This window comes from Phoca vitulina, unplaced genomic scaffold (assembly GCF_004348235.1).
Source record: "Phoca vitulina isolate PV1807 unplaced genomic scaffold, GSC_HSeal_1.0 scaffold31, whole genome shotgun sequence".
Classification (NCBI taxonomy): domain Eukaryota; kingdom Metazoa; phylum Chordata; class Mammalia; order Carnivora; family Phocidae; genus Phoca; species Phoca vitulina.
Window position 1 is genome coordinate 8,682,049 of NW_022589734.1, and position 144,179 is coordinate 8,826,227.

At 38.9% G+C, this 144,179-nt stretch overlaps 2 protein-coding genes across 3 annotated transcripts; both read right to left on the minus strand.

Moving 5' to 3' along the window:
* Window positions 1-36,715: 36,715 nt before the first annotated feature.
* Window positions 36,716-80,578, minus strand: BLOC1S5 (biogenesis of lysosomal organelles complex 1 subunit 5). 2 transcript variants are annotated; one of them, XR_004301844.1, is made up of 6 exons: window positions 80,435-80,578; window positions 73,442-73,524; window positions 57,195-57,324; window positions 50,320-50,378; window positions 38,735-39,047; window positions 36,716-37,448 (listed from the first exon to the last, which is right to left on the minus strand). XR_004301844.1 is itself a non-coding variant. In XM_032424745.1 (5 exons), the coding sequence occupies exons 1-5, from the start codon at window positions 80,547-80,549 to the stop codon at window positions 38,868-38,870; spliced, it is 567 nt and encodes a 188-aa protein (XP_032280636.1). In that variant the 5' UTR covers window positions 80,550-80,578; the 3' UTR covers window positions 37,514-38,867. The 2 variants fall into 2 exon arrangements, 1 of the variants encoding a protein (XP_032280636.1); XM_032424745.1 differs by lacking the exon at window positions 36,716-37,448 and having other exon boundaries at window positions 37,514-39,047.
* Window positions 80,579-90,712: 10,134 nt separating this feature from the next.
* On the minus strand, window positions 90,713-112,240 carry EEF1E1 (eukaryotic translation elongation factor 1 epsilon 1). The gene is made up of 4 exons (XM_032424746.1): window positions 112,124-112,240; window positions 106,920-107,120; window positions 100,779-100,874; window positions 90,713-91,333 (listed from the first exon to the last, which is right to left on the minus strand). Exons 1-4 carry the CDS (start codon window positions 112,208-112,210, stop codon window positions 91,193-91,195), a joined length of 525 nt encoding a protein of 174 aa, XP_032280637.1. The 5' UTR covers window positions 112,211-112,240; the 3' UTR covers window positions 90,713-91,192.
* Window positions 112,241-144,179: the final 31,939 nt, after the last annotated feature.

The following is a 144,179-nucleotide window of genomic DNA, read 5'->3' on the forward strand; positions in this document are numbered from 1 at the left end:
CAGAGTTTCCCAGACGTGAACTAAGAGCAAACTCAAGCTAAACAAATTTGGGCCCAATTTCTCTAATTTCTGAGTTAAGATCAAAAAGCCCTTTGTGATCCTAAGGCAGGTCTGTTTGTCTCCAAAACCCACGCTCTCAACTACCACAGACCCCGGCTTCCATGCAGCGGGATCCTAGAATGCTCTCTTCCCCTCCCCTTTACATAGGGCTGGCTGCCTCTGGGAAACAGGGGCCAAGAGACAAGGTCTAGGTCATTTGGGTTTTGGCTCAGATGCTGCTCCCTCCAAAAGGTCTTCCCTGAACACCCAGCCTAAGTTACACAGCACCCCCCCCATCAATCTCTATCATCGTAGCCTATTTTAATATTGTTCTTACAGTACTTGTTACACTCTGAAGTTATCTTGTATAACTGTTTACCCACATGTTGCCCCTGCCAGGAGACTGGGACCTCCCGGAGGCCAGGGCTGGGGACTATTAAACGATGCTCTATCCTGATACTAGAACAGTGCCCGGCCTGGCTGTGCTCAGGAGATATCAAATGAATGAATAAATGAAGGATCAAATGGGTGAATGGATGCACTAAGAAAGTAGGTCAGGAAATTTTGATTTGTGGGATGTATAAACTAGAATAACAAGGAAGAGGAAAGGAAAGGAAAAATGAGATTAGTTTCTTTGCAACCTGCAACCACCTACTGTCTGTTGTTCTCCCAGCCACCCTCAAGCTACCCAGCCCTACCCTTATTTAAATCCAAAAAAGTGCTCTGTACGATGGCATGCACTGTATATGACTGTTACGTCCATCTCGTCCACCGGGCATTCAAAGACATTGTTTCCTTATTGATTTTCTGTCTGGATGATCTATCCACTGATGAAGTGCAATGTTAAAGTCCCCTACTATTACTGTACTACTATCAGTTGATACCTAGTGGCAGTGTGTTCAAGGGCACAAGGAACCACGTTCCCTTGAAACATTACTGATGATCTTTGATTTGGAAGGGCTGAAAATGATGAAAGTCATATTTGTGATGCAGCTATCATCCAGCCCGGAAACTCTCAACCAGAGGGGACATGCCAGAATCTCTGGGATAAAGGACACGGTGAAGTGCGTGGAATTTAACATGCTTTGTTTGCTTTTGGATTTTTAACACTTATTATCAGGAGGCCTAGGTTCAAAAAGGTTGGAAAGTGATCTAAATAATGTGATCAGAGAAGATTTGCAGGAAATCTTAATAACAGGAGGGAGTCAAAGATGAATCTGAAATTTGGAGATTTAATATCTAGGAGGACAGCGGTTTCTATTAACCATTACGGGGAATTTGGGACAAGCTGATTTGGGGGTTAAGCGTAACTCTGAGTTTGCTGAGCTAGGTGGCAGCAATGTGACTGCTGTAGCCAGTGAGTAAGCCAGCAGAAAGGTAAGAGTTAGTGACAAAAATGAGAACCTTATACAAAATCTGGATTATACTATCTACTATAACAGAGAATATATATCTGATCCTTGTCCCCTTCTCTTGGCACAGAGCTTCAGAAACCCTTGGAATTCCCAGAGTGCCAGGTGTCACTGATAGGGTAATGTGATGACACAAGGTGGGTCCCCAGGTAGCTTCAAGTCAGGGGCTGGTCCCCAGAAAGACCAACCATGTAACTGGAGAGTTGGAATTTGGACCAGCCCAACCTCCAGGAAGGGGGACTGGAGATTAAGTTCAATCATGGAACCAATGATTTAATCAATCGTGCCTACGTAATGAAACTCCAGTAAAAACCCTGAATGCAGGTTCAATAGAGCTTCCTGGTTGCTGAGCCCATTGATGTGCCAGGAGGGTGATGCACCTAGATTCCACAAGGAGAGGCAGAGGAGCTTGGGACCCTCCCAGACCTTGCATGAGCATGTCTTCCATTTGGCTCCATGGTGATAAAACTATAATCAGAAGTATAGTGCTTTCCTGAGCTCTATGTTATTCCAGTGAATTATTGAACCTGAGGGGCTCATGGGAACCCTTGCATTTATAGCTGGTCAGTCAGAAGCATGGGTGGCCCTGAGACTGTCAACTGTGGTCTGAAGTGAGTGCAGTCTTGTAGGACAGAGCCCCTAAACCTATACAGTGTGCTGCTCACCAGGTAGTTGGTGTGGGAACTGTGTTGTAGGACACCCACTTGGGGTGGAAACAGAGCATTTACACGAGTCGATGCCTGTAGGACGCACACGTGTATCACACAATAGTTGCTAAGGTGCATGGGGATATTTTAGAGGGATTTTTTTTTTAGATTTTTTAGCTCTAAGTGGAAATATTTTGAATGAATTTTGTATCTTATTTCTCACTATTCTTAGTTGCTAACTGACAATAATTAAAGAATTTGAAGTGCTTTGATGGGTGATGATTTTTATCAAAGAAATACAGCGTAGAAGGATCACCCTCATTTGGGGCCCTCCTTTAAGGACACCCACTTAATCAAATAGGAAAATATTTAATCTTTAAACTTAAATATGTAAAATTACAGGCTCTGCAGAAATGTAAGGAACATTTATCTCTGCTTAATTCTTGGCTTCTTTATTTTTTAAAGAATTCTAAGATGCCACTGATGTTTAAGAGGATGAGTTGATGACAGATTTTGGGGGGAGGTAAGGAAGGAAAGTAAGACTGCCACATTAAGTATAGATATTCACTGTAATATACTATTCACTGCAGAAATGGTAACATGTAAAAATAATAAAGCGCATCTTTTATTTGAGAAAATATGATATCATTAAGATCGCCTTTGCTTCTCTTTAAACTATCAGAGGATCTGCCTTACATGTGTTCAATGTAATCACCTTTTCCTTAGTCAGTTTTCTGTTCTAAAATATTACTGTCTCATAGCATAACTGTTTTAATAAAATGTCTAGATTGGGGGTGACGTGGCTAAGACAGGGGTCTATTTCATTCCATAACAAGCATTCTGAAAATCAAACAAATACTTAATTTTCCACATTAACTGCATTTTGGAAAGTAATTCTTCACTAATCACACAATACACTGCACATTAACAGAAACCAGCTTTGTCTCATACACACATATCAACTGCAAGCCTTCCATGGAGTGGGCAGGTATTCTTCCCCTCTAGGTGCTGTTTTTCTATACAGAGAAGATGATTCAGAAGTCAACCCTAGGGCTTCTGGATTGCTATATCCTTTCCCACCTGCCCTCCAGATGGCCAGCCTAAGGGAGGCAGATACACAAAATCCAGAAGTCTATTTTTAGGGCTCTGTGCATTAAAGTCCCTTCATAACAAGTCAATTTTATGCCTTCCTGACCTTGAAATTTGAGTTATCTATATTAAATTAATGAACCACCCAGTGTAAGAAACCAGCTACTACGGAGATCAGATGGCTAATCACAATCTTAATTAGACCAAGAGACTAAGGATAAAATGTTGCCAACAGTGTGTGGTCCTTACTCGCCCCTAAGCTATCTATAGCTAAATCTAGCCTTCACCTGCCAAAATCTTACTGAAAATATGTTGTATGATAGCCAATAAAAAACATGGCTTTTATTGAGGTAAGACTCACACTCTGATGAGCTTCCACTCTTCAGGGGATTTAAATAACCAACATATAAAAACAGACCTATCTATATATTAAAAGAAAGGAGTGCTATAAAATCTGGAGGGATTTTTTTTTTTTTTTTTAGGTAAATACCATGTTAGATGCCTGTTAAATACTCCTGAAGATTGTGCTGATTAGTTTATAATAACTTTAAGAATAGGAGTCAGTGCTAGGCTGTGCTAGGCGAGGGGAAAGAATATACTGTGTTTACATACAATGTAATTAAGTTACTTAACATTGACCTGGGAGCTCTCATGCCGGAATCTTAAATCACTATGTAAATATCAATTAGGTATCAAAATTCCAATAACTCAGCAGGCTCTGACATTTGCTTTGAGTCATTGTTGAAGAATAAGTTCTGTGGCTTTGAATACTGATGAAACAGAACTCATATTCCTTGCTCTCCACTGCCCTCAAATTAATAATGGTTATTAGCACTGACATGCTGCCCCGGACTTGGGTAGCCCTTTGTAGCTTGCTTCATAGTAGAGCACTGAACTTACCACTAAAACAATCATTCCTTTATTGCTGTTTTAGCTATTACCCTAAAAGGTTCTATGAGACAATGAAGGAAATTTTCATCACAAATCTACAGCAGAAACTGCAGTGTGATGCCTATCTGGTGCACCTAATGACTTGAGCTGAAGAAGCCTGCGGAGCAATGTGCGTCGTCCCTATATCTAAAGGTGCATTTGGTGAGTAGGGCGGTTAATACTAGTTTCAGATGCTCTTTGGACGGCTCAGAACAAGGAGGTCCAAGCTCTGAGCTATCTTCAACTGCCTCTCTAGGTTATCAGAACCATGCCTTAAGAATGAAGGCTATGTCTGTTGGTGGGAATGCAAGCTGGTGCAGCCACTCTGGAAAACAGTATGGAGGTTCCTTAGGAAATTAAAAATAGAGCTACCCTAAGACCCAGCAATTGCACTACTAGGTACTCCAAAGATACAGATGTAGTGAAATGAAGGGGCACCCGCACCCCAATGAATACAGCAGCAATGTCCACAATAGCCAAACTGTGGAAAGAGCTGAGATGTCCATCGACAGATAAACGGATAAAGAAGATGTGGTATATATACAATGGAATATCACTCAGCCATCAGAAAGGATGAATAGTTACCATTTACATCGACCTGGATGGAACTGGAGAGCATTATGCTGAGCGAAATAATTTCAATCAGAGAAAGACAATTATCATAAGGTTTCGCTCATATGTGGAATATAAGAAACAGAGGATCATGGGGAAAGGAGGGAAAACTGAATGGGAAGAAATCAGAGAAGGAGAAAAACCATGAGAGACTCTTAACTATGGGAAACAAACAGGATTGCTACAGGGGAGGTGGGTGGGGGGATGGGGTAACTGGGTGATGGGCATTAAGGAGGGCACGTGATGTGATGAGCACTGGGTGTTACACACAAGTGATGAATTGTTAAACACTACATCTGAAACTAATGAGGTACTATGTGTTGGCTAATTGAATTTAAATAAATAAAAAGAATGAAGGATGTGTCACCCATTGAGCAGACAATTTATAAGACAACCAAACCCTCACCTCATCACATGATCATGGATTTTTTAACCAAAGCAACCACAAATGAACAGATTCTCTCTCCAAGATGAGTTGCTTGCATTAATTTTTTTTTTTTTTTAATCACATCTCTGGAAATTCCTCCCTGCAACATAACCCATTAAGTATTTTTCTTTTTACCCGTCCCAGTAATAAAGTCAGTCCTTTGGACTAACTTGAGACTGTTGGCTGGTGCTGACAGCAAGGACCGGGCAACCAGGAAACCATGTGCTCACTGGCTGCTTCATCCCCTTTTCCTTTTCAGCGGCTGCCAGGTGTAGCCCTGACTTCCTGAGGGCTTCTGGCTCTCAGTTGCATCCTGCCTGTTATCTCTGTCTGGCAAACCACCACTCTGGGCTTCCAGAACTTCAGAGCTTTCGGGGCACTGATGATAAGTCATTCTCAGCCCCCGGTGCCAAAAGTGCTTTTGGCGGGCGGACTGAGGAAGACTATTGTTATGGGTGGCGGTTATCTCTCGCCCCGACTCCACTTGGCAAATGTGCAAGCCCATCTCTCCGGCGGGGAAGCCGGGCGCTGGCCTCGAGATGAGTCAGCGCGTTAATAAACAAGCGTCGTGGAGGAAATAGCAACCAGTCTTGAAAACAAACAAAAAAAGAAACGTTTTGAGGTTTGTTGGATGCTGAGCTGTTTGTCCTCGGTAGTGAGCCCCTGCTTTATCTCCCTTCACAGCCTTCCTATCAAAGAAACGGGGAAGTTAGTAGTTTATCAAATGTTCATCGGCTGTAATGTTTACATACTCCTTACATAGCTTGGAAAGTATTTTTTGGTGCGGGTTGGCGGGGTGGGGGGGGGGGGTTCTGTTTTCCTTGACTGCAAGCTTATATCTTTGTCATTCACCTCCCCTTCCATCACACTCCGTATTCTAGGAGGTCCCCAGGCTCCCGAGACATGTGTTGTCTCCTGGACTTAGTCGCCGGCCGCCAGGAATACCATCCTGACCGTGGCCTTGCAGGGAGAGAAGAATGGCGAGCTTTCTCCCCAAGGAGACAGAGAAGCAGCCCTGCAACCCTGCTCCGGGGAGGGAGAGTGGCCAGCCAACACGGCGTGATGCCGGCCCCTCAGCGCTGGCCACGGGGCCCAAGTACCCCTCTCCATGTCCGCCTACACCACATGGGGGCCAAACCCCAGGCTTCGGTGATTGAGCAGGAACCCAGAGGGCCCACGGGAGGCGGGAACTCAACCTTGAACGTGTGGTGTGTCCCCACGGGGATTGTTGAGGAAACGTGGGCGGAGGGCGTCTGCTCCAGTCCCAGGACCACGTTCCTCCCAGAGATCTAGAAACAAGAGTGGTGCTTCGCATACCAGACTCTTTAAGGTCACCTGGGGATGGGAGTCCCTGGGGTGACACGGGCACAGCTTGCAATAATCCTGTTGGCAAGAGAGTCATAAGAGGGGTGACCGTATCTCTTGGTTTCCTCCAGAAGATCCTGGGTTTACCCTGGCATATGTATTTTTTTTTTAATTAAGATTATTTCTTTATTTATTTGAGAGAGAGGACAAGCCCAGAGGGGGGGAGCGGCAGAGGGAGAGAGAGAAGCAGGCTCTACGCTGAGCAGGGAGCCTGCCCGATGCGGGGCTTGATCCAAGGACCCTGGGATCATGACCGGAGCCGAAGGCAGATGCTTGACAGCTGAGCCACAGGTGCCCCTACCCTGGCATATGTATTAATCACACCTTTTTTCAAGGTGAAGTAGGAAGTTACCAGCTTTCTACAAGAAGTAGAAAATTACCAGCACCTCACTTTTTTCACACTCAAAAGTGTCTTATTGGCCTGATAAATGGTCCCGTTGTCAGTCCACACCCTCATGGGGCTAAAGATAAGCAGTCCCGATGCCGCAACTGCACTATTAGGGCCACTCACCACCTGAGCTTTTATTTAACGTGGTTTCAGCAAACATTTGCTCAGCACCCATGGGGTGCCAGCCACTGTGGTAGGCAAAGGGGACTAGAACATGAATATGAGGGTGCCTGGGTGGCTCAGTTGGTTAAGCGACTGCCTTCAGCTCAGGTCATGATCTCAGGGTCCCGGGATCGAGCCCCACATCGGGCTCCCAGCTCCGCAGGAAGCCTGCTTCTCCCTCTCCCACTCCCCCTGCTTGTGTCCCCTCTCTCGCTGTGTATCTCTCTGTCAAATAAATAAATAAAATCTTTAAAAAAAAAAGAACATGAATATGAGAGACAGACTCATGGGCAGATGAGCACAGGGCCCGGCATTAAGTGCACAGTGGATGCACACACAAGATAGGACCTCAGTGTGTCTTCGAAATGTCCATTTAGTGAAGAGCTGCCCGCCCACTTAGAAGATTATCTAGGGTATGTGCTGGCCTACAAGTGGGGATGGCGGTGGTGGAATGAGCAGTATGAGCAGACAGAAAACTGTAAGCCCGTGGAGTAGACGTGTTTCTTGCTGTGCTTCTGGAATTACCAGCATCTGGAGAGCAGAGTGTGAACAGCGCATAGAAGCACTCACATTTTCCCTAAAGACGTGCATAATTTTTAATTTCAATATTTACTCTTATCACTGCTTGGCTACCACCAACTATAAAAAAGTCAATCCACTCTACAGAAGCTAAGATCCATGCATGGAATTTTAGATTAACAAAGAAGACTTCTCCTTCCATTCTATTTTTACTCATGCCTCCTGGCATTAAGACCATTATCTCTTTTATGATCAGCCTTTAGCACTAATACAAAATTTATAAGTACTGGTTTTTCTAATCATTTTTTTTTTTTTTTAAGTGGCTGAGTGAACATGCCTGTGCTTTTAAACTTGGTTTGTGTTCATGAATTTTCTACCTGGACATCCTTAGCCAACTTCATTTGTTCTGAGGCCGATCATACTTTAAGATCCAATTCACATGCTGACTCCTTGGGAAACCAATCCTGATTCCATGAGGCAAGACTGCTCCTATTCTGTATATTGATCCTTGATGGCACTTAGCACATTATTATGTCACAGCGATTTGTCTATAAGTCATTGTCCACAGTGATATTGAATTCCTGGAAGCCAGATACTACCTCTGATTCACCTTTCCAATTCTGGCATTTAGCTCCGAGTTCAGTTAAATAATACATCCTATTTTGAATAAACCTCATCATAGGTTTGTATCTTTACAAAAGAGTGTACAACTCAACGAATCATCCAGAGAATATTCCTGGGTGACTGTCACCTAGGTTGAGAAGTAGAAAGTTACCAGCCCCTCAGAAGTCCCTCCTTGAGCCCCCTCCCAATCACTACTCCCCAAGGATAACCAGATACTAGTTGTACTATTTTGAACATCATATAAATGGAATCATATAGTATATATAATTTTGCATCTAGCTGATTTCACTCAACATCACATTTGTGAGATTCATCCATATTATGGTCTGTAGCTGGGTTAGTTCATTTTGGGCATCTGTAGAGTATTGCATTGTATGAACATACCACAATTTATCCATTCTGCTGCCGATAGATATTTGGGTTCTTTCCAATTTGGGACTCTTACAAATCATGCTCTTATAACTAGTTTTGCATCATTTCTTTAGTCTTCTCAAATACACAACTTTTAGCTCTGTAGGTCCTCTCTATTCCTATTTTCTATTTTATTAATTCCTCTCATCTATTTATTTCTTATTTTTACTCTCTCTCTCTTTTTTTTAAGATTTATTTATTTTTTTTAGAGAGCAAGAGTGAGAAAGAACCAGAGGAGGGGCAGAAGGAGAGGGAGACAAGCAGACTCCCCGCTGAGCAGGGAGCCTGATGCAGGATTCATCCCAGGACCCTGAGATCATGACATGGGCCAAAATCTACAGTTGGCCACCTAATCGACTGAGCCACCCAGCACCCCCGTTATTTCTACTTTCTTTAGGTTTAATCTGCTGTTTTTCTCGAACTTCTAGAGATGGCGTGCTTAGAAAACTGATTTTTAGTATTTCCTTCCCATATATGATTTTTTTATAAATTTAAATTCTTTTGTAAATTTAACATTTTGTATTTTTTTGTAAATTTAAATTCACAGTTTAAAATTTTTAAACTATAAACTTTCCTTCAAGCATGGCTTTTGTTGAATCCCCAAAGCTTCAAAGTCATAAATTCTCTTTCAGTTTACAATATTTTCTGACTTCCACTGTGATTTCCCTTTTGACCCAGGCTTTATTTAGACATAATATTTATTTCTAGTAATATTTTTGTTATTAATTTGTAGCTTTATTCTAAGTTGTCAGAACACAGTGTGTATGATCTTCATATTTTGAAATCTGTTGAAACTTGCTTTATGGCTCAGCATGGGGGTCACTTTTCGTAAATACTCCTGTGTACTTAAGAATAATATATATTTTGCATACTGTGCAGCAATAGGTACCCTAGTCTATGGATGCCAATTTGATCAAGCTTGTTAATTGTCTTGTTCAAATCTTCTATTGTTTCACTGATTTTTCAGTGCCTTTTTTGTCAATTATTAAGGCAGTTACATTATTTGCTGCAAATTTAGAATTTTTATACTTTGTTGGTAAATTAAATATTTTATCATTCTGAAGTATTTCTCTTTATCTCTTGGAATATATTTTGCTCAGTATCCTTTCTCTGATATTAATTTGGTTACTAGTTTCTTTTGGTTAGTGTTTCCACAATATACCTTTTCTTATCTTTTTCTATCCATATCTCTATATATTTGTTTGCTTTCAATCTTTTCTGTGTTCTTATAATTTAATATGTCTCTTGTAAAAGCACAGTTTTTTAAAAATAAACTCAGCTATCAATGTTTATATTTTAAGAAAAGCATTTTGTCACTTACATACATTTAATGTATTTCTTAAGATATATTTGTTTCAAAATCTACCGTCTTCCTATCAGCTTTATGCTCATCTTGACTGTCCTAGGTCCCCTTTTTCCCCCTCTTCTTTTTTGCCTTCTTTAGAATTGACTCAATATTTTAAGATAGTTTTCTTCCATTAACTTGGCAGTTTTCAATCTTTTATTGTTTTAGTAGGAAAGATTACCAAACATGTATTATTGAATGTCAAAAGCTAATATTACAGTGCCTGGCTGGCTCAGTTGGTAGAGCATGAGACTCTTAATCTCAGGGTTGTGAGTTTGAGCCCCACACTGGGACTACAGGTTACATAAATAAATAAATAAATAAATAAATAAATGAAATCTTAAAAAGAAAAGCTAATATCATTAACATTTTTACTTCTAAATGCAAGGGACCTTGGAATAATTTCATTTATACCCTTCCTGATTGTTGCTGAGAGTCTAAAAATCTTTCTATATGTTTTAAAATTTTTTTCAAAGATTTTATTTATTCATTTGAGAGAGAGAACACGAGCAGAGGCAGAGGCAGAGAGACAAGCAGACTCCCCGCTGAGCAGGGAGTCCACCGCGAGGTTCCATCCTAGTACCCTGAAATCATGACCTGAGCCAAAGTCGTATGCTTAACTGACTGAGCCAGACAGGTGCCCCTCTATATTTTTTAAACATCATTTGGTATTTTATTTTATTTATTTTTACATTGTTTTTTAAATTGAAGTATAGTTGATCATACAACCAGCTAGTGATGCAAGTAAATTCTTACATCAGTTACTCACACTTCTTAGAGCTTCTGAGCTCTTTCTTCCATAACACACCGGTTTTGCTGCTTGAGAAAACTTCTACATATGAATTGGGTTTTTTTTTTCTTTTAGATTTTATTTATTTATTTGAGAGAGAGAGTAAGAGAGAGAGCACAAGCGAGGAGTTGGGGGAACAGAGGGAGAGGGACAAGCAGACTCCCGGCTGAGCAGGAAGCCCGACGTGGGATTCAATTCCAGGACCCTGAGATCATGACCTGAGCCAAAGGCAGACCAACTGAGCCACCCAGGCGCCCCACAAGTTGGGGTTTCAAGTATGCTTTGTTACAAAGAAGGAAATAAGGCTAGAGCAGTTGAGATGGTAGGACATACAAGTCATCAGATACAACTTAAAAAAAAAAAAGCCTTAACAGCTGGAATGAGTTATCAAAGAAAGAAACTGATGGATTGTCTGCATGAGAACAATGAAGAAAGCAGACAGGGGATGAGGAAAAGTTGAGGTTATCCCGTGAAAGCATCTTAAAGTAGAAAAGTGAGGCTCCTGTTCTGTTCAGTGCTTTAGTTTACGAAGTGTTTTCACACTCCGGACCATGATGATGGTAAAATGGGGCAGGAGTGAGGGAGGGGAGGCTGCTGACTACGCCGCGTCTCTCAGTGCAAGAGTGGAAAGCAAGTCAAGACGGAAAGGAGTGGCCGGGAGGGGATAAAGGCCGTCGTAAAAACTAAATCCATACAGTAGTAAAAATGTTGTGGGAAATGGAAATTTTTTCTGGATTCACAGATTTCGTAAGTGTAGGATACCATTTATTCTCTACAGAACTCATGCTAGTCATAGATGGGTTTGCAGTGTCTTTATATTAGTTGTCCCATAAGTCCAGATTATTATGAGTTGCCCTGGGTGCTTCGGTAACATATCTGCTAATAAAGGTACCTTCGTCAGTGTTCCGTTACCAGCATTGTTTCTGAGCCATATTAATTTATCCCTTCACATACTATTTCGCTCATTTGAGAAACACTTATTAAAACTTATGCTAGGAACTAAGGAAACAGATAAAAGACATGGTCCCTGCTGCCAAGAAGTTGCTTGGCTTACTGATGGAATTTCCTAGTACCCTGTGTTACTCTTGGTTATGCAAACATTAGATTCCTAGATTTTTCACTCACGGTTATTCCATTTAGAAAAAGAGGCCTCTCCAAGGTTGTTCACTGAGATCGCTATTCAGGTGTTAGGTTGAAGGGCAGGCCTCTTGACGGACTCTGAGTAACAAGCGGAGCCTTTCCACAGTGATGGGACTGTATCGCTTTCGCTAAAACTGTGTGAAAACAGCAAAATGACATCTTAGTATTGCTTTTAAATCCTAATGACAGAAAAGGGAGCCAACGCTCTGCCCAAGAAGGAAGAAAATGGCTATGTCACTTGCTGGGACGCTAATGTCAACATGGGATGGGGGTGTAAGGTTATTGTTCACAAGTTAATTAAAGTTGAATTGTATTAACATTCAGTTCTCATTCCCAGTAGCCACATCCCACGTGCTCAAGAGTCTTACGTGGTAACAGCCACTCCACTGGGCAGCAGAGATACAGCACCTTCCATCGCCACAGAAAGTAAATGCAATGGGTCTCCTAAAAGGTTGCAAATGCCAGTGGGTCTGGATAGCAAAAAAAAGAAATTATAATTATATGTAATGAGAGGGTTTTTTTTAAAACTTCAGTTAGAACTTTCTAGCGTGTTATTAAGTCACACAATAATGATGGAGATACACTTACTCTTGGCTTTGGATGTTTGGATGACCCACTGTTCAAAGCATGTCTGTGGGATACGCAAGATGCTGTCCCCCTGTGTCCAGCTACCAGATGGGCCGGGGGTCACTAACTCTGTTGTCTCCAGCTCATCCAGCTGCTGGTTGATGGAAAAGGCCCATCAAAGCAAAGCACTGAAATAAGGAGGCACATTTGTCCTGCACATTTAACAAACACCCTGTCTGCCTACTACTGGATTCCATAATATGAGAGAAATCCCATTTAACAAGAGGGTCCTCTTATTCATGTGATTAGGCACTTAAATGACCTGATCACATGGGAGGGACAGAATGGAGTCATTCTGCAGTGGATCTTGTTAAGTCTAACTCCTCTTGCTCCCATTGACATGGTCTGCTTTTCTACACTCCATTTACTTGCTCAAATCCAAGTCCATTGGATCCATTCTACTGTTAATCTTTAAACATAAGACAGGTACACGGAAGGGTGCAGTGTTTCTTGAGTCATGTGGATAAACATGAGCAGTAACAACAGCAGACCTGTAACTGGGGCGAAATGAGATGGGTAAGCGCTAGTTTATGTCTTCTGTCTACCCCTGGTGGAGGGATTCATTACAAGTTATAGCCGAAGAAGGAAAGAGGAAGAGAAAAAAGGATGAATTATTTCCTGAATATCTATTCAGTCCCTCCCTCAACAACCTAGTGTTTGTTGTTTACAGGAGATTGCCAGCTCCACAGAAGAACCGAAACCCGTTCTTTCCCTTTGAACATGTACTTTCCCCAGGAATGGCAGGAGCAACTCAGCAGCAGGGGGGCTGCCCTGCCAAAATGCTCACCTCTGAACGCAAGGGGCCATTACTCTGGGTGCAGAAAAAGAGTTATGAGCTTTGCTGCCCTGTCAGGTCTGGAATCCTGCCCTTGGCCATGGATAATACCTAATGATTCAGAGGAAGTACCGTCAATTCTTCAAAGTGATCCTAGCTAATTGCGTGATGTTATTCTGAGCATTGGGAGAAGCCAAAAAAGAAGGGAGGCTGGGGAGAAATTCCTTCCTTTCCAACGATCAGCTTACATCCTGCACTATCAGATTTGATTGTCCTTATCTTTTCTTGCATAACTACAAATGTTATGACTGGACAGAAGTGACCAGACTTCCCAAAAAAAAAAAGAAAGAAAAAAAGCTCCAGCCACAATATTTGACTCCGTAACTGCCTGTGGTGGTAAATTCCTTAGCCTGGCCACATGCTGTGTGAACAGCTATTTCCTTTGATTTATTCATTTATCAGTTCTTAATGCTATCAGGTGCCCCCTCGTTCCCACATTAGAGAATGAGGCCAAAAGAAAAGTCTGTTTATTTTGCATCTTGCCTTTTTTTTTTTTTTTTAAGATTGACATATGTATTTGACAGGGAGAGCACATGAGAGGGGGGAGGGGCAGAGGGAGAGACTCTCCAGCAGACCCCCTGCTGAGCTTGGAGCCTGACCCAATGATGCGCAATCTCACCAACCTGAGATCGTGACCTGAGCCAAAACCAAGATTCAGACACTTAACCGACTGAGCCACCCAGGTGTCCCTTCATCCCTTTTCATTTAGGCAATTTAACCTAAATATACTCTAACCTCTTTTTCTCATACTGCATAGTAATTTTAAAAATTAATTCAATTTTTTAAAGGTACCTTAAAAAAAGGAATTAATTTTTTAAGCTACCTTTAAAAAAACTGAATAAGTAATACAAGGACATAATTAAAATCATTTAGGCAAAAAATAAAAATAAAAATAATAAAAAATAAAATCATTTAGGCACTGCAATAAACCAAAAAAGCAAGTATCTCTCCTGTTGCAGACCCTTGGCTTCCCAGTCCCCACCTCCAAGGCAGTATTACCACCAGCTGCTAGAGTATACTCCAGAGATATCCAAATTCACAGATGTGTGCTTTTCCTTTTTTTAAAAATGCATTTTCACATATCTTGGAGATCATTCCATTTTGTCATAGTGATACTTCAACCTTTTTCATGGCTGCATTGTATACTAATATGAATATACCATAATTTATTTAACTAGTTCCAAACTGATGGATATTTATGTGTTTCTAATCATTTGCTCATATATGAAAAGCCCCAACAAAGATCTCTGTATACATGCCTTAACATACAAATACAAGTATCTGTATTTTAAATGTTGATAGATATTTCCAGATTGCCTTCCAAAGATGCTATGTTAATTGCTATTCTTACCAACTCTACGTAAGAGTCCTTGTTTCCCACAATCTTCCGTCAAATGCTAGTTCTACCTGAAAAACCACACATGGTGTAGGAACCTCCAAATAAACACTGAGTCCTGACACTGAACCTTCTACCCTTGTAAAACCAATCTCACCTGTGTAAGCCCTAATACCTGACAGGGAAAAAGAAGTAAGATGAAACACACAAACAAAATGGGTTACATGAACAAACAACCAGAGCCACCTAGAGGTTCCTGGGTTTTAATATCACCAAGTTTGTGAACTGCTCAATTTATACCAATAATTGTTTGTGTATGTGCTTGTTTAGGGATGGAAGTGAGAGAAAAATCCATAATTTTCATTAGATTCCTAAAATGACCAATTTCTGCCAAAAAGGCTAAGAATCGTAACCTAGATACTAAAAAAAAGAGAAAGACATAGAAGTAAAACTGCACACAAATCCAAGGGCCTGATTTTATGGCCTAATGTGGACATACTAAATAACACTGTGAACTTAAAACCATTAAGACATAAAATAATGAAATCACGCTAGAGTTAGAATCGCTTCTCAAATTTTGTATTAGTTTTTTTTTTTTTTTTAATTTAAATTCAATTTAGTTAACATATAGTGTATTATTAGTTTCAGGGGTAGAATTTAGTGATTCATCAGTTGCATGTAACATCCACTGCTCATTACATCACATGCCCTCCTTAATGCCTATCACCCAGTGACCCCATCCCCCTCTCCAGCAACCCTCAGTTCAGCATCTCTTATGGTTTGCCTCCCTCCCTGTTTTTATCTTATTTTATTTTTAAAGATTTATTTATTTATTTATTTATTTTATTTTAGAGAGAGAGTAAGAGCACAAGAGGGAGGAGTGGGAGAGGGAGAAGCAGACTCCCTGTCGAGCAGGGAGCCTGATGCGGGACTCGATCCCGGGACTCCAGGATCATGACCCGAGCCGAAGGCAGTCACTTAACCAACTGAGCCACCCAGGCGCCCTTATTTTATTTTTTCCTTCCCTTCCCCTATGTTCATCGGTTGTGTTTCTTAAATTCCACATATTAGAAAACAAAATTTGTGGCCCAAGGTGGTTTTGTTTAAGTTCTGTGACACCAGGCAGAGAGGTTAACAAAAAATAACTCACATTCTGCCATCATTTTGTAAGAATATTTTAACATCAAAAAGCAGGAAAGATGTAGCCTTAGAGTAAAAGGCAGAGTCCTTGAAGTTGAATACAATTAACTCTGTTTAAAACTCCCTACACTGGGGCGCCTGGGTGGCTCAGTCTTTAAGCGCCTGCCTTCGGCTCAGGTCATGATCCCAGGGTCCTGGGATCGAGCCCCGCATCGGGCTCCCTGCTCAGCTGGAAGCCTGCTTCTCCCTCTGCCACTCCCCCTGCTTCTGTTCCCTCTCTCGCTGTGTCTCTCTCTGTCAAATAAATAAATAAAAAATCTTCAAAAAAAAACAAAAAAACAAAAACTCCCTACACTGACCCTCATTTTCTCACGCCAATCATCTGGCCCAAGAATCTGAATGGTGCGGACAGGAGAACTCTGTCACGTATTCTCGCTGTCCCCGGACCGGCACTTGGAAACTGCTGCTATCAGGGACTGGCTCTTAAATCCATGAAAGCCAGGGCTCCTTGCACAGCTGAAAAACCCAGAGGAGAGAGCACCAGAGTTTGAGTCCTGGGTTTGCCGTTAATGAACTTTAGTTAAGTTACCTCGCCTCTCTTTGAACTTCAGTTCTCGACATCACATGAGAATAGTAACACCTTTCCTGCTACTGCACAGGACTGACAAGTTCAAATAAAATAATAGGTGAGCAAGGTTTTTTCCATAAAGTATAATGCAGGATCCACTTTAAGTACTAACATTTACGGAGCAAAAACAAAACAAAACAAAGAAACATTTACTGAGCATTGTTAAAGTGCCAGATACTGTTTTTTTTTTTTTTTTAAGATTTACTTTATTATTTACTGGTAGGGGGAGAGGTAGAGGGAAGGGATCTCAAGCAGACTCCCCGCTGAGCACAGAGCCCCATGCAGGGCTCAATCCCAGGACCCTGAGATCATGACCTGAGCAGAAACCAAGAGTCAGTCACAACCAACCGAGCCCCCCAAGCACCCCTTACATGCCAGATATTGTTTTATACAAATATCACCCCCTCTAGCCCTCGGAGGCCCCAGATGAGGGAAGCTGAGGCTGAGGATAAAGTAATGTGCAAGATTTATTTGGCAGGTGAGGAGTAAGGTCAGGACTTGACCCCCGGGCTGCCTGGTTCTAATTCTGTATTCTTAAGCATTTCTACACACTCTTTTTAAATTAATCATATTCTTATTATTATTACAATTCTTGTAGGTTTTAATTCGAGCTTCTGGCTGAACATACATTAATTATTAATCATTTATCAGACTCAGGCTCCTCTGATAGATCAGCAACACCTATGGATGATAGCTTTTAGTTTAATAACAAAGGATTTGCTCAGGGACCATTCAGCTAATACATGTCCCCCGTTTTTTTTAATCTTCGGATATTAACCTTTGTAGCTAGCTATAAGACCGAGCCGGTGTAATCACTAGCCTATATTGCTAAGAAAGAAGATTGAGGCATTACTGTATTGGAGATATGTCACTGGATAGAAATGTAAAAAATGGGGAACGTAGGATATAAAATTCAAAACGTGAAGTCAGCTTGAGAAGTATTGATTTGATTTACTAAATCTTTAGTAAATGATACGTAGGCATTTAAATAGTATGTGGGGCTTGCTGAAGCCAAAGAACTATTAAGAAACTCTGTAATAAACTGTTTTTCTCATTCATTTTTTAAAAAGATTTTATTTATTTATTTATTTATTTAGGGCGAGCATGAGCCGGAGGAGGGGCAGAGAGAGAGAATCCCAAGCAGACTCCCCACTGAGCTCAGAGCCCGACATGGGGCTCAATCCCAGGACCCTGAGATCATGACCTGAGCCGAAATCAGGAATCAATCGCTTAACCGACTGAGCCACCCAGGGGTGCCTCTCATTCATTTTATTTTGTGATTTATCTAGAATAAAACATTATTGAGTTTTCTCTTTTGCTCAAGACAGGGTCATCTTTGGTTAAAGCTGACTGCAGCTTTGGTAGTTCAAGGTCTAGAGCCGAGAAGCGGGGCGGCATGAGTAATGGGCGGCACCCAGGAGCAGCAAGGACAGCACTGAGCGCCCAGCAGTCCTGCTGTCACCTGAGTGAGCAGGTGCCACCAGGGACAGCAGCTCCCATAGGTGTCCTTTCTTTTGGCTTTCTGTTACTTCGCCCCAAGCAGGACCACATTCCCTCATGCTTTACTTGGCAGCTTCCCAAGTAGACTTCCAGCACCCCCCACCCCTACCCCATACACTGTTTAAAGCAACACTCTCACCATGCCGTTCTCCTGTCCATAAACAAGCTGGCTCTTCTGGCCCCTATGGCATCTAGCTCCTAAGGGCCTATATAATTCACTTCCATACGATTTATCCAATCTCTTTTTCCTTCCTCCCTCACCCCAACCCTACTTCAGGCATGAAGGGGACTTCACTTTTCTTTAGCAGATAAAATGCTTGCTCTCTCTCTCTATATATATATTTAAACATTTATTGATTGGTTACAGTACCTCAGAAATGGCTAAATTCTTTGTCTTGTTAAATAGTTTATTCATCACATTAAACCTACGACGCAGCTCTTTTTATCTCCCCCGTTTATAGGTGAAAAAACTGAAGCACTAAGAAATTAAGCACAGCCAGTTAGCAGAGGAGCTGGGATTTAAATCCCAAAGTGCCTGGAACTCAGAGCCCCTGGTCTTACCCATTACTGATCAGCAGCTCACTAGCTATATAAGCTGGAGCAAGTTACTTAACCTGTCCAATCCTTAATACTCTCCAGTGTAAGCAGGGATATAAATGTCTACCCTGCTGGATTAATGAGATTATGTATATGAAGCTACTATCAAAGAGTCTGACAGTCAAGGGGCTCCAAAAATGTTTCTGTCCCTTTTCTTTTCTGTCCAATTATATTCCACTTAGCTTTCACATTCCGCCTCTCCCATGAAGCTTCCTTGGAAGAAAGAATGAACTATTTCAGCCTACGGTGACTTTTGTACAATCCAAGAGTTCTAAAATTCAGTTTTAAATTGTGTTCCAACTATTTCATTTAGGTTAGTCTTTGCTTCTCTACCTAAAATATTATATAGGCAGTAGCTACATATTAAACTTCATTTACATCCCCTGTACTTTGCAAAATACATCATAAAGACCAGATAAATGTTGGTTGGATCAGCAATGCAGCCCCCTGGATACAGTCTAGGATAGACCTTGCTTTAGAACAATTGCATTCTATCTTAGCAAATGCTTATAAAAAGGTATTATGGTAAATACAGATTCATAATTTATCATTTATCCAGCTTGGGTAACAATGAGTTGAAAATGAGGAACAAACTCTAATTTAACTTTCCTTCTTTGCTTACAGCCTGTTATGTACCTGGTTGTTAAAGGCTAAGAAACTCTTGGTATCTGAAAAGCTATACTATATCTTACTGAATCGCTATATTACTGAGGAAACAAGGTCGGTACGAGAAAACATTAAAGCACCCATCCTTAAATATGTATGGCAGCAATTAGGATTTAAGTGCTTCATAGACATGTTAATTATTCATAGCTGGTGATTTCCCTCCGAGGTAATTATAAAGACCATTAAAGTAACTGGAATTTGTAGAATTGCCTAACTATTGTGTTAAGCCAGTCCTGGGAATGAGCCAAGATAAGAAGCCAAAAATGATTCCACTGATACAGACCACAGCCAAAACAACAAAGACAACTGATTTAAGGCTCCAGACACAGTTCATTCTCTTTAAGTTCTTAAATTAGACTGAAGACCACCAAAACCTGGCCCCAGCACACACCACAGAAGGAACAAAGTGCCAAGACCTCATGCCTCGTCCTCTTCCACCCAGAAAGGCTACTTTAGCCACAATCCCAGAACCACACATGAGCTGCTTTCCATCCAGTCCTATGTGATGGCACAGGCCCTACTTTTGCTTTTCGTTGTTGTCATGGACTCTTCTTTAGATGGTCTTAATTTTATCTATTACCTTTTTAATTAAAAAAAAAAATTGACCATTTCCATCTACAGTTTCTCAATTTGAAAAGGGTCAGTGGGAGTCAAAAGACTATGTCAAGTGCTAAGGAATTCTCGAATGTGGACATGTGGCATCAGGAGGAGCTAGATGAAGCTGCCAACTACATTGGTTGGCCAAGTAAGGGCCAGGCTAGATGGAATGATATCTTAAAGGAAGAAAACCTCAATATAGCTATTTCCACTGTTTCCGAAGAACTGGTCAATTTCTAACACAATCAGAAATCATTTTAAATGCAAAATTTCACACCACACTTCTAAAAGTTATATATTTCACTACAGAACATGACCAACAATTTGATTCTGATGTATCATAATGAAAAGACACTAAATCAATACCCACGCTTCCAGACAGGGAGAAGATTTATGAATACCTAAACAAGCCAGACTGAAAACAGTCTACCCTACTGTGAAAAACTTCCGGAGACAGCTTATGCAACCTCCCTAAGTAATGTGACAGTGTCTCGAGTTTCTCTTCATTCTGCTAACTTTCACTCCCTGCGACACCTACACACGATACGTTATACCTCTTATTTCGTAGGGAGGATATGTCAACACAAAGTCCAATATTCAGATGAAATTTCAAACAGGCAATCTTCTGGAAGTTTCCAAAGATATATAGTTGGCATAGTTCAAACTATATAGGCTCAAAGTCCATGGCTGTCCCCAATTTTCTCTCAGGACACAAAGAAGAAAACCCATGATGAAATCATTTATTGTGCCAGTTTTCCTTCAGATGAGAATTCCAGAAGACAATGTCTAAATATTAGAAGTCTTCATTTCTCTTGTTTGCCATGAACATGATTAGGCTACCTCTGTGATGCCCCGATTGTTAAGGATCACAGAGAAGACAGCTCTTATTATGAATATCTACCAAGCTGCACTGAAGATAAAGGACCCACAGGGTTCAAAAAAAGCTCTCACACTACTCAAAAACATGTTTTGATGAAATGGATATTCATGCTCTCTAGAAAGTGCACATTTCTTATCGGAAAGCCTGAAACAGAAGCCCCAAATTCTCTTAGGGAGTAAAAGAAGAACAATGCCATAAGTAAGTATAGTTTCAGAAGCTGCAGGTAATCTCTGGGATGGTTCCCAGAAGTGGACAAAAAAGGACCTAAGGCCACCATCTCACAAGAGGCTATAAGGCAGTGAGAAGTGTTCCCAAAGCAAAGACAAACAACTTACCCAGCCAGAGCCCCTCTGAGTAATGCCAAATGGGTAGTAATTCATTACTGCTGGTCACTGGATTCCAGTGGAGGAAACTGAAATGTCATACCTTCATTCACAACACCGGCTCATGGAATTATTTTTTCCGGATTCCTTGGGAAGTTCAAGTATTTGAGAAGAATATCAGGAACTGTTGTTTCAGCCTGTTTTGTGAGTAGATAATTGCCTTCCAACTCCATTATTTCAGGAAATGATGTGTGCGGCATTGTTCTTGGATGGGGGCAGCACTGTGTTTTAGCAAGATCCATACATGCTTATTAAACAAAACAAAACAAAAGCACGCGGTCTAAGTCACTTCGCTGAATTCAGACTTTTTGAATCTGGGCTCTAGATAAGAGGCTGGCCCCAGACAACCTACCCACATACCAAAAACATTCTTTTGAAAGGGTGTAAGCAAAACTTGTTTTGAGAAATGAGAAATTTCACCCAAATTACTAAATGTGGTAATAAATAACTCTGGTCAATTAAGTGCTGTCAAAATCGGTTCAGCAAAGACCTGTTTGAAAGGCTAGGTTTTTCTCTAATTTGGGTCTGAATCAAAGACCAGCCTGGGAACTAGAAGTAAAACATTTCATCCTGAGAAGTACCTTTGATTCCATGGAATATATTAGCCGATCTTCCTGAAATGTGACATCATTTGTGGTACCAGCTGTTTGGGTGTGCCATCTAAGGATTTACAAAACTAGCATTTCTTTGGCTTTAATACGTATTTTAAGATCATAGAAAGCAGTCTAATCCAGCTAAGTGCTCCAAGGGGAACTGCTATGGACTTCACTTTAAGAAACTTAAACTATTTACAATCATGACCTATCAACCTTTTTATGGATGGGTTGCAAAGAATAAATTCCCAAATGGACATCTAGAATCGATGATGATGATAAAACTGTTAAAAAACAAACATTAAATATGGCGCTCATACGTCAGGCTATGTTGTAAATATATTACATAAGTTAGCTCATATAATCCTCAGAACAAACTTATGAGGTAAGTTTTAGTACTTTTACCACTCCTATTTTACAGATGAGGAAACTGAGGCACAGAGCAGCTAAGTAACTTGCCCATGGTTACCTAATTAATGAGTAGCAGAGGTGGAACCGAACTCACAGTGAATACTCTCACCACCTCAGCTATCCCACCTCTCATGGTTCTCAAACACTCTGTCTGATTCAGTTATGTATGTTACAATTGTCAGATCTCCTCTTGATAGAGGTTATTATTTGTATGGTTTGTTAATGAAATGAGAAGTACTGAAAATTTTCTAGTTAGTCTCTATTATGATTCAACATTAGTTTCCAATAGTTGCTGTGGAGAATTCATTTTCCCCTTGAACAATATATTACTATAGCTAGATATGTAGGTAAAGAGAAAGCCATTTCTATGAAATATCTATGCCTGGCATTATCATTCAAAAATTTAAGGATGTATTATCTTTAAAGGTTTTTAAATAATCTGTTACCAAATGTAGAATTAAGCTATAAAGAAATCCCTCAGTTCTTTCATATTACACCTTAAAAAATCAGGTATGAAGAAATCTAGGTGGAGTGTTAGACTACAGCATAGCCTCCCATCCATGCATCCACCCATCTATCCATCCATCCACCCATCTATCCATCCACCCATCCATCCATCCACCCAACCATCCATCCATCCACCCAACCATCCATCCATCCACCCATCTATCCATCCATCCACCCATCCATCCATCCACCCATCCACCCAACCATCCACCCATCCACCCAACCATCCATCCATCCACCCATCTATCCACCCATCCACCCATCCATCCACCCAACCATCCATCCATCCACCCATCTATCCACCCATCCACCCATCCACCCACCCATCCACCCAACCATCCATCCATCCACCCATCTATCCATCCATCCACCCATCCATCCATCAACCCATCCACCCATCCACCCAACCATCCATCCATCCACCCAACCATCCATCCATCCATCCATCCATCCATCCATCCATCCATCCATCCAATAAGTCCCATATGCCAGGCACTGAGAATACAGAAAGGGTAAGACAGACAAGGGTCCTGCCCCTCATGGAGCTTATATTTTAGTCAGGGGACTTTAAATACAAATGTGAGGGTGCTATTTTAGGTTGAGTGGCCAGGGAAGGCCTCTCTGAGGGGGTGATGTTTGAACAGAGAACTAAAGAAAGTGAGGGAGGGAGTCTTGATTGGATATGGGGAAAAAGCATGTCAGGCAGAGGCTCCTAGGTAGAAATGAGTTTGGGTATGTTTGAAGAACAGCAAGAAAGCTAGCGTAACTAGATGAAATTAAGCAACGTGCATAAGAGCAGGAGATAAACGTGACATAGACAGGACCTCATAGGCCATGCCAAGGGGTGTGGATTTTGTTGAGTGGGAGAGACTGCCATTAGTTGTAAGCAGGTGAATGACAGTGATCTGGTCCGTGCTTTCTAAAAGACACATGGCTGCAGTGAGGGAAATGAATGGGTGGGGAGCAAGAGCAAACGCAAGGAGACTGGTTAAGAAGCAGGAGTCTAGTTGAAAAACCCAGTAGTGGCTTAGACTAGAATTGCAGCAGTGAGTTGGTAAAAACTGGTAGTTAGATTTGGGATATATTATGAAGGCAAAGCCAACTTGGCTAACAGATGGGGTGTGTGACACAAGAATCAAGCAACTGGATAAACAGTAGGGCCTCATACTGAGATTTGGAAGACTAGGGGAGGAACAGTGTGTGAAGAAGGGGAATCAAGAGTTCTGTTTAGACACTGAAGTTGGATACCTGTTAGCTATCTAAGTAGATAAGCTTCTCAGGCAGATTTTTGAATGTGTGAGGGGAAGAGTCAGGGCTGGAGATAGAAATTGGGGCTGGTTAAAGTCATGGCTGTTGGGAAGAGACTAGGTTGGAGGTCTGACCCTGAGGCACATATAAAATTAGAGGCTGGAAAGAAGAGGAATATCCAGAGAGGTGGAAGGCAAACCAGGAATATATGGCGATCAGAGAGCCAAGTGAAGAAAGTGTTTCTAGAAGGAGGGAGTAATCAATTGTGTCAACTGCTGAGGTAGAATAATATGAACTCAGGGCCAATCATTGGATTTGGCTTGATGGAGTTGCTGGTGACCTTGACAAGAGGGGTTTCAGTGGAGGAGTGGTACTGAAAAGCAGGCTGGAAAGGTCTCAAGGAGAATACAAGGTAAGGTAAGTGGAGACAGCAGCAAATTTTCAGGTATTTTACTATAAACGTTAGCAGATAAATGGAGCTAAGGGTAAATGTGGAGCCTCTGGAGGGCATCTTGGGTCTAGATGGTAGTTATAACACATTTGTAATATGTTAAATGATTTTGCATGATCCCTAAATTTTTATCTTTTCATCTGAAAAAACAGAAATAAAAGAAATAAAATTAGTTTAATTGATTATAACTAATGTTTGAAACATGCGTTTTTTTTTTCCTGTACACATTTAATCTAGGTTTTGTTTTGCTGCTTGTTTGAGATACAAGGTGGCATACAAATGGGCATCTAGACGTGGCTCAGCCAGTCAGCTGGCCACAGCAACGATGAGTATTGTCTCTTACTTTTCACTTACTATCATTGTTTTCCTTTCCCTAACACTTAAAAAGGGAACTTGCCTTTTTCTTTACTAAAATCAAATCTAGATGCTCCTAGGTGGATACTGGAGATGAAATCTCCACTGGAAAGCAGTAACCAGGCCTCGTGGGCACAATGCCCACCTGCTCCTTGGAGATCTCTCCCTACTATCACCACCATGTACTTTACGCCAAGGGACACCTCCTTCCCCAATTCCCCCCACACAACTGAGATCATGTAAAAAAGGTTTCACTGAGGATTTGGGGGCTACAAAATGGGAACAGTCATAAAATATAACTAGATAATCTGGTTTATAAAACATAACTCACTCATCTTTGGCTCAAGCACTCCTATCAAGAAGATTCCCTGACTAGCTCCATGTGGCAGGGCTATCTGTAACCCTAAGAAATGCTACCAAGTGTGCCTAGACTTCTGAAAGTCCAGATGAGAAGGGGAGAGGAGGGAGAGGTTCTGAACCCACCTGGTCCTAAGAATCACCACTTTCTCGGGTGATTGACAGTAATGTCCAGGCATTCCAGGACTCAAGTACAGTCTCACTCTGGGTCCTTAAGAAGATACCTACATGAGATTATAAGACAATAAACCCAGGATCAACACAAGACATACACATATATCAGATACAGGAAGGTGTTTTATTATCATCTTATAATTGTAGACACCACTGGGACCTGGGATCTCTACCACCACCCTAACTCACTTCATGGTAACCCAGGTCTGGGACGGCAGGGCCAGTTTGGGCAAGAAAGAAGGGAAAAGAAATGAAAATAAACCCTTGGGAGTTGCTCTCTACAGCCACTTGTCATTTCTCAAGCCCCATTGTAAGTCCTAGGCAGCAACTTCGCAGCCAACTCAGTCACCTCAAAGAACATCCCACACTTAGAGAACCTCACACAAAATGTCTGAAGTTCATTGAATCTGCAAATGAAGATACTTTATCCAGTGATGGGTTTAAAAAAACTATCATTGTCACCTGAGTACATTTACAGATATGTGTTGAGTGTGCATGGTGGTGATAGGGGAGGGTGCTTCTCTTCTGTCGTCTGCTTCTTATTCTCAACAAATCCTATTAAGAATTCCAAAATCTCTTCAGCACCAGATAAGAGAAACCGTGACTTCATCTGGAAACGAGATGGATAACATTCCGTTTTGAGACAGTAAGTATAACAATGGAAAGGCAAGCAGACTGGTGGGAGCCAGGCCTGGGGATAAAGAAGGATTTGGCCTAAACTGTATTAGTCTCTCTTCAGGAACTAAGGGATTCCTGCTTCCTCTGGTCCTACCGGGGAACATTATTTTCAGGCTACAGCAAGAAGGGTTCATTCCAGGTCTCTCAAGTTGAAACTCTAGGTACATTTCTCAAAAAAAAAAAAAAAAAAAAAAAAATTAAATATAGTGGCTTATAGCATTACATACACTATTGGTAGTACTATTGGCCCATGATATTTTGAGACATAATAGTTTTTGTGGGCTAGCTAAGCGCCTAATCACTATGTACATCATTGTTTCCATCTAGAATTCATTCCAAGTTCCAAACAGATGACCTAAATTTTAGAAAAATACCTATACTGGTTAATTGGGAGTAATTATGTGTGTGTGTGTTTCAAAAAGGTAAGATTTCAAGTTTCTACTTTTGCAGTATATAGTTCACCTTAAAAACTTTCCTAAGAGAAATAGCAATATTATAAATTAGGTGACGATAGACCAGAATCCTGATGGTGTAGACTAAAAATAATGGAACATGTTAATCTAGCCTATGTATTTCTTCATATTCAATCACTGGTAAAACACAAATGTAAACAGCAAGGATAATTCAAATCTTCCTTAACCAAACCCATAACTAGCTCTGTAATATGGAGTTTCCCTTGTTTCATACACAGTCAGCACATGTTCTCAGCATGGGATATAAAACACATTCTTTGTCCTTGAACAATTTAGTCTTCTGGGAAAGGAAACAGGAAATCCTTAAAGAGGGGTAGCTGCTTAATAAAACCCCATAGTATTTTCTCACTAATTATATAAAAGCAAAATATCTAAAACGTGAAGAGAAGACCCTTCAATATCTTTTTTACTTTTATAGTGATGATATTCTCAAAAGCAAAACTTTGGTCACTTTGGATAACAATTAAGAATGTATATGAAAAGGAAATATCTCAATCTGAAACTGTGCTAGTAATTGGCATAAGTAATATAAACAGCACATAAACATATCTATATATGGATGTTAAGAATTCCCACTACCTTAAATTCCAAACCAAGATCTTCATCTCTAACTCTGCCCTGTCTAGACTAGGCATTGCTGTTTTCAGCTACGTTCTCAAAATCCATGAGCAGGTTAGTAATTTCCTCTATCAGTCAGTCATACATCTGAGTCTACACAGTAACCTTCCTGTAACTTTCATAGTGCCACTTACTCTAATAGTCTCATTACCTACAGGATAAACACAAAATACTCAAGTTGGAAATGACGTGAACATTTTCTGAGTGATGTGTTTAAGTCCCTGTATAAATTTAGTGATGGAAGCATGACTAAAACCTAAGTCTTTTGGCTCTCAAACCAGTGTGCTTTCCAATTCCTAGTCTTCCCTATCACTGCCTTCAACATCGAAGAATCTATAAATTGTCATTTGAATTTGCCAGGAGTATTTCCGTCTATGTTTTTGGTAAACAAGGGTGGAAACCAAGCTTCATTCACTTCTTTATCTCTGGTATCTATTGAGGAATAGAGTGGCTGGAATATAGGTGTTCCATGTGTTTACTGAACTAAACTGAACCAGAAATATTTTGCCATTCTTTTCATTCTCTAAATCCTAATCAAGTTTTATCTGTATTAATAATAGAATGAGTCTCTGTTTACAATTCACGAAGATAGTTCCTACCTGGAATTCACTTATTTTAATCATAAACTACTTGCTTGTATATAATGGGGTGTGTGTACGTACACACACACACACACATATATACAAAAAATGGTCGTTGATATATTAACATTATGGTCCTTGGTATCATATTGTCTTGGCTTCTCTATTTTATTATCATATATGCACAACTTGATTATTGTGGACTATGTTGACTGTATTTCTCTTGGAATAAAATCCAGACACTACACAATGCTCCAGTGAATAAATACTCATTAAATTCTACTTTGGCTTCTATAGCAGGTGGGGAAAAAAATGCCCTGACAACCAGATCTTCAATTCCCATTATTTTCCACCAATTACATATTTTGGTCTCTAAACATTCATTTAGAAATTATAACTCTACCTCACTTTGGAGGAAAGGACCAAGGGCTTTTCAAAATTCATTTGAAAACATTCCTGGGAATGCTGCTTCTTGATTTGGTTTTGGTTACACAGCTGCAACCTAATCATCTGTGCACTAGTCTATACTTCAGTAGAAAGTCCAAAACATCACCTGGAGTTTTTTACTATATACTTTTACGGCTAATAAAACCCTCACATCAATAATATAATGAAAAATCTGTATGTTTGAGAGATGAAGAAAGGAAAAAAATATAATTCTCAAAAGTACTCCTAACCCTCCAGAAATCCTGTACATACTTTCCTACATTCTAGTATTTTTGTTCAGTAATGTAACTTAAATTATCTCTTACACATCTTTGTTCATAGATGGTATACACCCATCTACACAGAGCTGCTTAGATGGAGGGGGAAAAAAAAAATCTGTTATCACAGTGACACCTGCTGGTTTTAGTTATAAATTTTAGACTCCAAGTGAAGGACAGATTCCTTAGCATCAAAATTTTGCTTAGTACAATTAAACATTAATGTTTTCCATCTTTTTTTTTTTTAAAGATTTTATTTATATGACAGAGAGACACACAGCAAGCGAGGCAACACAAGCAGGGGGAGTGGGAGAGGGAGAAGCAGGCTTCCCGCGGAGCAGGGAGCCCGATGCGGGGCTCGATCCCAGGACCCTGGGATCATGACCCGAGCTGAAGGCAGACGCTTAACGACTGAGCCACCCAGGCGCCCCAATGTTTTCCATCTTAATAAATTATTTATTTGATGTATAATTAATTTTTAAAGCAAATTTAATATACAATTGACCACATTTTAAAAATTCTGCGACAGTGGTCTTACTGTAACTTTATAAACTATTTTCTTAAAAAAGGTAACATTTCCAAAAAAGCTGTTTAAGCCTTTCAGGGTACATTAAGTTTTTTAAAAAGTGATTTGACTTGTGGCTTTCTTTTCAAATTCTCTACAAATATATTTTAAGGGAATGCATTATATTAAACCTTAAAAACACTTAGAACATATTTTCTTTGTAGAATTGTAATTTTTGCAATATAAGCAATTTCATAAAAGTCGAGAATTACATCTATGCAATAGAGAAACTTTTAAACTCAATCTAGCTAACCTCATATATTGACGTTTTTCTCTCGGCTTTATTGATTATATAATTGACATAGAACATTACATTAGTTTCAGGTGTACAACGTGATGTGATATATGTATATATTGCAAAATGGTCACCACAGTAAGTTAACATCCACCATTTCAGTTATAAAATTCTTTTCTTGTGATGAGAACTTTTAAGATCTATTCCCTTAGCAACTTTCAAATACACAATATAGTACTATTAATTACAGTCACCATGCTGTACATCTCATGACCTAATTTATTTTCTAACGGGTTTGTAATTTTTGACCCCCTTTGCCCATTTTACTCACTCCCCACCCCTACCTCCGGCAACCACCAGTCTGTTCAGTTTCTGTGAGTTTGATTTTTTTCTTTAGATTCTACATATAGGTGAGACCATACAGTATTTGTCTTTCTCTAACTATATTATAATAATATAAGCATTATTTTACTTATAATGCTCTTAAGGCCCATGTGAAAACTCGTGTTTTCACAAATGACAAGATTACCTTCTTCTCTATAGCTGCTTAATATTCCATTGTGTATATATAATCGCATTTTCTTTTTCTATCCAACCACTGATGGATTTAGGTCATTTCCAGATCTTGGTTATTGTAAATACTGCAATGAACATAGGGGTGCAGATATCTCTTCCAGACAGTGATAAGGTTTCATTTAAATATATACCCAGATGTGGAACTGCTGGATCCTCTGGTAGTTCAAGTTTTAATTTTTGGAGGAACCACCGTACTGTTTTCCAGAGTGGCTGCACCAATTTACATTCCCACCAAGAGTGCATGAGGGTTCCCTTTTCTCCATTATCTTTGCCAACACTTACTATTTCTTGTCTAGCCACTCTAACAGGTGTGAGGTAATGTCTCATTGTGATTTTGATTTGCATTTCTCTGATAATTAGTGATGTTGAACACCTCTTTAGGCACCTGTGGGCCATTTGTACGACTTTCTTGGGAAGTTTTCTATTCAGTTCCTCTGACCATTTTTTACTGAATTTTTGCTTTTATGCTATTGCGTTGTAGGAGTTCTTTATATATTTTGAGTATCAACCTTTTATCAGATATGATTTGCAAATATTTTCTCCCATTCCAGTTTTCATTTTATTGATGTACAGAAGCTTTTTAAAGTAGTCTCACTTTTTGCTTTTGGTATCAAATACAAAAAAATCATCAAATGTCAAAGAGCTTACCCCTGTGCCATCTTCCAGGGGCTTTATGGTTACAGGTTATCCAACGAAGTCTTTAATCCATTTTAATTTTTGTGTATGGTATAAAATAGTGATCTAGTTTCATTCTTTTTTGGATGTGGCTGTCCAGTTTTCCCAACACCATTTACTTAAGAGACTATCCTTTCCCCATTGTATATTCCTGATTCTTTTGTCATAAATTAAATGACCATATGGCCACATATGGTCACATATACATGCAGGTTTATGTCTGGGCTCTGCTCTCTATTCTGTTCCACTGATGTATGTGTCTGTTTTTATGCCAATCCCATACTGTTTTGATTACTATAGCTTTGTAACATACTTTGAAATAACGAAGTGTGATGCTTCCAGGCTTGTTCTTCTTTTTCAAGATTGCTTTAGCTACTCAGGGTGTTTTGTGGTTCCATACTAATTTTAGGATTATTCTATTTCTGTGAAAAAATGCCATTGGAATTTTGTTAGGGACTAACACAATCTAGCTAACACATATAATCTACAGTAATCATTCTGAATTTGGGTAGTACAGACATTTTTATAAATTGTGTAAGTCTTCCAATCCTTCAGCACGGATTATCCTTCCATTTATTTATGTCTTCTTCAATTTCTTTCAACGATGTCTGGTTTTCAGTGTACAAATCTTTTACATCTGGTTAAATTTATTCCTGGGTATTTTATTCTTTTTGATGCAGTTTTAAGTGGGATTGTTTTAATTTCACTTTCTGATTTCTCTTACTTTCTTGTTGTTAGTGTATAGAAACACAACTGATTTTTGTGATTTTATATCCTGTAACTTTACTGAATTTGTTGATTAGTTCTAATAGTTTTTTGGTGAAATCTTCAGGGATTTTTGACATATCATGAAAGAAATAAAACTATGTATTTGCAGATGACACTGACTTCTTTTATAGTCAAATTTTTCACCCATACATGGTGGATAAATTATTTGCTATGAAGGCTAAACTTCTCCAGGCCTGCCTGGTCTCAATCAAACTTGATTTTTTTTTTTTTTACGTTTAAGGGAGGAAAACAATTATTCCAAAGGAATAATGGGAACCACATATTCTGTATTCACTTCCATTTTTAAAAAGTATTAATACTGCCCATGTTGACTGTGGAGTGGTTTTGCTGGCCAGGAGGGCTAAATGCATTGCAATGGGCTTGTATTCCCTTTATCCTTTAAGTGAAGGCTGGGCCACTCTGGCCTGGTGTGTGTGTTGACAGTTCTCAGCGACCTCAAATCATACAGCAGTCTGTTCCCTAGTGGCATTTATCGGCCTTTTAACCTTGGCCACACTCATATTATTTTCTATTTTTTTTTTTTTTAAGATTTTATTTATTTATTTGACAGAGAAAGAGACAGCGAGAGAGCGAACATAAGCAGGGGGAATGGGAGAGGGAGAAGCAGGCTTCCCGCCGAGCAGGGAGCCCGATGCGGGGCTCGATCCCAGGACTCTGGGATCATGACCTGAGCCGAAGGCAGACGCTTAATGACTGAGCCACCCAGGCGCCCCTATTCCAGTATTTCTTTTTTAACTTCTTTTTATTACACTATACGCATTCATTGAGCTTCCTAAACCTGAAAATTAGTGCTTTTCATGAAGTCTGGAAAATTTTCAACCATTATCTCTTTTAAATATTGCATATCGCTCATTCTCTCTATTCTCTCCTGTAGGAAATCATCACATTCTGTTCTTTGTATCTCTTATATCTGTTTCGTATTTTCTGTCTCTTTTTCTTCAGTGTGTTGAATTCTGGATAGTTTCTTTAAATCTGTTTTCCAGTTCCCTAATTCTTGTGTTCACACCATCTCTAACCTATTTATAACCTATTGAGTTTTTAATTACAGTTGTTTTTTTCATTTCCAAAGAATTGTTTGTTTCTTTCTCAAACATTCCTGGTCATTTGGGATAGTTAACCATTGTTTCCTCTTTCTCTTTTCTTAAAACATATTAAATGTACTTACGTTCTATGTATGATAATTTCATATTTTTCTCCTTTTTTGTGGCTCTAAATCTAAATTTGTATATGTTGTTTTGTCTGAAACAGTTACGGTGATTTGTTTTCTAATAAGATCAGTGATTTTGGTTGAGTTGGTATTCTTCTAAACTTTATTTTGGGGAATTTTTATTTAAAATATGTTCCCATAGAGAAGATACTGTTTTTCTGTTTCTTTTTTTTTCTTTTTTTTTTTTAAAGATTTTATTTATTTATTTGAGAGAGAGAATGAGAGAGCGAGAGAGAGCACATGAGAGGGGGGAGGGCCAGAGGGAGAAGCAGACTCCCTGCCGAGCAGGGAGCCCGATGCGGGACTCGATCCGGAGACTCCAGGATCATGACCTGAGCCGAAGGCAGTCGCTTAACCAACTGAGCCACCCAGGCGCCCTGTTTTTCTGTTTCTTGAAGTTAGTTTCTTGGGGCACGACCAACCCTGGATCACTTCAGTTTTCATCTTGGGTTTCCTTCCTCTGTCTCCCCTGTCCTTCATTGCGTGCACACACACATGCATGTACACTTACTCACAGGTAGTGTGAACTTCATCCTCGAACATAAGTGAGTGTCAGCATTCCTAGAGGAGACTTTTCTCGACAGATCTACTTGGAGTTAAGAAGGGCACACGGAGGTATTTTCTAGTTTACTCCTTGAGAGTGGTACCCTTTGGGGGTTCATCAGTCCTACTCTTCATCCAGCTCAGTCCCTGTTATGAACTGAATTGTGTCCCACCAAATTAATATGTCGAAGCCCAAACCCCCAAAGTGATTGTGTTTGGAGATAAGCGCCTTTAAGGAGGTAATTAAGGTTAAATGAAGTGGAGCCCTAATCCCATAACACGGCGTCCTTCTGAAAAAAAGAAGAGACAACAGAGCACTCACTCTGCACTTGCACACACAGAAAAGTTCATATGAGGACACAGCAAGAATTGGCCATCTGCAAGCCTCACCAGAAATTGAATTTTCTGGAATTGTGATTGTGGCCTTACTGCCTCCAGAACTGTGAGGTAACAGATCACTTTTGTCTAAGCTTCCCCATCTGTAGTATTTTGTCACGGCAGTCAGAGGAGACTAATATAGTCCGGACTGTGTAATTCCTGTCCCCCGTGTAGACGTGGCTCCTTAAAACTGGGGCCCTTCTAGGCTACAGGGGTGGAGAAATGTCGTTAGGACAGTTACCAATTCCCAGTCTAAATTATGGTATGGAATTTCACTCTCCTTATCTGCCTTCAGTTGTTTCCATTTATTTACCATTACTCAGCTATGAAGAAAAAAAAAATAGTTAAATTTTTTCCCCAGTGTTCTTGATATTCAGTAGCTAGTGAGATTTCCCTGTACAGAAATAGCATGTTAAACAAGTATGTGTTGATTTTATTATATTAAAATTTACCTCCAAAAGAAATGTCCATATTCTGGTATAAAAAGCGATACCTTTCCTTTTAATTATTGTGCCAAATATTGTCCATTTGATTATTTATTATCTGCGAACTAATTTGATTATTTCTATTACTTCTGTTGGATTCTTTCTTTTTACTGCTTGTGAGCTACTGAAGACAAGTAAGAATATAGTAGTCTTGTTCTGAACCTGGATCACTTTTATCTGAATACTTCATTTTGGATTATTTTCTTTTTAGGACATTACTGTGTTTTGTGAATATGTAAATAAATATGGATATGTAGTTAGAGGTTAGATCTGTGGTATTAAACCAGAAGTGCCCTAAAAACCTGGAGGAGTCACAGATGCTTCCCAGATACATCGTAGATTCTCTTCTTTGCTCCTGGAACACGTAGGCTTTCCATCTGAACACTTCCATTCACTTCCTGAACTGGTCCTTAATGTACATGTATTTTGATGTATTAGGTTCTGGTTGCCATTGCAAATTAAAAGTAGAGGGTTTTATTGCTTTGGAATTTAGCATAATGACTGCCTTTCCTGAAACTGTACCCTAGAGGCTCCTTTTTTGCCATTTGGTGCTGTAAGTCTGTATCTCAGGATGAAAAATACCAGAAAAATATTTTAAATATTCATTCAGTTAAAATATTTGAAGCTACCATTATAGAACATGTATTTTCTAGTAGTTCTTAGTCCTTCAGAAAAGTTTTAAAATCATTTCATTAATTTTCGACTCCAGTAAATACGGATATTAATAACGTGCAACTCAAGGTCACAGAATGAATGGAAGGTTAAAAATTGGTCATATCACTACCTGCTGTTCCTTCTCATTTTTAAAATTAACTTAAAAACAGTGCTTTCTTGTGATTGATCTGGCAAAATTAACAAAGCAGTATTTCCTCTGATATTTTCATATTTATGTTCCATAAAAAAAAAGAAACTGACATTTTCACATGTGATGCACTGCCCAGAGTGGTGAATTAATAAGTACACTAACATCTGATCCTGACAAAAATTCAAGATTCAAATGGTCTCTGCAGAAATAATCAAAATTGATTTAAGGTAAGTAACCAGTACTCACATTTGTATAACACAGCTTATAGATTACAGTTTACATTGTACTTTTAAGTGCCTTATGTGTAGTTTAATCTTACTTCATCCTTGTAACCAAGACTTATACACTTTGTTCTTTGGAAAAAAAGTAAAGTGGTAGAAATACAGGGAATATAGTGTTTTGCTCACCTAACATTGAGCCAGCAGCATTAGCTAGATAAATAATTCTTTTATGTTTTTTTTTTAAAATCCATAAATGTCATGAAAATCCACAGTATAGATGTGTCCCTCAATTTTTCTTTAAAAAAATTTTTTTTTAAAAAAGAATGCTTCATGTACTACAAAGATTAATAAGTCAACATGTGAAATTTAACCAAAGATTAGTAAGTTTCAATATGTGAAATTTCTGTCTTTTAAAATATTCTGAATTACTAAAGGTATTTACTACTGTTTCAGACTGTGCCACAGGATAGAAAATAATATGGGGCGCCTACGTGGCTCAGTCGTTAAGCGTCTGCCTTCAGCTCAGGTCATGATCCCAGGGTCCTGGGGTCGAGCCCCGCATCGGGCTCCCTGCTTAGCGGGAAGCCTGCATCTCCCTCTCCCATTCCCCCTGCTTATGTTCGCTCTCTCGCTGTCTCTTTCTCTGTCAAATAAATAAATAAAATCTTAAAAAAAAAAAAAAATACCGGAATAAAAAAAAAAAAAGAAATCCACATTGTGTTACAATGACTTTAATTATAAAACACCAAAGATAAAAACTGTAAACAATGTGAGACAGATTAGCTTCAAAGGATTAGCTTCAAAGGAATACTGATCAGACTACAACTATGATTTCAGAAGCAACAATGAAAGCAAGAAGACAATGAAAGAATATCACTAAATACTGAGGGAAAATAACCATCAATCCATCCATCTAGAATTGTAGAGCCAGCTACCTTTCAAGGATAGTAAAATGATAAACTGTGGGTAAGTCTAAATAGATACTGACTGTATACAATAAAATAGCTATTTTTGGAGTTAAACTGAGATAAATTAAAATTCTAGACACTAACTGATTGAGGAATCAAACTCTTCAAAAGTCTCTGGTGTTTAGGAAGACAGTAAAGATACTAACTTTAGATTTTGTTAACTATGCAGATTAAATTTCTTGGTAAGCACTAAAAGTTAAAAATTGAGTTTTACCTTCTAAACTAGTAGAGGGAGGATAAACAGGAAAACAAAATGAAAATTAATCTATAAGAAAGCAAAAACAAAACAAAACAAAACAATGGGCAGTGAGGAAACAGAAAAGGTAGGACAAAAAGCACAAAAGATGATATAAATGAATCCTAATACATTAATAGTTTCAACAAATTTAAATGGATTAGATAGAAAGAAAAAAAATCCAGTTATAATTTTTAAGTTACAAATACTAACCAGCTGATGTGTGTAGCTTATGTAAATTTAAAAAAAAACACAGAATTAAAAGCAATAAAAAATGAAATAAAAACATTACTGGAAATAGAGGCTATGTCAACAAGATTCAATTCTAAGCTTGGAAGATAAAAAATTCCAACGTTGTATCTACCTAATAACAAAGCTTCAAAATACAGAAAACAAAAATTGATAGAATTACAGGAAGAATTAGAAAACTGACTAGAGTATGAAATTTCAAGGCATCTCAGAATCTGAGGGATTACATAGAAGGAAAACAACAGTAAAACAGAGATAATTTGAACAACACAGTAAGTGGTCTAATGGATACCCAACAACTGGAAAACAGCATATGTTCAAGTGCTAATGAAACACAAAAACTAACAATATTTTAGGTCATAAGGCAAATAAAAGAATTTCAACGTATCAGTCTTACACCAAACCATTCTCTAACCATAATCCAATTAAAGAATAAATCAACAACAAGAACAATTTAAAAATCTACAGGTTAAGAAATGAAAAAACACCCATAAATACGTAAGTCAAAAAAAAAAAAGAAATCATAATGAAAAATAGAAAATACTTAGACCTTAAGAATATTTTTATAATACTTTAAAAAGGCAGAATGTTACTTCACTTGATCATTACAAAATAATCCTGTGAGCTATGCAGCACCCATTTTATCTCTGCTCAACAGCATAAACAGAAATGTTGTAAATTATGTAATTATTAAAGTTAATTTTTATATGCAAATAAAATATCTATCAAAAGTGATTTGGAAACTGGGAAATATAAGTGAAAATATTAAGGGGAAGGCAAACCAACCGTCTCTTTTACACACTATGTTGATTAGCTAACAAAGTTACAAAGGAAGAATTTAATATCTTAATGTTGACAGCTCAAAAAGCTTACGAATTCATTTTGGTTTAAGAAGTCCTTTAGATCCTTATATAAAATATACAAACTTATACAGTATTTATTATTCGTATGAGAGGAACAAACACTATCAGAAACCTTTGCTGCACAAGTGGAATAGCCACTTTTGCTAGCACATTTGCTCTCACACACACAGTCCTGATTTCTCGCATCTGTTCAAATGGTGCGCTGGCAATTAATAGCATTCCAAAAACTGCCTAAGTACAAAGGGAATTTTCATTTAAGGTTCCCCTCCCTTTTCATGTGTGGGCTATTTTTGGAAGTATGGTTTTATTTTTTTCCATCCACTGAAAGAGAATTAAGAAAATTCCAACATGCCTTAGTGTCAGCAAGTGCTCTTTTCAGTCCAGGTACCAGAGAATGATTGATGAACCTGTCAAGCCTACAGTAGCGGACAGAGAAAGTTGGCAGAAGTTCAGTGTTATTGAAAGAAATCTCAAATACTTATTTCATCTCCTCTATTAACTTTAATCACATTTTCAACATGCAGCCAAGAATGAAGCTTTACAGTAAGCCATAAATTTACACAAGCAAGCATTGTCACTTTTCTGCAGTAGCAACACTGAGATAACACAAGAGAGTTGGGTATTTTCTTTCTTGTGCCTTTCTTTACTGGAGAGCAATAAAAAATATTTGAAAGATTTATCCATACCTTGAATTCATTCGCCATAAATCTCAGAAATTATTGCATTTAATTTTGCTTGGTTTATGGCAAATAAAAAAATCAACTTAGTTTCTCAATTAGACTGTTAAATGCAGATTTTTTAAAGATCACAGTGATGACAGAATTGGTACATGTTTCATCATAATACACCTGCTTATGAGAACAGACATTAAACACTAAAAAAGGATTTACATTTAACATGGATCATTTGCCATGTGGGCAAACACTTCTGGTTTATTCAGAGCCAGAATCTTTATACGGTTCCAGAGGGACTCCTTGGCAGATTTTGCTGATTACTCATTAAACAGTTGAAACATGTATAGACGTTATTTATCTTACAAAGCTTACCCACAGCAAAACAGACACAAAAATGAGGTAAATACCATGGACAAGATTATGGTTCTTGGAAAGGCTAAACGTCAAATATATTTTTGGTAAGCTTTTCCTTCTAAGTATGTTTTAAAAGCTGAAAATATTAAGTGCTGGAAGGCCACAAAACTTAGCAAGTGTGTTTTGTCATTCAGTGAAACACTTGGCATTATGCCGTACTACAAAATCTGTAACCTTTCCCAATGGGCAGTTCAAAGACCAACGTGGCCATCTTTGTCTCAGCAGAGAAAAGGTTGTGCCTCTCACCTCTCTTAAATATGATCTCTGCTCTAAAGACAGTTGTTTTTGTCCACATTACTCATGGAATAACACTGTATACATTCTTCCAATAACCAAGGACGTTATGACAGTAGCTATTCTATCTGCCTTCTAAGCCACAATAACTAATATTCACCCTGTATGAGAAAGAATTAAATTATTTTTCTAAGAAGTCTATACCTACAGTCCTCCGAGATAATCAATGGAAAAGACACCCAATTCTGATTAACAAAAAGCAAATTTATCCCATTTTTCCTCCTATCCTCCCCATTCAAATAATCATATATAGGCACTTAAAACTGGAAAGATGTAGCACTCTTCTTCTATTAAACAATTAAGACTCCAGTAGCACTTACTTTCTTCCGATATAAGAGTGCCATTGAATATATTGCTAAGCTTGAAGCAGAGGCTAAATGGTTTGGTGGGAACAGTTTTTTTGGGGGAAGTCAATGTTCTCTTATTAAATTGTCACTGTTGTGGTTAAAATTCTTAAAAGGTTGAAAATTTTGCTAGGTCCTTCTCCATGTCGGCATATTGTTCTTTAAGCCTCTCCGTGGCTTTTCTGTGTTCTTCATCCACTTCAGCCTGTCTGCTGTGTTGTTCTTTCATGAAATCTTCCCACTGGATTATATGCTGTTTTTCACTAGCTATTAAATGGTCATTAAGAATCTGAGAAAAGAAATTTGAAAGTCACATGACATTGTCCAGACAATTATTCCTCTATGCAGAAGAGACAAACATAACTTTACCTCTTGGTATGTGGCTACTACAGCTTGAAAGTCACAATGCTAAAACTGCATCACAGTTTTAATGTCCAACAAGAACATGACAAATTAGAAATGTCTAAGGCTTCTTTACTATGACTGAACATGGATGGGTAATCATATTTCTGAAATTTCAATAATGTCTAGTATCTTTAAATGACAAAATCAAATACAACCCAAGTAAATTTTCATGCCTCTATTTCTTCTCAAATTCCATTTAACTGTATTTAATATTTAAATCAAGTTTAAAGAATATATGCCCAAAGAATCATTACTATGAGAAATCAAGATGCATGTCTTACATAAAATATTTTTTCGATGCATTAAAAAAGATTTTAAATTCAAAAAAGATTTTGGGGTGCCTGGGTGGCTCAGTCGGCTAAATGCCTTCGGCTCAGGTCATTATCTCAGGGTCCTGGGATGGAGAGCCCCGCACATCAGGCTCCCTGCTCAGCGGGGAGCCTGCTTCTCCCTCTCCCGCTGCCCCTCCCCCTGCTGTACTCTCTCTCTCTGTCAAATAAATGAATAAAAAATCTTTTAAAGAAAATTTAAAAACAGATTTTAAATCTAAAAAAGATTTAGAGGCATAGATTATTAATCACTGGAAGAGAACTCAAGACATCTCTTCTGGCTCAGTTCCATTCCTTAAAGTAAATAAATACCAAAAGCATCTGTGCAAATATCTTAAGTTCTTGAGATGTCCCTTAATATTTCTATATGAAGATGAAAAAATTTTCTTTTGACTACCATGATAAAGATAAAACAATGTATAAGTGAAAAAGGCGTAAGTTTAGTACAATTTCAATTATCTTTGAATATGTACAACAAAGAGAAGCTAAACAGGAAAAGAGAGTATGAAAAATAGCTTTATATCCCTGCCTTAAATGTTCTACATACATGTCTTTAGAAATCTGGATACAGACTAAGTTCTATTAAACAAACAAACAAACAAAAACTGTGACAGATATAAACCATAAAAAGTTATAAAGCACCTAAAATCATTATAAATTCCAGCACTCTAATGAAAACAGGACACCTGGTATACTCACATACTGGTGCCCAGATGCTTGGTCACACCAAAAAGATAGCTAATAGGAAAAAAATGGGAACTGTTTTCATGCTGTCATCGTGTCCTTGCTGCTCCATTTTCTCTCTCATCTGAGATGATGATAAGCAGGATGAAAAGGTGGATAAATCCATCATTCTCTAAGTATCTCCGAAATGCATGTTTTTGCTACTTGTTTTGCATATCTTATCTACTCCTAAAAACTGCTCTTATAAAATTACATTATTTTCACTTTACAGATGAAGAAATTAAGGTTTAAGGACAGTAAATGTATTTCTCCATGGTCACTCAGCTATTAAGTTGCAGATTCAAACTTAGGTCTTTGTGACACCCAACCTATGCCTTTTTTATCCAAAGTGTGAACTGGATCTTTCCAGAGGAAGGTTTACACAGGTAGGAAAAGTCTCTTTTACAAGACAAAAACAACTATTACAAGAGCTTTTTCCTGCCAACGTGATCTGACCTTCCTCTGCATGGAGGCTTTTCAAGTGAAAAGAGGTTGGAGTGAGTCTGACGTTTGTGTTAAAGTCAAACATTCCCTCCTAAAATATGTGCCACAGACCCCTAGGATCTGCCCAGGCACTACAGTGGTGGGGAGAGAGGGTTAGGGAGGGGTTTGCTGGTGGCAATAAATTTAGGAAACAGGTTAAACAAAATTCAGAACTTTACTTTTTAACTTTTCAGTCTCACGGATTGTAATTCTCCAAAAGATGAACAAAACATGGAGTTCATTAAACTCTTTTCATGGTACTTTAGCAAAAACTATTATATTCTAAGAGAAAAGTCACAGTCAGACTAAAGAGAGAAGAAAATGCAAATAAACTTTCTCAAAATGGGATCCTGCTTTAGCTGTAAATTATTTTTTAATAAATACAGAAAATACTAAACATGCACACTCAGATGTTGTTTAATAGATTTTTCTTTTCTTTTTATTCTTTGAAGATATGCACGATAATTGGCTCAGCCGACCCTGTGATTTGGACCACAGGGCAATGGCCCTGATTCCACTTCCCACCAGAGAGCACTTTTTCCAGTGCTACTCAATGGAAAAATGATGATTTGGGAAGCATATAAACCTCACTTCAAATTCTGGTTCACTTGCTACCAGCTGCATGACCCTGAGCAAGTTAAAGTTTCTTTAATTTTAAAATGAGGAAAATACTTTATACTCATAAATAAATATTTATGAAGACCAGATGTATTACATGTCAAGTTCCTAGCTCACTGCCTGTGGAACTTAATGAAAATTAATATCACTATTATACAAATTATAAGCAAAACATCTAGAAGGAAGATCAAACCACTTTTTATCTTCCCCATTTTTTGACCTTTAATTTTAATAATTTTTTATTTTACTAATTTTAATAATAAATTTAATAAATTAATAATTTACTTTTTAAGATTTTATTTATTTGAGAGAGGGAGAGACCCCGTGTGTGCGCGTGCACGCATGTGTTGGGGGAGGGGGCAGAGGGTGAGGGAGAAGCAGGCACCGGCTGAGCAGGGAGCCCAAGGCGGGGCTCCATCCCAGGACCCCAGGATCATGACCTGGGCTGAAGGCAGACACTTAACTGACTGAGCCACCCAGGCATTCCTAGTTTTAATAATTCAATTTCAGCAATAGATTCTTGTAATAATTTGAACAATACAGGCAACTCAAATAAAAGTGAGTTTCCCCTTCCCATTCCTATTCTCAATTCAATCCTCCTTGATGATTCTACTATTTACCATTTGGCTCTAAGAAAAGAATTTAAGATGTCACTAATTATCAGTATGTCTACTTTGTAGTTTCAGAATATTATGACTAAAAACATATATATCCAACTAGCTTTTTCATGTAAGATAGATCACTTCTTGGTCTCACAGTTCGGGTGAAAAGAAGTTGAATGCTGACTACTCTCTAATCCAGCTGAAAATATAGTCTTGCTTTCTTACCAAGAAGTTCATGAAGTCACTCTTATTTTATCTTAGCTTCTCACTTTTAATAAAAGTAAGTGCTATGAGGGACGCCTGGGTGGCTCAGTCAGCTGAGTGTCTGCCTTCTGCTCATGTCATGATCTCAGGGTCCTGGGATCGAGCCCCACATCCAGCTCCCAGCTCAGCGGGGAGTCTGCTTCTTCCTCTCCCTCTGCCTCTCCCCCTGCTTGTGCTCTCTCTCTTTCAAATGAATAAAAAAAAAAATAAGTGCCATGCAATCTTGCATTCTTAACAATCAGTTTAAAAAAAAAAAAAAAGGGCAGTTTCTACATTCATGTACTGACAATACCATACTCTTTACATAAATAAATAACACTTGACTACCTGGAAATAACATCTATCTGAAATTTAGTTGAGAACTATATGGTAAGTCTTTTAATCCATCAAAAGAAAAAAAACATACCAAAAAGTCCAATTACAAATACTGCAGTATTCATGAAAAGCTCTTTTGATTCTGAATTAACTTACCTTACTTTGCACACAGTTCTAACCATGTTAATTAACTGGTTTCCAAAAGTACACTGTATTAAAAGTCACAAATTAGAAAAGAAATGCTGATAAATGAGGTAGGAAGAAATGATAGGCATCAGCCTTGTGAGGAAGGAGAAGAAAGATACAAAAACTTAGAACACACAGTATTTGATGGCATTTCCTACAGAGAAACACTCTAACACCCTGAGGACACCCCCATATTCACCACAATGTAAAACTGTCTATTCTCAATAATTCCTAATTTGTAAAGAAATTTAGCCTATAATAATTCTTTTTATGAAAACCAGAAAAGTATGAAATACGTTTTTAAAGATGTCCCCCCAAAATAAAGTTATAAAAGTGGTGTGCTTGAAGAAGATAAAACCTCAGCTTTGTGGTAAGCTTGGCTAGATGGAATGTTTCATTTTCTAAGATTCCTAGACCCATAAGGTTTTATTGTATGTAAGAGCAGAAAAATCCCCAATTAGCTGTATCTTACATATCACCTAGGCAAAAAGAAAGTATTGTATGACAGGAGTGAAGGTTATACTAGGGTTATACTAGGGTATATTCAAAATGTAAGGAAATGCAGTCTGGCCAGTTGCAACTTCACTGGAATAGAATGACAAGGAGCTGAGCAGCTGCTTCATCGAAAGCAGCACATAAGGTCCCTCCTAACAGACTGTTACAATACTTCCTCAACTCCACTGAAGCCATTCTGACGTCAGCGTGCACCCCAGTTCATACACGAGGAAGTTACAGAAGCCAAGGACTTGGCCCGACATGCCAATCAATCTGTTCACAACTACAAAGAACTCTCGGAAATAAGGAAAAATCTTTTATAAATACTAAGCTAACTGCAGATGATCATCACCTGTGCACATCACCTTCAGAAACAGCAATTCTGCTTTTATGTTCAAGAAGTGGGGTTCTACGTGAGATTCAGTCTGAAGTAAGTGTTCCTTTAATTAAAACACATTTGAAAACAATGATCTGATCTAACTATAGTTAGAGTCACACAGCTTCATCTGAGTCTGATAGGAAGTGATAGCTCCCCACATACACACCAAATACTTTCTCTAGTATCCTTTTTCCTGGCATTATTAATAGTTCAGTGAGTACTAAAGATTATTTCCTGATGTTTGTACAAACGCATCTCTTTAATAACAACACAATGAAGTCGCATTACACAGGAGGGTCTGCAGTTTTCTCTTTTCAGTAACGACACACCATGTACCAGGGGCACAGCAACAGCAGGAGGGTGGGGGAGCCCTGCCCTGGGTGCAAGCAGTAAGACGGTGTATTGTCGGTAGAGAATTTACATCAAGGACACAAACAAATGAAAGACTGTTTTTTATCATCACCAGCCACTGATGATACTGAAAAATGTCGGTGATAAAATACTCCTACTAAACCAAAAATCTTTCTCTGGTCTAAAGCTCTAAACAATTACTGAAGTTATTGTTGAATTTTAATAATATGTTTCAAATTAACACATTTTTATTGTTTATCCTTTAATAAATTTTGTATTTTACAGTGAAGTTAATTTAGAGGACTTCCAGTTACATAACCAGTCCCGGACAAAGATGAAGTTGGCTATACATGTTTATTTCCAAAGTAAATACCAAACAGTCCAGAATCATTTCAGCTTTCTTTAGACACTAAGCCCCTCCAACCCCCGGGGAATTAAATATTATTGCACTTAAACAATGACAGTAGAGCAAATGCAGATAAAATCTGAATCAGTTCAAATCCATTATTCTATATGACCAATTTTTGGACTTAAATTTGAGTATGTTTTTATTTATACCTAAAATTTTTATACTGTGGGGATACTGGGAGCCATTAGAATGACTGCCAAAGAATAAAGATAGTATTGCAATTTCTGGAATTTATTGTGACACATGATTTTTATGAAGCTCTTCCAGACTTATGCTTAAAACTTTTCTGAACTATGTATCTATTGCTTCATGTCAAAGAAATTTTTCAAAATTATAATAAAAAAGCATTTTTAATCAACTGTGAGTCAAAACATTAATAAATCTGTCTATACTATTTATTTAATTTGAATAGTCAAAGATCAATTCAATGGTTATTAACAAATCTGCATAAGAATCAAAAACAAACTGTAATATTATTATTCATTACCATAACAGACAACATGTAGATGACAGGGTTTTTTTCTTCTTTTTTTTTTTCAAAAAATAATCAATGTACTTAAATTTATTAATCTCTTACCTTTTTTCTTTGGTGTTATAGTACTTTTTAAGTTTTTTATTTTTTTACTGGTGTGACTACATACACGAAGTTAAAAACACCACCACCTGCATTTTTGTTCATCATTATTTTTTAACATCAGGCTTATTATATTAAACATAATTTTGTTGGGAGGAGTGGTAAAAAATGGTCTATTCTAGGTGTCAAATATGGTATGTATGCTGCTCCTATATAGACATGTTTCCATGGACACACACTTAGAACAAGGTAGAATCAAGAGTAAAAATCCAGTTTTCTACTCTTTTTGCTATATAATGCTGTTTAAACCAAATAAATTATTAGTCTCAGGATTGGCACTGTTTTAAAAAATGACAGAAACTAACAAGTATTTCACATTCCAATTTCCAAAAGTATTAAGAGCTTTAAAAAAACTGACTGAATATGCCTGAATAGGCAGAAAAAAGTCTATAGGCACACACTGTGAACCACTCAGGGATTTATATGTGCTAATTTTCAAAACAAAAGTGCAACTAACTTTGAAATAGTTTTTCTTTTTCTAGCAAGAGTTTATGAGAGCATGTGGTATTAAAAATCAAGTCACATCAGAACCAGATGAGTTTACTGGTGAATTCTAGCAAACATTTAAAGAAGAATTAATACCAATCCTTCTCAATCTCTTCAAAAAATTTGAAGAGGAGGGAAGACTTCCCAACTCATTCTATGAGGCCAGCAACGTCCTGAGACCAAAGCCAGATAAAGACACTATAAGAAAAAAGAAGTGCAGATCAATATTCCTGATGAATATTGATACAAAATCCTTAATAAATTACTAGCAAACTGAGTTCAACAGCATATTAAAAGGGTCATACACTATTTTGTTCTTGGAATGTAAGGATGGTTCAAAACACATGAGAATCAATGAATAAAATATACTACATCAACAGAATGAAGGAAAAAAAACACATTAATCACCTCAATCTAATGCAGAAAACGTATTAGTCAAAGTTCAAGACATGAACTTTTTTTACCTTACGTGGTAAAAACACTCCACAAACTAGTGATAGAAGGAAACTATCTCAACATAATAAAGGCCAATATGTGAAAAATCCACAGCTATCATCATATCCAATGGCAAAAAACTGAAAGCTTTCCCTCTAATATCAGGAAGGAGACAACAAAATTTTGCTTTAGCCACTTCTACTCAACATAGTATTAGAAGTCCTAGCCAGGGCAATTAGCAGAGAAAAAAAGAAGGCATCCAAATTGTAAAAGAAGAAGCAAAATTATCTGTGCTTACAGACAGCATAGTCTTATATGTAGAAAACCATAAGGTTCCACAAAAAAACCGACCAGAATGAACAAATTCAGGAAATTTGCTGGATACAAAATCAAAACTCAAAAATCAGTTGCATTTCTATATACTAATAATGAACAATCCAAAAAGGATATTAAGAAAATTCCATTTACAATAGCACTGAAAAGAATATTTGGGAATGAATTTAACCAAGGAGGCAAAAGACTTGTACACTGATAATTTATATATATATATATATATATATATATATATATATATATATATATAAAATGATAATCTCATTAGAGATAAATTTAAAGAGAAGCCAATCCTGAGGCCAAACTATGTCTAGGAATAGGTCTATAAATGAACTCTGGATACATAATAAGAACAAAATTTTGCATATACTATAGTCTAAATCAGTGATTCTTAATGGCGGGGGGTTTAACCACCATTTAATTTTCTCTTGTCCCTCAAATTTTTGGTTATCACAGCACAGATTAGGAGGAAGTGCTATTGGCATGTAGTGGGTAAAAGCCAAAGATGCTTCTAAACATCCTACAAAGCACAGGCCAAGCCACCACAACAAAGAATTATCTGTTCCAAATGTCCACAGTGCAGAGGTTGAGACACCCTGGCCTATGGGAAAACTCTGAATAAGCCAACTAAGGCCTAAAAGGCCCTTTCAAACATCTGTCAGTAATACACTGTCATTAATTTTACCAAAAAATAAAAAAGAATTTACTTCAGTAAGAAGTGTCAGAATAAGAGCTACTCCTTTGCATTTTCAAACTCTGTGACGAACAATGTATATGCTATTTTGTTGCTCTCATGAAAATAATCATGCAGGGGTGTAACTAAATCTAGTAAGTATCTGCAGACAAGATGAATCAAAAGATTTGTATTTACTTTATTATCATCTCTAGTCTGGTCGAATATGGCTTCAAAAGTTGACACGTGTGCATGAACCTAAGTTTAAACTACTGACAGGTATTAACAGCTTGTTTCCCTTGACGGTATATTTTTAAGTCACTGAATTTTCTAAACTAGTTGTATTTTCATTTCATTACTTTTAATGCTAGCTTCCAAAATGCAACTTTGTACTAGAGGGTAGTTTTCAAGACATATGTCAAATAACTGGGGAATGTGCATTTATTGTTCTTCTGAATGTACTTTTGGGTATCAATTGCGGGAAGTGTAATTTGGATGAATGACGTTTATCATAATTTACTTCCCACAGAATTCCACATATTGTCTTGACATAAAAGAATTAAAGATTAATGGCAATAGTCTATTTTATTCCATTACTACTCCCATCTTTCTTTGTTCTGAGAGCCATTCAAATATACAAAATGTAGCCAGCCAGCAGTATAAGCAAGGGCAACAATTAACATGAGACTGTAAAACCCAGCTAAAGGTCAATTTTGCTTTGTACACATTTGCTAGATGAAAATTTAAACTTTATGTCTATATCTCTTATATATATGTAATCCGAAACCTCTGCCATGTCAGTTTTGGCAAAAATCAGATATAGCAGTATAAAAAAAGGGTCGTTAAAGATACATATTTCAAATGTTCTAACTAGACAAGCACTAAAAAAGAAACAAAGACTAAAGCTTTACTGACCTGCAGAATATAAAGAATGTTTACTTTTCTCTGAGCACTGTCTGAGAAATGCATCTTTGTGTAACATTTAGCTGACGAATTTTATTAAATTATCTTGAGAAAAGAAAATAATCAAGAGTGGATTCTTACACACCTAGCCTCGTACATGCCATACCAATTCTTAGTGAAACACATTTCAGTACATTCTAAAATACTAATTTTTAACGTGTATTCCACATTAAGAAATAGTTCAGTAACATTCTCTGACATAATACCTATAAGAAATATATTTAAGACTAATATAATCTAAGAACGTTATTATTTCTTGAGGCCATTTTTATTCAAATCACAGTACAGTAACTTAGTATCTTTTAATTTAAGAAATCGTGAATAGGTGGGATTCTCCAGTGCTTCACCAACTCTAAGAGACCACAGCAGGGTTCTCACCCACCTTAAACAATAATTGAGCTGGCAGGGGAAAAATGGTGCCTTCCACTAGGAGTGGGATACAATCTGCAAAGCTGTTTCACGTAGATTATATAATACAATTTATCTGGTGAGTAGAAAAATCAATCTATCAGATAAGTATAACTGGTGCTTATTTTGCAGATGAGGAGCTTGAAGCTCAAGGACTTGTGTAAGGGGATACAGCTAGCCAACAAAGGAACGACCAGAAGTAGAAGATTCCAGGTATTTTCTCACCAAAGCTGGTCGTTTTCCTACTTATATACAGTTAATGCACCAAATGTGAGAAAGTTCCAAGTGACAAGAGGAACTATTCCAATTATAATTTAATTTTAGGTTAGTTCTGCTCAAGAGTGACAAGAATTGACATTTCATCACAATCCTAACTGTTCTGACAATGTCTTAGGAAGAAAGGCCAATAATGTATGAGTGCATATTGATGTGCATGTGCTTAAATCACATAGTAACACGCTACACAGAACACTTTTTTAAATTTTTATTCTGAAAACCAAGAGAACTGCTTATTTACAGTAACAGCCAGTACAGCCAGTGTTCTATCAAATAGCGTTTGTTTCTCAAAACCAGAAATGCTCCTGGTGCCCTCAACCACAAATTGTTTAATATAGCATTCAAGATTCTCCACAATCATCTCCAGAAATATCCGTTTATATCCTCTACATAGCAGCTGCGTGGGACTACTGACTTCACAGCCTTTTGTCTTTGCTTACACTGTACCCCTCACCCCACAGTATCTTTCTTCCCATCCTCCATCAACTGAATTCCTACTCACTGATCAAGGTTGGGCTTGAATGCCACCATCTTCCTAATACATTACTCCTTTTGCCAAGATCCTACAAAGTTCTTTGTAACTTGACCACAGTTCTTACTTTATCCTACATCATACTTGTGTTAGTAGTTTGGGACACCTCTTCTGGACTGTTAGTTCCTGAGTGTATGAACTGCATTCAACTTAACAAACTAAAATCTTTCGTCCCCAGTGGCACCTCGCAAAGTAGAGAACTAAAAAATACCTCCTGTCCAGCCTGGCATGGCCCACACGAGCTCCAGTGCCTGCCTTTACAGTGCTCTCTGGACACTGCAAGCACTACTCTGACAGATTTCCCAGCATGGCTTCGCCTTGCCATTTTATCAACATGCTCAGGGGCCCTGCTTCCTGACACAGCCTGCTAGGACCCTACTCCTCCTGGGCAGTCTTCCCACCTGCCTGAAGTGTCAAGTGCTTTCAGTAAGGCCCAATTCACCAAATTGTTGAATTTTTAAACTCTGTTATCGATATTTAGAGTTGAACAGAGGGTGTAGAAACTTAAACTCTGGCAAGGTTTATTTCACTGCATTTTTATACAGTGCAGATCTGAACTATTATTGTGGATTAACCACAATCCATTCCAGAGAAACGGAGATAGTAACACTTGTTGATACATAAAAGGCATTATATTCACAGTGATTTAGTATTTTCAGTATTTCTTAAAAAGTATATCTTTATTAGTTTAGAACAATGATTAAGTTATAAAAATACTTTATGGAAACTGTAAGTGAAAACAGCAAATTATCACAGGAACTTAAATTCTTGTGTTGTTTTTCCATATCTGAATTTATTTAAGATATACTTTCAATAAGCAAAGCACTACCTAGCAAGTGATTCACATACTCTTAGGACTATTCATTAAATAACCCATCCACAGGTATGAATGCTTCCTTTTCTAGAAGAAATATACTCATCAGTACTTCAAGCTTAAATAAAAGAATTATATTTCCAATCCGGTGGGTATTTTTTGTTCTATGTAAAAGTCTTAGTCTCTGTTCTCAATCAGACAAATACCACTTCCAGGGAAAACATGGAAATGTTGAAAAAGGAAAAAAAGAGGTCTGCAATTTGAATTAGAAAAGTATGGATGGGGCAATCATGTGCTCATACCTCAACATTATCTTCAATGAATTAGCCATTTTTAAATCACTGCATAAAGAAAATAAATTTGGAGATTTTTTTAATCAAAAGCAACTGCTAACAATATGATGATATTAAGAGTTATAGGCCCCATTAGCCAAATGATCTACTTTTACCTTCTTTCGTTCCTGCTCCCTCTGTTGGAGTCTACAGACTGAGTCAGAAGCTGCTTGCACTGAAATAAAACAGACAATGAGTTTCAATCAGCAGCCCTTGTTCAAGACTTACCTGAAAAAAAACAAAACAAAACAAAACACACCAAAACTTGGATTGTTTTAGATCTCATGATAAAAGAATTGATACTATTTTGGTCGTGGTGAGGTGGCTAGAAGGGAAAAAAGAAGTTCTGCCAGTATATTCAGGATACCATAATTAGAACCACCATCATTCTTGAGCCTTGAGGTATGCTTGAGGTACAAGCCAAGGGCATTTTAAGTACTAATTCCAATGACAAGTTGTCAACAATGACTTCAGAATTCTCCAAAAAGATATAAAATGCCTGATAGATTTACCATTACATTCTGATTATGTCTTTACAGTGTCTCTTTGATTCGTTCACCCTCCCCCCCCTTTTCTCATTCATCCAAACTTCTCTCTTGCAGATAGTGCCTGATACCTACAAGGCTTCCACAGCTTCCTATTCTTGTTTCTCCTCCCTTACCTGTTAATTCATCCTGGCTGCCACTGCCAGATTCAGATGTCTCTGGGCTGTTTTCATGGAGTGATTTCCCTTTCTAATGGACCACAACTACTAGTAATAATTATTAGAGTTATTTATTATTACTAGTGCCCAGACTCATGCTAAGTACTTCCCATGTATTATTCGTCTTAATCCCACTTTCCTATTAGGAGAGGATCACTGTCCCATTTCACAGATTTTTGGCATCTGTAAAAAACTGAGGTACAAAGAGAAGGTAATACAACTAGTAAGTAGAGAAAGAAGGATTTAAAATCAGACCCCTGCCTCTAAGGACTTGGCTCATACCCTCAACACTCTACTCCTCTTATGATCTCATCAATGAAACTGGTCTTCATCCATCAGTTTTTCAGACCCTTTCACTTACTGGACCCATCGTATTTCTGTACACAAATGTTTTCACTTATTTCACTGTTCTGCATGCAGGTTAACAGTGAGCCAGGGTCAAATCTAGAGTTGAGCACTTAGTTGCGTAACTTGGCACGTTTGCTTGTGCGTTCATTCACTTGTTTAACACTGAATGAGCACCTACTATGTGCCAGGCGCTGTGACTACTGCGGCTCCTGGTCCCTTAGCACCTTAGTTCCTCATCTGTAGAATGAGCATAAGAATTAATACGAGCACTTGAGAACTGACATTAAATGAGATAATATGGCAGAAGCTACTATGCTTACAAATAACTGCAATATTAATGCCACTGAGAACAGTTCTTCACAAAGTGAAAGCAGTCAAGGAGTTAAGTTATTATTACTATTATTCTTCTTACTGTACTATCCCTATGGAAAATGCTCTCCTGTATTCCTTTCTTCTAATAAAAATGTTTTACTTGTCTTCAAAGAACAGTTCGAGGTTGACTGCCTTCATAATAAAGCCCTCCCAGATTAATCCTTTCTCTGTAAGGATTTTCTCTTACTTGAAATTCCTTTATCAGGTAGGTGTGTATCACACCACTTTATCCTGTAATTGCTTAAACAGAGGTTTGCCTAGTGTTTTACAATTCTGCCTTCCTATCCTACCCAAACCTAGCTCCAAATAGCTCACAAGTTCCATAACAGGGCAGGGACTGTGATTTCCCTTTCAGAAAAATGTTAGGTCCCTCCCTGTGAGAATATGGTAAAAGAGGAGGATTCTGCTTTTCAAAAGTAATGTTTTTATCAGTAAACATTTATTTTAGTTATATCAAAGATAATATTTTAGGACTGAAAATTATGTTCCCAATCATTGTTTGTTCTAACAGAAAAGATGAAAACAAAACAAAATGGGAGCTGATTAGATCTGCCTTCTTTCTGTGGCATATTAATATTACATCATTTTTCCCAAGCAGTGGTTCCATCATTTCCTGATTGGATTTTTTCCCCCTGACTCCAAATGTAACTTAAAAAAAAAATCCATTTTGTGGTCTTTGGGTGCTTCTTCATTTTCAAATCATTCTGGGCTTAATCTAAAAGAAGAGTTACAAGACTATGACATTATTTTGTCATTTGTTATGTCCTTTAAAATTTTAATTAGAACACATCTGACAGAGGCGTCAGAGGCAAACTTTTGTTCCTTATATTTGTGCTCAGACAGAATGACCATTTTTAGAAATTTCAGTCCCTTAGAAGTAACTGATTTTTTAATTCTTTAGCCACACAATAATAAAGGCTTACTTTCTAGATTTCATGAAATCTGCTTTTCTAAAATACAAGAAAAATCATGTGACTATACCAAACATTCCTTCTTCATGATTAGAGACCCCAAGGGAAAAGGCCCATTATGCAAACCTACCCATCACTTCCACATCACTTACTGCAGTGTTATTCCTAATTCAGTAGGAAGCCGTCTCCCCTGTTGTCTCAGTGTTTTAGGAGACTGTACTGATTTTAAAGCATCAAGAATTTGTCAAATTATTTTCTCTCAATCAAAAGATTTTTTTAAATTAGCACCACATACGGTAATTGTGCCACAGACGACAATTAACAACATCCTGACTGTCCTCACAGAAGAGAAGCAAATACATTCTATCACGGTGTGTATATGTAAACCTCAAATACATAAGCAAATAATTTTGGTTTGGTAGCAGAAGATGTTGGCTGAATTCTCATTCACTCATTTCAATGAATGCATAATTACTTCATGACTACAATGTGTCACTGTTTTAGGTGTCAGGGGTACTGCAGAGAACAATCAAGAGTCTCTGAGCTCATGGAACTTATGTTTTAGTTGGGGAAACAGACAACATATAAATATTGAGCACGTCAGGTGGTGGTGGATATTCCAGAGAAAAACAAAGCATGGTAAAGAGGCCAGAGAATGCCAGAGTGAGGGGCAACGATTATTATAGCATAGCTAGAAGGGTCTCACTGTGGACACTTGAGCGGAGATCTATAGGAAATGAAGTTGTACAAAAACCTGACAAAAGAGTATTCCAGAGGGATCCCTGAAGTGGGAGCACATTTGGCACATACTAGAAGAAGAATAAGGAGGCCAGAGTAGCTAGAATGAAGTGCGGGAAAAGAAAATGGAAGAAAATTAAAAAGTCAGAGCGGGGGCCACCGTGTAGAAATGTCCAGGCCACTGTGAAGATTTTGGCTTTTCTCTAAGCAAGGTGAGGAGATCCTGATATAGTAATGATAAGAGCCAAGTCACATTTCAAAAAGATCATTCCGGCTCCTATGTGGAGAACAGACTACAGGGAGGAAAGACATGAGTTATGTGGCTACTAGAACAATCTAGGTGAGAGGTCATTGTGGCTTAGACCAGGCTGGTAGCAGTTAGGAACGTGATGAGGGTGCTCAGAGTCTGGTCACAGTCTCAAAGTGGAGCCAAGAAAATATGTTAGTAAGATACATGTGAGGGAATAACCAGGGGGAGAATGGAAAAGGGAGGAGAGGAAGGAGATGGGTAGAGGAAATCAGTGAAGAAGAAAATTCTAACTGGTAAAGTGCTATAAAATATTGGTTAGTATTTTAAACTGTTGAAGTCCTAAAGATTTCTAGGTAGAGAGAGAGTGAAGCAAAACCAGGCAAACTCAGTCCCTTAAAATAACTCACAAAATAAATAAAAAGTTAAGAAAAACAAAAGGTAAAAAATTCCATCATTCACTGAATAAGGATGAATTATAGTTGTATATTATAAACTTTGAAATGTGGCAGCCAAGAACTGAGACTCCTAACCCCACTGTAATTACTTCATCCCCCAAAAGTTAGAAAGAGAAAATGAGTTGACAAAATTCTTAGAACTCTAATATGCTTAAATTTGTACAGAAATAGATTTGGGGGGTGGAGAAAGTACATAACATGTGAGAGACAGATAAGACAAAACACTTATTCTGAAAGAAAACCTAATATAATTTTCCATAGGTACTTTGTTATACAAAATAACAATATGAACTTATTAAAAGAGAGCAAACACATTGCATGAAATGAAAAATGAAATTGCAGTGCTAAGGAAACAAACTGAGAACTATGACAATATCATTACAGATCTAATAAATAAATCAGAAGGAACTGAACAGTCCAAGACTAAATAAACAATTGGCAGCACTAGAACTGCAGGACAGAAAGCAAATACTGCAAACCTTGATAAAGTTAAAATTTTCAAGTGAGGGGTTGGGGAAGAGAGGAAGGAGGGGAAAGTTGCCTATACCTCTCAAGGCATTAATTAATGCAGAAATAATAACATGACTCTAACTTCTGAATGTTTTTTTGTAATTTTTTTGTTTTTCTAATTATTTTTCTTTGATCTTTTAGTAACTATTATCTCTTATAGTATACAGAAACACTTATTTAAGGTATTCCCTTCAGTTTTAAGTGTTTGTTCTGTTAAATTCAAATAAAATTTAAAATTAATACCTAAGCTTAAAAAGTGTATGACCCCATTCTTATCAAACACTCTCTCTCTCCCCCTCGTACCTTCCCAGCTAGTCATTCAGCCATCATTTCTCTATCCGTTCTTCTATTTGGAGATACACAGAGATGTCTGAAATGATGTTCCCCAAAGTTAAAAAGCAATGGTTATCTTCAGGTGGTTACTAAGGTGATTTATTGCTTTCTTCTCTTTTTTTCCTTATTACTTAAACATATATCCTTCTGTTTAAGTAATTAAAAAAAAAACAGTCATGTTCTCAAAAAGAGAGAGCGAGGCAGGAAAGAAGAAAAACTATCTTCCCATGACCATGCTAGTTAATGTGAATAAGGAATAACCCAGAGAGGCTCTGCCCTTTTTACTCTCAAATCAAGGTCGTGGTCCTCAATACCACAGTGAGATCTCCAGACAACAAAGTTGGTGAAGCCCAAGAGTCTGTGAAATAATTTGAAAGCAGGGCACAGACACTACTATTGTTATCAGGATGAAAATAACATAAAGGCTGCATCTTGATGACTTTATAGGCTGCTTTTTTCGTATTCTCCTAGAGCTCTCATTTACTTTTTTTGATTTTTAAGGACCCACAGGTCAGTTTTTGTTCTAAAGCTTCTGGTCACCAAATCCGGAGACACGCTGCAAGGTGGGTGGCTGCCCAGCCCAAAGCGGAAACAGTTCCAAGCTGAGGATTTCGTCATAGTTCTACATTCCAGTAATTCAAGACGTCTGCACCTTACTGCTCCACAGTTACCTAGTTCTGCACAACACGTGGGACCACCAGCTTAAGGCCACTCCTGCAGAGTTCTGAGCACACAGCTCTCTCACAGGAAGAGATAAATGTGGCAGTTGTGTTAAGAGGCACAAAACAAAACTCAACTCATCCCTAGGCTTGTAAAGCACTACTTAGGTCAAAATATATTCCAGTATATTCCATATAAACTTGCTTGCATGATTTTGTACAAGTCCCTGATCAATTACCATTGAAAATAAACAAGCCAGCACTCTGACTTAAAATGGCAGATTTTTAAATGTGAAATTCCCCAGGAACGACAGCTGGGCCCAGGCAAATCTTTAAAATTAAAGCAGATAATCATCTCCATTCTACGCATGCTCATAATACTTACCAGAATATACCTGGGCAGAAGCCTACTGAAGAAGCCTTTCCTGCTTCTGGCAGGGAAACACCTCCAAAAGCCGTTTCTTAGGTTCATAGAGCTAATTACACCCAGGGTAGTCCACAGATTTTGAAACCTTAACTATCAACTTTGTATTTTATGTGTTTCAATTCTTTTCAGGACATGTGTACAGTCTGAATCCCATTTTACCAGCAATACTTTTGTATTTCATTATGAAGACTCTACTTTTAAGAGGCTAGTCCTCAAATCAGAAGTAACATTAGCCCAAGAATGAAGTAAGCCAAAATAGTCATTCATAGATTATTATCAAGTTTTACCCAACTTATTTTTATATACTCAAAGTGTAGAAAAGGAAGGTTATAGGCACATCTCAAATGCACTCATAAGAATTGTTATTAGTAATACTGTTAGTATAACATCTAGAATGTTTGTCAGGGTTAAGGAAGCCACTCTACAAACAAACAAGGGATGTCTGTAGTAAAATGCAAAAGCCCACAGTCAATTTTAGACTTTTTACTATTCTACTCAAAGAAACCAAACGTAATCTTGGGGCATTCATTCTATCCAAGCTCCTAAAGGCATTAGACTACACAGGACTAACTTGGACTTGAATACAAAGACTGGCTTAACTCAGTTATTAACCAAATCTCCCTGTTGCTTTCCTTCATAGATCATTATATTACTGGCTAGTTTTGTTTTTTTTTCCCCCCAGAAAGATATTTTTTCAGTTACCAGCATTATCTATCCTTGGACAAGCTGAATACTGTCGATATAGATCTAAGGAGAAGCCCTGAGTAAAATCAGTTATTAATAAAATTTTTATTTTTTATTATTATTTGATATGTTTAATAAGGATTCTTTTTTAATATCCTTCCACATTACAATATTTTGCTTAATGAAAAAAGTTTTAAGATACAAATGTTTATGACAGGATTATGTTTTTAAAAAGTTAAAAACTCTAGTATCCTGTCTGAAAAAGAAGTTTCATTTCATATCCTAACTCCTAGTTACCAAACTTCTTCTTATGGATAATTAAAAAAACAAAAAAGGTAAAAAGTGTTGCAATTTTCTCACATCCTAAAAGGACTCCAGATGCACACATCTCACTTTGGAGATTAATGCTCTCAACATCAATGGCAACATACATTAATCACGAGATAGTCAATGTTCTCTGTGGCAGGGCTTCCAATTTATATGTTTCGGTTAAGAATTCTCTCTCCACCTACTACCAAAATACTGAAGGAAATACATTTTGGCATAGCATTCATTTGAAATAGAACAATATATATATAAAAAAACAACAATGCAGGCTTACATCTCTGGAGAACTTGGTTTAAGTTGTCCTGCATGATTTCTCTACATTTGGGAAGAGTATGTTCATTTGTTTCATGGATCATATTCTTCAAATTTTCAAGAACTCGCATTTCTCGAAGACCACGTTTTTCCTGTTAAAAGAAAGTAAATTACTAATACATACTGTGTCTTAATCTCAGTAATTACTTTCTGGGATTTCCAGCCAGGTTTCGGTTGTTACGCTATTACTTATTAATGAAATTTACACAGCTTTCTTCCAATTATTTGGCAATAAATGAGGTCACAACCTGGAGGCATTCTTTTTATTATGGAATGCTTCAAAAGTTGCAATATGAGTAATATTTTTATAGCAATGTTTAAAAGTGGGCATGAGAAACACTAAATGAACAAAAAGTCCTAGAATGCCACATATTTTATTCTGTACAGCAAAGAAATTAGACACCCTTGATCTAATTTTAATTTTGTTGTTCTTACATCAAACACATAATAGCTCCCATTATTATGCTGTTTTTAAATCTAATTCCATTTTTCTCAAAAATGTGCCGTAAAGGTAACAACATGTAGATAATTCCCTATACAGAAAAGAGTTAACACTGACCCCTCCCCTTAGAAAGGCCCGCTTGCAAGGCTGGCCTTTGGCCAGGGGCTGGAAACTTGCCCAGTAAATAGTTCCCTACACTGGTATAAAACTTTCCATAAATGATAATGCGCATCTCTTCTTCTGGGAGTCTAGAATTTTGATACATGCCAGGCACAGACTGCCTACCTGACCAATTGCCAATAAAATCCCTGGACTCCTAGACTCAGGTGAGCTTTTCTCGTAGGCATTTCACCTGTGTTGTCACAGCTCATTGCTGGGGAAATGTAGCACGTCCTGTGTGACTCCACTGAAGACTCTTGGAGGCTTCTGCCTGGTTTCCTCCAAAATCTTCATCATGCACCTGTCCCTTTGCTGATTTTGCTCTGTATCCTGATGTAATAAAGCCTACCCACCAGTATGACCATATGCTAAGGCCTGTTAGTCAGTCACTGAACCTGGATGTGGTCTTGAGGACCCCTGATACACCCCCCCTTCAGAAAACAGACTTTAACACTACCCTTCCACCACCACTTGAGGGTAGGCCAGATTTAGTGACTTGCTTCCAAAGAACAGAGTAGAGAAAGCAAAAAATACTGACTTCACAGTGAAGACAATGAAGGTTGACATCATCAGTGATGTCATGGTGATAACACATACCCTCTGATGTAATGTGACAAGGGCACTTCCCCAAAACCCATAACCCCAGTCTAATCTTAAGAAAAACATCAGACAAACACAGATTGGGGGGACATTCTACAGGCTACTGGCCAGTATTCAAGACTGTAAAGGTCATGAAAAAAAAGGAAGAAAGATAACTGTCACAGGCCAAAGACGACTAGAAAGACAGACTAGAAACACAAGTAAATGCAGTGTGGTACCCTGGATTAGGTCCCAGAACAAAAAGAGGACTGTGATGGAAAAACTGGTGAAACCCAAATAAAGTCTGGTATTTCATCAATAGTAATGTATCAATGTTTTACCCATTATATAAGATATTAATAGGGAGAGAAATTGAGTGAGGGGTACACGAGAACTATTTATACTACCTTAGCAACTTTACTGTCAGTCTAAAATTAATACAAAATAAGAAGTTTATTTAAAAAAGAAGGGTAGTAAACTTGATTGTAGGGAAATAAATTAGTTGTATTACTGAGGTTTTTATTTTGTTCTGAGCCATTCTTATGGAGCAGCTATGGCCAGATTTTTACTATACTGTTCTTAGATTTTTTTAGATTTTTACTAAAATTTTTTCCAAAGAATCTTTCTCAAAGAATCAAAAGCGAATACTGTACTTACCACCAATCAACAATTCTCAACTCCTGGCTTATTTTGTTCCCTCTGTAACACTGCATACATTCTCCTGCCCACAATCCTAGATTCTTTTGAAGCAAATCCCAAACAGCGCATCATTTCAACTGTAAATATTTCAACATCTTTAAAAGACAAAGGCTCCTCTTAAAAAAAAAATACAGTAAGACCACCTCTCTGTCCCCTTCTCTCCTCACACACACTCTCTCTCTCTCTCTCACACGTACATGCACACTCAATAATAATGCTTTAGTACTATTAAATAACAAGGTAGTATTCCCAATTCCTCAAATGTCCTATTAATGTTCTTTTTTATCCCCATTTAAACCAAAACTGAACTAAAACTTATATATTGCAACTGGTTAATATGTTTCTTAAATCTTTTTTAATCTATAGATTTCCCCTCCATCACTTTTTTCTTTGCAATTTGTTGAAAAAATGTGAGTCATCTGTTCTGCAGTTTCCCACAGTCTGTTATGTGGCTGAATGAATCCCCGTGGTGTAATTTAACATATCCCTTTGTCTGTTCTCTTTCCTGTAAATTAGTAGTTAGAACTAGAGGCTTGATCAGATTCAGGGTTTTGTTTTTTTGTTTGCAAGAATATTTCAGAGGTGGGCTGTGTACTTTCAGCAGGATGTTGGTAGCATTCCGTCTTCATTTATCAGCAGAAATACCTCTGTAAAGAGAAATTTCCCCTCAACTATTTGGTTATTCTGAGGAATGCTTACATGTGAAAGGCAAAATAAAACACTTGATTATTTCCTCTTATTTAACAGATTTAAAAATAATGATTTGGTTCCCTAGTATTCTCTAAAGGTTTCTGTTTGTTTCTACGCATTCCTATGACTCACAGAATTAACATATTTGAAGTTTTCAAGCCATTACAGTATTTTTCCTTACTGGTGTTCGAACTGTCCTATCTTTGTCCAGTGGGAGCCCAGTCAGGTCGGCTCTGCAATGCTTTAGACAAAATTCTATGTTCTTTAGTAGCCTCTTTGCTTTCTGATATAACTGGGTGCACCAGGCTCACCTCGTACATTTCTGGACTCAGACTTGGAATCAGCAGGTCTCTAAACACCACTAATATTTAGAAATGGTATTTGAGAATGATCACTAGGGGTGTTCACTGCTACTGGGTCAGTCATTATTTCTAGGCCTTTCAGGGGATAAGGCTACAAAATAGGTTATGTGCTTTTTAAAAGACACATTTTAAGTTCATACTCAAAAAAGGTTTTTAATTACTGTTCTGTCTTACCCATTTCTTTGCAGTTGTCAAAACACCAAGAGAACTACTCATTTGCTTTATCACCACTTCACTCAAATGACAATGACGACACTAGCATCAACAACACGAGCATAAACTACGCGATCACTGAAAACAGCTTAAGGGTTTGTTTGCTTGTTGTTGCGGCTGCTGTGAAGAAGGGATATTCCACTAGGAACATACGTCAAACTGCCCTGTTTTAACGTTACTTGGAACACTTTCTCTCTGCATGGCAATGCCACCATCCAGAAACACAGGTTTGCTTTTTTTACATTTTACTTGATTTTTAGGGATTGTTCCTTAAAACTTAATTATCTTTTACGTAAAATATTTACATGTCTCCAAAATTACATCTATAAACAATATATATACATTCAAAAAAGTCTAGCTTTTATCCATGTCCTTTGCATTGTATTCCTTCCTAACTCTCTCTTTAGGTAATTATTTTAAAACTTTATCCTACCCCTGTCTTAAGTATAAGAATATACATCCACATACATACGTATACACACACACACACACACACACATACACACACGCACGCACGCATATATAAATGTGGATGTGGATGTATTTGATGTGAAAATGTTGGGGTTCGGAGTGAATGGTCAAGAAAGAATTCTTGAGGTGTCTCCAGTGCAAAAGGGTGGTTTTATTAAAGCCCGGGGACAGGACCCGTGGGCAGAAAGAACTGCACGGGGGTTGTGAGGGTTGACTGATTATATACTTTTAAGTTGGGAGGAGGTTAGGGAGAGCACAAGCCTCTAAGGAATTTGAGATCAGGCGCATTCAGAGTGGTATGGCCATAGACATCTTCCTCTAAGGAATGTGGAAGCAAGGTTTCCAGGACCTTGAGGGGCTTGCTCTTATGAGGAAAAGGTGATTTACTACTACCTAGTAAACCCTTAGTCATGAGACCCTTCAAATGTTTATCAGGGGACCACATGTTTGGAGGATGACTGCTAACGTACAAAGTGATATGGGGGTAGAGAAAAGGAAGTTTCCAAAGGAATTTTTATGTTAAAGGAGACTTACAGGATCCCGGAGGTTGGGCTAATATTAAGCTAAGGCTGCCTTTTGCCCTTAGCAAAGTATTAGCATGGAGGCAGCTGAGTTCCGAGAAGAAGGTCACTCTGCCTGTCTCAAAGATTTGTCAATGGGCTGCAAGTTGTAAGGAAATTTAATTTTTTCCCTTTTGCCTTTGTTCTCCCCATCATATTTATTCATATGTATGTGTTAAGTATATATGTATGTTTCCAATTCCTTCCTTCTTAAATGGAAACATGATATACAGACTATTCTTATTTCATAAATAAACGCACACACATAATGTATATAACATTTTCAGGTGTGGTCATGTGGTCTATTTGTTCTCTCTCTTTTGGTATCTCTTTCAGTATTGAGAAGAATTTGGTGTTTTTGTTCTCATGGTTATATTTATATTAATACTTTATATAATACCCTTGGTCTCCACTTTTTTGGTTACTGTCTACTGGTTCCCTACTATAAGCAATATTAGTATTAGGATCATCTCCTCTAGCTTTCTCACTCCTTCAGGATCCAATGTGAAACAGTATCCTTTTACTCCCAGTTAATACTTATAAGGCAACAAGAGCCGGACGATATTCTCCTTTTCATACACATTTCCCTCAGCCTCCACCTTCTGGTAGACCGAGTCTGCACGGTCAGAAAGCAGTCACTGCATGTTATACTCTCTCCCTTAACAACTGCCATTCAGTCTTAGTTCTGTAAGTAAATAGATATTTAATGCTTACCAACTCTTGTTACGCAGAAGTCTTGCCAATCATTTTAGTCATCTGAAACTCACTCTGTGGATTATATAATAGGTTCCTCAGGAAAGGCTCATTTGAACAATACTTGCAGAGTCCTGCATGACCCAGCAACAGTGGATTATATAGCTGCGGGTCAGTTAGGCTAGACATAAAATCCCTGGCTGTTCAAATCCATTGTCTTCTGGCATAAGACAGATAAGTCTGTTAACAATCAGGTTTTCTGGGGCGCCTGGGTGGCTCAGTCGGTTAAGCGGCTGTCTTCGGCTCAGGTCATGATCCCAGGGCCCTGGGATCAAGCCCCACATCGGGCTCCCTGCTCAGCGGAGAGCCTGCTTCTCCCTCTCCCTCTGCCTGCCGCTCTGTCTATTTGTGCTCTCTTTTTCTGTCAAATAAATAAATAAAATCTTAAAACAAAAAAAAATCAGGTTTTCTTCCCCTAATAAAAGACACCCATTTTGTCTATATGCCCAAAGAAAAAAATTTTTTTTCTATAAAAACCAATAGATTAAAAAATTTCTCAGTGTAGGCTCTTCTGGGTTAATTTTCCCTGACAGCAGTGTGCCCTTCCATAAAATTTCACTAGTACTTTCTTTCAGGAAAGTTTTCTTGAATTTTAGTTTTCACATTTGTTCTATTACACTGCTTTGGCTTTCTTCTCTAGGGGCCGATTATCAGGCATATATTGTACTGCATCTTCTGTATTTACTATCAATAACTACTCCTTTCTCTTCAATTCTTTTTATCTCTTTCACTCCGTCTTTTAAATTTCACATAAGGGCTATCCATTGTGTTTATTCACTCTTAGGTTCCTTCGAGTTTAGTTTTCATTCCTGAAATAATTTTTAAAATTCCTTTTTCCTGAATTTTTCATCTTAGCTTTTATTTTTTCCATTTCTGTTTTAGCCAATTAATTTTGAGTTTTTCTGATTCTGATTTATACCATTTTTTTCCTCACTTCTAATAATTTTCTTATGCTTCCCAAGCTCATTTTAAATATTAGGTTACAGTTTTTATCTTTTTTTGTGGTCATACTTACACTTATTGCCTTAAAGGACATTACTGTTATGGGATTTGACTCCTGCTTACTTTTAAGTGAAATTAGTTTTCCTCTATTTCTAGAAGGGAGGGGTGGTCAGGACAGTCTTTCTAACTTCAAAGTTCTAGAACTCCCTTTTCCTGCTGTTTCACAAAGTATTCAATCTCCTTTAGTTTCTCTAAGGTGCAGGGCCTTATTCTAGAAGGGTGTTCTGGTTTGTGAGTTTCAAACTCACAGGTGGCTTCAGCCCATTAGACTTTTCTGTGGTCTGCTATCACTCACTCAGAAATTAGAGCCTGTGAAGTCCCCTCCGAAGGTTCTGCTTTCTCCTTAGAATGGCCCTTCAAGCATTCCTGATGGTAATTTTGAGGTTTTCTAGCATTCAAGGCTTCACAAGACCCTCAGCCATTCTTCCATGTCTTCCTCCAGTTTCTGATTCCACAGAAGCCTTTTTTGGTGATTTGGTCATTTGGTATTTGGGGGATACGTTGTCCCCTGGTTTTATTACAGATGTTGCCTGGTTTTGCTATTCTTTCCTCTATCTCTGTAGCCAGATTGAAGTGAAAAAACAAACCAACTATGTCATAGTTGCTGTCACCTTCCCCCCACGGCACTGGAATCTGAATGAATCAAGACTATAGAGATTATTGCATTCCTTATGGTACATTTTTTCTTTATCAAGATGCAAAGGAGTGGTCTCTCAATTCAAATACAAAGACAATGAAGAACAGAAAGGGGAGTTCTGCAGTTCTACTCAAAGTATAGGTCTTACTCTAGGGTCCACGGATGGGCTTTGGGATTCCAGAATGCCCCTGAAATTGTACTCAAATTGAATATATATGTCCTCTACACATTTTCCTGGGAGAAAAAAATTCTCCAAGGAGACCATGACCTACTAAAGTTAAGAAACACTATCAAAGTTGAAATAAAATATAAAGTTAAGAATCCCTATCAAAACACCAATAGCATATTTCAGAAATAGAACAAATAATACTGAAATGTGCATGGAACCACAAAAGACCCCGAATAGCCAAAGCAGTCTTGAGAAAGAAAAACAAAGCTGGAGGTATCATAATCCCAGGTTTCAAGATATACTACGAAGTTGTAGTAATCAAAACAGTATGGGGTACTGGTACAAAAATACATACATAGATCAATGGAACAGAATAAAGAGCCCAGAAATAAACCCATGCTTATATGCTCAATTAAGCTATGACAAAAGAGGCAAGAATATGCAATGACAAAAAGACAGTCTTCAATAAATGGTGCTGGGAAAACTGGACAGACACATGCAAAAGAATAAAACTGGACCACTTTCTGACACTGTACACAAAAATAAACTCAAAATGGATTGAAGACCTAAATGTGAGACCTGAAACCATAAAAATCCTAGCAGAAAACATAGGCAGTGATCTCTTTAATACTGGCCTTAGGCAAAAGCAACAAAAGCAAAAATAAGCTATGGGACTACACCAAAGTAAAAAGCTTCTGCACAGCAAAGGAAACTTATCAACAAAACAAAAAGACAGCCTACTGAATGGGAGAAGATATTTGCAAATGCTATATCTGATAAGGGGTTAATATCCAAAATACATAAAGAACTTATAAAATTCAACACCAAAAACCAAATAATCCAATTAAAACATGGGCAGAGGACCTGAATAGCCTTTTTTTTTTTTTTTCAGAAGACATACAGACGGCCAAGAGACATATGAAAAGATGCTCAACATCACTCATCATCAGGGAAATGCAAATCAAAACCACAATGAGATATCACCTCACATCTGTCAGAATGGCTAGAATCAAGAAGAAACACCAAGTGTTGGCAAGGACGTGGAAAAAAGGAAACCTTGTGTACTGTTGGTGGAAATGCAAATTGGTACAACCACTGTGGAAAACAGTACGGAGGTTCCTCAAAAAATTAAAAATAGAAATAACATATAATTCAGTAATTCCACTACTGGGCATTTACCCCAAGAAAATGAAAACACTATTTTTGAAAAGATACAGGCACCCTTATGTTTACTACAGCATTATTTACAATAGTTAAGATACAGAAGCAACAGAAATCTCCATTAATAGATGAATAGATACAGAAGATATGAAATGTGTATACACACACACACACACACACACACACACACACACACACAGGAATATTACTCAGCCATAAAAAAGGGGATGAGATCTTGGCATCTGCAACACATGGATGAACCTAGCAGGTACTATGCTAAGTGAAATAAGTCAGACAGAAAAGGACAGGGGCACATGGGTGGTTCAGTTGGTTTAGCATCTGACTCTTGATTTCGGCTCAGGTCATGATCTCAAGGTCGTGAGACTGAGCCTGGCATAGGGCTCCATGCTCACTGAGGAGACTGCTTGAGGATTCTCTCCTTCTCCCTCTGCCCCTCCCCCCCACCAAATCAATCAATCAATCAAAAAAAGGACAAATACCGTATGATTTCACTTATATGTAGAATCTAAAAAAACCAAAACAAACAAAAGCAGAAATAAACCCATAAATACAGAAAACAGATGGTTGCCAGAGGCGAGTGTGAGGAGGGATGGGCAAAATGAGCGAAGGGGTTCCAAGTACAGGCTTTCACTTATGGAATGAATAAGTCTCAAGGTTTAATAAAGGGCACAGCATAGGGAATATAGTCAATGGTATTTAAAGCACTGTATGGTGACAAATGGTAGCTATGCTTGTGGTGAGCATAGTACAACATATAGACTTGTTGAATTACAATGTGTAATTCAATGTGCCTGAAACTAGTGTAACATGTGTCAATTATACCTCAATAAAAATAAAAATTAAAAAAGAACCACTTATTTAGAGGGTTATTTCTTCTAGCAGGCAAACTGGTAGTCTTATATTGTAGAAAGGGAATTTGTAGCCTCATTCATTTAAACAACAAATAGGCCCAATGATAGTGTTATATAAGACAGGATGTTAGAAACAGTCTCTGCCCTTAAACTTAACCCGCTGGTATGTGCTTGTTTTTATGCTGATATTTTTTTTTAATTTTTAATTGTTATGTTAATCCCCATACATTACATCATTAGTTTTAGATGTAGTGTTCCATGATTCATTGTTTGTGCATAACACCCAGTGCTCCATGCAGAACGTGCCCTCTTTAATACCCATCACCAGGCTAACCCATCCTCCCACCCCCCTCCCCTCTAGAACCCTCAGTTTGTTTTTCAGAGTCCATCATCTCTCATGGTTCGTCTCCCCCTCCGATTTCCCCCCTTCATTCTTCCCCTCCTGCTATCTTCTTCCTTTTTTTTTTTTTCTTAACATATATTGCATTATTTGTTTCAGAGGTACAGATCTGTGATTTAACAGTCTTGCACAATTCACATTTATGCTGATATTTTTTTTTTTTTTTTTTTTAAGATTTTATTTATTTATTTGAGAGAGAGAGAGAGCACAAGAGGGAGGAGCGGGAGAGGGAGAAGCAGACTCCCCGCCGAGCAGGTAGCCCGATATGGGACTCGATCCCTGGACTCTAGGATCATGACCTGAGCTGAAGGCAGTCGCTCAACCAACTGAGCCACCCAGGCGCCCCTTATGCTGATATTTTTGACCACAGTGTACTGTTGACACTTACTACAAAAGGAAGATTATAAATTAACATCCATTTATTTTTTTTTTAAAGATTTTATTTATTTATTTGAGAGAGAGAGAATGAGAGACAGAGAGCATGAGAGGGAGGAGGGTCAGAGGGAGAAGCAGACTCCCTGCTGAGCAGGGAGCCCGATGCGGGACTCGATCCAGGGACTCCAGGATCATGACCTGAGCCGAAGGCAGTCGCTTAACCAACTGAGCCACCCAGGCGCCCAACATCCATTTATTTTTTTTAAAGATTTATTTATTTGAGAGGGAGACAGAGCACGCAGGAGGAGTAGAGGGAGAGGGAGGAGGAGAGAAGCGGACTCCCCGCTGAGTGGGAAGCCCGATGCGGGGCTCAATTCCAGGACCCTGAGATCATGACCTCAGCTGAAGAGTTAGCTGCTTAACCGACTGAGCCCCCAGGCACCCCTCCATTTAATTGTGTATATATATACATTCTGGGGCATAAATTCTCAGAACAAAGCTTAGCACTAATGAAGCTTGGTTTCTGATGTGTAACACCCCATAAAATTACATATACAGTTAATTTTTAAGTTGAAATTAATAACATGTCGCTCGGGTAATGTACTTAAAACAGTACCTGCCACTATCTGCTTAAAAATGCTACCGATGGGGACACCTGGGTGGCTAAAGTTGGTTAAGCGTTCAACTCTTGATTTCGGCTCAGGGTCTTGAAACTAAGCTCCTTGCCGGGCTCTGCACCAAGCGTAGAGCCTGTGTGAGATTCCCTCTCCCCCTCTCTCCCTGCCCCTCCCCCCCACCCAACTTGCACTCACTCACTCCCTCTAAACAAACAAAAATGCTACCAGTTATTAATAATATTAGTACAGTTACTAAATATTTATATTTAAGATATAATTTGATACTATTAGAAAGGAAATGAGAGACCAATACCATAATTTAAAATTTTCTTTCAATCACTAAACTGGTCAGTCCCACAAGATTTAAATAAAACCGTAGTGTGTGTGTGTGTGTGTGTGTGTGTCTATCACATGCTCTATGGGACAGACTTTATCCTGATATTTAATAATCTGACAGTTACCCTAATAATCTACCATCCAAGTACTAACCAGGCCCGACCCCGCTTAGCTTCCGAGATCAGATGAGATCGGGCATGTTCCGGGTGGTACAGCTGTAGACAATTACTCTAATAATCTAACCAAAAATGAGAGATTAGGATGTCAAGCGAAATTCTAGTTTGTCCTGCCTTTTAAGGAATTTTCTCTTCACCAATTCAACCCACATTCAAACTCATGGACACAATCCCTTCCGACTCTGTAATTACTGTACTTATTTGAATCCTTTTTTTTTTTTTGGCCTCTACTTTTAATCATTGTCTCCATTTTTGTTTTTCCTACTGGCCAACATCCATTTTTCTTTCTTAGCTCAAACACCACCCCCTCTATGAAAATTTTCCTCCCAGTTCTATGGGGAGTTGCTTCTGGAGTTGTTTCCTCTTGAGATCTCAAGTGCTTTGTGCTTATTTTATCATAATTCCATCATTAAAATTCACTGTTTCTATGTCTTTTTTCCCCTAGACTGTTAACTTCCTGGAGGTAGACTGTTTCTTATTTATTTTTATATATCTCCTTGACATTAGTTCTGGATTCATTCTCCTGTCTTCCCATCAATCCCCAAATATTATCTGGAGCCGCAAATGTGCCTCTACAGAGACTGCTTGCTATTTCCCATCTGCCTTCTTTCTTGTTACATGAAATGCAGATGTCATTGGTAGAACTTCCAAAGCCACCTTGAAAGCATAAGAATAGGAGCAACACTCCAGGGAGGTAGAAGGCAAAGTTAGAAGAAAAAGCTAACTCCAGCCCTAGGCTCTGGGTTTTGAGAGAAAAATAAATACTTGTTAAAAAGTCACTATTTTTCAGGTATCTGTTACTAGTAACTAAACACATTCCTTACTGATATACCTAGGTAATCAGTAACTATTCAATAAAGCATTCAAAGAATAAAATTTGCTAAAAATGAAATAAGCAACCAGAGGGGAAAAGGTGGTGGGATGGGCATAATGGGTGAAGGGGAGTAGGAGACACAAGCTTTCAGTTAATGAAATGAATAAACAGGTCATGGGGATAAAAGGTACAGCCCAGGGAATATAATTAATGGTCCTGTAATAGCACTGTATGGTGACAGACGGTAGCTACACCTGTGGGGGGCACAGCATAGCGTATAGATTTGCTAATTACTATGTTGTACACCTGAAATGAATGTTAACATTGTGTTTCAACTATGATTCAATAACAAAAGTTTTTCCATCAAAAAAGAGACTTATGCAACTAAAAAAAAAGAAAAAAATGAAATAAGGAACTTGTATAGGACCATAGACCCCAAAGCACTCCAGAAAAGCTCACTAACTGTTCCACATGGTGAGGCCATAACATCTCCTCTGTGGCTAGAAAGATAATGGTCCCGCAGACAATGCCACACCCACAGACGCTACTGAACTGATGCTCACCGAAAGGGCCTACTGGGATCTCTGTGCACTGGAATCAACGATATAAAGGATCTGCATAAAGTCAGGAGAAAGACAGTCAACTGTCCAGAAATACTAACAAACACAAAAAGAGAGCTTAAATATAATAGAACTTCAATAATTTAAGTAATGCTGCCACCATGTGGCACTTACTCCCCTCTTCTAGAAATAAAATTTTGTAAAGAAAAAGATGATTGTTCCCCTGTGCATTAACTTTTTGAAACATAAAAACTATAAACAACTTTAGTTTGAAATACTAGCCAGGTTTTCTTAGGGTGAACTACATTTAAATGCGAGAGAGATGAAAGTTCTAGGAAGTCCTAATAACTCTGCTTCACCATTCCTCTCTGCCCAACCATGCCATCTGGGGACGAGAATCAGAGGATGTTATTGTTTGGACCAAGATACAAAAGAGCTGTAAATAATGCAGATATATATTCAAATCAAAAGCCTCTAAAATGCTTTCAGCTTTTTTCTTCTAATTTGAGGCAAAATGTCAGCACAGAGTACACAGAAAAGGTAGATGAACCTGATACACAGGAAGTTTTCCACGCTACTCTAAACCCTCAGGAAGACCAACTAGGGAGGTTATCATGTAAAGAGCCTGGATCAGGTATGTGGCAAGAAAAGGAGTGGGGGGGCCTGGGTGGCTCAGACGGTTGTGCATCCCACTCTTTGTTTCAGCTCAGGTCATGATTTCAGGGTCCTGAGATCAGCGCCCCCATCAGGCCCCCGCAGAGGGCACTGCGCTTAGCGCAGAGTCTGCTTGTCCCCCTCCCTCTCCTGCTCCCCCCACTCCCTGCTCACTTGCGCACTCTCTCTCAAATAAATTTAAAAAAAAACAAAAACATTGAAAACATAAAGGAGTTATGTTACACTTAGTTGAAGATAAACACTTAAACTTAGCTGACAAGATATTTTTGAGTCCTTCAGAGGCCAGTCTTTAAGGACAATAAGAGAATGCTTCATGGGTGGGTCTGTGCTTATCTTCTTCACCAGGACAGCACTGGTTCCTGACATTATGTCTCACACAAAATAAGTGCTCGAGACACTTACAAAATAAGCTTGTTCCTATCACACCTGGTGTGATCATTTTATTCTCTAGTAAACATTTTTCTAATATAATGCTCATGTCATTTGCTTAGCAAATCGCTATCTTCCCTAAAATGGAACCCAATCTCATTCACATTATTGCAAATTCTGAATTAAAACATTTTTATCACACTGTACTTGCTACCATCTTTCTCTTAATAGTAACAGTTAACATTCATCTAACACCTGCATGTCAGGGATTTTTTAAAATAACATACCATTTAATCCTCACAAAAACTGTACAGTATATATTATTGCTCCCATTATTAAGTAGGCACCTTAAGCCTTAATAAAGCAGGTAATCATAGCTGATAAGGGGGGGAGCAGGATTTGAACCCAGGGATGTCAAGCTCCAAGGCCCATGTTCTTTTTCCACTCAACATCGCCTCCTTTCCAAAAAGACCTTGGAAGGCTTCACGATGTGGAGTGCAAGTAATTCCTCTCCTCTCAGACACAAGCCCGTCTTCTCTTGGCAACTATCTTCTATCCCAGTTAAAAAAGGTATTGGCTTCTACAGGAAGTGAGCTCTTGAACATAAGATATTCAACCGCATAAATGTAACGCTTCTTTCATTTCCCACTCAACACTCAGCTTCATTTGTATAGATGGCCCTTTCATAGAAACCATCGACATTATTTAAAGAACACTGGTGTAAGTACAATGACACATATTCTAGGGATATCTCAGCCTCTATTTAGCAATGTGTAACTTTTCACACTTATGAAAAAGATGACTTATGACATCAATAGACATCAGAAAACTCAAGTTTTAGTCAAGGCTCTGCTGCTTGTTCTTGTGAATCATATTAAGCACCTACAATGCATCAGACATTGGTTTAGGCATTTTTTAAATTTATTTATTTATTTATTTTAGAGAGAGAGTGTGTATGTGTGTGTGGGCGGGGAAACAGAGGCAGAGTGGGGGAGACAGAGAATCCCAAGCAGACTCCCCACTGAGTGCAGAGCCTAACACAGGGCTCAATCTCACAACCCTGAGATCATGACCTGAGTCAAAATCAAGAGTCAGACACTTAACTGACTGAGCCACCCAGGCGCCCCTGGTTTAGGCATTTTTAATACAATGGAGAAGAAGGCATTTTTATACAATGAAGAGTCCTGACTTTTATGGTATGTCTATTCTAATGAAGGAAGACAGGCAATAAACAAACAAGAAAAATATCAGGTAGTTACAAGAGCTTATGGTAGGCAAAATTCTAAGATGGCCCTTAAGACCCCCACCCCTAGTGTACACACACCTTCTCTTAGTTATTCAATCAAACCATAATCTAAGTGTTACTGTATACATAGTCTACAGATTTATTAAGGTCCCAAATCAGCTGACTTTAAGAAAGGGAGATTATCTTCAGTGGCCCTGGCTTAATCAGGTGAGTCCTTTAGAGTCTAGGCTCTTCCTGGCAAGCATGAGAGGGAGGGACTCCACGTGAGCGAGGTTGACTTATGGTTTTCTTTTTGTTTTTCTGGTTTAAGTAATCTGTACACCCAACGTGGGGCTAGAACTTAAAACCCCCAGATCAAGAGTTGCATGCCCTACCAACTGAGCCAACCAGGTGCCCCCAATTTCTGGCTTTGAAGATGGAAGGGGCCACCCGCCAAGGAATGTGAGTGGCCTCTAGGAATTCAGAGGGGCCCCTGGCTGACAGCAAATAAAAGAAAGGGGAACTTCACTGTACCATGGAAAAGAACTGGACTCTGAGCTTCAAATAAGAACAATGTCTGACCAACACCTTGATTTTAGCCTTGAGAGACTCTTAAGCATAGAATCCAGCCATGCCACGCCCAGACTTTATTCTCACTAAGGAATTGGTAATAATCTTCATATAGCATGATAAGGGAATCATCTCTGGATAATATTCTGTGTGTCCCAGATTATCCGTATCCCACCAAACAGTAATGATGACAAAGAGAGCTAACAGTTACTTATTCCTAGATACCAGATCACATTCTAAGATATACACATACAGACACATGCATTGTGTGCACATGCCTATCTTCAATCTTTACAATCACGCTGTCAATTAGGTATTATGCAGATTTTAAGTAAGAGTCTGTTGAATCCAGAAATGGTATCTGATGCTGCAGCTCCGTCCCTCATCTTGAGGGCTCTGTGCCACAGGCTTTCTGTAGTTTTAAAAAGGATTTATGAAAAGGTTCTTTCCTTTTGGCAGGTTTAGACTTCCTGTTTGGTTGGAGTCTTATTTGAAAACAGCACCCCAACTTACACAGAATCATGAAATTTTTGTGTGCAACACCACATACCATCTACCTGACAGTAGCTCGGGCGCTACTGTTTAGGCACGATGAAGCGATGACACACGTGTGAGACACCAGGAATATGAAGCAGGACGGCAGGCTGCTGCCTCAGTGTTGCTGCAGCATGGCACGAAACACTGGGTGGCAGATGGTAAAGCCAGCAAGGTAGGGGCCTACAGAAGGATGCTTGGATTTCATCCTGGACACAGCAAATATTATTTCAGGGTTTTAAAAAGTAAAATAACATCAGAGCACTCTGGCAGCACAGTAAAGACTGGATTTGACTGGGGTGATGAAGCAGGCACACAAATTAGAAGGGATGGAGATTTATGAGTAATATCCAAAAGAAATGGTCACTGAAAGTGGGCATTAACCGGGTAAGAACAGTCAAGGATGAGTCTCCTATTTTAACCTGAGTACTCTGGGTGGGTGCTAATGCTCCAACTGAGAAAAAAATATAGAAAATGGATCTGGACGACCTACACCCATCAGTCTTTAAAATCTTTTTTTCACTATACTCATTTTACTGATGAAGAAAACTGAGATCAACAGATATTAAGTACTCCAGAGTAGGCACCAGCACTTGAGCCCAAGACTCCTGCTGCCTAGTCTTAAGCTCCTTCCATGAATGGTAATGCCTCTTAATGAGTTTTACTTTGCCTATTTTATGAACACATGAATGGAAATCAGAGATTTTAAAACCAGAGAAGTCCCCTTCTGTATATTAACATACTAACAACTAGGGCAGTATTTTTACAAAATAAGTTTTAAATACTCACTTCAAATTCTTTCACAAAATAACGGGTTTCACCTTGAATAACTGGTCTGTGATCTAAAAGCCTTGAATGAATTTCTCCAAGGTCTATAAAGACAAAATGAAATTCAGAGTTAATCCACGCTGGGTGGTACAATCTCTAGTATCTCTAGTTTGTTTTACTCTTCCCAATTCTCATGAATAGATGTAGGTTAAAATCTAGTTTAAACTTGGACCGAGAGGAAATCTCATCCACTGCCAGTAAAACAATATAAGTACTTCTGAGAGCAATTTGGCAATATCTGATAAAGCTCAAGACATGTATACCCAGCAATTTCATGCCTATGTGTCCCAGAAAAACTCTTACACAAATGAAAGACATTTATAAATGTTTACTACAGCATGAGTGTAATGTCAAAAGAAGAAAAAAAGGAAACAATCTAAATACACTTAGACAATGGAATACTATAAATCAGCAGGTAAAAATGAATACACTAGGGTTACATTTACTAACATGGATAAATCCCACAAATATAATTATGCTCAACAAAAAAGCAAGTTTCAGAAGGATAAAGCCATTTTATTTATTTATTTTTTTAAAGATTTTATTTATTATTTGACAGAGAGAACACAAGTAGAGGGAGAAGCAGACTCCCGCGGAGCAGGGAGCCCGATGTGGGACTTGATCCCAGGACCCTGGGGTCATGACCTGAGCTGAAGGCAGACGCTCAACCGACCGAGCCACCCAGGCGTCCCAGGATAAAGCCATTTTATATAAACTTAAAAAATATGCAAAAGACACTTCCTGTTGGGACACATACCAAAAGCAATAAAACTAGAAAGAAATGCATGAGAACAATAAATAGCAAAACCAAGACAGTGGTTACCTTTAAAGGGGAGGGAGAGCAATGCAATTACAGCAAGGTACCCAGTGGGCTTTGAACGTTTATTTATTAAGATGCGTGGTGAGAGTGCATTACAGGTCTCTGTACTTTTTTTTTTTTTTAAGACTTTATTTATTTATTCGACAGAGAGACACAGCTAGAAAGGGAACACAATCAGGGGGAGTGGGAGAGGGAGAAGCAGGCTTCCCACTGAGCAGGGAGCCAGATGCGGGGCTCGATCCCAGGACCCTGGGATCATGACCTGAGCCGAAGGCAGACGCTTAATGACTGAGCCACCCAGGCGCCCCACAGGTCTCTGTACTTTTTGGTAAGTCTGAAAAAGTTAAAGATAAGGGGAAAAGTGGTGAATTTTAAACTGTTTTTGTTAAGTCATTCTATTCATCCTACTTTGTAACAACTATATAGCTTAAGAGGTAAACCTCAAAACTCCTGGAGGAAATTAAATCTCCAAATAAGAACATGTACCATTCATGTTCATTTACTAGCATAACCTGTTCCTCTAATTTTTTTATTTTTGCAGACATGCAATGGGGCAATATTTCCATTCTCTAAGGAGTTTTAATAGGATACATATTGGGACATATGCTAAGTAAAAAAATATAAAAAGAAGTATTACTTCTGCTTAAGTTCTTCAATGACTCATTACCCAGAACACTTCTGTAATTCTGTAAGAAAATAATAGGAGTTCATTAAAAAAAAAAAAAAAGTTCTATTCTGAGTTAAGTTTGGGAATCAGATAAAATCAAGTTAGACAGGTTCCTTCACCTCAGATCTGCTGGGAGTCTATAGTTTACTTATATGAACTATTAATGCCCAAGTGAGGGCTACAATATGCAGAAATGTGTGGACCTTATTTGATAAGAGAACCTATGTGGCAAAGAGTATCTGTTCACATTTCAGTAAACACCAGTGTCTCTGAAACACAACTAGCCAACAGGCTGAAGTTCAAGCCTCCTAGTGCCCCGCTTGCCCGCCCCCCCCCCCCCGCCCCACAGTCCTCCATGTCTGACTCCAGCCACCCTTCCCCCCATATTGGCAATTCTGAACTACTTGCAGTTTTCCAAAAACATCATGCTCCTCACGTGTCCTTGCCATAGTTCATGCTCTGGAACCCCTCCCCAATCCCTGCTCTTCCTTCAAAACTGCTCAGACATCACACTTCCTTGAAATTTTCATTCATTCTATTCAGCTTTCTCCTAGGTTTCAAGGAGTGCCCCCACTTTATGCTCCCAAAGCACCAGGGGCAATTACTTCTATCATACTACTTACTATGTTGTCCTTAAATTGTATCTCTCTTCCAGGGAGTATCTCAGACACCAAATTATTTATATCATCCACAGAAGACATACGAGTTAACATGTATTTTTCTATGTGATGGAGAAGCCATTAAGCCTTGTTGACTTGGGGAGCCTGATATAAGGAGAACTTATTTGACCTTTGGAGAGAGAATTCAATTCTGTTTAGAAGTGGATAATGATCGGGCGCCTGGGTGGCTCAGTTGGTTAAGCGACTGCCTTCGGCTCAGGTCATGATCCTGGAGTCCCAGGATCGAGTCCCGCATCGGGCTCCCTGCTCGGCAGGGAGTCTGCTTCTCCCTCTGACCCTCCTCCCTCTCATGCTCTCTGTCTCTCAAATAAATAAATAAAAAAAAAAATCTTAAAAAAAAAAAAAAAAAAAGAAGTGGATAATGATCACCTCTAAAACCCTGACTGTGCCCCCAATTTTTTTTTTTTTTTTAAGATTTTATTTATTTATTTGACAGAGAGAGAGACAGCGAGAGAGGGAACACAAGCAGGGGGAGCGGGAGAAGCAGGCTTCCCACCAAGCAGGGAGCCCGATGTGGGGCTCGATCCCAGGACCCTGGGATCATGACCTGAGCCGAAGGCAGACGCTTAACGACTGAGCCACCCAGGCGCCCCATGTGCCCCAAAATTTAAGAGAGTAAAGATCTAGGGAGAAAATACACATGACCACAGAAATTAAGCCACTAACTAGTTTTGTTATAACATTATAACAACAAAGCAAGCACATTACAACACAGGAGTCACAAGGACTAAAATTCTCCAAGTCTGATAGTGTAAATATAAGTTACAGATTTTCACATAAGTTCCACCCTAACCTTGTTACACGCAAAGCATTCTTTCGTTGTTTGATATAATCTTTTGTCCTCCAAAAATTCATACTCTAATGTGGGAGATGGACAAAAATCCCTTCACACAAAAGATAGAGATGAGCACTTTAATGGAAGATCAATATGCTGCTCTGTGGCTATGGAACAAGGAGAAACGGTCAATTGAAGTTTCTCCTCTGGCCCTGAATTTCCAGGCCTTTAATGTAATATCATATGGAACAATTTACTGCAATTTTTCTGATAACGTCCCTTGCATCACCAAACGGATGTTACTCTTCTCACTACTTCTCAGATCCATTACCTCGTTTTCATCCCTGCTTGTCTCACGAGGGCTATTCGAACAGTCACCCCTCTCTGTAACCCATTCTACAGAGCTCTTGTCATTTGCAGTAGTCATGTTTATAAAGTTGCCTCGAACACTGAACTAGCAAGTACGGAACTACTGTTCCTAGAGGCTTAGCTTCCTGCAGGCCTCTGATCACATTTCTATCAAACGAAAATGCCATTTGTATTACACAGGTTTACCAACATCCTTGTAAAACATGCCACTCTTGACATTCCAAAATCTGCTCTTCCAGTGTAACAATTTCTCTTGTATTAACACTTACCAGTTATTTTTACCTGCATAACCTACTTCACCTGCAAGTCAAACATTTTTCACACTGTCCCAACCATGAAAGTGTGGCCAGCCCTAGACCAGAAGTGTTTAACATTTTCCTGACCTTATCCAATCGACCATGAATTCCTTTGGCTTTCAGCTTCACAACAATGCTGTCCACTACGCTCTCTCAATCATCTCAGGAATCCACAAATTTAGCTGCTTTCCCATCACTTCATCACACACTATCAATGTTACTTTGGCACCTTCCAGACTGGCCTAACACACAAATTGGTGAATGCCCTTCCTTTTTTTGGATTGTTGACATTTAACATTTACCTCGCACCAAACAGCACTCTAACTCATACCTGAAAGAAACTTCTCTAATACAGTATTTTCTCTGTAAGACACACCACAGCTTTCTTGTGCTGAGGGAGAACTCAGCACTACACCTTGGGGATCCTTTTAAAAAGCAAAATCACCATCAAAAAGCACAAAAATGTGAAAAATACGGCACTAAATAAAAAGCAAAAAAGACACTTATAGTATAAGAGCTAAAACAAAAAGCAGAGCATTGCCTTGTTCAGTCTCAACTACAAATGTGCATGTAGGGAGACTCAAATTTTTCTCTATTCTGTGCATGTGGGAATGACTATGAAAACACCATCAGTATTGATTTTGGAGTTACAAATTCATTTTAGCAATTAGACAAATTCACTAACACCCAATGCACAAGATGAGGATCCACAGTTATCTGCCTGAGTGCTTTATTTAAAATGTAAATCTAACCACATGATTCTTATACTTACTGCTGGATAGTTTCCTGCCATTCAAGAAAAAGTCCAATTCCCTAAAAAGGCGAGAAGTCTTCTCTGGTCTGATTTCTACCAAACTCCACCTCTCAGAGTCACACTGTAGCAATACATGCAGCTTCCCAAACATGCCATGCTTCCACACCTTTGCTCATGCTGTTCCAAACCAAGTCCAAAATAGCCTTGCCCTCTTTTCTTAACTGCTAACACTTGACTCTTCAAGACTCAGATCAGACACTACAGTGTCCAGGAAACCCTCCCTGTTTCCCAGTCCTTACCTCCTAACACCCAAACCATGGGCCAGAAACCCTTAAAGACCCAGGGCACAAGTACTGAAGTCATTTATTTATGTTTCCCTTTCACTAGACTCTGGCAATAAAATTCAACAATGATCTGTTCACAACGATGGTCTTTAAATAAGAATGAACTAAAAATAGATTTTCAGAATGAAAAGAGTGAATGGTTCCATAAGAAAAGCCAAGGAAATTCTGGACATATTTTTAATTAAAACCTCAATTTTCAATTAACTTGAAAAACTTTCCTTGAATTACCTTTAAAAAAAATAATATATGAAAATTAAAAAAAAAAAAAAAACAACCTATGCATCAAGGGATACAATCAACAGAGTGAAAAGGCAACCCATGGAATGGAAGAAAATATAGGCAAATCATCCATGAGCAAGGGGGTTAATATCCAGACTATATAGAGAACTACAACTCAACAACAAAAAACAACCTGATTGAAAAATGGGCAAAGGACTTGAATAGACATTTTTCCAAAGAAGATATACAAATGGTCAATAAGCACATAAAAAGATGCTCAATATCACTGATCATTAGGAAAATGCAAATTAAAACTACAAGACAGGACTTCATACCCATTGGGAGGGCCACTGCCAAAGACACAAAATAACAAGTGTTGGTGAGGATGTGCAGAATTGGAGCCCTTGTGCACTGCGAGTGAGACTGTAAAAATAGTGCAGCCACTACAGAAGACTGTATGGTGATTACTCAAAAAAATTAAAAGTAGAATTATCATTTGATCCAGCGATTCCAGTTCTGGGTACACATACACTCAAAAGAACTGAAAGCAAGGACTCAAACAGATATTTGCATACCTATGGTCACAGCAGCATTATTCACAATAACCAAAAGGTGGAAGCAACCCAAGGGTCCATCCAGAGATGAATGGATACATAAAATGTGGTCTATACATACAGTGGAATATTATTTAGCTTTTAAAAGGAAGGAAATTCTGACACATGCTACAACCTGGATAAACCTTGGGGCCATTATACACAGTGAAATAAGCCAGGCAAATACTTCATGATTTCATGTGTGTGAATTACCTAGAGTAGTCACATACAGATACAGAAAGTAGAACGGTGGTTGCCGGGGACTAGAGGGAGGGGGAGATGGGGAGTTAGTGGTTCAGTTTGGGAGGATGAAAAGTTCTGGAGATGGATGGTGGTGATGGCTGCACAACAATGTGGAGGTACTAATGCCACTGAACTGTACACTTAGAAATGGTGAAGATAAATTTTATGTTACATGTATTTCAGTGCAATTAAAAACATTTTTAAGTAGCAGTTCACTTAAGATAGCACATATAAACATTTATAATCTAGCCCTAACACTCACGCACCACTCCCACACTCCTAATCAGATTTAAGAGACAACCTGAAGTCTAGAAAAATAGCCACAGCCAGCTGTGTTGGAGCTGTCTACAGTCCTGACAGGTAAGGTTAAAATGAAATAGGCAGCAACCAAAGGACGTCATTCTCTTGGTAGTGAAAGGACTCTGGCATCCTACGAGGGCTTCAACGCTGCAAGATGTTGGGACAGACAGGATCAGCATTGGATTAAGAAAAGATAAGGATAAAAAATTAAAAAAAAAAAAAAAAGGATGAGGATGAGAAATTCCGTATCTAACTGGCAAAGATCCTGCTACAGGAAAATAGGGTTGTTGTGAGCTTTGGGAATCAAGTATTCAGGTTCTGTGAGAATCCAGGATGTAACCTTCTCAAAGCGCAAAGCAGACAAGACAAATGGACATCTCTACACGTGTATGGCGCTTTAATGTTTTAAGATGCTTTCATATGTTATCTCATTTATTCCTTGCATGACCCAGGAGCAGACAGGAGCAGAGTAGGTAAAGCAGACCACCCAAAGTCACCCAACTTCTAAGCGACCTGCCGGGGGGCGCAGGCCCTTCCCGACACCCAAGCTCCATGCCTCCCTAAGCGTTACAGGACCGTCGTGAAGCAGCGTCCAAAGCAGCTCCGCGCTCAAAGGTCCCCCGCTAGGGAAAGGGTAGAAGGGGCGGGGCCCAAGACGCACATCCGCGGCTTTTTTGAAAAAGTAAGAGGGACTGGGTTGGTTGGTTGTTACTGGGAGGCATCTGGCGTAGGAAACCAGGAGGGCTCTGGCCACTACTCCCCCAACCTCCCACGAATGCGAGGCCGCCCGGAAGCTGGGGGGCGCCCTGGGGAGCGGCCCTGGGTCAGAGGGCGCCGCTTGGGAAGTGGAGTAGCGCCGGGCTCCACCACAGCGATAGCCCTACCACTCCGTACCCTTGATAATGAGATGCGCTGGCGAGCCCGTGGTCCCCAGCGAATCCTTCTTCTTGTCGCCGCCGCCCGGGGTGGCCTCACAACCCACAGGGGCCTCCGTCCCTCCGCCACTCATCGCGACCTGCTCCGCCCACCCGCCTCCGCGTTGCGCCTGCGCAGACCTGCGCTGCCCGCCTTCCGGGCGCGGGTTTGGGGCGTCATCAAAGGGCGTAGGAAAAGCCGAGTCTACCCAGCGGGCAATTGCGTTAGTGTAGCCAGAGATGGGAACATCAAGAAGCAGATGCCGCCATGCTGGATTAGGGCAGATGCGGCCGGAATTGCAACGTTGGTGTGAAATTCTGTTATTTCTCCTTAAATTCGCTGGAATTTATTCTGATTTAGAGAGGATGGGAGAGAGGAGATACAGTCGCAGAATAATATTAATAGTATTAGAAGTATATTATCTCTGTTATTACCTGCCACCAATATTTTATAAAGCATTTTGACGGGCATTGCCACGTTTAGTCATCATAGCAACTCAGGGAAACGGTTTTACCATTTCTTTTTAACAAATGATGAAATAGGGTTAAAGTAACTTGCCCAAATCACTTAGGCTCATTCGTGCCCATGTGAAGAAAAAACAAATTTGTTCTTGGTATTTGTATGTACAAAATTTCAACCGGTTGTTATATGGTCTAAGATAAAATACATGTAATTATGGAAGGGACTGGTTTGCTAGGCAGCTTTGAGTTGTGGTCATGAAATGTCAACTTTGGAACTGCATGTATCTAATTGCTGCGGTTTGTTAAACTCCATAAAGTTCATCTTGTAATCTCAACAAGTCTTCATGTTTGTTCAAAGTACGGACAATGTGCAGCTTTGCAATGGCTTCTTCACCTCCTCTGTTCATCCAGTGGTTCTGAATCATCTAGTCTCCCCTTGTCCCTCTCTTTCTGTACAGCCCTTACCTTCCAGAATCTTGCAGTCTAGTGCTGAAGAAGGAATATAAGCCAACGTTTAGAATATGAAGCCTATAAATGATAGCATTGAGGAAGGTACAGTACACATGTGGGACACCTGGGGGTGGGAGGTGGCCAGGAAAGACTTCCCAGAGGAGGCACCTATTTGTCCTCAGAACCGAAATGAAGAGATGTTGGTCAGGTTGGGTGAGAAGAAGATGGAAATTGGGGTTTTCTAGCGAAGGAAATAACAAGCCCAAAGGCAAAGAGGCATAAAATAGATGAATTAATGCATGAAATGTACTGTTGATTAATTGCAAGTTGTTGAGTCTGGTTTGTAAGCTTTCTAGTCTCAATTCCATTCCCTCAGCTTTAGCATCAACCTCTAGAAAATGTAATTATTTTTAAAGCCCTTCATTATTCTCCCCACTTCTAAGTACTTTTCTTTTTCAAGTTTTCTTCTGCACCTGCAAGCCTAAATTTCCTTTCAGCTTGTCTTCTCAGTGTCTTTGAAATACTGAAAAATCTGAAAAGGCTCCCTATAGTACAGTGAGGTTAATGCTTCTTCCACATTGATGTGGCTGTTAAGTATGCAGATTCCAGGTTCCACATTCAAAAATTCTGTTTTAGTAGTTGTGGAGTAGCAGCTACCTCCCCTTACCCAACTGCTAATTGACTATAAGTGATAGAAGAATTTTGGTGCAGTAGTAGTTAAGACTTCAGAACCAGACAGAACTGGGTTGAAATTCTGGCTCTGCCTCTTGCCTTCAGTTCCTTTGCTGTAAAATGGCAATAAAATGGCAATAAAATATCCATTTATAAGGTTGTGATGATTAAAGAAGATAATACCCATAAAGCACTTAGTACAATTCTTGGCGCATAGCAAATGCTCAATAAATGTTATTACGACTACTATAACCTCCTCTATCTCCTTTTAAAGCCCTGTAAAATCTGTTCTCATTCTTCCAATCCACATTTATCACCCACCACTAAAATATCTTGTACTTTTTTTTTTGGCACTTTACAATTTATAAAATGCTATCATGTATCATATGATATGTCTCTTGATCTTCTCATGAATCTAGTTGAGGTAGCTATTAAAATACCCACTTTGATGAGTAAACTGAGGGTCAGAGAACATGCTAGAGTATCCAAAGGTGACTGCAGTGATTCCTTCCCTCCGTGTGTACACATGCAACATGCTGCTCAGATGGAGTTCGTCTCCCCTCCCCTCAAAACTCGCGGCTTTGTGACTTGCTTGGATAGATAGAACATGGTGGGAAAAATGTTGGGCCGGTGTTGGGCCTTGAGACACCTGGTGGTTTCTACTTTTGCTCTCTTGTCAGGAAGTCCAGGCTGTCCTGCTGTAGGAAGGTCATCGTGTGGAGAAGCACTGGAAGATGAGACATCACATGTAGAGAGAGGCTATGCTTACTGAGCCAGCAAGCAGTCAGCATGAGGCCACAGATGTGTGAGGGAGCCATTCTCGGCTCTTTTCATCCCAGCCATCAACCTTTTTGAACGCAGTCTCATGAACTGCAGTGGAGCTAATAACGCCACACGAGCCAGAAAACTGCCTACTCCTGATAAGGGAAATCTGTGTCCTAAGATGGCCGACCGACCCAGCAAGGGAGTCCCAGCCCTTGCCCCAGGCCTCTTCCGGGTTCTTCTCCCTGCCCAGCTTCCCGCACGTGCCAAGAGTGCCTAGTATGCGGAAGTAGAAGTGTATAAATTACCCCCTTTGTGCTCGCGGCTCAGACTTTTGGAGACCACTCTCCTCTGAGCCCGCCGGCCTTAAATAAACCTCCTATCCTCCAAGATCTCTGAGTGCTGCTTGGTTCTTCCCTGGGGTGATCCAATCCAGGTTCCATAACACTCCAACCATAGTATTGTGAGAAATAATGAATTTTGTGGGGGGAAATAATACATTGGTGAGAAATAGTAAAATTTTGATAAATAGTAAATAAATAAATTCACTAAATGGTGTGTGTTTCAATTATGCCCATCTCTCCTAGATAGGATTACGATGGGTTACAATGATCCCTATTCTCCCATGAGATGGCTCGTAGCTATCAAATAGCAGAACCTTCGTCAGAACTCTGGTCTTTAGACTACAAGGCTGGTGCATTTCAACGTAGCAAAGCCCAGTCAGCTTGGCGGGGTCTTTCCACTGTGCCATGACTGTGCCGGGCATATTTCTGCTGCTTCTCTTTAGACACTCCCTTCCTGGAATGCTTTTCTTGCCCTTTCTGCCTATTCAATTCAGTAAACTTTATTTATGTTGTATAATAAAGAATTGGGCTGATCTTTGTTCCTAGTTCCTTGGAGATAACCTCTAAATCTTTGGAATATCTCAAGTGATAGCAGTGTCTTTGTTATTCATGGTGGCCTGAGTTTATGCTAACGAGGTCACTCCCAAGGGCCCTTAGATGGTTTCAGGATGGGAGCTGGCCATGCTTGAAGACCAATGTGTGATTAGAGGGTTGGGGCTTTGAGCCATGAAATAACACTGACTTCTGGGGAGCGGAGGGGGATTGGAGACTGAGTTCAGTCACATGGCCAATAATTCAAGCATCCATGCCTAAGTAATAAAATCCCAATAAAACCTCCTGGACACAGAAGCTCCAGTGAGCTTCCCAGTGGGTAATATCCCACTGATGTATCTAGAGGATGGGGCGTACTGAGGATACAGAACCTTCGTGTTTCCAGATCTCACCCCATGCATGTACTTATTTGGCTGGTCCTGATTTGTATCCCTTACAATAGAACTATAATCATAAGTACAGTACTTCCCTGAGTTCTATGAACCATTCTAATGAATTACTGAACCCGAGGAGGTAGAGTGGGAACCTCCAAAATTTGTAGACAGCTGGTCAGAAACACGGGTGTCTTAGGAACCTGGAGCTTGTGCCTGGTGTCTAAAGTGAGGGCAGTCTTGTAGAGAATGGTGTCTGTTACCTGTGGGGTCTAAGCTAATTCCTGTAATCAGTGTCAGAATTGTGTTGCAACTGAACAAACACCTACACGGCACCCATGATATGCCAGATAATGTCGTAAGTGCTCACACATATTAATTCATTTAACCCTCATGTCAGTCCTTTGAAGTAGGTATTATTGTTGTTATTATCCTCATTTTACAGATGAGGAGGCTGAGGCACAGAGAGGTTAAATGACTGTCCAACTTGCATGTGGCAGAAACAATCTTGGTTCCTGTGCGTGTGTTTACCTGTAGATGGTGGGTGAGGAGAGAGTGGGGAAGGGAGATTGGGAAGGAGGGAAGAGAGAAGCCATTCTACCTCTAAAAGGACATATGGGCTGTACATTTTTTTCATTCAAACACATTTAACAAGCGTGTAGTGAGCACTTTCTATGTACCAAGTGCAGTGCTAGGAGCTGAGATACAGGGGTGAGCAAGACTGCTCAGCCTTTTCCTTCTCTCAATGAGTGTACAGTCTACCAGAGGGAACAATATTAAATCACTATACAATTACTTTTCTGCAATTCTGTTGCTTAGAGTCTGCAGATACGTGTTCTAGCTGTTTGATTGTTCTGTTCTGTATATCACTGAGTTATATTGTTGTCTAGAATGCTTAGGTCCGCAGCAAAAAGTCAGAAAAGAGTCACATGAGCAGTGCTGTTGCACCATGCACTTCAGCGAGGATTAGGGCTTCTGTGAGCATGTCCTTGGACTCTATGTCATCTTGCCAAAGGTCTTGTGTTATCTCTTGTTGTCTGGATCCACGAGATTTTTCTGTATTCTTAAATGAAACTTTGAGATAATTACGGATTCTCACACAGTTGCAAGAAATAATAGAGAGATTCCTTGTACATTTCATCTCCTTTTCCTCCAGTGGTAACATTTTGCAACTGTTAATATCACAACCAGGATATTGACATCAATACAATCCATGGATCTTATCCACCTTTCCCATTTTACTTGTATTCATGGTGTGTGTGTGTGTGTGTGTGTGTGTGTGTGTGTGTGTGTGTGTGTGTTTGGCTCTATACAATTTTTAAAATATTTATTTATTTATTAACGGTGGGGTGGGGGAGAGGGAGAGGGAGAGAATCCCAAGCAGACTCCCTGCTGAGCGCAGAGCCCCATGTGGGACTCAATCTCACCACCCTGAGACCATGACCCCCTGACCTGAGCTGAAACCAAGAGTCAGATGCTCAATGGACTGAGCCACTCTGACGTCCCTGGCTCTGTACAATTTTAGGTTGTAGGTTCATGTATCCATCATCACAGTCAACATATTGAACAGTTTCAAAGCCATAACGATCCCCCCGGGTGCCTTTTTGTAATCACACCTACTTTCCTCTCTGTCCCCATCCCAAACCGTGGCAACCTATAATATATCCTCCATTTCTAAAAATCGGTGTTTTAAAAAAGTATTACATGCATGGAATCATACACTAACTACTTCTGTGTTTTACGGATAGCTGTTCTCACCATCATATTATACCTACAAGATCATTTTCCAGAGACTCAATATCAGACACTTTTCAACCATGGAATTGTAAAGGGATTTTTCCAATTACTGTGCTTTTTGAGAGTTAAGACTTCTAAATCATGGAAATAATATTAATTTAGTAGGAGTAAAGTTCTGACTTCAGGGTAATAGCTGCTACAACCATATTGAAGCTTATGAAAATTAGAAAAGAGAAATAAAATGAGCACTTAATTATATACATACTGAGAACAAAATTGAAATTCATTCCTTGGTATAAGCTCATCAAGGATAAGCATAACTGGGGGAAGGGACTTCCTAAATTTATTTTGCTTTTTATCATATCTGCTTCCTGAGATTTCCTCTGGCACATTTTCTGTTGACATTACTGTTTATCCCCTTTTGTCTAACCTATTCTTGAAGCAGATGAAAAAAATTAAAAATGGAAGAAACTAACGAAAGCAAAGGAGAGAAAAAGACTAGAGGGTCTTTGGGGGTTAGATGGTAAATATTACTACATATTAATCTCATGAAGTTTCGGGAATGCGCCGGGCACACTAGACTTGAGATTTTGGTGGAAGTAGCATGTTGTGCTTTGAGATCAGCTGTCTTCCAGGTGGCAACCATTCAACAGTCCTGTCCTCAATCCTGCTTCTTACCCCTGCAAATGCTTCTGTTGTAGTTACACCACTTGGGAGAACATTAGGCACCCAACTGCAGGGCCACCACAAAGAGGATCTGTGCTCCTGTGATGGGGCTGACTAGTCAAAACGTAGAGAGCTCCATCCCCCCACTGGTCAGACCTTCAGAAAATGTCACAAAAGTACCAGCTGTTGAGTGATACAGCTACTCTATGCCTGATTGTCACCCCAGCTTTGGACAGGTGTACTACAATGGTCCTCGTGGTATGGTCACCACACTGGACCTCTCAAATCACATAAACTCAGATTGGAGCCTAGCAACGTGTGTTTTGAGAAGTGCTAGGTGATTTACCACGCACGCTAAAGTCTGAGAACCCCTGCTTTAGTGTGATATCTGTTACGCATTCCCCACACTTCTGACAATGATAGTTAACTCTGGAGTTCTTTTATGCAAGTGAACAGGGCTCAAGTCAAATGCTGAAAGCAGTCAGAAACTACAGAGCTGATGAGGCCAGCCAGAGGGTTAAAAATCTCTAAAGTGACTTTAAGATAAGGGTGTGTGTGTTGCAGAAGGTCAGGAACAATGAGACAGTAGGGGACTACATTACGTGAACAGACTGGTTCATGGACTGCACGAAAGAAACTTTGGAATTGGTAATCCGATGACTGGAAGTTTGTGGTCTTGGTCAAAGCAAGCCTCTGGCCTTGTTCAGAGCTATGCCTTGTCAAATTAGTTGTGTGGCTACTGTATTTCAAGCTTAACTTGGACAGACAGGCCTGCCAGGCACAAATTTCTCAAGCAGATGATGTTAGGGGGGACAAGAAGTATCCACCGCGAGACCGTTAGGACAGATGACACTCAGCAGGAATGGCAAGCCAAATCTGCAGGATCCATAATACAATTGGCCAGCCCTAGGGACGCAGGCTCTTTGAAGTGGAAGAGACAGCATGCATGAGCCATCACATTAACTCACCAGGCTGGAAAAGATGCAGAGCTTTCATCCTCCCCACAAAGAAATGAAAGTTTAAAAGATTAAAATGTTCCTAAAGGAATCACGATAATGGAAGCAGAAATCCTTGAGACAGAATAGCAAAAATAGCCAAGATCTCAAATTCTCCTGACTTCCTGTCTACCTTCTTTGGGCCTCTCTCGTAAGTGAAAGATGAGTTTTGCTAGATTAGGTAGCAGTTGGAATTAGTTTTATTCACCAGCAGTATTGGGAATAAAGGCAGAGCCTGCAGGAATGTGGGCTCCAGCAACAAGTAATCATTATTGCAAAATCAAATTCCCCATCTCATCTCTGATATGCCTGTATGTAACCCTAGAGCTGGGCTTCAAAGTGTTATAAATCAGCATACAAGACATGGAGCAGTGGGATATAGAGCCCCTTGTGTATCTAAAAGCTCTGCCCAGCAAGAGAGATATATGATGGTAACTTTCTCCCCATTGCTTTTGCAATAAAATTCACCCAGAGCTCCAGGAAGTTAGGAATGTAATTCAGCTTCAATAAATCAAGACTAAAATTAAGATGGCCATATATGTAGCAGCCTGCTCAGGTGTATGGAGAATTTGAAATTTAGTGCCCTGGTAATGGGTAGGAGCAGATTATCTAATTACAGAGAAAAAGAAGAAATATTGCTCTCTGGGGTAAAAAGCTAAATGCTCTAATCCATTAAACCACCACATCTCTGCCAAAGCTAGATTAATATTAAAGTTCATGTAACGTCTGACTTTTTTTTTTTTAAAGTAATGAAGTCAAATGAAAAAATATATATAAATGAAAAAGCTATACTTCACAATAATTCTGACTTGCCAAATAGTTGCGTATTTGATCTTCCAGTGTGATGTATCTGTACCTGATTATAATAGAGTTCCATTCTTTCCCAACAATAGATCTGCTTAAATTTTTATCAACACATCCTGAGGTTTTTCTGGAAGGATTTTCAGCAGGGCTCTCATGTGATGCCCTGCAGTAGGTGAACCTCCCATTCATTCTGCTCCTACCTTCCTGCCTTCATCCTTGCAGGAGACCTTATGTGCTTATCACTGACTATGCTTAACTATGGCTTCAGATTTAATTGGGTGGAGCCAATGGAGGACCTATGTTTAACAGGGAGTAAGTAAAAATGAGAACGCCCACATATCTGTTAAAAACCTCAGTCCAATAATCTTATTGCTGAGTCTGGATAGGGAGGGAGTGGAGTTTTAACCAGAAAGCCAGGTGATTATGTCATTCTCGAAGCTATGTTACTTTTCCTACCATATTGCGACAGCAGCTACTTGAGATTTAAAACCACACAACTTCATAAAATACTTCATGACATCTTATCCTTTGGATATAACTGTGTCTAAAGGCAAATGACCTTTTGATATTGCCTCCAGCCCTGTTATTTCTCTTTGTTTTAAAACTAGTGTTCATTTCAATGAATGAAAATTTCATGGATTCTGGACTGATGAAATGTTCCTTCTCTATTTGAAATTTTTTATCTGTTCTTGAAAGTTGCATGTGGAATAAGGAGACAGGGCCATGTATCTACTCAGGGCAGTCAAATCAACCCCTGTGTATAATATGGTGACAGATTATGTCCTCTGCCTCTGAAATTGTCCAATTCCCATTCACTCCAGCCATGGTTTAACTGAGGTGTTGGTTAGCATGTGGGTTGGTCTATGCCCTCATCCTAACTCCTCAATTAACGTGAGATAACTTGAATGTGTAGTGCCTGGTACAGAGCCTGCAACAGAGCAGGCTTTCAGTAAATGGTATCTGATTGTTTTTACTTACTTCCAAGCAATGCTGAGTGGCGGCAGCCTCCCAAAGAAACTTTACGTGCTGTTTCAGAAATTTGGTCACAGACCATTAGATTGTAAATGTGAGCAATAATGTCACTGTCATCCTCAGGGACAAGCAGCTTCTGATACATAGTAGGTTCTAAATAAATATTTGAGGGATTATTGAATGATCAGTGATGCAGACTTCTGAGAATCACAGAAAGAAAATGGTTATAAAGGGGCATTCACTTTTCAGAAGAAATAGCATGCACAAAGATTGCCCCACATTTTTTTAGAGTCGTCTCACCGTTCTTTTAGAAAACAAAACAATGAATAGAACAGTCCCTTTTTTTGAACAGCTTGAAAGATGTGAGGACCAGAGATTTTTAAATTGCTAAGTCATAAGACAAATTCATGTTTTACCAAAATCACGAGATGTTCTGCCCACCTGTGTTATCTCAGATGGGCTCATGCTGCACAGGCACCTCAGGGACAGCAGAAGGGGACTTAAGAATTAGTTTAAGGGGGCGCCTGGGTGGCTCGGTCGTTAAGCGTCTGCCTTCGGCTCAGGTCATGGTCCCAGAGTCCTGGGATCAAGCCCCACATTGGGCTCCCTGCTCTGCGGGGAGTCTGCTTCTCCCTCTGCGTGCCGCTTCCCCTTGCTTGTGTTTCCTGTCTTGCTGTCTCTCTGTCAAATAAATAAATAAAATCTTTAAAAAAAAAAAAAAAGAATTCGTTCAGGATTTGAGTTTATAAAATTATGGGTTATGATTTTACGATCTTCCATAGCAGTATTGATCACTTTCTGTGTGCTAGGCATCACACTAAGTAATTTTTATACGTTCTCATTGCAAATTAAATCATGAGATCAGAAATTTTTATCTCTATTTCATAAGAGGGATTTCATGTGCACTGAACTCTTCAACGTCTCCTAATATATGGTGAGGCTGATGGATTCCATTCCTTAAAAAAAAAAAAAAAAAAATGCTTTACCTAGCTGTAATTCACATATCACAGTTTAGCCATTCAAAGTGTATAAGTTATTTATTCTTGAAGTTATGTACTCATTTGTTTTATCCAATGCTTAGGCCACCCAGGTGCCCCTAAAAAGCTCTATTTTTCTTATTATTTGGAAATAAAAGTTCTTTAGCTCTCAATAATTATTTACTCAGCCAGTAAGTTATAAAATGTATAGATTTGTTAATAACACGTGTCCTTGTTCTTTAGAGGGCTTCAGCAGCAGCCTTGAGTTGGCTTTTAGTTTAGAAAAATCTAGTAGTTGTCAAGTCTAAAGTTAGTGGAATAGCAGGAATTTCCCATCTTGTTTTTAGCCACTGCATATTCCAGTAAGCCCAACACAACAAAAGAACCATTAGCTACACTGAATGTATCTTATTCCAGCTCCCTCCAAGGCAGTTCAGTAGTTAGTTTCACCTCAATGAATACTGACTACAGGAAAGAAAGAAACAAACAAAAAATATTTTTTCAACCACATTTACTGGCTCACATAAATATGTGAAAACAAATCCGTCTTCCCTTTCTGTATACTTGGCACAATTTATTATAGTTATTAAACAAATTACTGTAAATATCCATAAGGGGGAAATGAATTGTAAAATATGAGACGGAGGTCGATAAATAGCCAAGTTATGTCACCACTGAAAGGACTATTTTTTTTCCCTTAAGATTAAGCCACTGATTTGCAAGTTTTACTAAAATAAATTTCATCTATGAAAAAAAGGTTAATTTATAACTTGATCTCAAGTTTTGACAGTTGAATTTTTACATAAAAGCTGCAAAATTTCAACTGAAGAACAAATAAACATTCAGACATAAGTTTATTCCAACTTCAGCAAATAAAGAATGACTGTGTATCCATTTATGTTATTTCTCTGGTCCAGAATATACTTTCCATTTAAAATATTTGTGATCATGCTTCTGTATGTCATGGATAGCTTCTAGTGGGAATTAGTATATAGTCTGTTCTTGATGAAGACAACAATGGACAGATGTTGCCTGATCCCTGGATAATGCTGAATGTGACAAAACCAGCGAGACACATTAAGATATTTCTCCTTTTCTTGAACTGTCAGGTCAACCTAAATAGAGATTAAAAACACACACAACACAGACATTGCATAAGAACAATTATCAATACCATTTGTGTAGAAGATAAAAAACTCAGGGAGAAAAACTCCAGTTCTCAAAAGCCAATACATTTAGATAATGAGTAAAAAGTTTCAGCCACTTAGAAGAGCCATTTGTTTGATGCTTTTATGTTCAGTTCAACACCAGACATGCTTTTTAGGGAACTCTCAAATTTTCAACAAATGCAAAAATTACATTAACCCAGCATCTGGAGATCCAAATGTTACAGGATTTGTGTCCCCTTAGTGCCCCGGTTCTTGGTCACGCTGCTTCGAAGAGTGAAGAGTGGACCAGACGAAGAATGGTGGGCAGCAAAGTTTATTGAGCAAGAGTATAAAGTTCCCAGAGAGGGAGGCGGGCCCGAGTGGGTTGCCCTCAGAGTTTCTAAGTTTAGGGGTTTTTATTGAGCTCTTTTGCGGAACTTTCTTAAGCAATCAGGGTGTGCTGAGTTGTGCCAATCAGAGCTTTGGTCACATATCTGTCTATTAGGTTAATGTCCACGTGTTGATGGTCTTTTTTTTGCTGACATCTGGGGGCTTAGGTCTTACCTGTCCCTTGCCTGTGATATTGACAAATGCTTTTGTGGTTAACTGTCTTATTTTAGGACATTTTGTAGAAGTCATTTCTGCAAAGGCTGCAAAGCAGAATGTCAGTGTGGTCCTAAGCTGCAAAACAGGGTGTTAGTGCTGTTTTATCTTAGCTGTTCTGACTCCATACTTTCTTGTTGGGGACCCTGGCTCTGACCATCTAACTCCTAACAGAAAGAGTTTGTTTTTTACTTTTTGGAAAGGAAGATAGGAGAAAGGAAGAGAAGAGCTTCCAAAAGGCTAAGACACTGGTTCTCTCTACAATATTTTTAGCAAATCTAAAAGCAAGGTTTATTAGGACCTAACATGCTTAACAAGGGAATACCATGTAAACTCGAATATATATATACTTCCTTTCTCTCTATGTATATTACTTCCTTTCTCTTAAGCTCTGGGGAAAAACTGTACTCAAGAAGATGATGACCCACTTAATTACAAGTGATTATTGCCTAATACAAGAAGGAAGGGCTATTTCCAGTGGAATATGCCTCAGATGAACAGACCTTCTCAATTCGGTTTGCTACAAAGCTGAACTCTCTCTCCAGTGGAGGTAGCAGGCCACACAATTTCCTGTCAAGCTCAAGAATGCCCAGAGATTTGGTTAGAGAAAGACACAATAAAAACAGTTGGTGCCGATCATTTCACTGGGCTCCAATTCCAAAGTAGGTGACTCAGAGACTTTTTGAGACAAATCTTGGACTGGAATGATTAAGAGCTGTCAGGTAAAGAGAGAGCCAGCGGGGCAGTAACTAACAGCTACGACCCATGTTTAAGAGTAGAGTAGGTAGCTCCTTTTCCTCTTCTTAAATCAACATTTATTCAACAGATATTACAAGTCTCTGTAAAATTGACTGGAATATTTACACAAGGGAAAAAAAAAACCCTCCTGTGGTTCACATCCATTAGCAGTCTGCTTGTTGGAAGGCATGTCTAGTGAGACAGATGTCCTGTGGCTGTTCAGAATTTAGCATACACTTGTGTCTACAGGCAAAGACTCTGCTACGTTATTGGGTCAACAACACTGAAGGTCAAATCACTCTAGTATGCAAAATGTATTGCAGAATACAAAATAGTATTAATAAAATTAAAAGGTAGATATGTAGTATTTTCTCAATAAATGTTTAACTGAACTCATATTCCCATTTCATATTTACTATAAGGCAATTTATAAAGAAAATTTTTTTTTTTTTTTTTTTTAAGATTTCATTTATTTATTTGACAGAGAGAGCGAGAGAGCACAAGCAGGGGGAGCAGTAGAAGGAGAGGGAGAAGCAGGCTTCCCGCTGAGCAAGGAGCCCGACGCGGGGCTCGATCCCAGGACCCTGGGACCATGACCTGAGCCGAAGGCAGACGCTTAACCATCTGAGCCACCCAGGCGCCCCTAAAGAAAAATTTATACAATCATCCTGCTTTCCTTTTTACCTTAGACATGAAGATACTATTTTATCAACAATGTATTAACATTGTCTTTGGTGGCCTCAGATGTCCAACTCTGTAGGCTCAGTTTACTTAAATTATTAGCAGTGAAAAAAAAAATTATTAGCAGTGAAAGTCTCCTGCTTCTGCTACATAAAAAAATTTAAGTTTCAGGTTTAGGTCCTTACTTATAAGCTGCTACACAAATTATAAAAATATACTCAACTTGTTTAAGGCGGTGTAAGGTTGCATCTAGTTATCAGAAATACGTTACTGGAACTATTTCACCTACAATATCGTTAATCTATGGCATATAGGAAATTAACACATTAGTCAAGAAAACTGACCAAGAATGTCTTTTTTTAATATAAAAGTTACTTTTTATTAAAAGAGAATTCATGGCTTCACATATGAAGAGTTATCTTATTCCTAACTATCTGGTCTGTACACAGGAGGCAAATAAACAACCACTACAGAATAAACTGAGTATCAGTTTATTCAAAAGGTAAAACACATTTTGTAAGAGCTGACACTTCATTCTTTTTCTAAATCTTTCCCATATGTGAACTTCACCAGCTCAACCACTAGTAAACACAGCTACAAATCTAACAGGAAATCGGGGGTGAGTTTTCTTCATTCATACACACATACGTATGTACATACATACATACATTCGAAATCAACTTCAGCAACCTCTCCCGATAGCTAAAGCGAACAAGTTTTATTCCAACTTGATTTCATGTCAGTTGCTGAAATACAGGATTCAAATCTGACCACCTTCTACAATTTACTTTTCACAACTCTTCCATTGAAAAGTCTCCACTCAGCCACTTGGTGAAATGTTATTTTTCTGAATGAATTAAAACACACTGAGAAGAAAGCATTTCCAAACAATACAGTACTAATGCTTGTTTGATCTATGTGCAAGTTGTTCACTCAGACTCTGAAACACAAAGGGCAGTGTCTGTTTACTATTTACATTTCAGAGGAGTCTTTGCTACTGCAGAAGGCTGGTTAATGCTGCTACTATTATGGCCTATTATTTAAAATGGCAAAACAAGACACAACACACAGCAAAATCGATATTCTCCAACTTAAAAATTGCACATTGAGTCTCTAGTGTAAGGATTATGAATAGACTCAAGGCACAAAGGAACTTATTTTTTATTTTTTGTTTTTTTTGGGGGGTACAAAATAAATTTTTTTAAGGTTTATTTATTTTAGAGAGAGAGCAAGTGAGTGGGGGGGAGAGGAAAAAAGACAGACTCTCCAGCAGACTCCCCACTGAGCACGGAGCTGGATGCAGAGCTTGCTCCCACGACCCTAAGATCATGACCTAAGCCGAAAGCAAGAGTCGGATGCTTAACTAACTGAGCCACCCAGGAGCCCTGTTGCAAAATAATTTTTATTCCAAGAGCTTCTAAAGCTTCTTCTAATATTTCCAATTTATTCCAATAATTTTTAACTAGATGACCTACTTCAGAGAATGTAAATCTGTTCATTTTCCCTCAGAAAATTTTGCCAGAAATACACAAGAACCTTTCCAAAAGGTGCTGGTTACCACTGACCCTCCTTTTAGTTTAAATTTTGGAGCTTGTCCCATGAATCTGAGAAAATTATGACTGATCTCAATTTGTTAGCTCTGCTGTATTTTTGGTAGGCATTTTATTTCTGAATTTACTGTAAATAAACACAAAACAGACCCCTCCCTCCCCCCCAAAAAAACCTTACAATTTTTTAGAACTTTTTAGATGGGATCCCCTAGGCCCTTTCACGTACAACATTGGTCTTCCAGCATCCCTCTCTAGTCGGCTAGTTTCTTTTCCTTTCTTACAACAGGAGAAACAATGTGACTTTCCAGTCACCACTTCCTGTTTCTTACTGGCCCACATGCCACTGTGTCTACAGCCATGATTCTTGGCTCTTTCTACCTAATCATCCCTTTTTATTTATATTGGCTCTCTATACCTAGTCTGAACCTTCAAAGCCAAAGAGATAATATTCTTAGCTACTAATTTCCCATGGAGACATGTGAGCACCACTTTAAGTGACCCATTCCAGATCGGGGTGAGAGGCTGGTTTGCTACCTTCGGGACATTCTTTATGGCTGGTGCTGCTGGACTGCACTTTAGCTGTTTCTTGTACTTTTCCTTTCTTTCCAAAAGAACGACATACCTCCACTGATGCTCCTAACTTCAAAACAAATGTATTTTAGTTGATAACAATCTCATAGTCAAGCAGCTCATAATGCTACAAAGGATTTCAATAATCTTGAGTAACAGTGTGTTCACAGGGACTGCTATCTACGAGTGAATCACTTTAAGAAAGCAATGAATCACTGGTATGATAATAAACAGCCACGCTAACTGGCAGTTTCACAAAGGAAGAACAACGTAATATTCCTCAAAGGAATTAAGATAGACCAGATCTTAAAATTAGAGTAACTTAGCCACAACTAAAATTGGGCTCACAATGAAACAAAATACTGTGGGATTATCTGATGACTTGAAGGTTCCCTGACTGCTGTTTTGTACCCTGTGCTGATTACATATTAAGTATTTAATAATGGGAACAAATAAATGAAGGAATGCATGAGGGCAAAAATAAATATACTGCCAAAGCAAAGAAGCACAAGAAACTGTCTGATGAATATGAGCAGGTAGCCAATCTGAGCTTTACATCGATTCTGCCTGAATTTAATACTGAATAATCACCTTTTTCTCATCTGGATATATTTACACCTAACTCAAGAGGGATGATGTCATTTAACACCACTGTGCAATTCTATCACAGTAGAGGTTTGAGTCGGTGAGGAGTTCCTTGAGAGGGTGTTTATTTCTCTGATGTACTTTGCCTGCACATGGACCAGGGTGGGAGAGATGCTTTGGTTATGGACTCATTTCACGAACCCAAAGGGATGGTGAGCTGAATGATTTACATATCATTTTACTCACTTTTGTTTTGAAAAAGATAAGCATAATATCCTTCATCATAATATCCTAGTCACTACATGTAAAGAGGACATACATTCCAAAACAGGAAATATAAATGGGCACATATCATTAAATATTGTTAATGTAACCCGAGTTTTAACATGCTGCATTGAACAGAACACTTCTAACCTGCCTGAAAACCCAACACCCTCCAGGACACCTGGATTCATAATTAAATAACTATGCAGCTTGTGCTATCACTATTTCGTTTTATAGAATTATGACCTTGTTCACTCTGCTGGCCAAGAAATTCCAGACAAGCTCCCTCCTTCTGAGTATTTCCTTTCCCTACCACATGACCTGCATAAGCAAGGAGAGAGAAAAACGTAAATACACACTTGGTTTGCAAGAGTTAGACTTTATTACATGGGAGAAATGCTGTCCTTCTTAATGAGAGTCGATGCCACAAGAAGACAGGCCTTCACTAGCCAAGTGATGGTCCAGACAGGCCTTCATTAGCCTGCTCACAGCATCACACATAGGATTAGAGATGACATTTCTCCTAATATTAAGCTTTAAAATTAAGTAATGCCACATTTAAATGTTTTAAAAATGTCTACAAGGGTGCTGTTGTTGTTAGATATAAATTGTTCTTATGCTCCTCTAGAAAGTAGCCATGCTCTTAACAGTGGACTCGCTCTCAAGTCAAGTTATGGACACCTCCTAGTTGAAAGACTGTAGATTTGTCACCGGGATAAAGATAGGTAGATACCATAACAGCAAACTCTCTTTAGCTAGAGGCTTTTGTATTTTGAAATAAGGTATACCATGCCACGTCACCATTCTACATTCAAAAAGTTACTAAAATATTTTGAATCTAGAATGGAATAGATCAAATTATTTCAGCTCTACTTAAACTGTCTTCACATTCAAATAAGGTTTTAGAGTTAATCATATTGAAGCATAAAACTAAAGATTACACTATAAAGATATACAACCTAAAATAGGAAATACAAAGAGGAAGAGATTGCTAAGCATTGCTGATCTCAATAAGCATCTAGTTGTATGATGCATTGTGCTAAGAGCTGGAAGGGGTACAAAGAGAAATAGGACATGATCCTCCTCAATCCCCTTATTTTGCTTAAAATTGAGTCTTATCTCTTCAAAATACAAGGAGCATTTGTCCTAATTTATTCCTGTTGTACCAATAGTTATTAATAGCCCTCCTTTCACTGTCAAAAGTGTTTTGGATGAGAAAACAGATGGTCATCCTACTCACATGCAAGATTTATATTCAAACTTATCACTAAGCTTTCTAAAACAACACAAATTCCCTTAAATAGCCAAAGGCATCCGAATCCTGCAGATATTTTTCTGACAATTTCATGATTCTACATTTTACTTTGTTCTACTTGCCTCTTTAACTTTTCTATAATATTCTGACCAGAAATTAGCACTTTGCCTTATTCAATTCTTTTCATGTGAAACAGTTTTATCTCTTCGAAGAGATCAACAGTTGAAAATAGGGTTTTATATTTCTTTTATGTCTCTCAAGGATAGTATTATAGACACATATAATGAACTCAGTATGTATAGTTGTAATAATAGAAACTAGTAGGCTGAGCGAAGGATCATACTAGGTGGTTACAGTGATGATGTTATAGAACTCAGCACAATCCTTTAGGGATTTTAGAGAAACAATGCTTGGGCGCCTGGGTGGCTCAGTTGTTAAGCATCTGCCTTCGGCTCAGGTCATGGTCCCGGGGTCCTGGGATCGAGTCCCATATCGGGCTCTCTGCTCCGCAGGAAGCCTGCTTCTCCCTCTCCCACTCCCCCTTGCTTGTGTTCCCTCTCTCGCTGTGTCTCTCTCTGTCAAATAAATAAATAAAATCTTAAAAAAAAAAAAAAAAAATACATATAAATTCTCTTTAAAAAAAAAAAAAAGAAACAATGCTTAATAAGTCGAGTAAATCCACTGAGGAATTAGAGCTTGAGGGGGGATGAAGAAGAACTGTCATACATTATGGTTTTTTTTTTCGGTCATACATTATGTTATTTGACGGTGTATGAAGGGCGTCCCCATACACTGCGACGCTTGCAGCAGAAGACGCAGTTCGTCTTGGCCCCTCCAAAACCCAGGCTGTGTCTTTGCACAAAGCGCTTGATGTTCCAAGCCCTAGCTTCCTTCTCTATAATAGGAGGATAATACCATCTCCTTCCGAGTTATGAGGTACGAAGAGAAAATATACATAAAACTGAAAAATCTAGAGGAATCCGTTATGTTATTCAATGTTTATGGAGGGGAGTGCAGACTATATGCATGTGGGAGGAATTACGTCAGACGGTAGTGTTACAAATATGAGTTGCTGCAGTCTCTGGCTCAAACAGTTTACGATTTAAAAGAGAGAAATTTTCCAAGAAGAATTACAGTAGAAAGTGAAACAAACTGAAGCTGAGGGAGGCTGTGAGGCACAGAGCGAATAGAGGAAAGGGCTCTTCAGTATGCTTCAGGAGCCTGAGAGGGCTTCACCAGGAGGTCAGTGCTGCAGCTGAGTGACACTTGCTGAAATGTGAACCAGTTTGGGAGGAAGAAAAGGGCTGGGCCCAGGGAGCCAAAGAGAAGAGCAGTACGAGGACCTTGAGCAGAGGGAGCACAGGAGGAGAGACCAGGGAGTATGCTAAGGCTGAGACAGGGGAGTGTGGGGCGAACAAGGATGATGAGGCTGGCAGGGGAGGCAGGGTCAACATGAAGAAGGGGCTCCCAGCCCAGGCAGTGAGGAACTACTTATTTTGAGAAAGAAAGACACATTTGTGAGAAAAATCGCTCCAGTGGCCATGAAGATGGACGGTATGAGATGAAACTGGTGGCAGGAGGCCATTTCAATAGCCCTGACAGAAGATAATGAATTCTGGAACTAAGGCAATTGTCACCCCAGGATCACAGGAAGACACATGTGAGAGGCATCCAAGAGGTGGAAACAAAAGAACCTGATTAATTGGATGCATGAGGCGCGGGATACAGAAAAATCTACGGGTTATTTTTTTCCACAGGGGAAAAGCTGGGTGATCTCAAAGAAGATATCTGACCTCTCTGTGCCTCTCTTACTTTATCTGTAAAATGTGGATGATAATAATAATACCTACCTTACAGGGCTGTTTTAAGGATTAAATGAGTTAACATTTATGAAGCATGGAGAACATAGTGAGTGCCATTTAACTGTAAATAAATTTAAGATGGGATACAACTTAAAAAAACTGACCAGGGGGCACCTGGGTGGCTCGGCTTGGTTGATTGGGCATCTGACTCTTGATTTCACTTCAGGTGTTGATCTCAGTCAGGGTCCTGGGATCGAGCCCCGAGTTGGGCTCCACACTCAGCGGGGAGTCTGCTTGAGGATGCTCTCTCTCCCTCCACCTCTGCCCCTCCCCCAACTCACACTTCTCTCTTGTAAATTCTCTATAAATAAATTAAAAAAAAATAAAGAGACTGACCAGATAAAGGGGAAAATTGCACATATGGGAAAGAAAGGATATAAAATTTGGGACAAGATCCAGAAACAGGGCAGGAGGGTGAGTTCAAGTAAGAGGGCAGTGAAAGGAGACAAGACGGTTAAGGATAAGCATGCAGTGGGCTGGAAGATGAAGGCATTCAAATGAACAGTCTCCAATTTCTAGCTGAGAGAGGGAGGATGACTCCATGATAATGACTAAGATAAAGGGGGAGGGAAAGGATGGGGTTAAGGAAAGTGCTAAAGGTCTGGAAGTATGCCTGGGAGGAATGAAAGAGCTGATCCGTAGGAGAGCCTGGCTGAAAATGGATAGTATAAATTTATAGTGGTACCAATCTGTAGCTTTGGGATTTCTCCAACAGAGCTCAGCTTGGATATGGGATTGAAGGCATTTATGAGAACTGACCAAGAGGTGGGGATTTACAGACAAAGGTGGTGAATGTACAGTGGAGCAAAGAAGCTGCAGATACTAAGAAGAGTATCGGAAGTTACACAAAAGGGGATCTAGGTTGGATAGGGAAAAAGTAAATAGGTTTGGAAATGGGAAGGAATCCAACTGCTTCAGACAATGATGGGATTAGTGAGTTAGAGATTACGAGCTAAGGATTAGCGGTTTCACAGAATATGGGGTATGCAATTAAGATGTTAGAAGGAGAGTGGGATGCTGATGACAGGGGCCAGGTGATGATGACGATCAAGCTCAAAGGGTGGCAAGAGAAGTAGGTGCGAACAAGAATAGAAACAACAACAGGAAGCAAAGAGGTCAAGGAACAGGAAGCTACTATATTTGATGGAAATGTGGAAGGAATATGTGCATACGGTACCTTGTATAAAAATAATTCATTTTCATTTGAGAAGGTGAAAATGCAAATTTGATTTAAATTCAAGACAAATAAAAAAATCATTCTGAACATTACAGAGAAAAAAGCTAACAACTATTCAAATACTCACTATAAAGCGATGAAGTCCATAGTACAATAGGATATCTGCTAAGGTAAAGTTATATCCTGTAAGGTAGACTTTATCTTCAAGATATGAATTAAGATCCTAAAAAATAAAAATAAAAAAAATAAAAATTTCATTTAAAAAACAGTCATAATTGGGGTCCCGGGGTGGCTCAGCCAGTTAAGCATCCAGCTCTTGATTTCAGCTCCGGTCATGATCTCAGTGTTGTGAGACTGAGCCCCACATCGGCTTCAGGCTCAGCTCGGAGTCTCCTTGGGATTCTCCCTCTTCCTCTGTCCCTCCGCCAACTCACGCACGGGTGTGTGCACTCTATCAAATAAATAACATCTTTGAAAAAAAATAAAAAACAGTAATAATAAAGTTAACTACCATATCATTGGACTTCAAACATTTAGAAGACTATTAAAAAACAAAACAATGACTTTTAATTTGATAAATTTAATCTGACATTAATAGATTCAGATTCATTCAAAGAACAGATCATATATTAATCACCTCGTTTTAAAAATAGGGTAAATGTTATTAGTCTTATTTTATTTTAAAGAAATAAGAAAACATTAAAAAATGCTATTCAGAATGTCATCTATGACCATTTGAAAGACACCAATTTTTTTGGGGGGGGTGGAGATCATTATGTTCATGTTAGATTTAATTTTTCCATTAAAATATAAAAAGCTCTTCAATAATTTCTCTTAAGAGGATTATAATTTATTGGTTTGCTGTATTTTTATATATGTATATTTAAAAATTTTTAATTGTAATACAATCATGTTTCCATCTTAGCCACTTTTAAGTGTGTAATTCAGTAAATATCAGGGATATTCACACTGTTGTTTAATCAGTCTTCAGAACTTTTTCACACTTCAAGACTGAAACTCTATCCTGTTAAACAACACCCCATTTCCCCCTCAACCCGGACCCTGGCAACCACCATTCTTTCCATTTCTATGAACTGACAACTTTAGACACAACACGTAAATGGAAGCATAGGGCATTTGTCTTTTTGTGACTAGCTTATACCTAGCATAACAACCTCAAGGTTCAGCCATGTTGTTAACATGAGTCAGAATTTTCTTCCCTTTTGGGGCTAAATAATATTCCATTGTTTATATATACCACATTCTGTTTTTCTGGTCATCCGCCAATGGGCCCCTCTCGACTATTATCAATAATATTGCTATGGATGTGGGTGTACACATATCTCTTTAAAGCCTACTTTGAATTATTTTGGGTATACATCCATAAGTGGAATTATTGGATATACGGCAATTCTATTTTGATCTTTTGAGGAATCAGCATATTGTTTTTCATGGCAACTGTACCATTTTACATTTTTTTTTTTTTTAAAGATTTTATTTATTTATTTGACACAGAGAGAGAGAGAGAGCACAAGTAGGCAGAGAGGCAGGCAGAGGGAGAGGGAGAAGCAGGCTCTCCACTGAGCAGGGAGCCCGACGTGGGGCTCGATCCCAGGACTCCGGGATCACGACCTGAGCCGAAGGCAGCCGCTCAACCGACTGAGCCACCCAGGCGCCCCTCATTTTACATTTTTAACTGGCTTCTTAGTTTTTTTGTTGCTGAGTTATAGGAGTTCTTTACATATTTTGGATATTAACTCTTTATCAGTTACATGATTTGCAAGGATTTTTCTCCCATTCCATGGGTTGCCTTTTCACTCTGTTGACTGTGTCCAGTGATGCAAAGAAGTTTAAAATTTTGATGTAGTCCAATTTATCCATTTTTACTTTTGTTGCCTGTGTTTTTGTTGTCATATACAAGAAATCCCTGCAAAATCAAGTAACATGATATTTTTTTCCCTAGGTTTTCTTCTAAGAGTTTTATAGTTTTAGGTTTTACAATGAGGACTTCAATCCATTTTGAGTTAATTTGTATATATTGTGTAAGGTAACATTCCAACTTCAATTTCATTCTTTTATAACTGGAGATCTAGTTTTCCAATACCTGCAGAGACTCCATTTTTTTTTTTTTTTAAGATTTATTAATTTATTTGAGAGAGAGAGAGAATGCACGCGTGGGTGTGCGGGGAGGGGCAGAGGGAGAGAATCTTCAAGGAGACACCGTGCTGAGCACGCAGCCCCATGCAGGGCTCCATCTCAACAACTCATGATTCATGACCTGAGCCAAACCAAGAGTCTGACACTTAACCGACAGAGCCACCCCTAAAACTCCAGTTTCAAACACCATTTAAACCCACAGAAAGTTCTTTGCCATTTGTTCTCCAGACCACAATCATCAATTTTCAAAAGGCAATGTTAAATTAAATATATACACAAAAGAGTTCATTTAAAATCTTTAACAACAACAAAATATTAGTAAGCACTGAGCTCCCTAAATGGTGAGTAAGCACTTTTGAAGGAAAAAAAAGAATTAAAGTACATGTTAAAAAATGAAATAAAAATCTTAAGAGATCCTAATCTAAATTAGAAGTAAAGTCTGACAGAACAGCATGAATGAATCAACTACCTCCCTGAGAAAAGAAAAAAACGTAGATAAAAGAAAGATCGTATGAATACTCTGAGTTCCTCTCAAAATTAACATGTAATTTCACAGCACAGGAATTCATGCTGCATTTATTACATTACATTCAAATCAAATGAGACAAAAGATTCATATAACCTTTAGATAAAGGTTTGTAAATCAGTTACATGGATTATTATCAGATATTCTCACAGGCTTCTCTAAGGACTCGTGTTAGAACACTGCTCAGTGGTCAACAGCATATATTCCAGAAAAATTCCTTAAACTGTAGAGAACATTTTGTTTTCTCAAATCACATCCCAAATGCTGGCCCATGGTATTTCTGTAGGTAGTAAATATTTGCTGAACTGAATTTAATGTCTTTGAGTCTGCCCACGTCTTCGTCTAAAGACAGTAATTTTCAAAATGCTATGTAAGCATGGAACTGCTGGGGCACTACAGATGAGGGCATAAAGGAATATGGACAAAAATGAGACAAATGCAGGAAAATCAAAATAAAATTTGGGTACAGAGGGTGAAATAGACTGGTATATAAGGAGCTACCACTTAAATTCTAGAGTGATCTGTGAATGGAGATGGTTTCTCTCCAGTGTCTTCAAATGAAACACCTTGGATAAAGTTTAAGAATAAAATATATATTCAATTTAATTTTAAGAAGCATTTTTTAAAAAGGCCTGAAACAATAATTTAACACTGGTTTGTACAGTGTATATATTCTTAAAATAGAATCCATGTGTAAGTTTTTGTTATAGAGACTCAAGGTTGTCGTCTTTAAAATGTCTTTATAATTAATATTTTTCTGATTGGTGATATAATTCAAATTTTCCCTGCCATATCACAGAATTTCACATATTCAGAATATTCACAGAATTAATATTCAGTGTCCATTTCCTTTGTTTTAAACAAGTCTTTCCCATGGCCAAAGTTATTATCAAATATTTCCTCCTATAGAGTTCTGAGGCTTTTTTCCCTATTAGTATTAAACTTTCTAATAACATTGAAAAGGCAGTATAATAAACAGTTATATATTCTCCATCTAGATTCAACAAATGTTAGTGTTTTGTAATGCCTGCCATTTTGAAATTATGTATTACATTATGAGCCATTTAAACTTAGAATAGTGGTTTTAGCCCGAAATGGAACTTTAAAGAGTAAGAAGTAAAAATAAGTAATACTTATTACTTATTAATAGATAAGTATAAAAAGATAAATAGCAGTATTAAAAAGAATGCATACAAGGAAATTTTTAAAATGATTTAAATCCTGATACACCTCTATGAGGCAATACTAACAGGTTATCAAAAAGATAGTATAAATGAATATTCTGTGGACATGAAAGGTATTCACAACACCCTGTCAGTGAACAAAAACGCAAGTCACAGTGGCCAACAGCTGCCCACTTTTAAAACAAAACACACACATGTCTATATGGAAAGGAAAAGCATGGAAAGAACATGAAGGGAGTTCAATAAATATTTGATGACCAAACATAAGTGCTATTAGCACTTCTCTCTTGGTGGGACTACTAATGCTTGAAATTTTTTTTCCTTACTTATATTTCCTAAACTTTTATAATAAATATTTACTGCCTTTAAGATAAAAACAGGCAAAAGCAAAGCAAAACAGAAAACAACACTTTCTCGACATGTATCATATGACCTCACTGATATGAGGAATTCTTAATCTCAGGAAACAAACTGAGGGTTGCTGGAGTGGGGGGTGGGGTGGGAGGGATGGGGTGACTGGGTGATGGACACTGGGGAGGGTATGTGTTCTGGTAGGCGCTGTGAATTGTGCAAGACTGTTGAATCTCAGATCTGTACCTCTGAAACAAATAATGCAATATATGTTAAGAAAGAAAAAAAGAAGAAGAAGAATGTAGCAGGAGGGGAAGAATGAAGGGGGGGAAATCGGAGGGGGAGAAGAACCATGAGAGACGATGGACTCTGAAAAACAAACTGAGGGTTCTAGAGGGGAGGGGGGTGGGAGGATGGGTGAGCCTGGTGGTGGGTATTGAGGAGGGCACGTTCTGCATGCAGCACTGGGTGTTATGCACAAACAATGAATCATGGAACACTATATCTAAAACTAATGATGTAATGTATGGGGATTAACATAACAATAAAAAATTAAAAAAAAAAAAAAAGAAAACAACACTTTCTCATCTATGCTTATATGGCCAAAAATCACACTGCAGTCCATTATACATACATTTGTCTCCCCCACTGGTCTGAGCTCTGTACAGGCAGGGACTGTGTCTACTGGGTCACTGGACCACTGGCCCTTAGAACTGCATCAGGCACATCAGTGCAGGTACAGGTACAGGTAAGGAAACTGGCAGAGCAAGGATGACAACCAAATCACCTGTTCCCTTGTACACTTCAAAAATGGTAATATCGCCAGATTCTCCTGATTGCAATTTCAAATAATATTTACATATCCCAGATACAACATTTTGGTGGAATTACTTCTATGTTCTTAATACCCAATCTCTGAATACAACTTTGAACTTATAAACCCAATTCAGTGAAATCCTGTTCATATCTTCCAGAATGAAGTACTTTATTACCATCCTTTCTTCTGGAAAATTGTAAGAGATAGTTATATTTATATTTTATTTGCCTGAAATCCCACATTCACGTAGAGGAAAGACATGCTTGCTTCCCTCTAGAAAGGCTGCTGAGCATGGCAGAGGCCAGTGGGGGGGGTCAGTATGGATATTAAGCATTAATAGTTGATCAGGATAGACCTATAAAGGAACAAAGCCTGAAATTTATTTTTTATCAGTTCTCTTTATGATATCTATCAAAAATACAGTTTAAACCATTTCCCCAGAATGATCACTGAAAAGCTTTCAGTTCTATGAGACCTTCTTGCACAACTCATACTACCAATTTATATGACACTGGGAATAAAATTAGAAAACAGTAGGGATTCCTGCAGTGATACGTGGTTGCCTAGATGATCTCTAGGTTCCTTTAAATTCTAAGCTACTATAAAAACTTTTTTTGATCTGCTTTATTTTTATGTAAATAAATAACAAAAAGTATCATTTGGAATATTTTTTACTGCTGGTGACTCTGGAGCCATATTCAGCTTATACCTTATACTGATAGATTCTTTTATTCTGATTTTGCTTCTTTGGAAAGAAAATACAGATCTTAAAGCAATAAGTCTCAAGGAAAAAAATGTGAGTTTTTTCAGATCAATCTAACAGTTTTTTTCAGTAGCTCCCGAAGATTCTGATTCCCTTCTTGCCTTCGAGAAAGTACTTTACTGCTGAGTGCAGAAACTAAGTATTAAGACATCCCGTTTAAAAAAAAAAAAAAATCATACAAATAATTGTTGACTGATGAGTGTTAGGAAGAAAAAGCATATAGAACAAGGACCCACATGTGTTAAGGGAAAGGTGGTCAAGAACATTTCTCGTGAAGGGGCATCTGAGCTGAGATCTGAAGGGGGAGTGCAGGCAGAGTCCGTTTCCAGCACAGGTAGTAACAGGTAAAAATTACCCTGAGGCAGAAGGAAACAAGAAGGCCAATGGCTTTGGCTACTGAATCTCAGAGGAGAGAGCTTCCTGCTACTAACAGTTCATGCATTTTAGCCTCTAAAGAGAAGTCACAATACCTTCAACAGAGTGCGGATATCGTCTTTATTGGAGTTTCCATCTACTCGAGTTACTCTGTATTCCAACCACTGCTGAACGATTGCTTTTTCTTCTGCAGTGCTCCCAAGCAAATATTCTTTGTTGGCCTGCTTGACAAGATGAGCTGCTATAGTAGTCAGTCCTGTTAGACTTGGACCATTGTTTGTTTGAAGAACTGGAATCTTAAAAAGAAAAAAAAGTTCTTCTGAAAAATTTAAAAAACAAATACCAACATGACCTTAAGTTCTAAGGAGTTGCTAAATCCCTCACTGTTTTGTCAAACGCCCTAGGATTCTACTCTAAGATACTAAATTACATTCAAATGAATATCAGGAAAATAGTAGTTAAGATGTTATGTACAATTTGAGAACAGATGCTTGAAATGACACAGTAGTAACATTGCAAAAGTCAATGTTTCTACGTAATTCATAACTGTGCATATACTAGAAGAAAAAATGGAAATCCTAATAATACTGCATTAGTTTGGATCAAGTTTACCAATACCCTATGTTAGCAAGATGAACATACTTAAATAAACCTGACTTCTGTAACAACAAAAGGATATAATTACAGTAACACTGACTTAATGCTGATGTAGTTAGAACCACCAAATGAGATATGGGTTGGTTTTAGTGATATGTGATCTAATATAATTACATCTCGTTAACTAGGTATGGACTGTGACAGTGACTTGGTTGCCATGAATTGCATATCCACCGATTTTTTAGAGTGAAGTCACTGTTGGCCAATATTTCATGTTTAAAAAACATTCCAAAATATAACTGGGGCCACTGATAATAGTCTGGGCTTCAGGTAATCATTTGAAAAATAATCCTGTTTTTGTTTCCCTTATTAGAACAGCAATACTGGGGTGCCTGGGTGGCTCAGTTGTTAAGCGTCTGCCTTCAGCTCAGGTCATGATCTCAGGGTCCTGGGATGGAGCTCCACATCGGGTTCCCTGCTCAGCCAAGGAGCCTGCTTCTTACTCTCCCTCTGCTGCTCTACCTGCTTGTGCTCTCTCTGTCAAATAAATAAATAAAATCTTAAAAAAAAAAAAAAAAAAACAGCAATACCAAGGTTCAGATTATAAGAAATTGACAATTAATTTAAATGTTCTTGATGCACAACCAAGCAAAGCACTATGAGAAATTTAAAAGAAAATGGAAGGTATCATCTGATGAGGAGACTGACCAATTACAAATAATATACAATCTAAATGACCCAAACAAACAAAAGAAGAGTATTTTCGTGGGAAGACAGCTGCTTTTTGCAGTCACTAAATATCTTGTACTTGTAAAGTGATTTACACTTCGCAGGACACTTTCATACTCACATCTAGGTCAACAGGACTCTGTGAAGTATACAGACAGATTAACATTTTACAGATACAGATTCAAAGATTACTTCCTACAAGTCAAAGGAAGTAACGAAGGGTACTCTCTGGTTTTCCACTTCTCATTCACCACTTAGCTCCTTGAATTTTCACTTTTGCCTTCACACTCAAATGAAGCCTCTACCTCTAAGATCACCAATAATATCCTTTTAAAAAATGCACTGAAAGAAAACAATAAGGAACCCTCTGGGGGTGCTGGTTCTACTGTTTTATTCCTTGCTGGTTGGTTCCTTGTGTGGTTACCTACCTGTGTTCACTTTGTGGTAACTCGCTGAGATTTATTTGCTTTTCTGAAGGTATGTTATACTTAAAAAACAAAACAAAATAAAAACAGAAAAAGAACTTGCCATCAATGAGCGTGTGGGGGGAAATGACATTTAATTCTAAAGAGAATTATTTGTAAAAATAAATTATCCATAATCCTACATTGCTAAGTCAAAAACTTCCCAGTTACCTTCTCATTACATCTTCTAAGTTGGTCAGTAATTTCATCATCATCTTACAAAGAAAGAACCAAGGTCACTCGCTTTGTCATGGCAGAATCAGGGTTTGGATAAAGTAAGATTGCCTCAAAGTCCCTTCTCTTTCCTTCATACAACCTAAAGTACACAAATCTTATGTAGTTGCAATCGTGGGACACATACTTTTTCCACATTCATTTTAGGATGGCATGGTCTTCTAAGTAATCAACGTCGATGGCTAATAAGTAATATTATAATATGCCGATGTACCATAATTTAACAAACCATTCTCCGAAAGCTGGATCTCTGGATTGTTTTCAATTTTTTTCTTTTATTTCCTTAAATAATCTCTATACCCAACATGGGGCTCGAGCTTATGACCCCGACAGATCAAGAGTCGCATCCCCTACCAACTGAACCAGCCAGGCGACCCTGGATTGTTTTCAATTACACAGTCTCCCCTTATCTGTGGGGAATATGTTCCAATACCTCCAGTGGATGTCTGAAACCACGGATAGTACCAAACCCTACATATACTACGTTTTTCCTATACATAAATACCTATGATAAAGTTGAAGTTATAAATTAGGCACAGTAGTCCGAGATTAACAGCAAGAACTAATAATAAAGTAGAACAATTATATCAAGATACTGTAATAAAAGTTATGTGAATGTGGTCGGTCTCTCTCCAAATATCCTATTCTACTGTACTCACCCTTCTTCTTGTGATGATGCAAGATTTCAAAATGCCCATATAATCAGATGAAGTGAGGTGAATGATGTAGGTGTTGTGACATAGTGCTAGGCTACAGCTGACCTTCTGACACTATGCCAGAAGGAGGATCATCTGTTTCTGGATATGGCTAACCATGGGTAACTGAAACGGCAGATATCGAAACTATGGATGGGGAGGAGGTACACAGACGGGTGACTACTGTATCATTGGTAATGCTGCAGAGAAGGCCTTATTGCTTGATGTGGAGAACAAAGGCAAAAGAAAAAAAATTAAATTTCCTTACAACTTACAGCCCAATGACAAGTCCTCAAGACAGGCAGAGTGACATTCCTCTAGGAACTCAACTGCCTCCATCGATGTTAATACTTTGCTAAAGGCAAAAGGCAACCTTAGCTTAACATTAGCCTGACCTCCAGGATCCTATAAGTCTCCTTTAATGTATAAAAATCCCTTTCGAAACCTCCTTTATCTCTACCCCCAAGATATATGTTAGCACTCATACTCCAAGCATATGGCCCACTGATATATGTCTGAAGGGTCTCATGACTAAGGTTTTACTAGACAGTAATAAATGATCTTTTCCTAACAATAGCTAGCCCCTCAAGGTCCTGGAAACCTTGCTTCCAAATTCCTTAGAGACTTACGCTATCCTTAACCCTCTGCCAACTTGAAAGTATATAATCAGTCATTCCTCACAACCCCAGTGCAGCTCTTTCTGCCCCCAGGTCCTGTCCCTGTGCTTTAATAAAACCACACTTTTTGCACCAAAGATGCTTCAAGAATTCTTTCTTGACCATTTGTTCCCGAACCCCAATATTTTCACATCATTGCTGGCTTACTGCTATCAGTTGTCTCCCTGCCCCACCAAAAAAAAAAAGACCGAATTTTTTCATTTATTCCCATCCCTTTCCCCAAACATATAAATAGAAACTTTCAATAGCTGCCCTCTGCTAAGACCAAAAAAAAAAGTTTTAATTAAAGTAAGAAACCACACTATGAACTCCACAGCCCTCACAACTGCCCTCAAACTATAATTTTGGGCTTACTTTGCATTGTAGCACTTTTCATATTGGTCTACTTCTTGCCCCAAACTTCCCAATCTTTCATAATTTTGGCCTTACACACTTTAAACACCAGGTTTTCTGTGAAGTTTACAAATCCATTCTCACAGTCAAAATTAACTTTCTCGTCCACATTCCTCAACAATGTCTCCTCCGGGGGGCCTGGGTGGCTCAGTCGTTAAGCGTCTGCCTTCGGCTCAGGTCATGATCTCAGGGTCCTGGGATCGAGTCCCACATCGGGCTCCCTGCTCTGCAAGAAGCCTGCTTCTCCCTCTCCCATTCCCCCTGCTTGTGTTCCTGCTCTCGCTATCTCTCTCTCTGTCAAATAAATAAATAAAATCTTTAAAAAAAAAACAACAACAAAAAAAACAATGTCTCCTCCGTTTAGCATATATTCTGTCTTGCCTTAAATTAATTGTCAATGACTGTTTCTTATACTAGGTAAGCTTCCTGAAGGCAAGACTCATGTCTTGGCAATGTTCTGTAAAAAAACAGAAACCAAACGAGGAAGCAGTGGGTGAAGGGAAGGAATTAGCATGTGGCCAGAGGAAAAAGCAAAAGTAGGAGGCTTTGTCTCCAGTCAGTGGGCTCATCTTGGACAAGCCCCAAGACCTTTCTATGCTTCAGCTGAACTTAAGTGTAAGAACTACACTAGGACTGCTTTTAACATAAACCAAACAAAAAACAGAAAAGTAAGAACAAAAAATAAACGTCACATGGAAAAAATCTCAAGGAGGCAAAAAAAATGTTATCTATCCAAAGTAGTCTCCCTACAATTATTCTCCTTTCCTAATGCATTCCCCATCGACGTCAACGATATTTACGAAACACAAACGTTCTTCACCGCCCTGAGAAATCGGAGTCCTTATATCTTACCAATTGTATACTGTATTAATCTTCCCCTTCATTCTCTTCACGTCATACACTGAACTTGAACAACTCAGAAAAACCTTCCTTGAATCTTCCAGATTGGACCAAGACCACTTATGTGCTCTCTCAGCCATCTCGGCTTCAATATAGCACTTTTCACTTATTGTAATTAAAATAGCAACAATATTTGCCCACCTTGTTAAAACCAAGCTTCCTAGGGAGGAAGGAGGGTGTCCTTCTCAACCACTGCTGCATTCCCCAGTCCCAGCACAGTGCTACTTGGCACCCCGTTAGTTCTCTGGAGTAGCTGCGTGACGCTGAATGAAAGGTAGTGTTAAAGTAAGTGCTGTCACTGTACGCAAATACGGGGCCTCCAGATTGGTCTAAGGGCTCTTTGAGAGCTCTCCTCGCTTTCCCAGAACAGGATGACAATTTCCCAGGAGAAAGGGTCAGGGCAAGCCCGAACGGGGCAGATTGCCCTCCACCCTCCAGCAGCCAGGGCCGCAGGAGACCGAGAGACGCCAGGCAGCCCGCCCTGCGGCGCAGACACGTGGGGGAGGAGAATAGCCGCATCCTCCGCCTCTGCCGGCTAGCCCATCTTACCCGGGCTCAGCAGGGCCCGCTCCTGTCCACCTCTTCCCCTCCACGCAGCCCCACTTCTCACCTGGCGCTCGCCCTGAGCGCTGTATTTGTTCCCTTTACTCAGCCCCAGGGATTTCTCCAGCAGCGTCAGCTCTGCGACCGCCGCCATCTTCCGGCAGGAGCTCCTGGTAGGGGAGGGACTAGGACAGCAAGGATCTCCTGCATTGGCTGGGAGGGAAGGCCCGCTCCCACAAACGTCACCAGCTATTGGCTGAACGCAGGGGGCGGGGAAAACGCGCCTGAGCGCAGGAGGCGAGGCCAAGGTAAGGGGCGGGGCGGAAAGGTGGGTGTAAGACAGGTGGAGAGGTGGTGGCAGACAGCTCTGTGAGTTCTTGGAGCTCCTGAGGGCTTATTGGCATAACGGGCTTTGGTGTTGCAGTAGACGGAGTCAGCCAACTTCTAGACAGCAGGCTGTTGTCCTGGCTGCCAGAGTTAACTGGTTAGCTGATTTGGCATGCTAAGAGATTTTTTATGCATAATTGGAATCGAGATTTACCTTAGCTTGGCTTGGGAATTTGCGAATTTGAACAATCAAATTGAATAGCAAAGAGTTCACAATCTATTAGGAATTTCTAACGGTGTTATTCATGGGGATTTTAATTGTATTGGAAAAACAAATTTTTCTTCATTCAATCTACAGCTCAATAGTAGCAGTAACATTAAAATTTAAAGATTATTTGTAGAGCACTGTGTATGTTAGATACCATCAAGCAATTCCTGTGCCCCAAGAAAATCAGCCATTAATAGTCTTTTTTTTTTTTTTAAGATTTTATTTATTTATTTGAGAGAGAGAATGAGATAGAGCATGAGAGGGTCAGAGGGAGAAGCAGACTCCCCGCTGAGCAGGGAGCCCGATGTGGGACTCGATCCCGGGACTCCAGGATCATGACCTGAGCCGAAGGCAGTTGCTTAACCAACTGAGCCACCCAGGCGCCCAGCCATTAATAATCTTAATGATCTTTATTTGCAATACCACAAAGATAAAGTAGTGATGTAATTTATGTAGCTTTTTTCATGTAAATAAGCAATGCATATAACATTTTCCTCCTGAGCTGTTATATGTTTAGGTCTTTAAAGTAGAAAATGGGTAGTGTATGTTGAAGCCTGGACTACTTCCAAAAGATTTCTGGAAAAAATTTTTTTCCACATTGAAAAGTGAATGAACAAAATGTGTATTAGTCTGAGAGAAATGGAAAAGAAGTACTACAAGGTAGCTCATCACTAATTCAGAAATACGGACATTTCATAGGGAAATGCTGTCCCTGTGTGATACCATCCTTTCACCCAAATACTTAATGAGTTAACACTGGCAGCAGAATTAAATGTAAGGAAAAGGAAATTTGGCCAAATCAACATAAACAAAATACAAAGGAAATTCCAGTGTAAGTGGATTGTTGCACATTGATTTTCTATTTTCCATATACAGAGAATTGAATGACTGTTTCACTACTTCTAAAATGGCCAGTCCTCTGAGAAAATTCACCTATCTATTTTCAGTGTTTAGGTTCAGTTTCTGCTTATAATAAAACATTTTTAAAGATTCCACAGTTATGTAATTCCAGTGGATGGTATATTTAAAATAAGGCTTGACCTAAATGACCTGAACTGTGATTTGAGTTCCAGGATAAAAAATAACTGAATGGATATTCCCCCAAATGATAGAAGTGATAATTTGGGGGAGTAAGATTGGATAAATGGGTAGAATATCACCTTTTAATTTATCCAGTTTGAATTATTGCAGATAGATTTTGTAATTAAAAAGAAAATTTGTTTTAATGTAGATAGAAGCTTCTTCCCTTCAAACCCTGAAGTTTTTTAATACTGAATTTCTTTTTATTTTCTGGTATTCTTACTTTTGTTGTGGATGTTCATGAATGGGGGTGGGGGGAATTGGTTAACCACTGCAGTGCTTCTGAAATGAAAGGGAAGGGAGGCGGTGCCACATAAAAGAGGCAAATTTAAACTGGATTCCAGGAGCCAGAGGTTCTATTCTTTATTCAGCACTAACTGGTTGTGTCGCTCTAGGCAGGCAATTAGCCTCATTAAGACTCAGTTTCCCCAAATATAACCCCAGTGGGCTTGGATTCTATCTGGTTCCTTTTGGTGATGACATTATATCTTTCAGTGTTTAAGGTGAGCACATGTATTTCACTTTTTACCTTAAAGTGAACATGCATTTTTGTATACTTTTACCTTAAAGTGAACATGTATTTTTGTACAACTAATGTAATTTTGTAATTTTAATTTTGAAATGTAACTGCACCACTAAAGTAATTTTGTATATGTTTGGCTGGAAAACCTTTTGTTGTGGCCAATTGTGATATATAAATATCACGGCTTGCTTGTTTTAAGCAGAATTTAGGGGTGGCAATAGAGACATGGATCTAGATGTCCCTGTCATATTCTCTATTCCTAACACCAACAGATGAGAAAGAAATCAGAAGTGCTTCATATAGACAGGACCTGCTGGTTTCATGGGCATGCATGCTGGGAAGGGTCCTGTGCTTGGTTTAATGCTCTGCTGTTGCCATCTTGAAATTCATTATATATATATATATATATATATATATATATATAATATATTTGTTTTTTTGAGAGAGAGAGAGTATGCATGCATGTACATGCGCATGCCTGTGTAAGCAGGGGGTGGGGGCAGAAGGAGTGGGAGAGAGGGAATCTTAAGCAGGCTCCATGCCCAGCTCAGAGCCCCATGCAGGACTCGATCTCACGACCCCAAGATCATTACTGGAGCCAAAATCAAGAGTCAGACGCTTAACCAACTGAGCCACCCAGGCTCCCCCCATTATAGTTTTTTTTTTTAAAGGACCCTGCATTTTCATTTTGCAGTGGGCCCCATGACTTATGTAGCCCGTCATGCATGTAAAGCTTGTTACCTTTGCTCTTGAGTTTAATAGACTAAAAAGATTCCAAGAAGCATTTGAGGCTTGGACATTCCATGTCCAGTGCTCAAATATATCTTTAATAAATGCAGATCTATTTCAGAAACTTCAACATGATCTACCATGGCTGCCTGTGTACTATTTGCCTTCTCAGGTACCCAGGGGGAAACTAATCCTTGCTGCACACTATTGTGTGTATGTTCAGTGTGTTAGCATAGCTTCTATCATTCAGTCTCTACAACAATAGTAGGAGATGTGTGACCCTCCAGGTATGATTCAAGTCAGGACATTGGATGCAATCAACAGTATCTGCTCTGATTAATTTAAGCAGAGGCGGGGAATACAGGAAAGGATTTTAGGAAGTTCACAATAATGTTAGGCTGGAGGCTAGAGAAATAATCTCAAACCTAGGGTTCAAAAACCAAGTTGGAGAATTGGCCTGTTAGGAAACTTCTACCACTTATGTCATGTCTACGAAGTACAAACACCAGAAATTATATGTTACTGCAGCTACTACTACTACCAGCAATATGTCACTTCGGCTCAGGAACATGACCTTCAAATCATTGGGAAACTTCTCTTTCATCATTGCCTGTGCAAGCTGGATGCCTGGGCTACTAGCTTTTCCACCATGCACAGTGGCTTCCTAACATTCCTCACTTCTGGATCAAAGTTCTGATTGGCGGGACTTAGTCACTTGCTTGTGTCTAAGGCTGTAAGTTAATCCAGGAAATTGAGTTTTGACTTCCATATTCAAGGGGAATTGATTATATCTTTATCTCTAGTACCATGACTAAATGATCGAAATAAAGGAGGTGGTCATTATACAATGCTTATCTGCTCTGCATTGTAGGAACAATATAACTATAAAAAATGTATAACTATCAAAAACTATAATGATTTGTATAACTATCAAAAGTAGGGAGATAAGATGAAGAACATATGGAAATGAGACTAGCTTGCAGATTGCCCTATTGGTGTTGATTAGAAGAAAAAAAAGCTATTATTTCACATTAGGTGCTGAAGGAGCAGGAGGGAAGGAGACAGAAAAGATTTCTAGCAAATTCCAATATTGTTCATAATTGTTCAGATAGGCAGTATCCCAAAGAAGAGAGGATTTGGTTATTATATAAAGGTATTATTCTAAAGGTAAACTTAGAGCAAAAATATAAAGTTTCCTAAGCACCAAAAGAAAGAGAGAATGCAAGCAAATAAAGCAGACCATGTAAGTTGGTGACTGTATGTCTAGCTGTACCCATATGTCAGAACTGAGGCCAAGTATATGGATTATATTAATAAATATGTAGGTTTAATTCACTATAAAAGAAAAGGATTTTATTTTTTTAAAGATTTTTTTGTATTTATTAGAGAGAGAGTGCACACGAGCAAGGAGGAGAAGCAGAGGGAGAGGGAGAAACAGATTTCCCGCTGAGCAGGAAAACCTGACACAGGGCTCGATCCCAGGACCCTAAGATCATGACCTGAGCCAAAGGCAGACATGTAACTGACTGAGCCACCCAGGTGCCCCAAAAAGGATTTTAGAATTGTCTAACAAAGCAAAATTCACATGATGTTGTTTACAAGAGCACATCCAAAACAGCACAAAGGGCACTTTATAATGCTAAAGGCTACAATATGGGATAAAAATAAAATAGTGATTAATGTTATGTACCCAAAAATGTGACAAAATTTTCACCCAAGCAGATACAACAGGAGATGGCAGGAGACGTAGAAACTCAGGAATAATGGGGAGCCTGTAGTGTATCTCCCTCAATCTGAGACAGAACAAGTAGGAAAAAAATCAGGAAGAATATAGAAAATCCAGAAAGATAAGCAGTAATGTAGAATGTATACATATGTACAAATCTCTGAAACCTGATAAACAGAGGAAACACCTTATGTATTAGTTTTCCTTTGGCTGCTGTGACAAATTCCTACCATTTCGGTGGATTAAAACAACAGAAATTCATTTTGTTGCATTCTGGAGGCCAGAAGTCCAAAATTAGTTTCATTGTGCCAAAATCAAGGTGTCGGCAGGCTGCATCATTCCAATCAAGGCCAGCATCTTTAGATTTCTTTCTGTTCCGTCTTCACACACACTTCTCCTTTGTGTGTGTCAAGTCTCCCTCTGTCCCTCTCTCATAAAGACCCTTGTAGTTGCATAGAGGGCCCAAATGGATAATCCAGGATAATTTCCCCATCTGTATGTCCTTAACTTAATCATATCTGCAAAGACCCTTTTTCGTATTCCTTTATAGAGTAATATATTTCCAGGTTCTAGGGATAAGACCTGATATTGGGGGGCCATTGTCAGCCTCCCATACCTTCCTTTTGAGTGCACGTGAACATTCACGAAAATTGATTGCATCTTAGATCATGAAGAAAAAAAAATAAATTTGAAAAGTAACAAATTCTAAAGAATAAAAATAATTTTTTGACCACAATGCAGTAGAATCAGAAACTAATAAAAATAAAAATTTAAAAAGACTTCTTTTAGAAATGTAAAAACATTTTAATAAGCAACTCTTGGGTCAATGAGGAAACACAGGGTAAAATAGCAGAATCTCGTGAATCTATGAATGCAGTTATGATGGAAAATTTATTCTGTGAAATATTTATACGAATAAAAATGAAAAATGAATTAAAATAAAATTGAAATGTAAATAATTTAAAAATAGCCAGAAGAAAGCACCAGGAAAGAAGTGATAAATATAAAAGAAATGTGTAAGAAAACAACAATAACAACAAAAGAGTAGAACTTATGAATAAATTCAAGTTGCAAAAGTTGAAAAATTCACAAAATTAACAAACCACTAGCTAGTACGTAGTGAAAAATATAAAAAGGAGAAAGCATAAATACACAAAATTAAAAGTCACGGCGCGGGGGGAGGTTGGTGCCTGGGTGGCTCAGCCGTTAAGCCTTTGGCTCAGGTCATGATCCCAGGATCCTGGGATCGAGCCCCACATCAGGCTTCCTGCTCCCATTGGGCTCCCTGCTTCTCCCTCTCCCACTCCCCCTGCTTGTGTTCCCTCTCTGGCTGTCTCTCTATGTCAAATAAATAAATAAAATCTTTTTAAAAAAATTAAAAAAAATAAAAGTGGCAATAACCATCATAACAGAGAGAATTTTAGAAATCATAAGAGATTTATTTTGTATAAGTCTCTGCAAATAAATGTAAATTTAGATGAAGTTTCCTACAAAAACTTTTTGAATTTTTTTCTAGAAAAATGTAATGTAATCAAATTGACACCAGCGAGAAAGATATCCTAAAGATTCCATAGTAATTACTATGGAAGAAGTAGAGGAAGTAGTAAAAGAGCTGCCTCACAAAAAAGTACCAGTTCCAGATGTATTCACAGTGGGATTCTACCAAAGTTAAAGATCAGATCATCTCAGTGCTGGTTAAACTACTCCAGAGCAAAGAAGAAAAACTTAGAAATTTGTTTTACAAAGAGACAAAAGCATTGATCCCTAAACCTGTCAACGATATCTCTAAACAGGAAAACTACAGAACAATCTCAGTTATAAATATATGTATAAAAATCATAAATAAAGTATTAGCAAATGGAATCCAGTTACATATAAAAAATACATCATGAATACATGGAATTCATTCCAAGAATGCTAGGGTGGTCCAACATTAGGAAATCTGTTAATATAATGCATCATGTTAATATGGCTAAGGAGAAAAATCATATAATCATCACTGCAGGCTCAGAAACATCATTTGACATTATTTAGTACTCATTCACATTAAGAACAATCAATAAAATAGGAATTAATATATACATGTGTGTGAGTGTGTGTGTGCATGCACATGTGTGTGCCAAAATCCCAAAGGTAGAGTTTACTTTTTATTTAATGGGAAAACATTAGAAGCTTTCTTGTTGAAGTCGGGAAAAAAGCAAGAGAGCTCTCCCTCTCAGCTATTTCATAACATTGTGTGAGAGAGTTTTAGCCAATGCTCTTAGATAAGAAAAAGCAATTAGATGCATTCAAATGGAAATGAGAGGTCAAAATCTGTTTGTAGAGAATTTGATTTTATATCTTGAAAACTCAAGATGATCAATGGAAAAACTACAAATAATGAGAGAATTTATCAAAGCAGCAGATTATAATAGGAAAATAAAAAATCAATAGAAGTTACAATTAAAGAGATTCCATTTGTATTAAATATTAAAAAATGGAGATATAAAAAACATAATGTTAGTCATATCAATAACAATATAAAAACACAAAGCTGCAAAAGTACACTTGAACAAATGGATAGACATGTCATATTAATTTATAAATTACTAAATTCCAATAAAAAATAACAGTTGTTTTCTTTTTAAACATGGAACTGGATAAGTAAAGAGTTCATTCAGAAGAACAGACAAACAAGAAAGAACATAAAATTTCTGTGGGTGAAAAAAGAGCAATGAAGGGTGGGAGCTGGGAGAGCCCTTTAAAACTTTATTATAAATCCTCTGTAATCAAAACAAGGTGGTATTGACATATGAACAGACAGATCAGTGGACCAGGATAGAAAATCCCGATATAGACCCAGCCATATTTGTTAATATGCAATAAAAGCAGCATCTCAAATCAGTGGGGGGAAAAGATGGACTTCTTAATAAATGGTATTCAGTAGCTCCCACTGCACACACACAGATGAATTCCAAATATATTAGAGATTTAAATGTATTAAATAAAAGCTTATGAGTACCGAAAGAAAACATGGGTGATTTGTACTTACACTATGTTCTCATAATAACACAAAATGCACTCATAATAAGGGGAATGAAAATTATAACCACATTGATATCATTTCTTGTCTATCATATTGGCAACAATGCAAAGTTGTGAGAACATGTAGGCTATGTGAAGAAATGGGAACTCATACATTTCAGGTGACAGCACGCTGATATAATCCCTATGTGGGGAATTGGGTGGTGGCTAGCAAAATTACAAACATGTTTAGCCTTTGGCGCAGAAATTCCACCTCTAGGATTGATTCCATGGAATACTGACAAAAACATGGCAACAAAAACTATGTGTATATAAGGCTATTGAATGCCATCCTGTTCATTATAATAAAAATTATAAACACCCAAATGTCCTTAAATAGCAGACAGGTTGAAGAAATAGGGTACAGAATACTACGTAGCTCCCAAAAGGAATGAAGACCATCTTTATATAGTGGTACATATAGAATGATCTCCAGAATATATTGTTAAGTGAAAAAAGCAAGGTGGAGCAAGTGTTAATAGCATGCTACCATTCATCTAATGAAGAAGGGGGTAGTACAAATATACACACACTTTTGCTTCTATTTAAAAAGTGGAATGATAAACCAAAAACTTAAAAAAAAAATGAAGGTAACAGGAATAGAAACTAGACTTTTGTGACTATACTTTTTCCTAAAGGTTTGACTTTGGAACCAGGTACATATTTTTACATAATTATAAACATATTAAATTTAAAAAGTTATTCTTGAAAAACTGAAAGCAAAATAAAGCAAATGGCATGTCAATTTGGTGGCACAATCACATAGCGTGGAACTCTTTTTAATGCCTTTATAACACAATAATTTAGTTGTACATTCTTAGTGAGATACACTCTAAAGAAAAAAATTCATGAAAAGATCTGTTTTTTTTTTTGTTTGATTAGCATATTGGCAGTGCTGGACTCTAAGTGTTGTATTCCAAGGCATGTGTTATATTCCAAGGCATGTATACTATGAACTTTGTACTAAGGCATATGCACTGTGGCACAAAGCAAGGGAGTAATTATGTGGTGTTGCTAGAAAGTAGGGGTTTTGGTATGGCAGAAAAGAGAAACAGATGTAAGATAATGAGATAAATCAGAACTCTTCAGTTCTGAATTTTAATTGAAATATCAATATGAGCTCATGATGATTTTATCTTAAAGAAAATGAAAAGTATTTCCTATCTAGCTCTGCTCACTTAAAAGTCTTAGAGACAGGGACAACTCCGTAACACTGAGAGCCAATTGTACCCAGATTCCAGTTTCAAATACTGTTTCCACTAAAGGGAATAATGGTTCTTTGCTGAACTGACTGATTCCAGATCTGGGACAAGACATGTGTAAGATGAGCCTAGATCATCTTGTCATAGCAGAAAGCAAAGAACTTATCAAAGAGTAATGAAGAAGTGTCAAAGGATGGGATAGGATCATTTGAGGGTCAGTAAGAATAACTGTAATGGATTAAAACACTTTAAATATATTTGGATCTATGAGGTCATAGTGATACTAAAAAACAAAAAAAGCGTTGATCACCTTTGGATAATTCTAGTGATCCAGTTCATTATTTTGAAACGTGATAAATAATGGGAACAAATAAACATTTTTTTCTTGATTATTCTATTGATACGGTATTTCAGGGAAACCAAATACTGATGAAGGGAAAATTTCTCTTTATGGAAGTGCTCAAGCTAATAAATGAAGATAAAACAATAGAATATCATTGTTTTGCATCCCCCCAATGAAATAATGGACCTAGGCAATGATTATTAATAATTGCTCACATCACACATTAACAAGTAGTCTTGACAATTGAAGTAGTCTTGCCAATTGCATTTGAATCTGATGAAGCCTTTTGCTCTAGCAACCAATTTACAGGAAGTAATGGGGGAAAGAGGAACATGTTAAGTAGCACCATGGACAATCAGCAAATTCTACCATAGAAAACTCTTTAGAACAAATGATCTATTTCATTAAATAAATTAGAAAGAAAAAATAAAGGAGGGAGGTAGAACTTATAAATTTAAAGAGTTCTAAGGACATAACCAATTGCAGTGTATGGATATTTTCTCTTTTTTTCAAATTTTTATTTAAATTTTTGTTATTAACATATAGTGTAATATTGGTTTCAGGAGTAAAATTTAGTGATTCATCACTTACATATAACACTCAGTGCTCAACATAACACATGCCCTCAATACCCATCACCCATTTAGCTCATCCCCCACCCACCTCCCCTCCAGCAACCCTCAGTTTGTTCTCTATCATTAAGAGTCTTTTATGGTTTGTCTCCCTCTCTTTTTTCCCCCTTCTCCTATGTTCATCTGTTTTGTTTCTTAAATTCATTATATGAGTGAAATCACATGGTATTTGTCTTTCTCTGACTGACTTATTTCGCTTAGCATTATACACTCTAGCTCTATCAACATCATTGCAAATGGCAAGATTTCATTCTTTTTGATGGCTGCTAACATTTCATTGTATATATATACCACATCTTCTTTATCCATTCATCAGTTGATGGGCTATGGACTCTTTCCATAATTTAGCTATTGTTGAAATGCTGCTATAAACATTAGGGTGCATGTGCCCCTTTGAATCAGTATTTTTGTATCCTTTGGGTAACTACTTAGTAGTGCAATTGCTGGGTTGTAGGCTACTTCTATTTTTAACTTTTTGAAGAACATCCATACTGTTTTCCACAGTGGCTGCACCAGTTTGCATTCCCACCAATGTGTAAGAGGGTTCCCCTTTTTCTGTATCCTCGCCAACACCTGCTGTTACTTGTGTTGTTAATTTTAATCATCCTGACAGGTGTGAGATGGTATCTCATCGTGGTTTTGATTTGTATTTTCCTGATGCTGAGTGATGTTGAGCATTTTTTCATATGTCTATTAGCCATCTGGATGTCTTCTTTGGAAAAATGTCTATTCATGTCTTCTGCCCATTTCTTAACTGGATTATTTGTTTTTTGGGGTGTTGAGTTTGATAAGTTCTTTATAGATTTTGGTTACTAACCCTTTACCAGATATGTGATTTGCAAATATCTTCTCCCATTCTGTAGGCTGCCTTTTAGTTTTGTTGATTGTTTCCTTCACTGTGCAGAAGCTTTTTATCTTGATGAGGTCCCAATAGTTCATTTTTGCTTTTGTTTTCCTTGCCTCTGGAAATGTTTCTAGTAAGAGGTCGCTATGGCCGATGTCAAAGAGGTTGCTGCCTGTGTTCTCCTCAGGATTTTGATGGTTTCCTATCTCACATTTAGGTCTTTCATCTGTTTTGAATTTATTTTTGTGTATGATGTAAGAAAGTGGTCCAGTTTCATTCTTCTGCATGTGGCTGTCCAGTTTTCCCAACACCATTTATTGAAGACTGTCTTTTTTCCATTGGATATTATTTCCTGCTTTGTTGAAGATTAGTTGGCCATAGAGTTGTGGGTCCATTTCTGGGTTTTCTAGCCTGTTCCATTGATCTGTGTGTCTGTTCTTGTGCCAGTACCATACTGTCTTGATGACTACAGCTTTGTGATATAGCTTGAAGTCTGGAATTGTGATGCCTCCAGCTTTGCTTTTCTTTTCCAGGATTGCTTTGGCTATTCGGGGTCTTTTGTGGTTCCATACAAATATTAGGATTTTGTGTTCTTCCTCTGTGAAAAATGCTGGTGGTATTTTGATAGGGATTGCATCAAAGTGCAGATTACTTTGGGTAGTATAGACATTTTAACAATATTTGTTCTTCCAATCCATGAGCATGGAATGTTTTTCCATTTCTTTGTGTCATCTTCAATTTCTTTTGTAAGTGTTCTATAGTTTTCAGGGTACAGATTTTTTACCTTGTTGGTTAGGTTTAGTCCTAGGTGTCTTATGGTTTTCCGTGCAATTGTAAATGTAATAGATTCCTTGATTTCTCTTTCTGCTTCTTCATTATTGGTGTATAGAAATGCAACAGATTTCTGAATGTTGATTCTGCAACTTTGCTGAATTCATGTATCAGTTCTGGCACTTTTTTTGGTGGAGTCTTTCAGATTTTCTACACGGAGTATAACGTCACCTGTGAATAATGAAAATTTGACTTCTTCCTTGCCAATTTGGATGCCCTTTTATTTCTTTTCGTTGTCTGATTGCTGAGGCTAGGACTTCCAGTACTATGTTAAATAACAATGGTGAGAGTGGACATTCCTGTCATGTTCCTGACCTTAGAAGAAAAGCTCTCAGTTTTTCCCCATTAAGGATGATATTAGCTGTTGATCTTTTGTACATGGCTTTTATGGTATTGAGGTATGTTCCAACTATCCCTACTTTGTTGAGGGTTTTTATCAAGAATGGATGCTGTATTTTGTCAAATGCTTTTTTTGCATTTATTGAGTAATGCATTAATGCATAATGCATTTCTGCATTATGGTTCTTATCCGAATTTCTTTTTATTAATGTGGTGAATCACACTGATTGATTTGCAAATATTGAACCACCTCTGCAGCCCAGGAATAAATCCCACTTGATTGTGGTGAATAATTCTTTTAATATACTGTTGGATTCGATTTGGTAGTATCTTGTGAAGAATTTTTGCATCCATGTTCATCAGGGATATTGATTTGTAATTCTCCTTTTTAGTGGGGTGTTTGGTTTTGGAATCAAGGTCATGCTGGCCTCATAGAATGAGTTTGGAAGTCTCCCTTCCATTTCTATTTTTTGGAACAGTTTGAGAAGAAAAGGTATTAAGTCTTCTTTAAATGTCTGGTAGAATTTGCCTGGGAAGACGTCTGGCCCTGGGCTTCTGTTTGTTGGGAGATTTTTGATTACTGATTCTACTTCTTTGCTAGTTATTGGTCTATTCAAATTTTCTATTTCTTCCTGTTTCAGTTTTGGTAGTTTGTATATTTCTAGGAATTTATACATTTCTTCCAGATTGCCCAGTTTGTTGGCATATAATTTTTCATAATATTCTCTTATAATTGTTCATATTTCTGTGGTGTTGGTTGTTATCACTTCTCTTTCATTCATGATTTTATTTATTTGGGTTATTTCTCCTTTCTTTTTATCAAAAGTCTGGCTAGGGGTTTATCAATTTTATAAATTCAATAAATTCAATATACAATATCATTTATTTCTGCTCTAATCTTTATTATTTCCCTTCTAATGCTGGCTTTAGGCTTTATTTGCTCCTTTGTTAGCTCCTTTAGGTATAAGGTTAGGTTGTGTGTTTGAGATTTTTCTTACTTCTTAAGGTAGGCCTGTATTGTTATATACATCCCTCTTATGACTGCCCTTGCTGCATCCCAAAGGTTTTGGATCATCATGGTTTCATTATAATTTGTTTCCATGTATTTTTCTATTTCTTCTTTAATTTAACTTAATTTCCTGGTTGACCCATTCATTCTTTAGTAGGATATTCTTTTACCTCCATGTATTTGTGGTCTTTCCAAATTTTCTCTTGTGGTTGACTTCAAGTTTCAAAGCATTGTGGTCTGAAAATATGCAGGGAATAATCCCAATCTTTTGGTACCGGTTGAGACCCAATTTGTAACCCAGTATGTGATCTATTCTGGATAATGTCCCATGTGCACTTGAAAAGAATGTATATTCTGCTGCTTTAGGGTGAAATGTTCTGAATATATCTATTAAGTCCATTTGGTCCAACGTGTCATTCAAAGCCATTGTTTCCTTGTTGACTTTCTGCTTAGATGATCTGTTCATTGCTGTGAGTGGGGTGTTAAAGTTCCCTACTAGTATTGTATTATTGCCAGTGAGTTCCTTTATGTTTGTTATTGATCGTTTTATGTATTTGGGTGCTCCCAAGTTGGGGGCATAAATGTTTACAATTATTAGATCTTCTTGTTGGATAAACCCCTTTATTAAAATATAGTGCCCTTCTTCATCTCTTGTTACAGTCTTGGGTTTAAAATTTAGTTTGTCTGATATACGTATGACTACTCCAGCTTTCTTTTGACATCCATTAGCATGATAGATGGTTCTCCATTCCCTCACTTTCAATCTGGAGGTGTCTTTAAGTCTAATATGAGTCTCTTGTAAGCAGCATATAGATGGGTGTTGTTTTTTTTTTTTTTTATCCATTCTGATATCCTATGTCTTTTTTTTTAATTTATTTTTTATAACAATTTTTAAGATTTTATTTATTTATTTGACAGAGAGATGCAGTGAGAGAGGGAACACAAGCAGGGGAAGTGGGAGAGGGAGAAGCAGGCTTCCTGCTGAGCAGGGAGCCCGACGCGGGGCTTGATCCCAGGACCCTGGGATCATGACCTGAGCTGAAGGCAGACGCTTAACCGACTGAGCCACCCAGGAACCAGTATCCTATGTCTTTTTATTGGAGCATTTAGTCCACTTACATTTGGATTAATTATTGATAGATAAGAATTTAGTGCCATTGTATTACCTGTAAAGTCGCTGTTTCTGGAGATTTTCTCTGTTCCTTTCTAGTCTTTGTTGCTTTTGGTCTTTCTTTCCCACTCAAAGGGTTCCCTTTAATACTTCTTGCAGGGCTGGTTTAGTGTTCATGAACTCCTTTAGTTTTTGTTTGTCTGGGAAACTCTTTATCTCTCCTATTCTGAATGATAGCCTTGTTGGATAAAGTGTTCTTGGCTTCATATTTTCCTCCATTCAGCACATTGAATATATCATGCCACTCTTTTCTGGCCTGCCCAGTTTCTATTGATATAGATATGGGTCTTCCTTTGTAAGTTAAGGATTTATTTTCCCTTGCTGCTCTCAGGATGTTTTCCTTATCTCTGAATTATGCAAATTTTACTATGATATGTTTTGGTGTTGGCTGGCTTTTGTTGATTTTGATCTGTGCCTCCTGGATTTGGATGTCTGTTTCTTTCCAGATTAGGGAATTTTTCAGCTATAATTTCCTCACATAAACCTGCCCCCTTCTCCCTCTCTTCTTCTGGGACTCCTATGATACAAATGTCATTATACTTTTTGGAGTCGCTGAGTTCCTTAAGTCTACATTTGTGCACCAATATTTTTCTTTCCCTCTTCTTCTCAGCTTCATTATTTTCCATAATTTTATTTTCTATATCACTTATTTGTTCCTCTGCTTCTTCCATCCTTGTGGTCATTACATCCAGTTGGTTTTGCATCTCAATTATAGCATTTTTTTTTTTTTTGACATAACTAGTTTTTAGTTTGTTTATCTCTGCAGTTAGGGCCTCTCTGGTTTCTTCCATGCTTTTCTCAAGCTAGTGTCCTTATGGTTGTTGTTTTAAATTCTGATTCAGGCATATTGCTTATATCTGTTTTGATTAGCTCCCTGGCTATGACCTCTTCTTGTTCTTTCCTTTGGGATGGATGAATTCTTCTGTCTTGGCATTTTGCTTAGGTCTCTGGCTTTTGTATGTTAGTAAAACCTATGCCTGGTCTCTTTCCACTAGAGCTGAAGCTTTGCAGCACTCTGATCAGTAGACCTGGTGTGTGTGGGGTGGGCGTGGGGGGTTGTGCTGGTCTTCTGGGGGAGGGGTCTGCTGCAGCTCTGGCTCTCAACCACACTTGCTCTAGTAAAAAGCACCTCCAGAGTGCAAGGGGGTGGGGCTTGGTGCAAGCAGTTCAAGCTTCCATTGTGTGTGCTGTGCCACTTGTTGAAGTCCATCCATGCTGATGGGAGGGGCGAAAAAATGGCATGGGCCTGCTCTCTTCCCTGGAGAGGGGAGTTCGTGCCTGTCGCTGTTTAGGAAGCCCTCACAGAAGAGCAAACAGTCTCCCCTCTTATGTCCCAGGCTTCTGCCAGAATCCTGTCTTCACCCTGTCTGTGTCTGAGCCCTTTGCCCACCTGGCGGCACAGTGCTCCTGTGTTTTATCTGAAGAACGCAGCTGGGTTTCAAAACTCCATATTTTAGGGACCTGGCACAACGCGGATCTGCGCTGATCCTCTGGGGGAGGGTCTCACCATGCTGTGGCTAGTGCTGGTTTGTCCCAGAAAAGTAGTCACATGACCATGTAGGGGCTCAGAATTTATGGTAAAGTGCAGCCAAAAGCTGACTTCCAGGTTAGCTCTCATCAGCAGGTGTCTCTGCTGCTATGCTGATGTATGAATCAACTCAATGGCGCCCACTGGGTCTTTTGTCCCATGAGAGGCAATGCCATCTCTCCCAAATGCACTCCAAGAAGGGGAACTGTTTCTCCCAGTACAACCCAGGGGATCCTCAGACCAAGCTGTCCACTCCCAGGCCTCTGCCCTCCTCCACAGAAGCACCACTACTCCCACCAGGCTCCACCCCAGCAGTGGCACAGATTTCTAAAACTTCAGACTTTGAGCTCTGCTGCTTATAAAAATTTGTGATAATCAGCCCCTCTCATTTTTCCAGTCAATGATTTTGGGGAAGTGTTTTTCTTGTGCAATCCCCCCAAATAATGCTTTCTCTCTCTCTCTCTCTCTTTCCCCCTCTCTCCTGTCTCTGTGATCAGGGTTCCCTCCCCACCACAGCACCTGCAATTCTTTTCTCCCCCAATTCACCTCTTCACACCTCTTACCTTCCAAAGTGTGGCCTCTTTTGTCCCTCTCATTGTGCAGTTTGTTCTTTTAGTCCTCAGATTGATTTCCTGAGTGTTCCGAATGATTTGATATTTATCTAGCTGTGTTCAAGTGAAGAGGAAAGCATAGGGTCCCTCTACTACTCTGGCATCTTAACTCCTTATTTGCAATGTATGGATATTTTCTTAAGCCTAATTCTAGCAAAAAACTGTTAAATTAAGAGAGAAGTTTGGGTGATCAGCCGTTACAGTGGTGGATGTTGACTACAGTTTATTTTGTATACCAGGGATATTAAATTAGTTGCCCGAAATTCACATAGCTAATAAACACATGCATGAATCACCTGGAGTTTAAGAACATGCAAATGTCATACCATACTTCAGAAGATTCTGATTTGCTCTATCTGGGTTGGAGCCAGGTATTGGTATTGAAAGAAAACAGAATGAAAAACAAACCCCAGGTGATTTTTTTAAAGATTTTTTTAAATTTATTTTGAGAGACGGAGAGAGAGAGGGAGAGAGAGTGCTTGAATGGGGGGAGGGGCAAAGGCAGAGGGAGAGAGAGAGAGAGAGAATCTCAAGCAGACTCCACACTGAACACAGAGCCCAACTCAAGGCTCGATCCCACAACAATGAGATCATGACCTGGGCTGAAATCAAGAGTCAGACACTTAACCAACTGAGCCACCCAGGTACCCCTAAGTCCAGATGATTCTAACATGCAGCTAGGGTTGAGACCCCCTTTAATAGACAGAGGATCTGAGATTTCAACTCAGCTTTCTTTTTTTTTTTAAAAGATTTTATTTATTTATTTGAGAGAGAGAGATAGAACTACTGTGGTGGAGGGGCAGAGGGAGAGGGAGAAGCAGACTCTGCATAAGCAGGGAGCCCAATGTGGGGCTCGATCCCAGGACCCTGGGATCATGACCTGAGCCAAAGGCAGACACCTAACAACTGAGCCACCCAGGTGACCCTGATGCATGCTCTTCACTCAATGCTAGGCATAAGAAAGAGGAGAAAGGTAAATTTTATTTAAAATAATCATGTGTTGTAATGAGCACTGGGTCTTATATGCAAATAATGAATGAATCATTGAACACTACATGAAAAACTAATGATGTACTGTATGGTGACTAACATAATAAAAAAATGAAAAAATCAATGAATATATTTATTAGATGATTCGCATATTTGATTGGAGATATCCCTGTCAAGACAGCCTTACTCACAATAAAAATAACTTGAGGATTTTATTTTGTCAGATGGAACACTTCTCTAATCTGCTGTTTTAAATCCACAGTACCTTAGGATACAAATTGAACGTCAAATGAAATTAATTTGGCAAGTGGAACATGAACTGGCTGACTTTCCTTTTTGGAGCAGGCCTGACAGCTTTCTGTATGTCATATTGGCATCTTTTAAAATGAGCTGCATGTGCCAGAAACTGTTACTGTATCAGATTGCTCTTAGCGGTGCCTCTCACCAATTTTCAGTTTTAGGAGAGTGTAACTTTCTATTTCAGAACATGTTTGAGTTTTGAACCCATGTTTAAGTGACATCAAGTGTGAGGTAAATAGGTGATGTATGTGCCACATGTGCTGGTTTCTCTTTGTCACAGAGACCTCTCACGTCTATGGGTGTCCTCTCTATTTGTTAAGCCATTACTATGTGCCAGGCATTGATCAAGCCCTAGGGACACATTGATGAGCATCCCCCCTCTCCATCAAGCTTAGGGCATCTTGAGGGAAGAGACTGGAAAACAGATAATCACAACCCTGTGGTAGATAACGATTGGGAAGTAGGGAGAATGGCAAGAACACACAAAGGGACACTTAACGTGGAACTGGGGGAGGTCAGGGAAGTTTTCAGGAGGTCCTGGTACCCAAGCGAAGACTTGAAGGATGAACAGGTTGTTTGGGAGAGAGGTAGGGTGGCATGGTGTTGGGGGAGAATTCTGGGTGGTGGGAATTGCATGTGCAAAGGCTATATATGTGAGGAGAACATGATTCTTTGCAGGAACTGCCCAAGGTGAATACTGAGAGGGGAGGCTGGACAGGTAAGAGATGCTGGATCAGAAGGGCCTTGTAAGCTGCATTCAGAAATCTTTACTCCAAAGTCTCTTAGGTGCCTCAAACTCAGCATGTCTGAAGTGAGCTTGCTGTACTGTCTCCTGCCCTTTCCTCAGGGATACTCCTTTCCTATCTCTATCTCACTGAATGACATGCAAACATTTGCCCAAGTCAGAAGTCCAGGTGCCATCCCTGACTTACCTCTCCTTCATGTTCCAATGTGGGCAACAGAGGGTGGATTCAAGGCCCAAGACAATCTGCCTTCTCCTGCCTCCCCAGCATAGGCAGACTGGCTAAGAGGGTCTACAATGGATCTGTGTTTGGGCCCAGATTGCCTTCTGGTCACTGTTACCCCATGAATGTTGCTCTGTTGTTCCCCATCCTCATTACTCATGCCTTACCTTATGATCACCATCATTGACCATTTGAAATTTTTTAGCTACCTGGAGTAGATCCTACCTAGGGAGCTTTTTTCCTGCCTGGGGGGTCCCAGTATCCATTTTGTCCTCTTCCCTCTGTCCTCAACCCTACAGCTCTAGACATCTATCTAAACTACCTGTCTATTTTGTCAGTGCCCTGCTAAGGCCTGAGAATTTAGTCCAGACTCCTTGGCCCAGCAACTAAGGTCCTGACCACCATTGACTCTTCAGACTCATCTTTTGACATTTCCTGCCTGATGTTGTCTTCTCCAACCCTGACTGTCTCCTCACAGTCCTGAAAGCCCCTTGTGCACTCTTGCCTTTGAGCCTTTGCATCTGTGGTTGTCCCCACCAGAATTGCCCCTGCCCTCCTACTCTTGTCTTCATCTAGGGCTGGGCTCTGAGCTCTCACAGCAGCCTTGGGATGCTCCCTCCACAAGAAGTACCCCACTGCACTGAAACCGCTTTCTTGTCTCTCTGCCTGCCACCAGCAAAACTTCCGAGGGCATAGATTCTGTCCTGTTTATTGCTGAGTCATCAACACCTGACACAAGGCTCAGGACAGTAGTGGGGATAAATTCATTTGTTGAATGAAAAAATGGAGGTACAGAATGATGTGGAAAGCTACGCTGATGGGTCAAATGATTAACTCAAGTTGTGAGGATATGGTAGAGTTCTGCTTTTAAGTAAGTGTTAAAAACCCAAAAGCAAGAAATCCATATGTGATCAGTAGGCCAGTGCAAATAAAATGATTCAGAAAACTACAAATTGGGAGTTGGCAAGCAGTTTCCTCAAGGAAAAATCATTTCCTTCAGCGGCCCCCAATCACTCATTTACTGATCACCTGAACCACCTTCTTTGGGCTCAGGAATGGCCATTTATCATCTCATCAGCCCCATCTCACTGTCATACTCATCATTGGACTTTCAGACGTTTGTCACTCACTGTTGTGCCCCAGACACCACGCTAAGCTCCTTACTCGTTTTAGCTTGTGGATCCTCACAACAACCTTTGAAGCAAATACTATTATGAACCCCGTATTACAGAGGAGAAAATTGAGGCTCACATGAAGGTAAGAAAATGCATTTTCAGAGCATTCAGAGAGGGAAGTACCTTAGAAGAATGAAAGAATCCAATTTCCCCTAGGTTTTGAGGCCCACCCCTGCTGGATGGGTTCCTTGCAGCTTCAGACCTCTCAGACTCAGTGGCAACTCAATGAAGCTCTAGGTTCTTCCTGGGGATAGCACTTCATTAGAACTCAGCTAGAGCTTGGCCTGAGAGCCATCCAGGGGTCACTGCTATGCAGTGGTGGCTTGTCCGCCCTCCAGCAGCTGCTGCTGGTGCCAACATTGTTGCTGAGCTGAGAATGTGTTAGGGAAGAGCTGTTGGCACAGCTTCAACCTCAGCCCCGGGGCGATGATGCAGATAATCACAAGATTTGTAGCAGCAGAGTATCTGCCCAACGTTTCTGGAGGAAGGCCCAAAGGCGAAGCGTGTCCTCTCTGCTACCCTTAAAGTGAAGAGTTAGTCTGTGACCAGCATACACTGACCCATCTCTTGGGGCAAGCTAATTCTTTCTCATAAGAGGAGCACAGGTTTTTGGAAGCACATGTGCCCATATAGCTACTTCCTTTCCCCCTGCTCTGGGTCACCTTTTCTCTGAAGACTTTCCTAATCCATCCATACCCCTGCTCCTGAGCAAGGCAGAGCTGGTCACCCCCCTTTGGGGTCCCACTGAACCCTATAGGTCCTTCCAACAAAGCACTTGCTACACTTCACATCTAGGACTCTTCCAAGTAGACACTAAGTCACTGGGAAGGTGGCTGGCACAGAGTTGCCATTCAATAAATGTTTCTAGAATGAGTGAATGAAGATTAAATGAATAGTCATCCTAGGAATGAAATCTTAGGGAGACAGAATAGCATTGAAGAAAGAGGATGGGCTTTACAGTGGTCCAAACTATACACACATGCAAGGACTAGCAGTCTACATGCTGGTGTTGAAGGGTCCCACTTGTCCCGATTTATGGCAGATATGGTTGGATTCCTACCCCAAAGCTATTTTCCTTCCTTTTCTTCCATACAATAGAGCACACCTCCTATAAGACTGGCAGAAAGTACAGAGGCAAAACTAATGAACCAAAGGTTTGATCATTTTGGCCCCAAGTAGGTAACCTATTATTTCATGGTCCTTTATTGCTAATAATTTTTAGAATGGATTTTAAAAAGTTATTCTAAGTCTCTTTTGCAAACTTCAGCTCATTTTAGACTTTTTCTTTCCCAACAATATTCATGTATGTATTGGTTACAGTTGTCTACATAACAGTTCCACAGACTCGGGAGCTTAGCACATACAAATTGATTTCTCATTCATGTCATTGTTGAGTGTGGGTCTCTGGGATTGATAGTCATTTAAAAACTCAGGCTCAGCTAGTCTAGTAGCTCCATGATCATTGAAGACCTCAGAATCCTTCTCTGAACCCTTTCAATCTGAACTATAGATGAAAACACTGGAAGAACATTGAGGGCCATGTCAAGAGCTATGGGCTAGGATTGAAATTGTCACACATCAACTTCTGTCCACGTGCTATTGGCTAGAAGTCTGTTGTGAAGTTTCACCTAACTGAGGAGAGGCTGAGTAATGGTGTCTGTGTATCTGTTTGTTCTTTGGCATTTACCCCCAGGTTCCATTCTCCACTCTCTTTAGCTCTGCTCTGGGCCCCAGAAGAGTGACATCACCCTATGGATGACATTACCCAAGAATTCTCACCCTCTGGCTTCCAGAAAGTTTCAGTGTCGGAGGCATAGGCAGGGGATTGCAGGGTTAGCGTTTGGAGTTTCTATGTCTTACTCCCTTCTTGCATTTATTTGGCTGTCTGATAGAGTCTGCTCAATTTTTGATGTTTGATGGCTGACAGCTTTTAGGCTTCCAGCTAACTCTTCCCTACCAGCACACATCTGGTACTTTACATAAGGAAATTCCACACACCTCCTTGAGCTCTTGACATCAATGGGAAGTTTGAACGTCATAGTCCTAGTTTGGGCATGGGAACCCTTCTTCACTCTGATGCCCTAGGCAGTGTGGCCAAAGCAACTCTCTGCTCTTTGCTCTTGCTATTCTAGACCACCTTGCACCTACCCTTCTCTCGCCTAAAGTCCTTTGGGTGTGAGTAATAGACTTCCTTCCAACTCTCTTGGTGGATGAAGAAGTGTCATCAGTCAAGAGGGCCAGCCTTGAGGAGTCTTCCATCCTGTGTCTATGGGATGACCAGAAGACAGGCTATGCTATCTGAGAGCAGTTGGCAACCTAGCAGTGGTAATGACTTTCTCTTCTTGCTAGACCCTGGGTGCCTCAGCATCCCTTATTGATTTTCTTAATCATTCCCACACCTCTGTAAATAGTTCTTTCATCAAAGTTTCTTGAATCATCAGAGCTGGGTTCTGTTTCCTGCAAGAATCCTGATTGACAGCAGAAGAGGAAACAGGTTTGCTGAACATTTAGTCAGTTGCTATCCCATGATGGTCAGTGCCAACCTTTAGATTTTATCCTTGACTTTCAACATATATGGATATATATGCATGCCAACCTAAGTAGATGGGATTCGATTAGGAAATTTAATAGAGATGGGTCTTTTCCATGTACTTGACACTAAAGTGTCATTTTGCTTTAAAACATTTTTGAGAGTAGGCTGGAATTTAGACATGTATTGGAATGAACACCACTCACCTGAGACTGGACATGGGACAAGCATGTTTCATATAATTTTTCAGTGTAAGGCCAACTGTGATTCTTAGTAAAGGAGCACTGCTATAAAGATCAGTCTGCAAACTAGACACATTTTTCCTCCAACTCATCCTCCAAGCTGAGATGCACAAGAGATGTCCCTGGCTTAGAATCAGCTGGTCTGGGAAATAGGTCCATGTAATTAAGGAAGGAGATGCTAAAGAAAATCAGGAGGACAAATATGTGTTCCCACAGTGGTCTTGGAATTCCACAGATGACCTGGCTGCTTATACTTTATTCTCAGTTGATGCATTTAGATTAAGCAACTGAAACTTGTGTTGCTAGACTTTCTTTGATTTCATATCAAGTATTTTCCAAATTGAGAGGCATTTTTCAAATTCCCTTAAAGTTTGTGAACAAGAATCACCAGGGAGGCTTTGCCGTCTTTGCTCCTGATTTGTGTGCCCTCACTAGCTTGCAGCTCTTTCCAGGCTCTCTGGTGTTAAATTAATAACAAATGATGTGGAGCTGACAGGTAGGTGAAGATGGAGAGTACCATGATATTAAAAAAAAAAAAAATCTCAATCTGTTATGTAGCACAATGTAAAACACTTTGTCAGGTTTTGCCTGTAGGTGTCTTAATTTAACTTAAATATTTTGCTCACATCTCTTTAACCCAGAGGATTGGAACATGGCCCTCAGCATCTCTCTAGCAGACTTTGTAGCACGTATTAGTGTGATACAGAATATCAAACTTTGCCCATTATTTGGGATTATTTGAAAATGCACTGAATGCAGCAAAAAGGGTAAATATAATTTCTTGATGGGGGAACTGTCTGGTTCTCATTTGAAGTTACAAGAGGTCATACTTTGGATCAATATCAGCATTTTCTGACAAGCAGAGCTATCCAACTCTGAGTGCCTCAAAATCAATGTGCTCCTTATCATTCTGGTATATGGTAGACCACCTTGGAAATCATTCTTAGCACGTATGCTGAATCTTGGAAGCATAATTTGACAGTATTTAAGCTGCATGCATTCAGTTTGTTTTGTAGATTATGTTTCAATGCAATATTTCTTTAAAATATTTTTAATGGAAAATTTCCAACATACACCAAGTAGAATAATATAAAGAATCCCGATTACCAATCCCTCAGTTTCAACAATGATAACATTTCTTTTGAAGAGAGGTGCTGCCAATGAATGTGAATTAAGAAACTGCTGGATTGGGTGATGTCTCAAGTTCCCATGATTCAGTTTTACAGGCAACTTAAGCTTTCCTGTCTTGAAGTGTCTTGGTAAAATTGAATGAGAAGATTTTGATTTGTACTCCTCCTGAGCTGTTCTCTTGGCCATTGGTCCTTTTCATCTCTGCTCCCATCTTTCCTGTGGACATCTACTCATTTCTCTGCTGGATACAATTTTTTGATAAATTTTGCTTCCTCTCTACATGCCTAGGGAGGAGTGAAGATAGGCACGCTCCACAACTATTTCTGGTCTCTTACTTTTTTCTTTCATACCACCTGATTTTACTGAAAGGTCAAAGCAAGTACAGGGAATTATAACAAAAGGAAGAAAGCTAAAATTGAATTCAAATTTGACTGGCCTGTCAGTACAAGGACTTGTCCCTCTCCCAGAAGTTATACCCTTCCTGAGGAACATACCCAGGATACCCTCATGGGTATTCCCAGATCCTAAACTAATTTCTTCCATCCATAGATTGATACAATTTCACAAGGGTTGGGACTTGGATTCCACTTAGCAGCCCCAAGGGAGTTTGGGGTTGAGAGTTTCTGGCTTCTACTTTGAGAAGGTGGAACTCATAATTAGAGAAATTATTATAATGTAGGGCGGATGTTCGGAGATACTAGTTGGCCACATGTGATGAATATGTACTATATTACCTGTATTCTCTCACTTTGAGAGCCATCACCTCACTCTTGCCAGTTATCGTAAAACAATGCTCTAATCATGTCATTTATCTGCTTAAACATCTCCACGTGACTCCCTGGTGTTTAGAGAGCCATTCTAAAATTCCCTAGCTCAGCCAGGAACTCATCATCAGTGGCCCCCACCTATCTTCCAGCTGCCTTTTTAACTTTCTCATTCGCTATGTTTTTAAGATGCTGAATTTCTCTCAGCTCCTTCCATGGGCCACACACCTTAATTTCTCCATGGCTGTGGCAGAGACTCTTAGTATCTTTCAGTGTTCTCCTCTTCTCCCTCAGTTATTGAAACTTTGATGTTCACCTGGACTTATGACTGTCCAGAATAAAAACATTTCCCAATTTCTCATGGGGAGACCACATTCTGGCTAGAATGATTTAAGCTAAAGTGCCACATGAAGGAGCTCTCCCTTCTTTGCTGGAATGCAGATATAGATGGCTTGTGTTGGAAGAACCATCTGGACCATGAGGAGGAAGCCACACTTGGAGGATGGCGGACAAACAAGATAGAAGTCTAACTCACTGATGATCATAGAGATACCATACTAGCTCCAGATGCCTCTTTGTCATAGAGAAATAAAATTTTGTTTTGTTAAGCCAAGTTATTTTTGTTTTTTGTGTGTGTTTTCCTGTCACACACATAGTGAAACCTAGTCCTAATTATTTCAGGACCTTTATGTGGATGACTTTTGCCCACCTGGAAAATTCCTATTCATCCTTCAACACTTAATTCAGATATAATCTCTTTGAAACTAGTGTTTATTGGTCTTCTTCAAAAATAATTATTTGTTGTCCTATTTTATATCTAAAGCATTGTATGTGGGCATCTTTCACAGCTCTTCTTACATTGTGTTATAATAATGGATCACATTCTGTCCCTTCTGTCAGTGAACTATATGAGGAGATTGCTTCTCATTTATCTGGGCCCACCCAGTCTTTTTTTTTTTTAATTTACACTAAATTAGAAAACATATAGTACATCATTAGTTTCAGATGTAGAGTTTGATAATTCATCAGCTGCATACAACACCTGGTGCTTATCATATCACATGCCCTCTTTAATGCCCATCACGCAGTTACCCCATTCCCCACCCACCACCCCTCCAGCAAACCTCAGTTTGTTTCCTATAGTTAAGAGTCTCTCATGGTTTTTCTCTTTCTCTGATTTCTTCCCATTAAGTTTTCCCTCCCTTCCCCTATTATCCTCTGTGCTGTTTCTTATATTCCATATATGAGTGAAACCATATAATTGTCTTTCTCTGATTGGCTTATTTTGCTTAGCATAATACCGTCCAATTCCATCCATGTCAATGTAAATGGTAAGTATTTATCATTTATTTTTTTTTTTAAAGATTTTGTTTATTTATCTGAGAGAGAGAATGGGAGACAGAGAGCATGAGAGGGGGAGGATCAGAGGGAGAAGCAGACTCCCCGCTGAGCAGGGAGCCTGATGTGGGACTCGATCCTGGGACTCCAGGATCATGACCTGAGCCAAAGGCAGTTGCTTAACCAACTGAGCCACCCAGGCACCCCAGTATTTATCATTTCTGATGGCTGAGTAATATGCTATTGTGTATATATATATACACACCACATCTTCTTTATCCATTCATCTGTCAATGGACATCTCAGCTCTTTCCATAGTTTGGTTATTGTGGACATTGCTGCTATAAACATTGGGGTTTAGATGCCCCTTCAGATCAATACATTTGTATCTTTGGGTTAAATACCTAGTAGTGCAATTGCTGGATCACAGGGTAGCTCTATTATTAACTTCTTGAGGAACCTCTATACTGTTTTCTGGAGTGGCTGTACCAGCTTGCATTCCCACCACAGTGTAAGAGGGTTCCCCTTTCTCCACATCCTCACCAACATTCATTGGTTCCTGCCTTGTTAATTTTTGCCATTCTAACTGGTGTAAGGTGGTGTCTCATTGTGGTTTCGATTTGTATTTCCCTGATGGCTAGTGATGTTGAACATTCTTTCCATATGTCTGTTAGCCATTTGTGTGTCTTCTTTGGAGAAGTGTCTGTTCATGTCTTGCCCATTTCTTAACTGGATTATTTGTTTGTCCAGAATAAACACCACATTTCCCAGTTTCTCATGTATGTAGGGGAGACCACATTCTGGCTAGAATGATTTAAGCTAAAGTGCCACATGAAGGAGCTCTCCCTTCTTTGCTGGAATGCAGATATAGATGGCTTGTGTTGGAAGAACCATCTTGGACCATGAGGAGGAAGCCACACTTGGAGGATGGCCGATAAACAAGATAGAAGAAGTCCCTATGTCTTTTGACTGGAGCATTTAGCCCATTTACAGAGTAACTATTGAAAGATATGAATTTAGAGCCATTGTATTACCTATAAAGTCACTGTTTCTGTATATTGTCTCTGTTCCTTTCTGGTCTATGTTACTTTTGAGCTCTATCTTTGCTTTTGAGTTTGAGAAGTTCTTTATAGATCTTGGATACCAGCCCTTCATCTCTAATGTCATTTGCAAATATCTTCTCCCATTCCATGGGTTGCCTCTTAGTTTTGTTGACTGTTTCCTTTGCTGTGCAGAAGCTTTTTATCTTGATGAAGTCCCAAAGGTTTTGAACAGTTATGCTTTTATTTTCATTTGTTTCCATGAATTTTTAAATTTCTTCTTTAATTTCGTGGTTGACCCATTCATTCTTTAGTAGGATGCTCTTTAACCTCCAAGTGTTTGAGTTCCTTCCAAATTTTCTCTTGCGATTGAGTTCATCTTTCAAAGCATTGTGGTCTGAAAATATGCAGGGAATAATCCCAATCTTTTATTACCTGTTGAGACCTGATTTGTGACCCAGTATGTGATCTATTCTGGAGAATGTTCCATGTGCACTCGAGAAGAATGTGTATTCTGTTGCTTTAGGATGGAATGCTCTGTATATGTCTGTGAAGTATCTGGTACTGTGTGTCATTCAGAGCCCTTGTTTCCTTGTTGATCTTCTGCTTAGATGATCTGCCTATTGCTGTGAGTAGGGTGTCAAAGTCCCCTATGGTTATTGTATTATTATCAATGTGTTTCTTTAATTTTGTTATTAATTGGTTTATATAATTGGCTGCTCCCAAGTTAGGAGCATAAATATTTATAATTGTTAGATCTTTTTGTCAGATAGACCCTTTAAGTACAGTGTCCCTCTACATCCCTTACTACAGTCTTTGGTTTAAAATCTAATTTGTCTGATATAAGGATTGCTACCCCAGCTTTCCTTTGATGTCCATTAGCATGATAAATGGTTCTCCACCCCCTCACTTTTAATCTGGAGGTGTCTTTGGGTCTAAAATGAGTCTCTTATAAACAGCATATGGATGGGTCTTGCTTTTTTATCCAATCTGATACCCTATGTCTTTTGATTGGAGCATTTAGCCCATTTACAGAGTAACTATTGAAAGATATGAATTTAGTGCCATTGTATTACCTGTAAAGTCGCTGTTTCTGTATATTGTCTCTGTTCCTTTCTGGTCTATGTTACTTTTGAGCTCTATCTTTGTTTACAGGATCCCCTTTAATATTTCTTGCAGGCTGGTTTAGTGATCACAAATTCTTTTAGTTTCTGTTTGTCCTGGAAGCTCTTTATCTCTCCTTCCATTCTGAATGACAGCCTTGCTGGATAAAGTATTCTTGGCTGCATGTTTTTCTCATTTAGTATCCATTTAGTACCCTGAATATATCATGCCAGCCCTTTCTGGCCTGCTAGATCTCAGTGGATAGGTCTTCTGCCAGTCTAATGTTTCTACCCTTGTAGGTTAAGGACCTCTTGTCTTGAGCTGCTTTCAGGATTTTCTTTTTATCTCTGAGATTTGCAAGCTTCACTATTATATTGATCTATTGTGTTGATCTATTTTTATTGATTTTTGAGGGGGGTTCTCTGTGCCTCCTGGACTTGAATGCCTGTTTCCTTCTCCAGATTAGGGAAGTTCTCAGCTATGATTTGCTCAAATATACCTTCTGTCCCTTCCTCTCTTTCTTCTTCCTCTGGGACCCCAATAATTTTAATATTGTTTTGCTTTATGGTGTCTCTGATTTCTCAAAGCCTCCCCTCATGATCCATGTCAATGTAAATGGTAAGTATTTAGTAAGTGTAAGTGTAAATATTTAGTAAGTGTTTTTCTCTCTTTTCCTCAGCTTCCTTACTTTCCATAATTTTGTCTTCTATGTCATTGACTCTCTCTTCTTCCTCATTTTTCCTAGTCGTTAGAGTGTCCATTTTAGACTGCATCTCAGTTAAAGCATTTTAAATTTCGGCCTGATTAGATTTTAGTTATTTTATTTCTGCATTAAGAGATTCTTTAGTGTCTCTTATGCTTTTTTCAAGCCCAGCTAGTATCTTTATAATCATTTTTCTGAATTCTGTCATTTTACTTATATCCATATTGATTAAATCTATGGCAGAGAGTATTACCTCTGGTTCTTTCTTTTGTTGTGAATTTCTCCTTCTAGTCATTTTGCCAAGAGAAGAATAGTTGAACGATAGAATAAAATCAAAAATATCAACCACAACCCCAGTAAAGTACACAACAGACAAATCTGAAGACATCTGAAACTAAAAAAAGAAAAAAAAAAAGAGAATATAATCTCACAGGTGGACAAAACAGGGTGATCCACTTGGTCCTGTATGTATTTTGTTCTGTTTGTTAGAAGACATTAAATCCCAATACTGTAAAGAAAGAGAAACTTATATCTATCTATCTATAGATATACACACAAATAAAATTGAATACAGTGAAAAGAAGCCAAAAATGAAGAACATATGTATAAAATGTAAATATAAAAATGAGAATTAGAAAAAGACTTAAAAACAAAGAGCTGGGGGCGCCTGGGTGGCTCAGTTGTTAAGCGTCTGCCTTCGGCTCAGATCATGATGCCAGGGTCCTGGGATCGAGCCCCGCATCAGGCTCCATGCTCAGCAGGAAGCCTGCTTCTCCCTCTCCCACTCCCCCTGCTTGTGTTCCCTCTCTCACTGTGTCTCTCTGTCAAATAAATAAACAAAATCTTTAAAACAAACAAACAAACAAAAACCAAACCAAACAAACAAAAAAACACAAAAAGTTGATAAAACGAGAAACTACTTGAAAAGAAAAAAGAAAAAGAAAATTTTAAACTGAAAGGCTAAAGACTCATGAGACGAAACCTTGAATTCTGTATACTATTTTTCCCTAGCACAGGGGTTTTTCAGTTCTGTGTGATCCATAAACTTGGTATTAGCCTGATGTTCCTGCTGTTGTTCTGGGGGAGGGGCCTGTTGCCCTGATTCTCAGGTGTCTTTGCTGGGGCAGAATTACACCACCCCTTGCCAGGGGATCGGGCTCAGTGTAAACTGCTTTGGGTTGCTCTATGTGGCTTTTATTACCTGAATGCTTTCTGCACCACTTGCAAAAAGTGGTCACTTTTCTATTTGTAGAATTGCAGCAATTCTTTTCTTAGATATCAGGTTGAATTCACAGGTGTCAGAATGATTTGATAGATATCTAGCTGAATTCAAGGGACCAGGTGAAATGAGAGTCCCCTACTCTTCTGCCATCTTCCCTCCAGGACTCTCATACTTTCTTTAATTTCCTAAAGGGAAGTATTCACTTCTTTGATGAGGCTTCTTCTCTCTCTTTAGTTGTGGAGTTTGTTCTCTGTTTTCAGGCCAATTTGGGATGATTTGACAATTACCTTGTGTTCCATGGACAAGACCAGCCTAGAGTTCTACTCCGCTGCCATCTTACCTTCCTGGGCACACCCAGTCTTATCACAGCACCAGATCAGTGGTGGATATCCAGTTCTGAATTGCACTTTTAGTTCTTTCTTTTGGTCTTTTTCACATTTCAAGTGATGGTCATAGGTTATTCTCGTTGTTTTAATTTTTTCCTCTTTTCTGGTGGGGATTCATGGGGAATCTTAAAACTTTATGCATGAGAAGAGAGTTGTAGCTTTCATACAGATTGATGACATTTTGAAAAATTTACTTCTAAAATTACCAAGGCTTGGGAGTCTCACTATCAGTTCTATCCCAGTCTATTAATCAAGGGTGCCCTGACTCAGGGGCAGGGGACATAGACTCTACCTCTGGAAGAGTAGCCGCAAACTCTGGAAGAGCATGTGGGACTAAAACTATTGTTGCAGCCATTTTTGGAAAATGCCATCTACTAGAGTCTCCATTCTGGCCACAATAATTCAAGTCTTCCTTGTATGGAAATTACACTTGCCCCAAAGCCTCACCTGGAGCACAGGCTCCAACTCAATGTCCAGTATCCCGTCATTTAAGTCTTATCCAGGTGAGGATGAGGCTTTTGAACATTATACATCTGAAACAACTCCTTGAGAACTCTTCTTTTTAACTGAAACACCTGTAAATACAGTAATACATTACCTAGATCCCACTTAACCCAACATGCAATGATGGAATAGAAATGGGGTAACCATTGTAGACATTCCTGTTCAGAAAAGGTGAAGGTACATCCACCCTTACAGGTTCACAACAATCCTGAAATCCAGTTGGGTGAGTGTTGCCAGTTCCATGATTAATGCTTGGGAGTGAATCACTGTGGCTCTTGACACCGTCCTCTGAAATAGCTTTCCTTGTCCATCAGATGTGGCCCTTGTTTGAAGCTGAGTAATTCCTCAGTCTACATCCTAACCGTGCAAGTTTTAGCATTAATTTTGTACTGTCTATCCCCCTCAATTCAAGCTAATATTATTCCTTTAAAAAATTCATAGATTTTTTTGGGGGAATTGGTTTATAATCCATTCCATTAGACAAAAACAACACCCCAAATCTCTTTTTTTTATTACGTTATGTTAATCACCATACATTACATCATTAGTTTTTGATGTAGTGTTCCATGATTCATTGTTTGTGTATAACACCCAGTGCTCCATGAAGTACATGCCGTCTTTAATACCCATCACCAGGCTAACCCATCCCCCACCCCCCTCCCCTCTAGAACCCTCAGTTTGTTTCTCAGAGTCCATAGTCTCTCATGGTTCATCTTTCCCTCCGATTTCCCCCCCTTCATTTTCCCCTTCCTGCTATCTTCTGCTTCTTCTTCTTCTTCTTCTTTTTTTTTTTTTTAACATATAATGTATTATTTGTTTCAGAGGTACAGGTCTATGATTCAACAGTCTTACACAATTCACAGTGCTCACCATAGCACATACCCTCCCCAATGTCTATCACCCAGCCACCCCATCCCTCCCACCCCCCACCACTCCAGCAACCCTCAGTTTCTTTCCTGAGATTAAGAATTCCTCATATCAGTGAGATCATATGATACATGTCTTTCTCTGATTGACTTATTTTGCTCAGCATAACACCCTCCAGTTCCATCCATGTTGTTGCAAATGGCAAGAGTTCATTCCTTTTGATGGCTGCGTAATATTCCATTGTATATATACACCACATCTTCTTTATCCATTCATCTGTCGATGGACATCTTGGCTCTTTCCATAGTTTGGCTATTGTGGACATTGCTGCTATAAACATCGGGGTGCACGTACCCCTTCAGATCCCTACATTTGTATCTTTGGGGTAAATACCCAGTAGTGCAATTGCTGGGTCGTATGGTAGCTCTATTTTCAACCTCCATCCTGTTTTCCAGAGTGGCTGTACCAGCTTGCATTCCCACCAACAGTGTAGGACGGTTCCCCTTTCTCCACATGCCCACCAACATCTGTCATTTCCTGACTTGTTAATTTTAGCCATTCTCTCTGGTGTGAGGTGGTATCTCATTGAGGTTTTGATTTGGATTTCTCTGATGCTGAGCAATGTTGAGCACTTAT

Bases quoted from the DNA above. Each gene is read 5' to 3' on its own strand.
- EEF1E1 (XM_032424746.1), bottom strand. From the start codon at position 112,210: ATGGCGGCGGTCGCAGAGCTGACGCTGCTGGAGAAATCCCTGGGGCTG. The intron at 107,121-112,123 runs GTGAGAAGTGGG...TTTCTTTTTAAG, and splicing joins GCGCTCAGGGCGAGCGCCAG to ATTCCAGTTCTTCAAACAAA. The intron at 100,875-106,919 runs GTATTGTGACTT...TTTATTTTTTAG, and splicing joins ATATCCGCACTCTGTTGAAG to GATCTTAATTCATATCTTGA.
- BLOC1S5 (XM_032424745.1), bottom strand. From the start codon at position 80,549: ATGAGTGGCGGAGGGACGGAGGCCCCTGTGGGTTGTGAGGCCACCCCG. The intron at 73,525-80,434 runs GTACGGAGTGGT...TTGTCTTTATAG, and splicing joins AGCGCATCTCATTATCAAGG to ACCTTGGAGAAATTCATTCA. The intron at 57,325-73,441 runs GTGAGTATTTAA...TTCTTTTAACAG, and splicing joins ATTTTGTGAAAGAATTTGAA to GAAAAACGTGGTCTTCGAGA.